This window comes from Eleginops maclovinus, chromosome 11, assembly GCF_036324505.1.
Source record: "Eleginops maclovinus isolate JMC-PN-2008 ecotype Puerto Natales chromosome 11, JC_Emac_rtc_rv5, whole genome shotgun sequence".
Lineage (NCBI taxonomy): Eukaryota > Metazoa > Chordata > Actinopteri > Perciformes > Eleginopidae > Eleginops > Eleginops maclovinus.
Genome location: NC_086359.1, coordinates 7,571,013 through 7,713,966, shown reverse-complemented (window position 1 = coordinate 7,713,966; position 142,954 = coordinate 7,571,013). Strand labels below are relative to the sequence as shown.

Here is a 142,954-nt window from a genome sequence, read left to right as displayed (position 1 = left end):
GCAGTCTAATGTAAACCTTATTAGAAAATCGAATGGAGTTTGTATCCAATGTTAAGGATAATGTCAGCAATCTACATTTTGAATAAAACATGTACAAATAAATGTGATTAAAATGTTGGTTTAAAAGACAATTCAAAACATACTGCAGATATAAATACTATGTTGAACACACAAGATGGTAAAAAAAGATCAAGTCACAAACCCACAAGTTATCAGATACTAGAACATGAAGACAAAACATTTGATTATTGTTAATGATGTTTTCTAACGAACAGGAAGAGGGGGAGATAAACCAAATAGGTCAAACCGAAAAAAAGGAAGGATCATACTTTGTTTATTCTCTACTTTGGCTTGATTTTTTTTCATGAATCTAAATATTTAAAGTTTTATATTAAATCAGAATTCTGAAAAAGTAATTATCAATCAGCTGAGGATGAACATGCATTTCCTGTCCAGCTTTATTAAGCTCAAACCTTCAAGAGAGGCAGGACAGTCATGTGATTTGTTGTTGTTGAGCAGATATTGTAGAGAAAACTGCTAAAACACTTTGACTTTAAATCTACCAGGCTAGAGTGACACATTACAAAGAGGCACACAACATAGTAACAATGACTTTATTATTTTTCAAACACAGTAAATCTACAGCTCAAAACAGGAAAGACTTTAACATTACAAACATCATTACTTGAAATCCATATTCATCTGAAGTTGGGAATCAATTGCAGCCTGTATTGGAGGAAACACAGTGGCATTAAAATAAATAGAAAGGCAGCACATCTCTTCCGTCTTTAAATAAACTATTAAGATACTCACCAGTTCTCTTTTTGCTTCTTCTATTTTCACTTGAGCAAGGGATGGGCTCTGTTGTGGATTAGAAGGTTAAAAACAGGAAGTTAATTACAGAGACTTAAGTTGTTTCTAAAGGCCATACATTCATAAAGTATTTTTTGAAATTACTCTGCTTGATAAACTTCAAGGATACAAACTGATTTCCTTTTTTTTTTACCGGGCTTAAGTCCATGTACGGCTCCAGTTTCTTTTTCAAGGGGATTATTCCTTGTTTCAGTGCTGTGGCTTCCTACAGAAAGAACCATAAGATGACGCATTACAAACCCTGAAACATTTTAGGTTTTCATCACCATGGTGCTGCACTGTGTTGACGGCTGAAATTACCTCAGCGAGCTGCACAATAGCCTGGTGGGTGATAGACTTGTCCATGTTCCTGGATACGAATTGAGCCTGCAGGATTGAGAGAAGAGAATAAAACAGCCAGCCAGGATCAAACACTGAGCTCTCTCACCGCCACTGCTGCGTGACTGTTATATTAAAAATATCCGGTCTTTCCTGACAATGATACCGAGGGCGTTAACTTTTGGACTCGTCCGCAGCATCATCTCTGCACTCTAAACCAGAGGCAGTAACGCGATGCCCTCATTATACCCAGGTCGCACTAGTCTGTATTTACTATCAAGTTAAAAGTGAAAAGAACGGTGTGGGCCGTTAAGCTTTAAATCTATAATTCTGCAAATAAAAATATACAACGGTTCTAAACAGGTTGCAGCTGAAGGCCCACTGGTGATTGTTACAAAGAGAATCTGCCATGTCGATGTTCAAATGTAACTGGTAATAGAAATAATTTTAATGTGTTTTTTATTTTATTTTTGTGAAATCCTGAGCACATTTCATTCTAAAAGTATTTTATCTTACCCTTTGCCCATCTATTGACCTCTATAGCCACTAGATGGCACTGTAAGACACACTGGGGGTTTCCATTAGTACAAATTGGCTTCGTTTTTTTCGCCCAGAGCAAACCTTCCACTCTATTAAGATCTGACATAAATCAGGTAGAAATGTAAAACTCTTAAATATTTGGAGAATTATTTGCATTATCATTTTAGTAGTAGTATATTGTACCATGATTTAGCACCACAATGCATTATGCAGTTAATGCAGATTAGATTTAACCCCGGAGCATACCTCTGCCCTCGCCCGTCTGCAGCTGAGCTCTTTAGCCTTTGCCATCACAAAATCCATGTTGAGCATTTTTTCCTCTGCTTTGGCGCTCTCCACTGACTGAGATTTGATCGTTTTGTTGATATCCCTGAAGACATTAAAAACACGGATTACGACGATATACATCATGTAGCAGCAATTGGTCATGTCTGTGTTTGTTTTTAGTATGAACAATCAAAAGTCATCATCCTCTGTATTTAGTTTTTACTCTTGTAAGTTGCCCCGCAGCACCAGAGTGGCCCCCAGTCTCTTCCTGAGGGCTCTGAGTTCCCTCTCAAGTCTCCTGTTTGACTTCTCTTCTTCCAGCAGTTCATTGGTGAGGTTGTTTACCGCTGGCATGAAGCTAGACAAGACATAAAATACAAACTTTTAAATCTCTCAATCGTAACTTTTTTATATCTTTCGTCAGAAAAAACTACTGAGAAAATGTAAGCGTAAAACAGGTTTCACCTGCCCAGTGATGTGTCTCGGACTCCAAGCACCATGGCATTGTCCACTAAAGCAGACAAGTAGTCAGAAGCGGGCTTTGACAAGCTTGCACAGGACAGACCTACGCCTTGTAGAAGAACATCACGGAGATGAGCACCTGCTAGGAGGAAACACAGTTGAGTTCTGTGAAAATAATATGGAGTCCTTGTGCTGTTAATTAAAGGACCGTCTTACCAGCATACAGTAAAAGGGAAGCATTTATCAGAATCAGAATTCCTCAATTTGTCCCTCAACGGGGAAATGTACGTTATTATAACAGCAGAAGTGAAGTGCAGATAAAGTAAAGAGTATCGACTTACAAATAAAAATATACCAAAGTAGGCACACGTTATTAATAATAAAAAACAAATAGATAAGATAAGTACATCATGGTAAACAAAACAACTACTAAGTAGATATTTATTTTATGTAAACACATCAATTAAAGGTTTGTTTCAAGTTTGGTCTTTTGGCTGTGGCCATTAATCTTGGTAATAACAAAACCCTGTTATCACCACAATAATTGCTGAGATCTAGGCTACAACATGTGCCAAACAATTGGTAAATGTCAGTTTTTAATTTCGCTGTGTCTGATCCTCACCTTCAGCCTGATACTCTGATGCTTTCTGTTTTAAGTCTTCTGTGAGAAAAGCTGTGTCACTGCACCGGGCTTCACTGGACTGTGCCAGCTGGTACAGGATGTCAACTGTCCTGGTGTTCACCTCAAAGTGTGGCACCGGCTGATCTCCAAACACTTCGCTGAGCCAGCTGTTCACCTGATGAGAGGCATGAAGCATTACACAGAGTGGTAAAGAAAACATTGAACATTCCTACACTTGCTCATAGTACAAATACACTGAACAATACACTGAAAACTACCTTGTTGATCTTTCCACACATGACGAATGAAAGGGTAACCGCATCAACTGGTTCGCTTCACGAAACGTTAATGTTCACGGCAGCACTAGTAAACAAATCAACCGTTTCAGCTTTCGCGCCTGGTAAATCCTTCGAATAACTTCCGGTTCACCAGTCAATGAGAAGATAGATCAAATGCCCAACTAATTTTGATGACAACAATAATTCACACGTTTTTTTGTGACAAGTTGAATAAATAAAAGCAAACAAGATGACAAAATGGGTTAATACAAACAATAACGTTTTCGATCATGGAAAAGTGTTTCCGGTTCACGTTTCCCAAAGATCTAGATCAGATCAAGATGTTAAACCTCGGTTCTCCTGAAATGGAAAGCTCCATGTAGGAATTATCACACTAACAAAATACAAATATATCTAAACAATTTGGGAAAATAGTTTTTATTTGCCATTATTGAGATCACCAGGGCACACTTTCTGATTGTTAGCTTTCCAAAAGCACAATTTGTCAATGTTGGTTCGTCCCTATCAGACGACAGCGGAAGTACACATAAGTTATCATCTCGCGTTTAACGGAAACTACGTTGCTCTCCCACACGTAAATTACCCTCCCGCGTAATTTCGAAACAGAGAAAGTAGTAGACATGACACGAGAAGTGAAGTCGCTAAACCACGATCAGACATACCTTCTAAATACAACGTTTGAAACCAGTTCTGCCTTTTCTGGCGTCGAGAAAATGTTGTTTGGCCATGCAGAGGAGGAAGAGAACCCAGAGGACAAACCTGTGGTCTTCATCTGCGGTAAGTGCAAGCTGCCTGTCGGGGATTCAATGTCCTGGGATGGGAGTGACGACGAACCAAACCAGATCAAATTGAAACGTGAGTATGGGGTTAGCCTGCTTATTTTATTCATTGTTGGGTTGTTCTAAAATGTATATCGTATCCATTGTATGTATGACTTTAAACTGTAAACGTGGCCGTTCGCAAGCTAGTTGGTGCAGTTTTATGAAGTCTGTCAGAATGTTGCGTTCAAATGCACTGTTAAGGTTGGGAAACTACATATCGATGTTACATTATGAATACAATCCTGCGTTACTTTACTGACATATTTGGAATGATTTGGTCCTAGGGGTCTCTGACAACGTCGTGATAGGAAAAGACACTCGCCTGCATGAAGTGAACAAACGATCCCTCTGGTAAGAAGGAAAACGGTACATTTTGGAAGACAACATTTAAAAATCTTCTGCATCGTTTTTTCAGAAAAAAATTAGGATGGCTTTTGGAGGATGATACAAATGGTTCATCACTGTTAGCTTCCCCCAACCGAAATACCTTGAGGCCATAACCAATTACACTGCTCCAAAAATGCAAAGGAACCATTTTTATCAGCTGACCTGGCTAGGGTCAGTGTTGGTAGCATGAGGCGATACCTCGACCCAACAGCGGTTGCACAGGCAGTCAGGATGGCACATCAATACATGCCATTGCCAGAAGGTCTGCTGTGCTTCCAAGCATAGTCTCAAGAGCATGGAGGAGATTGTAAGAGACAGGCACTTCAAGAACCAAACAATCAGAAACAGACTTCATGAGGGTTACCTGAGGGCCCGAAACCCTCTAATGGGCCCTGTGCTCACTGTCCGGCACCGTGGAGCTCGATTGGCATTTGCCAGAATAGGAGCATGCCCCGACGATGTCAGGCATAGATACAAGCATCTGATGTGATTACGGTTGCAAAGGGTTGGAAAATTTCCTGTAAATTTCCATGGGAAGTTAAGCTGGGGACTTTTGGAAATATTCCACATTGGAAAGTTTCCATGGGAATAATCGGAGTTATTGGAATGTATGGGAACTCAATGGGAATTGATGCAATGGCATGAACAGATATATAAATAGTTAGGCTAGCTAAACAACTGGAATGATCTTCAAAACATCTTGCAGGAGGCAGATACAAAAAGCACCACATTTGAGGTAGCTAGCATCTTATAAGAGTGCCTCATAGATGGTAAATTAAGTGATGAACTTATTTAGCATCTAAGTCATCAGCTAGCTATCTACTACATGAATGCATCTGTGTGTGATATTTGCAATTTAAACATAAAATAAATATATAACCCATAATATCATCAAACCTTACTTCACTTTGTGTAGCTCACAGGTTCAAATGTGAGGCTTCAATACTCTTGTGCTTTGGGCTCAAAAGTGTGGTCCAGTCTTCTAGAAATCATATGTCTATGTGATGGAGGAATGCACAGTGCCTGTAGGGGTGTGGTCTCATTAGCCATGCAGTAAGCAGTTTGCTATGTTTGCATGTGATTGAGGAATGGCATGGATATACTTGAATGGCATCTGTTTGTTTTAGTCAAGATTATGCTAAGATATACTTTCCCCAACTATATTTAAGTTCCCTATGAAGAGCCAACCTTCAATTTTGAAAATTCCCAGTTTAGTCCTGTTTATTCCCTTAAATTCCCATGGAAAGTTTCCATCTTGGAAAATTCCTGGAATTTTGCAACCCTAGATGTGATTGTTTTGAGCAGTGTAGTTTTACCAGTTTAAAACCTGGCTTTTATAATAGGGTTAGGGTGACATTTAAAGAACATTTAAAGGAAATGTGGTTTTGTTAAATGAAAACTGACTACTTGTTGGATTTTCTTTTTTTATCTCCTCTACAGTCTCATCCTAGATCTATTCTGTCGAGGCTGCCAATCTGTGCTCGGCTTGATTTACCAATCAACGCCTAAGAAGCTGGACCACAAGAGATTTACTTTTTTTTTTAATGTCGCAGACATTGACAGGTATGTTTAGGATTCTTTGGTATGTGGACTGTGAAACATGTTGTACAGCTGTGAAGTTATTTTACAAATATAGTAACTATTGTTGAAGTGTTTGTTTATTCGATGTCCTGGAGTAGGTTTAAATGAAAACAAAGTGAAGCTCCTCTAGTTCAGTTTTGAAAAGAGTATTTAATAAAAGGATGCGGCAGTAGGTTTTACAAAAGTTTCACAGCTATTGGCTGTGGCTCAATGGTTCGGGACTTGCTTCCACAGGCCCCTTAAGAGTCGAAACGAAAATAATTTATCTGTCTGGTGGTCAGCGGACAAAAGAGATCGATTTTACAATACAATCATCATTTGTGTAACTATCCCTTTCCGGTCATACAAATAAACAACTTCAAAATAAGACGAGTTCCGGTCTCGTCTTATCTCATTGGTTGGTAGCGGGGGGCTGGATCCTGTTGGCCCCTTGTCGTCACATGGGTGTTTCCCGTCTCTTCTATTGGCTGACGTCGTCGGTGGGGGTTCTCTAATGACGTCACCGTCGCCATCTGTTGGCGTAGTCATGAAGATTCCACCTACGATATTCTATTTTGCAATTCTTCTGAGGTGTATTAGTTATTAAACACGTAAGAGCATTATTGCAGCATCCATGAGTGAGAGGTAGAGGCGGTGTGTTTAGTATGTAACTCCACGCGTCCTTCTCCTCTACTCGTATATACAATACAATATTAGCTACATGCTATCTGAGGCTAAAAACATCCGGTTACAAAATAAACAGTTTCAAAATAAGACAGTGTTGTAGTTACACATGATATTGATTATTATTTCTTACACTATAATTTCCTTTACTGCTGGTTGTGTTTGCTGGAATACACCAACAACTGAAGGCACAAGGAAGTAAAACCACACTTAAAGCTCATAAAATGAGATCAGGGCTGCATCTATTAATATCTTTCTCAATAAATGATGTATAAAACCAGTAGTTCAATACCACACCTCAAAATATGGCTTCCACAAAACTGAATGTGACAATCTTTACACTTACAAACTGCACATTTAGCACCCTAACACATTTAGCTCCATAATTTGACACTGTCAATCTTTTTCAGCTACGTGCTCGGCTCTGCTAGCCAGATGTTGGCAGCAGATGGCCCCAAAGAGCAGCCAGTCACATTGGAGTACAGAGGCATTGTTGAACAACAGCTGAAAGAGGTAAATGATTCCTGCTGCTTTTCTTTGTCTGTTTTTCTTGATATTATAACGCTCTCAGATTACAATTTTAAATCCACTGATCTATACGTCTGCTCTTAATCCTTATACGTTGTTTAGCAATGTCTTTTTCCACCCACATAGGTACAGATTAATCCTTTAAAGTGGTGTAAAAATGATGGAAAACTTCTGATCTCTGCATCACACTGTCAGTTATGAGTCACTGTTCTCTGTGTTGACAGTGCTCTCACATTGCATTAGCGCTCCCCTCTCATTGATTATTAATGCTCAGGTTTTTCTGATCGTGACATCAGCTTAGTTCTTGAAAACCCTCTGTCCTCTGACGGGCAGACGTTTGAATCAGACATTACCTCATCTCACCATGTCACCCCCTGCAAAGTGATTCATATAACACCACGTTAGACTAGAATAAAACAAAAAAGAATATAAGTATATTTTCAGTAAGTTTCAGATCCAAATCCATTTCTTTTTATTTACTCTATATTTTTAGCTTTCAATTCCGTTTCTGTTTGCTGCTGTATTATTATTTTATTTTTTTAATATATAAAAATAAGAAGGCACATGTGTCACTGCACAGGTGTAGGTAGTGGTTCCCAAAGTTATTCTTAATCACCCTTTGTTTAAATATATCCACAGTTCTCAGAGTGGCCAGTAGGTGGCGGTACTGTGCAGCAGCACTGTTGCACAAAGGACAAAAGCTGTGATGGGGAGCATGCTGAGGAATCTTTGAGTGGAAAAACATGTTATGATCATGAAGTGTCTTTGTTGGTGGAGCTGGGTGTATGCATGGAATTTTGTTTTACTAGGCATTTGTTTTTTTAATTGCTTACAGTTGGCAGCAGGTTATTGACCTTATAACTTTTATTGTGTCACTCAAACAAGGGGTGTGTTATGTGATGAAGGTATCAGGCACACCTTTTTTTTTTCTCTTTGGTTAATATCTAGGTTACCTCTTAGATCTACCTCTTTATCCACTGTGTTTAATAGCGGAGTGATTATTCTGACTATGGTTATATGCTGATTGTATTCATTATATGTGGTATTGTAGCCATCAGGGCCGCATTGTAACAGGATTATGAAGGCCTTTGAGTAGGTCATGAAGTCAAATCAGGGCTTTCTGTCAACACATGTCTGTCAGCATAACTTATTATGGCTTTTTTACTGACGAGTTCCACTTTAATTTAGTTCCCTCAACATTCAGTATGACTTTCCGCCCAAAGCTGTTCTGCCAGAAGTCAATTTTCTCGCAAAAATTGGAAAATAAATTAAATCTATCATTTGATCAAATTCAATATTTTTTGCCAACTGAAATGTTTCGGTACAACAAGTTTCAAAAGTGGTGAATCAGAAAGCTGCTGAGGAGTGTTTTACCAATTTTAGACTTTCACAAAGTACCTACAATACTCCTTGTATTGTGACATTTATATTCAACACAAGAGAAGTTCAGCTTTATTCCCCCAAAACTCAAATGATCAATACTCATCCATTACCTTCTCAACAAAGAAATATACTTTACTTTTACTCTGCTAAGTAAACATGTCACCGCTTCTAGATAATATAAATAATTGGGAGTGCAAATAACGTTTTGAAGCAATTTTACTTCCAAAGCTGTTTGCAGACATTTGGTAAACTATGAGAAAATCATAATTGCCGCCCTATTTGTTTTGCTAATTGGGGGGGGGGGAAATATTTCTTTAAATTAAGGTTGTTTTTAATCAGTAGATGTGATCGAGGTTGTGTTACTATTATCAACATGTTAAACCCAGCCAGACTCTCCTTGCCCTCGGCTTTTACTAATGTGTCTGATAAAGGTGCCGCCATACTTAATGTATTCTGTCTGTCTCCCAGACACTTGTTTGGGTGCTTCATCTTGTACACTCACTGACCTGTCTCCCCTTCTCCTCCTCTCTCTCCCCCCTTCATACCCATCCATGCCTGACTGCTTCCCCTTTGGGTTTCGTCATTCTTCTTCGCTGTCCCCCTTTTCCAATTATCTGTACTCCACCCTTCTTTCTTCCTCGCTGCTTCCTGCTGCTCCCTCCATTTCCCACCTGTCCAACTTCTCCTTCATTTCTTCCCCATCCTTTCGCCTTCTTATCCACCTACTCCATCCTCACTCTTTTACTTTTGTTTCTGCCCCTCTTGCTCTTTCCATCCCTGCACCTTTAAACGCTTCGCCTTCTCTCCTGTCATTCCCAGATGAAAATGCTGATCATGTCCTTGGCCCAGAGGCTGGAGGAGATTGACACCAGCCTTCAGGACTGATGCGGGTGATAAATGTCAACTTGTCTAGGTGGGTGTTGTGTCCAGGTGTTGAACGGGACTCCTCGCCCCTGCCTTTAGAGTTATTGCCTCCTCCGCTAAATTTCATCTCGACCACATTCCTTCAGTAATACATTTGGTCCTGGCTTCACCTTGTGTGTAAATACACACACACACACACACACACCACACCACACAGAGCTTCCACTCCGGTTTTTCCTGATTAGCGACGGTGAAACAAAGACCGCCTGCACATGTAATCAATCTTGTTGTCAGCTCTGCTCCTGTGGCGCGTGGCACAATCTTCTCCGCCTGTTGTGGTGCAGAGTGAATGTACACTGTGAGCAGAATGTTTATTTGTGTTGGATTTCATCAGGCAGGCTGCACACTCAGCACAATGCTGTATTGATCTGGCCGCTCAAGGCCACACACACACACACACACACACACACACACACACACACACACACACACACACACACACACACACACACACACACTCTGTTCCTCTCTTCTTGAAAGCAAAGACCCCTTTAAGGATGGCTTTTCATCACCATGTTATGGCCACAAGTTACACACATTACATACAACATTTGATGAATTTGCATTGGGAAAATACACACATTTAAATTTGGGCTGCATCACAGATAGGTTCATCATTTGCGTTCTTTAGTTTAGATGTTATCCAGACTAAACATTTTTCCAACATGTTCCATAATTATTATACATTGACTCTTTATATGTTTGTTATTGCTTGTGTATTTTTGTAAAAGCTTATTTTTTTGAATAATAAAGTATTCAACTGTTTCCAAAACAAGGCATTAATTTAAAAATGCATCTTAATGTCAGTTTTACATAAAGGGGGAAACTTAGACTATCAGGATCTTTTTAATGTTTCTTTGAGCCGGAAGATCGTTTGGATCAATGGCACGTCCTGCTGTGTCTCTAATTAGAAGTATTTATTGGACTTAGACTGCGTGTACAAGGTGTTTGGGGTCAAGGGAGTGTGACTACATATTAAAGGCTGAGTGTTTGTTTACCAACTGACCTCTAATGTGCCTAGCAACACTTTCTACCAGGCGGGAAAGCAGATACATGCTGTACCGCTTGCCCTCCCTCACCCACGAGGTTTCATCAGCCTCGCAGAACAACAACAGTTAGAAACGGCCAACCAGCATGCTGTATCCAAGGGCAGGTTGCGATGGCAACTGAGAGCACGTGCTACGCTGAGTGCCTATTGCCATCTCGTCATCCTGTTCACTGCCGGAGGAACAGCCAGCCAGCTCGCTAGCCGGCACGCCTGTCAACAGACGTTATCCCCTGCTCATGCTCAGACTTACAGGGGGAGGAGTCCTTAGTGAACCCCCCACACACACACACACACACTAATCTCTGTGTGATGTTTTTCTCACTGCTAACCCCACCCTTGCCCATCTTTCTCCCTCCCCCTCACAGTTATTATCCCCTCCCTCAACTGCTGGGAAAAAAACAACAAACAGTCAAAACAACAACAAACAAGCCGGCATGGTTTTTGTTGTTGTTGTTGTTGCTAGTGGTGGTGTTGTCTTGATCCAGTCCTCCCTTTAGGATGCGGTGCACTGAGAGCGTATGCTGCAGGCTGGCCGGTCGTTTGCCCAGATGTGCGCTGTTGCACCCTGGCAGACGCTCCTGTTTATCTTCCTTTCAGAGCAGTTAAGGCTGTGTTTAGAGTCAGCACTCACTGAATGTTCTCTGAACTCATTTAGCTGTTTTATATATAGACATGGTGTTGCTGGATGCATTGCACTTATGAGTGCAATTATTGCACCGGTTTCTCCCCATTCACCCCTTAACTCTCAACCAATCATCACTCAAACCAGGACCAACGTAGAAGCGCACAAACACACACATGCATCAGTCAGCGCATCCACACACATTCTACAAGCACTCGGGGACAAAGGATGAATAATGCAGAGGTAGTGTCTGAGTGAGAGTCGCCTCCCCTCTTTCCCTCCTTTTCACCTTCCCCAAGCAATAAGGAAGCAATGTTGCCATGGAGGCAATGAAGCCTCGGCACGCTATCAGCCAATTACAGCTTTCCCTGTGTGAAACATGGAACCAATGGCAGCTCACCCTGATGCTGCTGTTGCCACAGACGGAGATCCTATTGGCTGAGCTCTGCTCTTTGATTGAATTTCTGATCTTGTTTTTGAGAGCAAAAATATCTCAAGGAGTGCCACCTGTTTGCCAACTTACAAAACATGTTGTTCTTTTCGAATATATGAAAAGGATTATTTTGTGTGAGAAAATGTTCTGTGTGTGGGTTTTAGAGACTTACATTCAGTTCCAATGTTGGTGCTGTAACAAAGTGAGCAAAGAGGAGAGGGAGTTTTCATCTTTAGGTACTGTTCAAAGATTGATAAACAACCATCATCTCAGTTATACACATTTTAATCATTACTCTTCTCTTGTATTTAATTGCAATTTTCTGCCCTCCAAACATTCAATTTGGTTTCCCCCTGACAAAAGAACCACACCCCACCAGTTGCTAATGTTTGCTCATGCTTGTTTATGACCAATTTCTGGGGTAACTCTATTATATTAGCTCTGTATTCTTTTGTGATTCGTCACAGTCTCTGATTGTTATTCAGCTGCGCCGTGCATTTAAGCTCCAGTTAATTAAGTAGAGGAAAGTCTGGGACAGAACTCCTGACTGGCTGCATCACCGCCTGGTATGGCAGTTGCACTGCCCTCAACCGTAAGACTCTACAGAGGGTGGTGAAAACTGCTCAGCACATCACCAGGACAGAGCTGCCATCCATGGAGGACCTCTACACCCAGCGGTGTAGGAAGAAGGCCGGTAGGATAATAAAGGACCCCCATCACCCCTGCAACAATCTGTTCTGTCTGCTGCCGTCTGGCAGACGGTACCGCAGCATCCGGACCAAGACCACCAGACTCAGGGACAGTTTTATACCACAGGCTATAAGACTGCTGAACTCCTGAGCTCTGTGAATGTCTACTCACATCTGTTTATGGTACACATATATATATCTGTTTATACGTAATATATGCATCTGTCCATACCTCCTCATTCAACGAGTAAAGTATTTAAATTACTGTACAGTGTTTTTAAATACTTTGTGTATTGTATATGTATTCCACATATGTATATATTTCACATCCTTAAATCTTTATTGTTATTGTAAATATTCTTCTCTCTTTTTGCACTATTTTATTTATCTTATTTGCACCATGTATGTTGAGTTGTTGGAGGAGCATGGGATATAAGATTTTCATTGCCAACATATACGTTGTATATGCTGTGCATATGACCAATAAAACCTTGAAACCTTGGAAGGGTACATTTCTCAAGTTAATCTCTGGAATCAGTAGGTGTAACATGATCTTGGGGTCAAAAGTGTTTGGGAAACTCAGCCCGGTCGGTCTTGCTTTACAAACGGTACCTCTTGAGTGAAGTGTGAAATCTCTGATAAGCCACAGCCTTCTATTTTCTTTAATCACCTTCATCTGTGTCTGAGATCGAAACAGGATCGACTGCTAGTCAGTAACCAAATAACCCAAATCCCCTATGAGTCGTCAAGCCTCGTCCTTCATTAAAAACATCTGCTTGTTTATTTACCACACATCTTAGTGTATATCGGTGTCGGCCAGGAAGTCTCTGACTCTCTACTCCTCTTCCTCTGCATGTATGGGAAGGTGGTAGTTCTGTGCGGTTGAACCAGGATGCTCAGGTTTTCAGTGTGTGGTTGAGATGCACACTCCCTGGTGTACGGCACTGGGATGCAGGTTAATAGTCTGTTTTTCACAGACACAAAGGCTCGGCTCGTTGCCAGTGATACCCTGGTGTGAGTGTGTGTGCATATATGTGATGAGATGGGGACTGAAAACAGGATTAGTGTCATCAGGATCTAAGCCTGAACAGACTGGCAGAAACAATTTCCTGATGTACAGTAAGTGGTCAGTATGGCCTGTCATTAAAGGTGATTTAAATATTAAAAACTGATTTGTGTGTTTAAAGACAATTTATGAATAGTGTTTGATGAGCATTAATGACTGCTGTTATTCAGGTAAGCAATTGGCTATTTCATTTTCTTCCAACCTTTAGAAAGGATCTGATTTAACAAATATAAAGCATACTTCGGCCCTCTTATTTACAGGTTTCAATCCAAACCCAAAGTGTATCTTGGTTATTATTGATAATTATTTTAATCACAAGACATTTTATATTGATAGAACAATATTAACATCCCAAATATTTCAGAAATATTTTGGGGGAAACCCGACAAACTTACTGCTTTCTAATATTTTATAACGGCTATGATACACAATATTAAAAGTCCCCTGATATGATTATAGTGAAAGATTTCGGCTTATTGGCTTCCCCTGCTGGGATGGCAAATGGGGGCGTTTGTTTATCACAGGACTTGTCATTGTAACTTGACCTGTTTACACAAAGATTAACGTCAAAATAATCTGCGGGTCAAGGAAAATAATTTTTCTTCTTTATCTCTTCAGTAGGGATTCCTCAAATAATGCTTCCTAAGATTAAATATTTATAGAGAAAAACTTGCCTCGGCAATCAGAATCCTCAAAAATGCAGAGTAACACTGCATGTTTTTCTTACATTTTCATTACTTATAAATCTGTCTGATACATTTCCCATTAAATATTTAGTATATAAAATGTGCAAAGGTAGTGAAAATGTCAATTACATTTATGGATAGACATGTTTTTTTATAAGCAACACATTCACATTGATAACAGGGAAGCAGCAAATCCCCAAATTAAACAAAATTCCGATAATATATTATTATATTATTTTCCACTCCTGCTTTATAAATGGCAAACAATTAATCAACACAATGATTACTCTTCTGCTATATAGCAGGATTTTGAAATAATTGCATGTCACCATCCCTCCCCACATGGATATGTTACTTAAAATATAACCACCTTACTATTAGGAGAGCCCCACTCTGTCAGTGGTTTGTGTGTGTGTGTTCACCTACTACAGGTGTCACAACAGAAGCACAGTACAGGTATGACCTGTACACACCCCATGGTGTACGCCATCCTTTCGCCCAGCGCTGTGGTTAAGCCACAGTACCCCAGACCGCCTGGGGATTTCAATAACTGTCTGTCTGTTTTTGGTAAACAAAAGGCTCCGGCTTTAATGCATTTTTGAGCCACTCTTGCCCCTTGGCTTTTATCGGCTTAGCCACGGCGATTAATCGGACAGCCGTGTTTGTGTCGGCCTGTGTGTTTGTCTCAGAGCTCTGGTGATCCCCCTTCTTTGTCTCGTAAGGCCAGTGTCACCCAAAGGGGTTTATGATGGGGGCCACAGCTGAGAAGATTAGTGTCTACAGTGTGTGTGTGTGTGTGTGTGTGTGTGTGTGTGTGGGGTGGGGGTGGGGGGGAGTGAGTGAAGAGGGAGGGGTCGTGATATGCCTGTATGTATTAGTCCCAAGGATCCTTCAGCTGTTCCAAGGGTGTGTGGTTTTTTTCTTTTTTTACCCACCACAGGTTTCCCGTGGGAAATTTATATGGTATGTGAGACAAGTGGCACATTCAGGTTGTAAAGTAACATAGACCCCTTCCACAGCAGAGGACACATTTTATTAAGTGGTCCTGGAGCTGAGAGCTTTAGCACTAAATTAGACGCTTCAGGCATTGTGTAAATTACACATAAATTATCAAGATTCTGCGAAATTACTTCCCTAATTATAGTTATTTAAGTGTATTAATTCTATGTTTATTCAGCCAATAAAATTTGGAATGTGTGCACTTAGCACATGTAGAGAAAGCCAGACATGTGAAAGAACAGACAGAAACATAATGGATTTAGTATAAATATTTAAAATACTTTATACAGCATAGAAATCTCTCGACACTCAAACAAAACCCTCCGTTACAAAATCTTACAAAAGACCACCCCCCCCCTCAAGTCTGTATCAATCTCAGTATCAACCACAAAAAAGGTAAAAAGACGTAAGTTCAAATGTTGACGCTACAGTTGGACTCGTGAAACTTTGCATGCAATTTTTTTTTCATTTCGACAGGAAGAGATTCATTAGTATCTTAACAGTGAGAAGCCTCATGTGCCAGTGGAAGCCTTTTCGTCAAATTGTTTTATGGCGCAAAGGTGCAAATAGATCAATTGTACAAACATTTTTCAATCGAACTGAATAAGTGACAGGAACACACGAGTCGTACTGTTATTTACAAGCACAATTTTCACGTTGCTCTCAGAGAGCTCTTGGCAAATACTCGTCATTGCAGTTAACACTTAAGACTATTGCACAAACTACAGCATTAAGACAAAAGGAAGTGAATTATTTTCATGGATGTGACACGATTCTTCTACGTTCATTACCTCAGCCTTTGGCGAGGTTCCTAAGTTTCATAAGGCTTTTGATTCTTTTTTTTTAAAATCTTTTTTTTTTGTTCCCAAAGCTTACTATGATCAGGTTGTGAAAGTCATAACCAAGACTTTGACAGTTTCCCTGTGGGTCGTGGAGATGATGTAACACTAGTATATAAAAAGTTATAGCTGTGAGTTATTATCACTGTTGAGTGATAGTTTATGAGACCGCTATAAAAATTGAGAGGACGACTCGTCTCTCGGTGTCTACTTCTATCTCGGTGTGTGGATACTAATGGCACTAACGCTCGTACACTGCAACACTGTGGCAAAATCCACACAAGCAAGTCACAACTTACTGCTGTTTTACATTAATGTATGAATAATGCAGTGAGGTAAGAGATGGTACAAACACACATTGTTACTACAGATTTGGTTTCAAGGAATAGTGCAGTGAGCTTCTTCGTCCAGCCAGCTTTGAGGATACAGTGGCAGCTGGCTGGAGGTCAACGGGTTTTTAGAGAGTGTTTTCACAGAGACAAAACATTTATACATGTAATCAAGGTAAGGGTAAGAGTTGGGGTCTGTTAGCTGGTGTGAATCAGTCTACGGCTCAATTAGTAACCAGTTACAGCAATACTACATAAGAGAGTACCTCTTAACTCAGTTTATAATACAGTGTTTTGCGTGTGTATGTATGTGCATGTGTGTGTATTACATCCGTCCCATGTCCACTCTGTATCTAGGCCACAGTGAAGTGTATTCATTGCTTAAGGATCAATTTCCAATCTCGTATTCTCAGCGCCATCACTTCTTATTACATTATGATAGTGGTGACTAGGGATACGTTATTTTTTACTGTCACTCAAACCTCCTTTTTGTTCTTTTTTTTCAAGTCTGTCTTGAAAAGTGGCTCAGTTGCAATAAAGGGACAGTTCACATTTCAAAAGGCCGCTCTGGAAGACCTCTCCAACTTAAACAAATGTTGAGAGTGGCCTTGAGTTCAGTCTGTCTTTTTTTCATTCTTGCCATGTATCCCTCAGCAGAGGGTCTTAAGTGCACCTGAAGCACAGAGGAGAGTCTGCATGGGGTAAGGAGGGGGTGACACCACTTCCTCAACCACTTGTTCTGGCCGGAAGGAGAACGGCTGCAGTTGGACTTTCTTCTTTAGGATCTGTCCGATTCCCATAGAGGGGAACTTGCTGCGGTGCGTTGGGCTGTCTGGATCGCTGCTGCTGCTGTTGTTGTTGGAAGGAGGACTGAATGCTGAGGTGGGGTTGAGGGCACTGAAGGCTGACTTCGGAGGGCTGAATGCTGAGTTCCCTGGGGGGCTCCCTATAGTGCTGGGAGGGCTGCCGCTGGTGTCAGAAGATGCGCCCCAATCTGACGAGATGCTCTTCTTGGGCTGCGGGTTGACAATTAGGACAGGAGGACTCGGGATTGTGGCCTTCTTCAAGTATGAGGAGTCGGGTTGGAAGGCAGAGACGTGGCGCGGCGGGGACAGGGTCCCGTTGGTCAGCTTGTACCAGGGTGAGCTGGGGGTGTCTTCAATTTGCTCAGCTTTGGAGAGCGAGCCGAAGGAATGCATGCCGATCGGTGATGGTGCTGGCGGGGCAGGTATGTTGTGTTCTGGGCTTGTATTGACTTGTGGGAGAGTGGCCAAGCGCCTCCGTTGCTGAGGGGTGTTGGAAAACAGAGGTTGGATCTCTAGGTATTCCATGGAGGAAGAGGCGACTGTTCCGGGTGGGGCCAGAGGTGAATTACGATGGCCACCAGTTATGGCACGCAATATACCTGAGGAGGAAATTAGAAGCATTTTAGTTTTGGAACACTGTCACTCTCATATTAGATTTGGTTTCACTGCATATACAACTGAGTAAAGCATTGAGAACAGCATATACTTTCAGCGGAGTCTATATGTCTGTATGAATCATGTCAGTGAAAATCCTCTGTATGTAACAAGCAGGTGTAAAAGGTACAAGAACATTCTGTACAGATTACATCTGTGTGAAGACTGACTTAGCCTGACATGCTGGATCTGGAATAGCCTATGGCTTTTTCTTTACAGTACCTCTTTTAGGAAAAGGAGTTTATCACTTGCAAGCTCTTCTACAGAGTGTTTATGACCACCTATCATTATCTGTTAGAAATCACTGGCCTAGTTATTTTATTTTTTTGATAAAACATTGACAATGCTGCTGTGTTGCTAGATCAAATTTAGATCAATTCCTAATAGTATCTTCACTGTTCTATACTGTTTAGTAATTTAATCTGGCTGACACCAGCTAAATTACATTTTAAAAAGGTTTGTGTTTGCCCTACGATTGAATGGCAACCAGGATGTTTCTTCTTATGGGTGGATGGGTGGGTGGTTGGATGGATGGATGGATGGATGAAGGGATGGATGAAGGAATGGATGGATGGATGGATGGATGGATGATTGGACAGATGAACTGGTAACTACGCAAATGTAAAGAACATGCATTTTCAGTCAACTTACACTGTATAAATAAAAATAAAGCAGTACTTTTGGAACACATATACTGTATCTTGTTATCTTTTGCACCATATGACCCCTCACCTGTTCGGTGTTTCTTCTCCTTGCTGTGCCCCTTGGCAATAGCCAGGTAGACGGGCGTCTGCTTGGGCGGGATGGTGAGCTTGTCGACGTGCTTCCTCCACTGGGTCTGGAAGTATTCGCTTTTCTGCTTTTCTCCTTTCTTTTTTTCTTGACACTGCATCTCCTAAACAGCAAGGGCAAAACCGCAAATTATGACAAACCTGTTTCTGTGTAACTAACTTGACACACGTTGCTCACTTTAGAATTCCACTTTTATTACGTTTTGTTTAATAGTTAACCATTTTTTCTTGCATGCGACAGATGTTAGCAAGGATTTCCTTACCCTGTATTCTTTAGAGAGTCTCTTCATTTTCTTGTTGAGGAGGAAGTAGACAGCCAGAGTGTGGCATGCGCGGTTGGTGAGGACGGCGCTCAGCACCTCACTGTGCTTGTAATTCATCTTCTCCGTCATATGCAGCAACACTGTGTGGTTTATTTCTTCAATGTGGATCCTGGATACAGTAGGGAACGCAGAACGAGAAAGTTAATCCCTGGTGATGCTATACAATTGAAGGCAAAAAGGTTGCTCTATGTATGCTTGAACAGAAGACATGAGCAAAATACAACTTCTAAGTGTGTGTGAGCCTACCTGTTGAGGTACGGTGCCCCTGTGTTCTTGTTGGCCAGCTGTAGCCAGGAATCTGCCATCACTTGATGAATATTGGGACGCTTGTTGGGATCTGGCTCAAGAAGCTTCTTCAGAAGGCAGATGGCAGCTAAAACAGAAAGAGGGAGGATAAATATTCATAAGTTTTCTCAACTCAAGGACATTTTTATTTTTGGATTACATAATTTCTTCAGCACTCATCCTCCTTATCCGCTTTCATTCACGTATAACATAAGACGGATAAGATGACACATCCTTGTCATTGGATTGATAATAAGTTACATAACCGGGTTGAGTCATCCCTCATTGTTGTTCGAGTGAGACAAGAGACGCAAGTACAAATTGTGGTGAGCGTCACTATTTCCAGCAAAGCATAAACACACTTTTGTTCCTTTGCCAAAAGTTTCCCTTTATTTCTTAATGTTTCTTTACACAATATTAGTTAAAGCTCAGTATGAATAAGTAGCTTCAATATGGCTAAAAAATATATACAAAATATATTGAAAAATAAATATATTCTAATTTTACAAATGAATAACGGCTACAATGAATGATTTCGAGGAATTGTGCGCTGCAATCTCTGGAATTCTGACAGGAAACCCTGAGGCAAATAACAATAATAATAATAAAAATAAATTACTACTTTTCATGCAGTGCCAGTGACTTGACAGGAACCTGTTTGGTGAAACTTGTTTTTAACTATGAGCAAACACTATTACTGTTTAGTAAAACTCTGCCAAATACTTCTGAGGCAAATAACATAAGCTATTTCTCCTTTTCATGCAGTGCCAGTTACTTGACAGGAACCGGGTAGGTAAAACATGTTTCTAATTATAGAGACACAAACATGGTTTACTTGCACCTGGTGTTTACTTGTTGATGATTCCTTTACCTCTGCTTTGACCACCAATGTCCTTGAATTTCAACTAAACATAAATATTACCATTCAGATTTACCGCTGCGTTAAATTTGTGTGTCAAGTTCATTCTTTAGAAATGCTTGTCATTGAGGAATCAGTTCCAGTTGGATTTTTATGCGCATGTGCATCCTTCCACTCACCAAGGGTTTTATTTCCATAGTAAACTCACTGACTGTTTGCTTAATCTAAGTAAGCAGGGAGTCTGACTGCTGCATTTCTCTCAAGAGTCTTAAGAAATGTAATAGAGCCCTAATCAATTAGTCTAACTGATCTGATTGCATAGTTCTCTCATTTGTTTGGAATGAATGAAATGTGTATGTCAGAGAGATTTAATTAGGGCATTTTAAAAATCCAAACCAAAGACTCACAAAGACAGATTACCTACATTTCATTCCAACAACATAGATCATCTTATTATCAATTTCATCTCAACCTGTTTGCCTTCTCTTGACACCTTGACACCGGACCGCCAACATTCTTTCCCTTCACGTAAAAACATCGCCTGATATGATCTTGTTTTCAAGTCTAATATGTTTGTCAGCACACTCTTGTCAGTTTTACCTTGGGCATTGACATGTAATGAAAATAGGGTAGATGAGTTTGTTGATTGATACATTTTCTTCTCGACTTTAGATTAACGCCTTTTAGTTGAGAATTTATAACACAATTGTGTCAAGTTTTTACCTGTGCAAAGGGAGGGAGGTAGAGGGTTCATCTCCTTATCCACCATCTTCTGGTGCAGGGCTCGGAGACTGAAGGGCTCCACGGTGAACGGCAGAGTCCCAGTTAACATCGCATACATGTTCACACCACTGGAAGATCAAAATACACACTTCAGCTCGGAATGCACGTGAAATAGATGTATTTCAATACACTGATATCTGGCGACATACATTATATAAGAAAGAAGTATGCACTCACATGGACCAGACATCCACCTTGGGCCCGTACTTCTTCCTGGAGAGCAGCTCGGGGGCAGCGTAGGCGGGACTTCCACACTGGGTGCTGAAGGGGTCCGAGTATCCCAGGATGCCTGCGCAGTTACTGAGGCCAAAATCTAAAGGACGGAAGAGGTGGGGTGAGTGTTTTTTCTGGGTTTATTACCGTCTTTTCAGCTCACTTCTTAAACATGTCGCCCCGTCAAAGCGTTACACACACAAATGGAAGCAAATTAGCACTATGGTGCGAGCTCGTGAGGCATTTAACAGGATAATTGCTCTTCAACACATGCGGGACGCTATGCATGTCAGGCTCTGACTAAGAAAAATGTAATTCTGTAAAGTCACTGACAACAAAGGCTTTCTTTTAGCATTAGCTGTTTGAATTGTTCCTGTTCTTTTATTGTGGGAAATGTATTTGAATTTCTCTATAATAGAAAGAGAGGTGAGTTTGTTTCTGTAAAAGTTAGTGTTTGATTTACCTATGAGCTTTATGTTGTCCTGCTCATCCAACAGGAGGTTCTCTATCTTCAGATCCCTGTAAAACAAAGATTCAGTGTTAACACTTATCTAAGCCACACATCATCACACAATGCATGAGCAGTAGGAGAGGTCAGCACCCCCTCTTTTCAATGTGGGTCACGCTGGGTGATTTTCAGGGTCTATTGTGTGCCTGCAGATCCCTCCTCAGTCTTATAAATCCTGTTATATAGTTATCTACATGGGCCAGTTCACCATGACAGAAATTTAGTTCCCAGAGTCCCAGATAAATAATTAAATTTTCCTAGGAAGAGCTTTGTGTATTGTATATCTGGAATTTGATTCTGATTCAGTTTATGTTCCCCCCCCCCCTAAATATATTCAAATATTTCATCACAAGATGTAACAATATTTCGTCGGAGAAATGCACAGGAATTATCCTTGCACAGTGCATGAAAATTCAGCTCTTTGTAAAATCGTATTTATTTTTTAAGAAATGCTTAGCCGCTTTCTTTAAAACCTCTTAAAGCATGGCAAATGTGGTTATTCGTGGAGTGCACAACACAGACTTAACATACACTTTGAGAAAGAGGATCATTAAATTAAGCTTTAACCCACAAATGGCACAAAGCTCTTTGAGCTATAGGAGGCACAGACAATATTTCTAAAGACATTTAACTTCTGCTCTATCTTTGGAGAGCAATGTCTGTGTGGCTCATTATTTTAAGTGTTTATTTACCTGTGCACAACACCCGCCCTGTGCAGGTGCTCAACGGCCAGTACCAACTGACGGATGTATTTCTGAGTCTCCCTCTCATCCAGGCGTTTCTTATCATAGATGCGGTTCATGAGATTCCCGCCGGGACACAGCTCCATCACCAGGTAGTAGCTGTTCTCCGTCTCCAGGATGTCTAGCAGTTGCGTGATGTTGGGGTGGCGGATCATCTGCTGGATGTGGCCCTCCCTCCGCAGGTTTTTGGTCACATACGAGTCCTTCTTGGCCTTCCGTTTGTCAATCACCTTCACCGCCACCTGGAGAAAATGACACGGGACACAGAAAGCTATTAGATGAGGAACTCATTTTAGCAAATGCATTGACTTTAGTTTGCGCCATATGATATTGTGAATAATACCCATGGAGAATGAAGCACTTGTGCACTGCTATGCTTTCGGAAGAGGTTTCAAAGAGAGTTGCAGCGTAACAGGTGACAAGCTTCTCCTTCTCCATTGCGGACTATATAACACAACACTGACCTCTCCCTCACAGCTGCTCCCAATGTGGGGCAACCCAGGCGCTATAGGGCCCTGAGGCGGCAGCAGAAGGGGGAGGTATGTGTGTGTTGGAGGGGTAACTGAACCATCATAAACCAAGGGAAAAACAAATGTTACCCTATCTGTTGAAAAGGTGCTAAGGCCAAATGGACAGATGATATTTCCCCATTTGCCACAGAGTTTAGTTGTAGTTAAAAACACGTAACATAGAAGGGCTCAATATCTGTCACAGATGGGCTGTGAAGGAAAGATTTTCTGGGCATACGTGTTAAGTTTTCTTCCTTCAATTACTCATCCCAGTGACTTCACTCTATGCTTCTCTGCCCTTGTTGTTTCATTGGAGGAAAAGCTTCACTCTCCTCATAAAACCTGGAGAACATGTCCTTTATGACAAACACGTCCCTTTGTGGCTAATTACATTCAATAACATGCCCATCTCCTTTATTTCATCCTCTGCCCGTGTGTCTCCTTGTACCCTGTCTAGACTGAGTTCAAGAGCATAGCTACCATACACTGCAAATCATCTCAAGGAGAGCCCACAGACATAGAAAGGCATGACCGGCCAAGCTAATCACCATATCCATTAATGAAATGGTGAGGGCCAAAGTGGCTGTGTGTATGTCCTCTCTTTCTTCTGTCCTTCAGCTTGTCTTTCTTTTATACCTTCGTCCTTTCATCTCTGATAATTGATTCACCTCTGAAAACCTTTTTACAACTGCTAATTAAACCTGGCCGTATATATGCGTGGGTGGAGCTGTCACAATACAGTAATATATGGCCCATGTTTACGCCAAGCAGCGTGGATAAGAGAAGGGGTGTAGGGTGTGTAGGGGGGGGGATGGGGCACTGTATTTACAGTAGGCTAGTCTATATGTGAAGAAGGGGGGGGGGGGGGATATAGAGGGGGAGGGGTGTGCCCAGCCGGGGGGCTTCTGGGGGATTCAGTTGTTTATCAGGCGCCCCTCAGACAGAAAACGGGGGAGGTGGGGTGGTATTGAGGGGAAAGTGGGTTACAGACATCAAAAACATGTGCATATGACCTCCCAAGCCCCCTGACCATGACATCCCCATCCCTCACCTCTCCTCACTTTCAAACCCCCCTGCTTGGAAACACACTGTCTCTCATCCCCGCATCCTCAATGGCTTTCTAGGGATGATAATTAAAAAAAAGGCCCTTTAATGTATTTTCTTCTCCCCTTACTACATTGTTGCTTGAATAAACTCCCTTGCCCCCTTCAAGAGCCTGTAAGACTCTGAATGAGAGAGAGAGTGTAAAGAGAGAGAGACCATGTGCTCTGCTTGGTTGTGTGATTGCCAGTGTTTGCATCATCCTCAACAAAGGGAGGGAACAGGAGAGGAGCGCTTTCTTTTCTCCTCACAGCAAACGGGAAGGGAGGAGGAGGGGGGCCACAGGATAAGGTAATGTCTAATATGCTAAATATATTCAGTGGCATATATTCTGTTGTACATGTATACATACAGACATGGGTCTACATGTAGGGACACATGAAGAAAAAGGGGGGTACTTGTTTTCGAATATGCAAATGCTCTGGCTGCCCCTCAAAAACAGCCTGAGGAGACAAAGACAACCAGTGGCCAATGGTGGTCCATATCAAAGCCCTGCGCTGGCAGAATCCTAATGAGGCTGAAGCCCATTTATCAACGACATGATTTCATATGCAAGCAGCAGCTCTGCTCCATAGGTCGGCCAATTTCCCTCTCTGTTCCTATCACAGGCTTGCGCGCTCACAGTGGTGAGCTCACCACCACCAGCAGACAAAGGAAGGTTCAGGAAAAAGCCACAGACCACACAAGGTATCCAACACATGTAAGGAAAACACAAGCAGCTCTTCCTGTTTCTCCAACACACACAAAAAGTAAATATTGTCACAGGAGCTTGGGTAGAAAACAAGCCCTGCTGTGCATATGGTGAGTTCAACAGCTGGTGATGCTGCATGAGCTCATTAACAAAGCCTTCCATTGCAAACAACACTTTCTCTACGGAGTATATTACTTATTTGGAATATGTGCAACAAAAATGTATAGCCAAACTGTCAATATAAACAGGTGAGGGTTTTTGCTTGGCTGACAGGCACGTAGGGGTCAACAGATAGCTGACACTGTCCACTGAAAGGAAATGTGAAATACCAAAAGGCTACCCATGCTGCGTGCGTGCCACTCATAATCTAATAAAAGATAGGCTAAACCACAAAGAACCAACATATTTTCCTACAGAAAAAAAGTGTATTATTTCACAAGAGTTGTGTTTCCCAAGCTCAAGAAGTCAGGAGGATTACATTAACTTTAATTCTGTGATATATGATAGGATCATAATACATTGGTAAATAAAGAAAGACAACATACAACTCATTTAACCAAACCATGTTGCATTTAGACTTAGTGACCCCACAGTCTTACCTTTTCCCCAGTCATCGCATGGAGCCCTTCTCTAACTTTGGCGAAGGACCCTTCTCCCAGCTTCCTCCCGATCAGATAGTTCCCGACCCGTTTGGTGTGATAGAAGGTCTTCAGGATTTCCGCCGCAGGACTGCATGAGGCCGGGAGGATGTTCTCATTCCCGGCACTATTTGGGGTTTTACCCTCGTATAACCCGTGGCTGTTGTCTACTACCATGTCGCCGTCTGCAACCGGCATCACACCTCTCTTGTCAAATGTGCCCTTTTAAACAAGGGATACGACTAAGCAGCGTGTCCCTCTCCCACCTTAAAGGCGGGTATTAAATGCTTAACGTCCGGCAACGTGCGTAAACTCCGGTCTGTAAGCGTCTTGCCCCTAATAACAAATTAAGGGAACCGGAGATGCGCCACCTGTTCGCCCAAAGCATCCAGTGAGCACACTCAGCAGATTCCAATACAAGTCTTGATAAATGTATAGGATTAGATTGCAATGACACAGAAAAACGTCAGTCTCAATCATGGAAAGATATTTAAATGACGCAACCTGTCTTTAACTCTAATAGGGTTTAAAAAAAATCTGTAGCTCAGTCAGAGTTAGCGTCCCTACTTCATACATCTCCTGGATAGTCTGAGTGCAGGCAGCGTGTTTTCAGTTTGAACTGACTTTACCGGTCATATGGGTGGGCGTTTCTTAGTGTGAGGGTGACAGAAAAAACACACAGCCCCTCTTACAGTGGTGGTAGCCGGGGTACATTGCAATCCAATCAGCGAAGGCGGGCGGAGCACATGTGAGAACAAGGGGGATAACTCCACCCGGTACCACCGCACCGCATGTTGCGCTCGGATTGTACACAGCTATGAACAAAGATATTTGTGGGCGGAAAAAAGACACAGCATCAATGTGACTAAAAATATTGAGTTTTTTGGGGGGTATTTCCTGCTGTCTATGTCGCAGTTGTCGATCTATTGTCAGGTTTTATTTTGATTAAACACTTTTGACTAAAGGCTCCAAATGTTCACACCATGTGCTGTGCATCACGCCACCCTTAGAACATAAATAACAATGGCATAAGAGGCAATCCTGTGGCAATACATATGAACAATGAACAATATTAAATAAATAAAGCATAATAATATTAACACATGGTTTCCAATTATAGCTATTGACATGTTGTGTTGTTTATCGTTTGGAGTGTTGCTGTTCTGCTAACATGTGTTGCTCCTCTACAACAGGGCAGACAAAGAAGCATTTTCCCTTCGTTCATTGAGATGTTCACTGGCCTAATTAACATGGTGGTTATCACTCAGAGGAGAACACCTGCAGGGAGGGGCAACAGATTTTTTTGTCTTGTATTAGGCTTTAGATAATTTTAATCTGACCTAATATAATTAGCCTGTTATGTGTTTTCCTGCAGGAACTGTGCAAAATAACTAAAGACCTGACAATTAATTCCAATAGAATAGCCTTGCAATACCTACAGTATTATACCAATTTAAAGCATGTTCTTTTATTTAAAAGGTGTTTTAAAAACTCTGAGGTGTTTTAATTAGGCTCTGGTGTGTTGGTGTTACTGCATCAGTTTATACAGATGTGCTGTATTGTGTTCACCCCTTGTGATCCTGGAGACAGTGGGAATACATGTGTACACAGTACAGTTTGACTTACCTACTGGACCATGCTTTCTAGACACCAAATCAGACAACCAGACACGAAACCAAAAGTATGAGTATACCACCATCTATTGGAGTCACCTTGTACTACAAAGTAATAAAGTAAATCCTACTAAGGCTCGAGTTAGCCTGAAGCCTGCTGGATGTTTTCAATCTGTATTTTCATTCATTCTATAGTGACTTGAAAACAAGTTGTGTTTTGAGTTAATTAATGATGTTGAAATAAAGATTCTTAATTTGAAGTACCTTTAGAAGTGTTCATTTGTAAATGTTGCACTCATCATTTTAATGGTTCACATTTGGATCGCACCACTACAAATGGATAAGTTATCTAATACTAACTTTGTCTTGGAAAACGTTGACTTAGCACGTAGGTATTGCCACAGTACTGTTGACTGATATCAGGAAGTTGGTAAAATATAAGATTGCATGAAGTCTGCTTTGTTTATACTTTATAAGCACCTGAAAACGACATGTGTCGGTACGTTGGTAATGCAAAGATACAGAATATACACAGGTCCCTGGGAATTAAAGTATAACAAGTCCTGGAGGATGTGGTGGTTTAAATCAAACATATCTAAAAAGTTATTATTTACAGTCCATGAAACACAACTGCACGTTTTCAATCTTGAAACTGCTTCGCCATCTAGAGGACAAATCCTTAAACAACACAACTGAATCCCATCATGCTTTGCCGTGCCCGCCGACCCGAAAGCTACCGATGCTAGGCTAGCTGTCGTTAGCTACCGGGAGCGGACATGTTGTACCGACCCTTCCTTTAATAAACACCACTGTAAGCTCGGAAACAGGAGTTAAGGGGAAGGTTGCGAGTGTCGGGCTATCATGGATGCCGTCAACGCCTTTAACCATGAGGTAAGCTTCCTCCAGGGACCCCTGAGACCCAGAAGTCACCGAGTCTGGCTGGTCATGGTGCTGTGTTGCTCTGGAGTTAGCCGAGCAGGACTGACCACTGGGCCTGCACAGCTAGCTAGCTGGACATGTCTATCGTAGCTGGCTTAGCATTTTGCTACTGTGCAAGCACGAGTGTTACGGAGCCAGTAATGTTGATATTTAAATATTTGATAGAGTTTTGCACTAACTAGCAAGCTAACGCAACGATAGCAAGCACCAATTGGTTCTAGTAACCTTGCACAAAGTTCGGTTGTACCAACGTTAGCTTGAGTGAGCATGGCTACTAACATTGTTGATGGTAACAATGCTACGGCTAAATGCACTAGACTAATGTTATTGTCATGCTGCAAGCTCACAAACAAAATATTCATTACCATGCTAGGTTTCTCTAAGGCCCGTGGACTGATTGGTAATGATGTTAAAAGTCCAGTCCAAAGACAGGTTAAGTCGTCTTTCAGTGGTTTTGGCTGCTGTCGTTTCTTCTGATGGCAATTTAACCTTACGGATGCAATTGTTTATGTGGCTGGGCTACACTATCTGCACTTCATATTTGTTTTTGTTTTGTTGCACAAAATCATTGCAACACTTTATGTGTCTGATTGTTGTTGAAAATTGTCTTGCACTTCCAATAGCAGTTTATGTCTGCCACAGAAACAGAGAAAGCAGGTGTTAAGCTACTTTCTCTATAGTGAATGTAAAGCCCTGTTAGATATACTATACACGTGTCAGTGCATGCTTAATTTACCCTTTTAAATTAACACATATTTAAATCAGTGATACCAAATTAATTTATCTCATGCACAGGAACATTTAGGTAAGCTCAGAACAAGCAAAGCAATCGCCCATTCCATCACACAGCTAAGAATGTGTTGACACAGATCCATAGTTGGTTCCTAATGTCCTTGCAATATACTGAAGCAGTGCTGAATCCCGTCATTCTGTTTACATGATGCTGCTAACTGGGAGCTCCATCATCACTTCAGAACACTCAACATGTATCATGGTCCCCTGAGTCCTGTGCAGTATTTGATACTTTACAAAACCACATCACAGAGTGGCGGGTCTTCATGTGACCAGGCTGTGTTGCCAATCGAAAATGAAAGTGGTGAACAATAAAAAAGGAGGGAAGATTAAATTAGTGCGAAATGTTATACTTAACGGTTGTAATGTCAGTTATAAATGTGCAAATATTTTCTCAAGCCCTGTACTCCCCGTGTTATACCTTTTTTATTCCCTCTGTCTTTTTATCACCCCGTCCATCTCACTGATCTTATCATCTACTCTCTGTCTGTAGTTATTCTCATTGATGGACTCCAAGCCCCCAATCTCTCGGGCAAAGATGATCTCCATCACAAAATCGGCCATCAAAGCTATGAAAGTAAGAATGGACTTGGCCTTTCTTGTTTTGAAAGCTACTCCTATATTTGAACACTAGCCTATATGTGGTTGATACCATGCTCATCTGCTTCTTTGTTTCTCAGCTCTACAAACATGTGGTCCAAATTGTGGAAAAGTTCATCAAAAAGGTACGGACAGGCCTATCTCAATCTCCATTTTCGCCTCTCCAAACATGAATCAACTTCATATGTGTTTCTTCTTCTCTCTCCAGTGTAAGCCTGAGTACAAGATAGCGGGCCTCTATGTGGTGGATTCCATTGTTAGGCAGTCCAGACACCAGTTTGGATCAGACAAGGACGTGTTTGGCCCAAGATTCACCAAAAACATTACAGGAACCTTTGAAAACCTCTGCCTATGCCCAGAAGGGGACAGGGTAAGAAAACAAAGAGTTGGTATAATAAGTTAATGCAAGCTGCCTGAAATGATGGAAGGATCTTGCTTCCTTCTAATGTCAAACCCTGAGCTTTCTGTTATTATTTTTCTGTTTTTTCTCATAGAGTAAGATCATAAGGGTGTTGAACCTGTGGCAGAAAAATGGAGTGTTCAAGATTGAGATTATTCAGCCCCTCCTGGACATGGCAGCTGGCTCGTGCAGTGCTGCTGCACTCTTTGCAGGCTCCGATGACACAGGTAATGTGTGTGCTTGCAAACATGTGGCAGTAGTGATAACTGTAAATCCATGATATTTATTTACTTCATTGAACCAGTAATCACAAGTTTGCTGATTCTTAGTTGTTGCATTCACTAATGAAATATAAATAACCAGCTGGCTTTGCAAAATGTATATTGCATTACAATTTTTAATATTAGTATAGTTAAGTATCAATATGCTGTTGTTGTTTCTTCCCCTCAGGTTTTTCCCCACCTCCAGCCAAAGAGCCAGTTACTGCGGTAACGGCAAACTCCACCATGACATCCACTTCTCAGCTGCAAAACTCTGACGCCTTTGCTGCTGTGGCACAGCTCTTCCAGTCCACGCAGGGTCAGCAGGTGAGTGTGCGTACCATTTCCCACTCTTATAAGCTTTGACCACGGTCACAGTGCTTTTACCTTATTTGCTTGCACATCTCTTTCCTTCACTAATAACTCTTCTTTCATTCTTACTTCAGCTTCAACAGATGCTCCAGAACTTCCAGAAGCAGCCAGTGAAGCCTGACACAAACACTCCTGTCCATACCACTCAAACGCAGGCCCAACACATCACGTCTGGCCTGGGCATGGTCCCCCTGCAACCCCCTCTGCCCACCCAAACCGCCCAGCAGAAGGCAGCCTTTGACAAGGTAGCGGTTTGTTTATTTATTTGCATATTCCATCAACAGCTTAATGTACTCTGAACATGCCAGAAGTCAGACACTGTTTAGACATTTAATAGGACAGGGTCAGAGTACGAGTGATTTAAGCCTCTAGAAGCTCTTCTATCGTCCGTAGTGCACCTCATTACCTTTCTCTCTCTTAGAAATTGCTGGACCGCTTTGACTACGATGATGAACCAGACTTTGGGGAAGAGGCGAAGAAGGATGAAATGTCAACACAGCCCTCCTTGTAAGAAGATGTATTACTTATAATATCGGCAGCTCTGCAATGCCAAGCAGCGGAAAGCTCCGACTGATTTAAAAACTTAAAGCTGTAAGGCTAATGGAGTATTTCTTGTATCATCACAGCATGCAGCACCCTCCAGGCTTCCCACAGCACATGGAGCACTTTAAACCACCAATGCTAAACATGTTGCAAGACCCCTCACAACAGGTAATGAAAACCAACATTTCTAATTTTAAAATAACTTATCCTTCCTGATAAGTCCATCCATTGAATTATTTCGATTTGTTTCTTTATTTCCCAGTTTTGTTTAAAACTTTAAAAATGCTACCAAAAAATAAGTTTCCTATCACTATATTAATTTAAGCTTTTGCCACAACATATTGTAACATACTGCATTTACCTTATACAGTTTAGTCTGTTTATTAAGTCAGAGCAACTTTAAGAAAAATAAAATTAGTAATTCATATTAAAAAAAAACCGAGTAGTGATGAGTATTTTTATTCAAAATCAATTCTATTTGTAAAAAAAACAGTTGTACGTACACAGCATTTATTCCAGTTGTGTCTCACAGGTTCCTCTCCCTCCAAATGGCCAGCACCAGGCCTACGGTTTGCCGCCAGGTCATAACTTCCCAGGTTTGATGCCTCATATGGGGCATGCTTTGCCAGGGCAGTCCCCCCCTGGTTCTGCTGGGCCTCCAGGCTTCCCCGGGGGATACCCTCCCCACAATGCTGCCCATCAACAGGTAGGCTTGAAAATAAACGGAGATATGTTGAATCTGGGGTTCATTTAGTTTAGAAAATGTACTTCCAGAACGTTTGCATTAAGATGCAGAGATTGATAAGATAAGATCAGTTTTTGGGGAAACAGCTTAACATGGATGTTGAAATGTTTGTATTACATCATAATCAGGCCTTTTTTTTAAATATAGGATTTGTCAATGGATATCGACCGTTCGTCTTCAAGGGATGGCAGACATGGTCGACGGTCACACTCAGGCTCCAGGTAAGCAACTGGAATTGGATGTGATGTGTCCAACTGAGTTTCCATTTCAGGGTTTGCTATTCATCCTCTGCTATTTCTGCAGATAAGTAGCTCCGTGCTTATTTATGGTGAACACATCATGAGTTGCATTACTCTTTTTTGCCCCAGGTCTCCAAAGCGGAGGAGGTCACGGTCTAATTCCCGTACAAGGCGAACCAGGCACAGGCGATCGCGCTCGCGCTCCAGAGACAGACGTCACCACTCCCCTCGTGCTCGCTCGCAGGACCGCAGGGAGAGAGAGAAGGAGAGAGAGCGACGGCAGAAAGGCCTCCCGCCACCCAAGAGCGAGACACTAAGCAGTGAGTCATAATCTATTTCTGGTCATATCTGTTCAAGTATATTGACATTTCACGTTTGTGCCGCATGTGTTTAGTAGTTTTATAAAGTCATGGTGATTTTCTCACAACGATAGACAGTGATTTTAGCTCTTGTTCACATTATCCTTTGTTTCCTTCTCAGTTTGTAGTACAACTCTGTGGGTGGGCCAGTTGGACAAGAGAACCCAACAGCAAGATGTTGCCTGTTTACTGGAGGAGTTTGGGCAGATAGAGTCCATCAATGTAAGTGGACTCGTATTGATCAGTTACATTGATCCACATGTGACAACATCCATGACATTTTTGCACTCAAAAGATGAGGAATAGAGATTTTCCTCTCACTTGTCATCTTCTCCTCCATTGTAAAGATGATCCCTCCACGTGGCTGTGCCTATATTGTCATGATACACAGACAAGATGCCTTCAAGGCTCTGCAGAAGCTGAGCAGAGGATCTCATAAAGTGAACCAGAAAACCATCAAGGTGGGTCTGACTACGGCTTAGTAAAGCAAATCAAAGAGGAAACTGAGAATGATCTCATTGAGTCATGTTTTTGTTTTGTTTATTTCTTGCCAGATTGCTTGGGCTTTAAACAAGGGCATAAAGGCTGAGTTTAAGCAGTACTGGGACGTGGAGCTGGGTGTCACCTACATACCTTGGGCTAAAATCGGAGAGGCTCAGTTGGAGGAGCTAAAAGAAGGAGGAGTTCTTGATTTGGACACCTTATCCCCAGGTAAAACTCTGACAGACAAAAATGATCTTTTATGCTAGGAATCTAAAAAAATACCTAGAATAACAAACACTTAAACTGCTGCTATCTCATGTGCACATCCTGTCTGTCTTTTCAGAGTGGAGTGAAGCGAGGAAAAATCTCGGCATCCACGATGAATTCACACACAATGGCCGTTCAGAGCCACAGCTGCCTCAGGAAACACAAGTTCTACCTATGGCTGCTGCTGTGCCTCATGCTCAGGTAAACAACAACAACAACAACAACTGCAAGCTGCCCCTAGAATAAACTCTAGCAATAGACATATAATGATGTGTCACTGTTAGGACTTTGAGATATGACAATATATGTCATTAAAACAAATACAAATATACATATATATATTTTTATATCTTCATTATCTCAACATTTACATTATGTTTGTAAGGCAAGGCAAGCTTATTTATAAAGCAGGCTTCAACAAGAGGCAATTATAAGTGCTTTCAGAAAACATTTAAGATATTGTGCAACATAAATGCATTTCAAAAAAGTTAAACAGTCTAAAATGTAAATGTATGTTCCAGCAGAGACAGCATTTCAAATAGTAAGTCAAGCTGGAATGACATTATACTTTCGGCCGCTTTGTACCTTCATAAAAAAAGAAGTGGCTACTTATTTAGATTATTTTGGTTGCAGTTGTTTGAGGCTCCTGTGTTTCTCCAGAGTGACACAGCTATGTTCTTTGTTGACATGTGCAGTAAGTCCTTTCAAATGTTCTCAGGTTCCTCCAATGCAACAGCCGGTGATCGGTGTGGGTTCCCTCCAGCCTCCTGGTTTTTCTGGGCCCATAGGCATGCCTCCCCATTCCTTTCCTCCAGGTGTCCCCCCTCCTCACTTCATCAGACCTGGCTTCAACCCCATGCAGATGCCTCCAGGTAGCACAATTGTCAAACCATTTCCCACTGGTTTTCATTCAGTTTATCTCTCTGTCACACAGTGCTATTCCCAAACGATGTTCGTCAGTACTGAAAGCACCACATTCAGTCCTTTCCTGCTTCTTATGGGTTTATTTATGGTCTCTGGGTTCCCACAGAGACCATAAAGAAACAGATTGAAACTAAAAAAAAACTGTAGTTGTCTTGTACCGTAATAATCAGGGGGAATATCTAGTGTGTGTTTTGCTGATTTTTAAACTGCAAAAAATTCCAAGACTAGAATACAAGAGCAAGATACTGCCCTTTAAAATATTTTTTGATCCCATCAACAAGACACACCATTCACCTTTTTCCTCCAGTTGGTTAACTACGATTGACTACACTACAGTTTGTTCACCAGCCTAAAGCAACCTGACCCTAACTCTTTTCACTGTTTTCCCCCAGGTTTCCCTCCCCCAGGTGCCATGCCTCTGGGTCTCCCACCGCCCTCCAAAGGTGGAGTTGAAGACTCCTCTTTGGACCCAGCTGGTCTGGGCAACAGGAAAAGTGACGAATTCCCGGATGGTCACAACATTTTCAACAACCAGATGGGACCTATGGGTCAGTCTGTCTTTCTGTCTGTCTCTCATTCTGCCCTGCCCATTTTAACACAAACATGAGCGCCCCCCCCCCCCTACCTTCTACAACTGAAATTTAAAGCTGTATTTTTTCAATTGTTTCCCCCTCAGGTGGACCTCCAGGGGCTCTTCCAGGAATTATCCAACCCCCTTCTGGTGGTCTCCTAGGCGCACGGCCCGGTATAATGCCACTCCAGCGTCCTCCGGTCCCCCCCCCACCACACATGCAGCGTTTCCCTCCACCCCACGGCCAACGACCCCCTCACCCCAACATGCCACCTATGCCCCCACAGATGATGCCCAGAGGGCCACACCCTCAAATGATGCACCCTGACACCCCACCTCCTAAAGGTGGCTTTGGGATGCTTCTTCCCCCCAATATGAGGCCCCCTTTCCCTCCACATGGGCACGGACCTCCTCCACACGGCCCTCCTCCTCATGGTCCTCCTCCTCCCTTCGTTAGACCAGGGGGACCTCGTGGCTTGGAGGGGCCGGAAGAAATGGATGGCAGACAATTCAGGGGGGACAGGCCTGGATTCAGGGACCGAGAGCCAGAGAGAGATAGGGACTGGGATCGAGGTTTTGGTGGAAGGCGTCCCTTTGGTGATGGAGGGAGAGGAGGAGGAGGAGGAGGTGGCGGCGATAGAATGGAAGGGAGGGAGCGGCTCGGAGGCTGGCAAGAAGATGGAGCCGATCACCGAGGAGGAGGATGGGAGAGGGACAGAGATCGGGATAAAGACCGCGACCGAGACAGAGACAGACGCGACTGGAGGGAGAAGCGGAACAGCCTGGATGGAGATAGGGAGCGAGGGAGGGGAGAAGATGGGGAAAGGGAACGAGGGAGGGCAGAGGGAGGACCAAGAGGGAGGGTAGAAAGAGCGAGAGGAGTTGAAGGGAAAGAAGGGGACAGGCCGAGGCGGTCGGAGCGGCGGGAGAGGACCTCGCGGTGGGACAAGGACGACCGATTGGCCGAACTGGAAAACATGGATAAACAAAGGAACTCTAATAGCACAGGGGAACCTCCTGTGACTCCTGTGGTTACCGCGGAGACCAGTAAAGAACCAACGGTTGACGCTTCTGAAGAAAAGGCAGAATCTGAACTTGTATCTCCGTCCTCAGAGGAAACTAAGGCTGCAGCAGAGCCGGTTCCCCCTGAGCCCTCACCTCCAGCTCAGAGTGAGCCCACAGAAACAGAAGAGGAAGCGGCGTCATAGACATGAAAGTCAGTCTTGAATCATTGCATAAGACTTGTAGTTTGTCACAGTTTATTATTGTCAGTCTCTGGTTAGCAACACTGAAAACAAACATCTTCCTCACGTGTAAAATGATTGTTTTCAGACTTTATGGTCAAGTTTAGCTTTGCATCCGTTTCTCGACACAAGACCACATGACATTTGGTTTGGTTGAATTGCTGTAGTAACACATTGGCTGTCAACTGTTTTCTTCCTGTAAGTTGTATGAGTGAACTGGGTGCTTGCATGTTAACTTGGCTCTGTCCATTTGAGGCACATGTGAGCTTTTATGTTTTTACTCGACTTGATCTGCAGACAGGAGAAACATCTAGTTTCACTTTTTTACTTCATTGCCTTTTCTGTGTGAATGCAAGCACTCCTCAAAAAAGGTGCATATGTTCACTTTTAAGATACTTTTTAATGTCAAGATGTTACGTCAAACACTGAATATCTTCTCAAACAGCTGTATGATAATATAGGCACCATTTTATTTTTCTAATGTTCATCTCGGCTCCTCATTGCAAGATCCAAGTCAGTAAGGCACAGTTTTGAAAGAACTATTGTTGCCTTGAAATCCAATCAGGTTGCTTGTAGGTGTTTGAATTAATAAAAGAAATAACTATTTGGGGAATACATGTCACAGTAAATTACAGAGAGAATTAGGCTTAGTAATTTGTCCAGACAAAGTGTTTCCTTTTGAATATTTTCCAGATCTCCGCCACTTGAACCACACTTTATGTCAGGCAGAATAAAGATGGGTATTGTTTTCTTTCTACCACACTTACATTTTGTCATAAACACTCATTGTTCACCCTCAAAACAAGATATGTTTTTATATGTCCCACTAGTTTCCGGACAGTGGAATCAAACTCGGCCGTCATATTTTACTGATATCAGGGAGTCTAGCCTAACGCGTATCTCATTCTAATATTATTTAGGAAAGCTAGATACACCAGGTTCATTATCCATGCTTTTCTTTTCCAGATGTCACTTTTAGTATTTTAATGCTTTTCGCATGCATATAATCATTTTTGTTTTAATAACAAAAGTATCAGACAAACAGTTTAGGGGCTCATAACCAAGGACTTAAATAGTGGCATTATCATTTTTCTTTGCTGAACAGAGATGTCAATCCATGTAGCCATCCATATATCTGAACGGAAGAAAAGGTATGTTATGATGTATCTCCCATTTAATATTTTCGGAAGTAACGGAATTAGACGATGTTATAGAAGTGGGCTTTGTATTTAAAGGTATGAGTGATTTTAACCTCTAGATTTTGATATGCAAATATAAGGATAAGCATTTGCAAATAAATTGACTTCCACCCAGATGAGCTTTTTCAAAACAAATATACGAAACATTTGTATCTGGTTAGGTGTAAAATGTTTCAAAACTAACATCTGCAGGAAGTAGGATTTGTGTATCGAATTATTTCTTTGAATTAAACAACTTTCAGTTAGGAAACACATGTTTCATGTACAACACAAGTTAAGTTTAAAAGTTGTGCTCTCCACAAAAACTGCAAAAATTCAGGTGCCCACTTGGATTTTTAAAAATGGTGTATACACTATTTAGCTGGCAGACTCAATAGGCTTTATGTTAATAGTTGTCTTTTCTTTTCCCCCTGTGTATGGAAGAAAGGGGGCAATATCTTTGATCAGACTGAAGAGTTTTCCATTTGTTCTATGTATGTCAGTCAAACTCGGCTATGCATTAGTTTGAGCCTAAAAAATACAAAATGGAACCCTGTGACTGAATTGTGATATTTCTTTGATGAACACAATTTTCAAAGTCAGGGTCTGTGTCACTGCAGACATACTTTTTCCAATATTAATTAAGTAACATGAAGCTCACATTCTCTAAGATCTATTTTGGTTGTTGAAAAATTATAACACAGAAGCGCTGAGTGCTAAACTTAAAGTCAAGAAATTAAAGTTGCTGCTTGGGACTCACTGCTGTAAATATGCTTGTATCACTGACAATTCAAAGGTTTGATGTTTGTTGTTTATGATTTGTATTTGAAGCAAATTGATTTGGAAGGAACAACAGAGGCCTCTTGCTTGAACGTTTTTTTTTTAAAAAACTCCTAATGGTGTGAAAATTGAGAGTTGCTTCTATGATTTGTTAAAAACACAAAAGACATGGACATAAAAGCTTCAATATTTCAGCCAGGAATTGTTTTTAATAAACTATTTTTGTACCAAATAATTGTGTTTGTTCCTATTATGTTCCATGCTTAACTGATGCGTGACTACCAACACTCGTCACAATAGTGATCTTTTTAAAAGCCTCAATTTTTTGAGTAATTTTTGAGTAATTTAACTAATGTTTACAGGTTGAAACTTACTTTCCACGATGAAGAGTAAAAGTGATTAACATGTATAATTGTTTAACTCTAGGTCCCAGATTCCAAAAGTTGTTGTGACAGCAGCCCATACATTTATTTACATCAAATGTTCATCCTTATATGAAAGACCAGTCATAAGGGCTTGACATTAGTTATGTAGTGTTGTACTAACCAGCATAAAGAGAAGTCATGCTCAGTGACAGAAACAATGCAACCTAACTTATTCCTTAAATGGGCAGGCTTTCCCCACAGCTTTATGAAACATTGATGAATACTAGATATATCATCTAATATTATGAAGGGATATATTTGTGTTCAATATTTGGGCTGTAGTTAAACAGTATGGAAAACAGTATGTGAAAATACGCCAGTGACTATAGTACTTATGAAATAAAATACTTTTGAAATATGTTCTAGCTACAATATTGAACCTTATTTGCAAATAGAGAAAATCAATTGCTAGAAAAAGTCTAGCATTCCCCATGGTGAGGCCGATGACTGTTATTCAATGTTTATTTTGTGTTCACTTGCTTAATTGGCAGTTCAAGTGCCGTTGCACTGGACTCTAGCGCTCTTGGTCAGTGACCAATCAAAATGTCTCCTTTAAATTGTATTTGACTCTGATTGGCTCTCTGTATCTTAGGCCCGCCCATCGCGCACTACATTCAGTTGGTTGTCTCAAGCTAGCAAGAGCAGTAAAAACTTGGACGTCATTTGAAAGTACTGCAAAGATGGTTCTGAAAGCTGTCTGTGTGTTGAAAGGAGCTGGAGAGGCCAGCGGGACTGTCTTCTTTGAGCAAGAGGTAAGCCGTGCCAGGTGGTTTTCAAAGGAATACATTGTATAGTTAGTCGATATGTTTTTATCGAATCGGTATTCGTAACCACGCGAATGCTAAGCTAGCTAAGTTCTTCCTTCAAAAGCTTTAAATCGGTCTTGAGAGACACTGCAAGCTAGCTACATTTGACCTCAACCTTGTGTAGATTTAGTAAACCATCGCTTATTTTGCATCGGTTACACATGCTCAACTACGCACACTTATTCAATGCAGATTATATTAGGCTGCACCATGCAGTGCATTAACGTTAAATGCGCACTCAATGTCTTACTCTAACGTAACGTTAATCATTTAGGCTGCACGTGTGAACCGTGCATGTATAAAGGGAAAATGCTAGATATTAAAACCATCAAACACAAGCGCTAGTTATAAAAGTCCACCTTTGAACGTTTTAAGGCCTGTGTTGTGTTAATGATCAACTGCGCATGTAACCTTATTAACAATGCCTGTTCCAGAAATCCAACGGTTTCCATGTCAGTTTCGCTAGATTAAGTCTGATGTGGTTAACTCGCGGAACTACACACTTCTGTTTGTAGTAGGAACCTGGTTGCACGCCAAAGCTGCACTATGAATCATGACTTTTATAACTACTTTTATAACTACTAAGCAAACGCTGGCCGACTAACGTCGATTACATGTTTGCTGAGTCACTGCCTGCCTTCGTTGCCAAGCCCTCTATAGAGCATGGATGGCAACCATGGTTAGAGCTTAAGAGTTGAGTTCGACTAAAGTTATTCTTAGGCAACGGGAGGTGATTGCACTGACCATTACATATCTCTTACCATCCTGTGCTTAACCTAAAATGGTTTTCCGGATGTTATGTGACATAATGATACCAATGACTGTATGCAAGAACCTCTTCTGCTCATTTAAGTAGACGCATTGCACATTATGTCTCTATCAAAGACTCATAGACAGGCCAGAATGGAGATTCACAATAAAACAGACATCAGCCTCATAGAAAAACAGTGAGGACACACTCCAAACAACAACAGAAAGCCTCATGGCCTTCTAGCCACCTGGCTTTGACAGCATTTGAGGGCTCTTTTGTTCATTTGTATTCTCCTGCTAAATATTGTTATCCTGATCTGTTAGAATGATTCAGCCCCTGTGAAGCTGACAGGAGAAATCAAAGGCCTTGCTCCTGGGGAGCATGGTTTCCATGTCCATGCTTTTGGAGACAATACCAACGGTAAGCATCTTGTGTTTTTTTATATAGGGTTTCTGATATTGCAGGTCTTGCCAACTTGATGCAGCAACACTGTCTGTAAATACTTTACCTAAACAAACAAAATCTGAAGTGTTTAATGAGAAAGGTGTTTTTTTCCCCCCTCTCTGTTTGACCAGGGTGCATCAGTGCTGGCCCTCACTTCAATCCCCACAACAAGACTCATGCTGGTCCTACTGATGAAAATAGGTAAATCCATTTTTACAGAAGAGGACTATTTCCTCGCTGCAAAGCATGGTTGAATAATTTGTATGTCTCCATGTCATATTTATACTGGTGAAAAACGTGGCTTAGTTTTGCATATCTTTATCTCACTTTACACTTTTTTTATTAGATAGGTATGTGTCTGAGGACGGGCTAAAACGTGCATAAAAGACCCATGGCAACAATATAAAATCATTATCAACACTATCAGTTATTTACAAAAAAAAGTTCAGTCTAAGAAAAAGAAAACAAATCCTGAGCAACAATTTTAATCTTGAAAATAAATGAATATGCTTGGTTTTTAAAAAATGTTGTACACAAAAATGATCAACCATAGGTGTAGTTTGTAGCATGCATGAAACGGTCTTCGGTTACAAAAGATATTTAACTCAAAGTTTTTGTCACTTGTTATTTTGACTCGGCAGGAAAGGTAGCGGTGAACTCGTGTTTTGTCTGCATGAGAAAAATGTTAGGATTTTAAACCTACTTCTACAAAGATGTCGATGTTTTTAAGTATTAACATTTTGTGTTTAGGCATGTTGGAGACCTGGGGAATGTGACGGCTGCAGCTGATAATGTTGCTAAGCTCGACATCACGGACAAGATGATCACGCTTGCTGGCCAGTACTCTATTATTGGCAGAACCATGGTGGTAAGGAAGAGAGCGTTTTGGCACCTTGATTTAATTTTCTAGGCTTTAAATTGTTCATAATGACAAAACCTGTGTCCTGTGACTAGATCCATGAGAAGGCTGACGATCTGGGAAAAGGAGGCAATGAAGAGAGTCTAAAGACAGGCAATGCTGGTGGACGTCTGGCCTGTGGAGTCATCGGGATCGCCCAGTAACCACTTTGCCAAAACATGCTGCACTGGAAACAATTTCTCCCCATAGCACTTAATAAGACCAACATAGCTACTTGATGTGACCGTTTGACCTTTTCCAATATGCTGTGGTATTTTATTGAGCACCTAAGAGAATAGATAAGCCATGCTTAACCCTGTCCCATCCTTATGTCAGTTGTATGTATGGGTTTATATGTCTTCTGATAAATTGTGGTCCCAAAGAACTGGTAACGCACAAGTAATAAACAAATGTATACAATTTACAAAGTCGGTCTGTTTATCTGGATCATGTGTAATAATTCTTCCAGTTTGAGATGTGTGTAGAAAGTTGATAGTCCATACAACAAAAACTCTAATGGTGGCAGTCTGGTTGATAACAGGTGTAATTATTAATAAAAACTGATGGTTTTACAAAATCAAGTGAAGTGGCCATATTAGGTGGACTGTGCACCTGTATCTGACGGAAAGCTTGAGGCAACAGGCCTTCAAATAGGTTTTCTCACCATAGTGGGAGCGACTCACCTCAATGCTCGGTGAAGGACCTGTTCTCGGAAGGATTAAATGGGTTTAATGCCGGTCGGGATATGTTAGACCGAGGGCGGGCTAGAATCATTCAAAACAGGAGGATTACTTCTTTCAGGTACGTCGGGAGTTGGCTTTTGTACATACATTTAGTTACACCTACAGTTCTAAGCTGCTAGCTCTTCACCTTTTTTTTGTTTAGCTATGTGTTGGTTAGCTGCTATTTAAAAACTACCTTCTCTCAGTTTTTTTTGTATTAAATATACCCGAACTAGGCATGCATATGGGAAATTTTGTAACATTACAGTGTACAGTATTTGCATCCCTTTCCCAGTGAGTTTAATGAGTGATAACGTGTGTGGCTAACACTTGCAAGTAATTGTTAGTGAAATACACAGATGTCGACCTTCGGTAGATACACGTAGTTTACAGAGGAATGAATAAACCGTGAAAAGCACAATAAATTTACAGTGATGTCGCACGTGCTTGACAATCAACCCTTGAAACTTCATTAGATGATGGCTGAGTTCGTGTGAGGCCGACGATGATAGATGCCATCATTCTGCGCAGTGGAAAACATGGCCGGCTACAGGTAAACATGTTAGAAATGTTAAGAGACGCATTTTTTTCAATACAGATCGAACACCAACACCTTGGTTATGTACCCTGGTCCATAGCACATTTTGGCCTGGTGAAACAAGACGTAAATGGCACATCAAATAAGTACGTTGAAGTGGATTTTATTTAGATGCATGTTACTGAATCTTTTCTGAGGTGAGGAGTTTATGGTAGGTCCTGTTAACGACAGCATAATGAACTTTTATCAGCACTGTATTTTGCTGCATCCTCCTCTAGAGGGCATCGCTAGTCTTCAAAACGTATATTTTAATAAGAAAAGGTCTGATGGACCATCACAGAATAATCAGACCACACTCGGTTCTCCATCAGGATTAAAACATATATATTTTTGCTAACCTTAACCTTGTAGTTGCTTGAGAAATGCATGCTTTTATTATTATTATTTTTGTATCATCACAGCACACCCAGGTGTTACCACAATGCACATGAAACTATTATTTATTTTTAATTATTGATCACTGTTGCACTTACATAAACACATTAGATTCCAGGAACATCTCAGCCTGGACAGGGCCTACTGAAATATAAATAACAGCTCGTGATCAGACCTTTTTGGTTGAAATTGGAATCTTGGTCTTCATCCATGATATTAAACTGAACAGCTGTGTCCTGCACTGGCCAGCACACACACAGTGACACCCCCTCCCTCCTCCCTCTCCATACAGCCTACACATCCCTTCCTACATATTGCCTGCACATGGCATGCAGAAATGACATTCTCTGAAAGCCTTTTCTTCTGAATGGCGGATGCTCCCATGTGAAGTGACGTGGCACTGTCTGCTCTTCTCCCTGGGGAAATGAGATATTGGAGGGCATTCAATGTGTTTAATACCTCAGCAATCCAGATGCAAGCTGCTGAGTTGTGTGTAGTTTAAATTCATACATTATATGTTAAGCGTTGAAGTGTTCAGTGGAATAATCACATACACGTGGAAATCTTTTAGCACATGGGATGTGTCTTTCTCTGCTTTCTAGTGAATCATCTGCTCTTAATTCAGATTCAAAGGCAGTCAGGCAGCAGTCGGTGCCATTGCTAAATAAAAACAGTGGGCCATAACTTACTTGATTAGTAAAATCAACAGCAGTCATTTTTTTCAGTGAAAGTCACAGGTGTTATTCATCGGGGTAATTAGAGGGTGTAACACAATACATTTCACTCAAATTGTACGGAGAAAAACACAGTATTTCTTAGTTTAATCAGAGCGCATTAGCCTTCATGCATGGACCCCAGTGTTTGCATACATCTTTCCACTCTGCTTGAGGCACCTGTGATTTTGTTCCAGGCCAAGAACTCATAGGCTGCCCAAAATTGCAGATACACGGTGAAATAGCTGTATTAGTGTGGACAGATGCACCCAGCAGAGCGGAAAGACAGACTGACTGTAAAAGCTGGTATAAATAGCCTGGGAGTGAAGGTGATGAATAATAGAGACTTACCAATGCTGCTGACAGTGAGGGAGAGAAGCCGTGACAGCAGGAGAGTCCAACACAGCTTGGTATAAAAGCATTGAAAAAAACCCAATACAACGAAAATGTATCCAGGAGCTAGAACATCGGGTAAAAAGTTCATATGTGAATTTTATATCTGACTATTGAGTAGCCAACATATCCCTATTTTATTGTCTAAGATATCAAGTAGATAGAAGATAGAATCGGTGGATGAAACCCTCTTTATTAGTCACAAACATGCACACAGCAGAGCACACACAGTGAAATTGGTCCTCTGCATTTAACCCATCCTAGTACTAGGAGCAGCGGGCAGCTATTGTGCAGCGCCCGGGGAGCAATGGGGAGGGGGGGATTGGAGGTGTCTGGTGCCTTGCTCAAGGGTACCAAAGCAGGGCCTAGGAGGTGAACCTCTCCAAGTAGCAGTCCACTTTCCATATTTCAAGTCTGGCGACCCTACGATTCCCAGTCCAAGCCCCTACTGACTGAGCCACTGATAGACACTGTTTGATAAGATTAGTCATTTTGCAGATTCCAAATGTTAAGGTTTAATTAACTTTGGTAACATCTCATAAGGTATTTAGATTTATTTGGAGAACACATTAAAAATATTGATAAAAGCATAGCCACAAAAACATCTGCACCAGCCTTTACATTCACAGCACGCCATCAAATTGAGTTAAACCCTAGAATGAACTAACACAGAAAAACAAGCCATTATGTAAGGTTTGGAGCACAACTGTCAGTGCATCTCAACAGCAAGCTTTCAGGTGAAAGGTAATGCTTAAGGTGTACTCCTTTTACGCCGTACTGTAATTGTGCGTGTTCCTCCAGAAAGCAGAACTGAACCAGTCTTGCAGGGTTCAGTCCTTTTGTTAACTTTGTGTGTGCATCATATTAAAAAGAAAGGGGAACATGCCCTGCTATTAACTGATATGCAACACCCAGATGTACACAGTCACACTTGGAGGTGGCAGGTCTGTCCCTCTGGTGTTCTCTGAAAGATGACTCAGAGGTGAAGGTTCTACTTTTCAACCAAGTTACGTAAATGGAGAGAAACACATTTGCTAGTTTGTGTTTGTGTGTGTTTTTCGGTGTCTATGCGCCTCTGTTAGTGATCAACGAGCATATACAGTGGGGCAAAAAAGTATTTAGTCAGCCACCAATTGTGCAAGTTCTCCCATTTAAAAAGATGAGAGAGGCCTGTCATTTTTATCATAGGTATACCTCAACTATGAGAGACAAAATGAGAAAAAAAAATCCAGGAAATCACATTGTAGGATTTTTAATGAATTAATTGGTAAATTCCTCGGTAAAATAAGTATTTGGTCACCTACAAACAAGCAAGATTTCTGGCTCTCACAGACCTGTAACTTCTTCTTTAAGAGGCTCCTCTGTCCTCCACTCGTTACCTGTATTAATGGCACCTTTTTTAACTCGTTATCAGTATAAAAGACACCTGTCCACAACCTCAAACAGTCATACTCCAAACTCCACTATGGCCAAGACCAAAGAGCTGTCAAAGGAGACCAGAGACAAAATTGTAGACCTGCACCAGGCTGGGAAAAGTGAATATGCAATAGGTAAGCAGCTTGGTGTGAAGAAATCAACTGTGGGAGCAATTATTAGAAAATGGAAGACATACAAGACCACTGCTAATCTCCCTCCATCTGGGGCTCCACGCAAGATCTCAGCCCGTGGGGTCAAAATGATCACAAGAACGGTGAGCAAAAATCCCAGACCCACACGGGGGGGACCTAGTGAATGACCTGCAGAGAGCTGGGACCAAAGTAACAGAGGCTACCATCAGTAACACACTACGCCGCCAGGGACTTAATCCTGCAGTTCCAGACGTGTCGCCCTGCTTAAGCCAGTACATGTCCAGGCCCGTCTGAAGTTTGCTAGAGGGCATTTGGATGACCCAGAAGAGGATTGGGAGAATATCATATGGTCAGATGAAACCAAAATAGAACTTTTTGGTAAAAACTCAACTCGTCGTGTTTGGAGGAGAAAGAATGCAGAGTTGCTTCCAAAGAACACCATACCTACTGTGAAGCATGGGGGTGGAAACATCATGCTTTGGGGCTGTTTTTCTGCAAAGGGACCAGGACGACTGATCCGTGTAAAGGAAAGAATGAATGGGGCCATGTATCGTGAGATTTTGAGTGAAAACCTCCTTCCATCAGCAAGGGCACTGAAGATGAAGCGTGGCTGGGTCTTTCAGCATGACAATGATCCCAAATACACCGCCAGGGCAACGAAGGAGTGGCTTCGTAAGAAGCATTTCAAGGTCCTGGAGTGGCCTAGCCAGTCTCCAGATCTCAACCCCATAGAAAATCTTTGGAGGGAGTTGAAAGTCCGTGTTGCCCAGCGACAGCCCCAGAACATCACTGCTTTAGAGGAGATCTGCATGGAGGAATGGGCCAAAATACCAGCAACAGTGTGAAAACCTTGTGAAGACTTACAGAAAACGTTTGACCTCTGTCATTGCCAACAAAGGGTATATAACAAAGTATTCAGATGAACTTTTGTTATTGACCAAATACTTATTTTCCACAATAATTTGAAAATAAATTATTTAAAAATCCTACAATTTGATTTCCTGGATTTTTTTTCTCATTCTGTCTCTCATAGTTGAGGTATACCTATGATAAAAAATTACAGGCCTCTCTCATCTTTTTAAATGGGAGAACTTGCACAATTGGTGGCTGACTAAATACTTTTTTGCCCCACTGTACATGGCTGTGTTCTCATTTCTTTCCATAGGCATCCAGATTTGCGCTCTGAAGCACTGCTGACAAGAACCAGTGTGGTCACATTTCTGAAGCAAGCTCCTGTCGCTGCCCCTCGGGGGTTTCAACAGTAGATGTATGGAGCACTCCAGTTGGACACTCTGCACAGGCTTTTACTTGTTAAACAGCTGCATGCTATACTACGTTCACACCCACTTTCAACCTCTAATGTTGATTTATCTGAGGCCGAATATTCTTCCACTTTCCTGGGTATCAATCATTTAGAAAATTAAAAGTTGATTTAGTTGTGTGGCGCCCTAACACCAAATGTGTTTGAGGGAAAATGGCTGTCAGATCAAGGTTGGAATGAAGCTACAGCCATTAAGCAGGCAGCAGGATTGTTTATAGTTGAATAGGTTTAGTTTTATTTATTGTTTTCTAATGAAAGATACTTTGAAAAGTCTAAGTGACCCATACTGGTCACTAAAATATGTTTGTATATTTTTCCAATGTCATGGAAGAACAACACTAAATCTCCCTTGAAACATTGAATTGATCATAACAATAGATGTTGATCAAATTAACAACTAATCAACCAATCATTTCAGGTGTAACAGGTTTGTGTGAACACAGGAAACTGTAGCCTGAATGATCCTATTGAGGTATTGGTGCATTCCCCCTGTGATCCACTTCTCCGTGTTCTGCTGACTTTGTGGGGATATTTTAGAGACTAGGAGCTATAGGTCAGGGGTGAGATGCCATAAATGGTGCCTTTCCTATGAGACATGGTTGGTTGGTAGACAGGCTAATTACAAGACCCCCGTGACCTAACCTCTGACCCCTCAGCGGTGTGTCATGTGATCATGAGAATCGACCCCCTGAACACCCTGTTGCTTTTTAAGTTGACAATCTGATAATCTCTCTATTCTGCTGATCATTTTAACTCTGTTGCATTTCTACTATACTACTCTCCATCTGTAAGGAGGCACGGTTTGAGTTAGAAAATACAAAGACAATATTCAGGTGTTGGTTTCTGTATTATGTATAGGAAAATGGTCCAATACCCTCAGCAGGCTGTAACAGCAAGATGTGTGCAGGATGCGTAGAGATGACACCAGAGGGATTCAAAGGCCCATTTAACACATTGAATCCCTCCCTCTAATACATGGTCAAACAGCAGTCTAGGGGTCTGACCTCTGAACTCACTGACCCCCAAACCATGCATGACCATAACTCTCACTTTCACTCAAAAAAAGTGCTTTTTTTCCTTGGGTGAATGACTGCAGCATTTAAGACACCGTTTAGAAGATTGCTCCGTGTCAGGATAGAGGGACACTGACGTGATTGGATATTTTGCAATTGAGTGGCCTCCAAAATACTGACTTTTTGTGATAATCGAACAATGCCTCTGTGTCTAACTGCCATGTCAGCAATATTCTCGATTTTATCTAATTATTAATGTTGTTGGACATTGGCATTGGAAAAAAATGATCTACCTTATAATCAATTATCTATTTTGCTGCATACTAAGACAATCATAATGACTACATGCTCATGTCAAATAGATTGTGCCCAGGGCCATGATGTTAAATAATGTAAAGATTGATGAACAGCAAAAAACATTCCTTAGTTTGAGCCCTCAAAAAAAAACCATTTCTATGTACAATATTAATATTATCCAATCATCGTGATTAAGACATTTGTATGATGAGCTGTGTTTTAAATTACCTGCCTCTCTCCTCTCCCCCCTCCTCTTTGTTCCCTAGAGTCTGTTCATGCAGATTTCCCCTGCACACAGGCTCTGGATGCCGTTATGTAAATCAATTCCCCTTCCGAATGCTATCAAAGCAAATATTTAGGGAGTGACAGAAAGACGAAGTACTGAACAAGATTTAAAGAAAGGAAACCAGTTTGCCGAATGTTGTCAGCTTTAATTATTGGGAGGAGTAGGGAAGGGTGTGTCCCAGTCTATACAGTTTGCTATGTCCAGGGAGCCACCTCTGAGGACAACCCAGTCTTTACTCACACTAACTGATAGCTAGTATATTTCCTCTGTAAGGGGACCTCTGTATATGCACACCATGAGGTTTTCATGCTTTTGTGATTATTTTCTCTCTCTCTCTCTCTCTCTCTCTCTCTCTCTCTCTCTCTCTCTCTCTCTCTCTCTCTCTCTCTCTCTCTCTCTCTCTCTAAAGAGCTGATACAGTGCAGTGTGTGTGTGTGTGTGTGTGTGTGTGTGTGTGTGTTTAGGACTTTTCAATTTAAGTCTCTCATATTTATGTGTGAGATGTGCTGCTCAGGTGTGAAGTGTTCTGCGGTTCCCAGCAGAAGGAAGACCACTGCCTCTTGTAAGGGAAGGAGGGGAGTCTGGGGGGAGGGGAGAAAAACAGTGAATCAGGAAGAGAGGCTCACTCATACTATTATTCAAACCACAGAGAATATCAATTCTTCATAGTCTACGGCCACACTAACAGGGATCTCCCCTCACAGAGTGTCCTCTCTTCTATGTTTTTCTTTTGCTCTTTTTTCTCTCCATTACAGATAATGGAGAAAGCCTGGTCTCTGACCCCCACACTCTCTGAGATGAAAGGGGGAAATTACCGGGCTAATATGCGCATATTTTGCATGCTTTTGAATTACCTTGCCAAAAATTATACAGCGCACTCCGTATTTTCCTAAATTATTCATCTACTTGTGAAAAGATTTAGGAAAGTTATGTAAACTATATGAAGAAGACACGGGTTGCATCTGCTGACAATTTAAAAATGTATTTTGCATTGTCCCTGAACTCAAACGGACACCATAATACTGTAATGTTTAATCATCTCTTTAATACGACTGGATACTGTATTTATGTGTCCTTCTAAACCAACTCTTTGTTCTCCGCCAGATGTTGGGGACCATTCCTCACAGCTTGTCAGGTGTGTGTGCCAGTGTGTGTGTGTGTGTGTGTGTGTGTGATAACGTGCTCTTATTACCGGTATTTAAAGTTATCATATTAATTACTTGTGATGCCCTCAGTCATGTTAACTCCTGGACAGAAATTAACCTGTTTTAATTAGAGTGGTGTTGCCAGAGGAGGTGATACATTAACACCTGCAATTACAGAGAGGGGATTAAAGTGAGAGGGATTATTCTGCCACCACAGTTTCAATTTGATGTTAACCCCTACTGGCACAGCTCAAAATGTCTACAGGTTGACTGTAAATATTGACTGTCACAGGTTAGAGCTGTGACTGAGCACATACAGACAGACAGACAGACAGACAGACAGACAGACATCTTTTATTCTCAGGAACTTTTGTGGACTGTGCAGATGAATTACTGTGCTGCCCCCTATGATGCTTTCTTTCTTCCTGGCATGAAAACATGTTTACAGCAATTCCACAGAAAGTTTATCATTTTGTAGATCCAGTTTCCTTGTTGCTGTTGTAGTTCATTACATTTCAGATCATTTGTCTGGCTTTTGTTTGTTAAGTTTCAATCAGTGGTTCCTAAGGGCACTGGTTCTTGCGTCTAGCACATATTGATGTCCTTTATAAGGATCAATAGCTGCTCATTAACTGTGACCATGAAGCCAGTTGCATGCTTCAGTTGTGGTTCACATCTCAATTAATTCGTTAAAAACAAGAATAAGGGAAGAGGATGTCAGGAGAGCCGTTTGTCAGTACTTCAGGAAACGAGAACCATTGCCTAAAGAGGAATAAACAGTTTGGGTTCAATGAGATGAGGAACCGCTTTCTTCTGCCTCACCAAAAGGTCAAGCCTTTTTCCCCTTTAGGGCCAGGTGCTATGGATATCTCTGTGTGTGTGCGGATATTTATGATGGTGCATAATTGAGACATATGACCAGTGTTCTCCCTTTAAATCCACTAACTAAAAATCAATTCACTCATCCTCTAGTTCAATACCGGATGGACCGTCAAAATCATTACAGAACAAGCTAATTTAGCTAATGCAAAAAATGATGATCATGTGTGTCACGTCAATAATAATGATGGTAATGACACCACACAGTATTACATTAAACATGCCATTAAAAACATAATCAGCAATTGAATCAATATTAGAGTATTAGCCTTCCATTCTAGTAAAATATTCACAATCATTGCATGATAATTGTTTTATGTCAAGATCATGATGAGCTAATAAATGATGACATCCTCCGGAAGAAGTAGGGTGTAAATATTGTCTGTTTATGTAAAATGGCCAGATGAAGTGTGTGTTGTCCTGAGGCTTTGTGGTGTTCACTGAACTAAAACCCTTCACCAGCTTGGCAGCCCCCAAATCCCATCCATCTCTGCCTCCTGTTGTTGGCCTCTCTCTGGCTGTTTGTGCTTCTAATTATTCGAGCCTACTCGCTAACATAGTATCAAGCCATCAAAGCACTGATGGGTTAGGAGTCTGCCACCGAGACAGGAGAACAGCAAAAACACTCTGTGTTGTTTTTGTTTGTTGTTTTTCAGCAGGGAACCTTTGTCCTTGGTTTTGCTGATGTATCCAGAACGCCTCTGACGGAGGGGGGTATCAGGTGAGGACACCACTGCATAACATCCTCCACTGCTGCCGCCTGAACCATTTAACAAGGCTGGGTTTTTGTTGTATTTCAGTGTAGTCAACACACATGTTCTTTTATGGTTGAAAACTTAACTGAATTGAAATATTGTTTACTTTTTTACTTTGACTTTTTGTTTTTTCACCTGTAATATATTGTTTAACAGTTCACCATCTGCATCGTTTGCAAAATACAATAACTGCAAACCAAATAGTGTGTAGAAGATCCAAGCATGGTCCTGGTCATGTAATTAATAAGTATTTATAATTGACATAGTGTACATGTGGATATTTGTGGAAATGTGCTTGTCTTTGCGAGACTGTGTGCGTCTGTGTTTCTCTCTCACTGGGTGGTAACTGTTAAACTCTTCCATTTGGTGGGATTATTCCTCCAGTCATCTTCCAGAGGAACGCTATACCTTCTGATGCGTTAATCCTTTCTTCCCTCTCCTCCCCTCCTTTTCCCACACTCAACCTCTTAACCTCATCTCCCATTTTCTCCTCCTTGCCTGTTTTATGCTGGCGCTGTCAACTTTTAGCTGAAGTGGCGGAAACTCTGTAGATTCAGCAGTGGTTGTGTTAAAAGCTGTGATGTTACAGAGCTGTCTGACTAAAATGCTGTTCATTATAAGGCTCCCTTTTTGTTGGGGAAGAAACTTTAAGCTTCTATTAAGCAGAAATTATAGAATGTTATCTGGACAAAAAGCCAATACATTTTTTTTCAGTGGTATTTTTTCCCCCATTCAATCTTTTGGTAGTCATCGATGTCACAAAGGGTTAAAAATGTGATTCATGTTATTACATATTTGTTTCCCACCCTACGTGTTTGGAAATATAAAATATAGAGAGTTTTTAAACTAGCTGAGCTTCATTATAACATAAATCATAAATCAGACTCTTTGTTTACTTCTAATCATTCTAATCATGTATGTCTTTTAAACGCGAGAGCTGGTGAATGGGGTAATATGACGTAAATTTAAAATGGCTGTGTTACATACAGTGAATGATGTAATGAGACAAGCACAACTGGCGGATAAGAAAAGGTCTAATTCGGTCTCTGCTGCTTGACCTGGAAACAGCCTAGATTTCTTAAATGAGCAGGAAGTCCATGAGAATATGTGCGTGTGTGTGGAGGAAATAAGGGGGGTGAGAAAAAGTATATTTTTGATCCATTGAAGAGCCCACAGCCCATAGCGGTACTATAGCAATACTCAATGAAGCCGCTCTTCATTGAGTCTTGCTATAGTACCGCTATATGGTTCTCATTTGTGATTTTGTGTCAAATGTCTCCAAAAAATCCCCAGAAATCTGTGTAGTCCTTCTAATGTAAATCATCACTGAGAGCACCTTCCTAAACTCATCTAGCCATACATGTAATATATGCAGTAATACATAAACATCAGGGATATCAGTAAGTTAAATCTGTATGTGTGTGTCTCTACGTATCCCAGAAAACGGCAATACCATTATTGCTGCATAGGCAGGACTTGGTATCTTCGTGTCCGACTTCTTACGCATGATATCAGAGCTCAAGGCCAGCGCTTTTTCCAGGATGCCATGTCGGAATCTATTTGCATCCTTGTCCACGAGTCTCTGATGAGCAGTGAAATCTTTTGATGTGTGTGGCTGCCGCCTTGTAAGGGTTTGAGCATGCTTTAATAACGAGAAAACAGTATGGTGTGTTTGTGTTACCAGAATGACCGGGTTACAGGGCTGTGTTAGTAATAAAATGGGCTGTCCCATTTTAGCTCATGAGTGTGCAGAGAGGTCAGGAGGTTGGTGTGTGTGTGTGTGTGTAGCCGGTTGTGCACCAAACAGCCTCCTATGTCTCTTAGTCATCCTCCCTCAGACAATTACCTCAAGTCCTACGCGTTCCTCCACTCATACAAAACACACATTTGCAAATAAGAGTATTGCAGCGATAAGCCAGCATGAAAACAGACACATATACACTGTTCTCACCCCTCCCATTTGCTCATATCCCAGATAATCATCTTTAAACGCAGCACCCTAATTAATGCCGTTCCCTGTTTACATTGATGGGGATTATGCTGACTTTGATACAGTACTTTTACTCCACTGATCTGGAGTCTGCAACTCGTATCAAGCAGAGATAAGTCTTCTTATCTCAGACTTTGTCTTGCTGATTATATCAGATTTTCTAAGATGCTTGTTATGTTTGCCAAACATACCAAGTGCCAACTGATGAGTCTTTTTCAGCCCATATGCTCCTTCCACTTGGCAGAATGATGTGACTCTGACATGTTTGACTTTGTTGTTGACAAAACTTTTGAAGAATTATCTTGTCTTCACCTTATATACCGCCGCTTATAATTATTTCCTTCCCAGAACGACAGACATTTTAAGAGATTACCATGGGGATACAATTGACTTCTGTGCAGTAATTATTTAGAATCCTTGGCTGGTTTGTTGTGAAGGCTTTAGCACAAATCCCCCTACAGATAGATCCACATCTCTGCGGACTCTTGCTTGATGCTTTAAGAGTTATTTCCTGCCTTTGGAAATACACATGCTTTGTTTATTGCCTATTTTGGTCTTAATCTCAACCCACATTGGACTTTGTCTTAAACCCAGATGATCCTAAATAAAGTAGTGCTGACTGCTGCGCTGCTTCTTGTTTTTTTCATCTTTTTGTCGATCTCAGCACAAGCTAGAAAAAAAATGATACATACCATATGTGAATTTGTATTAGAGTCTCAAGGGAGAAGAATATCTTGGGTTTCTGTTGAAAATGTACTAAAGTTGCAGTTAGTTTCTGATTATTAGCTGAATATTAGTGCTAATGTGTTTATCTATGTACAGTATGTGTTTTAGAGAGTGCCATCACATTGTTATATAGAGTTGATGTTATTGGTGGGGACCAGTAACGTTCTAGGTCCTTCGCTGGTGTGCACTTGCAACTATCCAGAGGCAAAAAGTTCCCATTGAAATGGTGATTGCTTTTTAATATGGATAAAACAAACCGGACACATTGTGTTAATGAGTAAGCTTTAAAGGTGCTTCAAATTGGATTTTTTTGTACCTTTTTACAGCGTTCTCGCTCCCTTTTCCTGTCCTTGTGCTAAGCTAAGTTAGCTGGCTACTGGTTGTAGCTTTGTGTGTAACTTACATAGAAATAAGTATGTTTAATCAAGGTTTTCATCTAACTCTTTGAGTTAAAGTAAATAAGCATGCTCTCTTCTTTTTCTTAAAAATAAAATGTGTATGTGGTTCTTGGTTTTTGAAAGGTAGTTCCAAGGTTTTCTTTATTTTTCTCCTATATATTTAAAAATGTTTAAGTCATATGGCCCCTGCACACCCATGTTAAACACACACAGGTGTTTCTCATGAGCTTGCCTCTCCTGGCTCCGTTGGAACAGTTAGAGCGACAAAAATTACCTTTATGATTGTTATCAGTAAAGTCAATTGTCTTCTTGTCATTCTCAGCATAGCTCTGCTCACCTTCAACCTGAGCAGAGGTCTAATCGCCCACAATAAGTGAAAACACCGGTGTGGGTGCGCACTGCCTGTAATAAAAATAAAATGGTCTGTCAGGCCCATTGTCTTGTGATAAACAACCACTGACCTGACGTTTAACGAGGTTCAAACTCTCTGCTTTGGGGCTCAGTCATGGTGTTTATCACTGGTGAGATAAAAAATAATAACATCAATATATTTCACATGGTTGTCTTGAGTAAAACAAAGTGTCTACAACAACAAATGCAAAAACCTTCAGGAACTTCTATTAGCAATTCACATTCAATTGAATGTAAATGTTGCAGCCTTTTTAAAATTTGTCACGCCATTATTCAAATATAACCATTGGTATCAGACAGGTTGGTGAATTACCTGTCCATGCTTTATCTATACTGGATCTACTTCCTCTCTAATCGCATGACCCGGACCAACTCTCAGACGTCTCCCCTGCACACATCTGATTTCACTTCTCTAGACAATGCCTAATCTGTGAAGATCAGATGGCACATTTGAAAAGATGTAAATAAATTACTATCTCCAACCAATTTCTCATTCAACAATAAACAAGGAGCTGAAGTTAAGTGTAAGAGCATGTTAAACCCCATCAGTGTATTGGTGGTTTAGCAGCAGCAATGTAAGACTGACCTAAGTAAACAACATACAATGTTCCTGCTTCATATTCAAAGATAACCTCCCCTACATGAATAATAATGGGAATCATCAGATGTGTGCTGCATGACCTTGCAGTCTCAGCACAAGAATAAACTGGCTCATTAACTGGACTGTGGACTTGCTTGTTTTTTTTTAATTTATCCTAGGGTCTATTAGCAGGCATTTACATCTCAGCAGTCAACATCAAACCGGAAGAAATCACTGACATCTTCAGAAATAAAACTGCAGTCTTATATACAGCGAGTTCAAGACTTTAAATACCTGTTTTATAAGCTGTGTGTCAAAGGAAGTGAAAACCAAGCATAGACTCGAGAACAACAACCTTGTTTGTTTGAATGTATGTGATGTTTTTTTCTGTGAGAATGTGTAGGTGAGGGGCCAAATACTGTAGGGGGTTGGCTTCATATATGATCCATTACATTTGAGGATTGAAATAATTGGAGTCTCGCTATCACTTCACTGCCAAGCTGTCCATCCCAGCTCTTCATCTGATGCATGTCATCGTTTCTTTGTGTCGATCATGAAGGCATGCAGTCTAACACCTGATGCCCGCTCATTCTACAGTTCGAGGGTCTGTCAGCTGCATCTGTCGTCACTATTAATGAGCGCAGTTGTGGCCTATATACCTGGCCAATTTATTTTCCTCCGTGGTGTGTGCTCATGTGCTTCTATGTGTACATATGACACATGAGTTTAAAGGACTATGCATGTAGTTTTAGGATGCTAATGGTAACTGGAATAGTCCTAGACAGGGATTAGCTGATATGACCCTAAGCAACCGGTAGCTTCTGTGACTCTCAGAGAAAGGTAGCAGGCCAGAAGGGATGTACTATTGTGGCTCAGCATTACATACATTATTCATCAGCTCTTCTCGCATGGCTGGTGATGATGATTTTATCAAATCTGGCAAGGTGGGTGGTTGGGTTGGGGAAGCGGGCATCCTGACAGTGTATGTGCAGATCTTTTTTGTCCCTTTTCAATACAGAATGTTCATGCATTTCAATATGATATGTTTAGCAACAGATAAGGCAGAAGGCATGAAATGGGAAACCAATCTGCGTCTCTTCCCTTCAGCTCCTTACTGATATTGCCACCCCTACACACACACACACACACACACACACACACACACACACACACACACACACACACACACACACACACACACACACACACACACACACACACACACACACAGACGATAACATCTGATAAGGATTGAAAGGTGGAGTTTATTGTGCTGAAAGGCCAGCTCAGGTGTGCAGGAAGACAGGAGAACAAAACCGGCTATACTCTTGCAGCGCTGCTACAGAGTAGTCTGTTCAACAGAAAACACGGCTGATGAACGGGCTTTGATATTTATTTACTCATCGCTGCGCAGCTGAGAACCAACAATGAGCCTGTTCTCATTACAAAAGCAGCATGCCAAATGATGAGTGCAGACAGAGCAAAACGAGAAATCCCCGCCATCCTGATGTTTCTCCAGCCCTCCCCTCTGCTTACATAACATCCTCCACCTGCTGTTGTTACGGTTGCCTCCTCTCTACTCTGCTTGTGACAGCATGCCATCATGGCCTTTGCTCTCTGTAGTCCTTAAACTACTACCCATTTCCTCCCTGCTTCTTGGGTAATTGCATTACAGCCCAATAATACAATGTCTGGGCAGGAGTGTGGGAACTGGTTGTTGCTGTCCATCCTCCTGGATTGGTTATTTCCTGTTTCAACCGGCTCCTAGCAGGACGCGACCTTTTCCAGCTAATTTGTTAGATAACACAGAAAGAAACAAACAGGGAGACATAGAGGAAGGCAGGGAGTGGGTCTGATGAGTAGACAGGAACTAAGAGACAGCATATGTGCACGTACAAGCACACATTCTGGCCAGAATTACAATGCACTGGTGTTGTCTGAGTTAGGTGCTGAAATGTCATCATGTGCCTGGGGCTAAAAAGCCGCCCGTGCTCCAGTGTGCACTTCTGTTAGCGACTTCTGACTGTCTCCCCTCTCTACCCTGTGGAGGCTGCGTCAGGTCCTTCTGTTTGTTAGATCTGTTACCTTCCCTGCCCTTTGTCCTGACATTTCTACCTCCATAAATGTTAAATACTTCCAAACAGCAGATATTTTAAGAGCTTCAGAGTGCAGCAGACAGAGACAATGGGGATCATCAGCATGTTATGTAATAAGCTTTGTTTTTCTCTTAAAATGCTCCGTCCTAAAGCCATTTTTTGTCAGAGGAAATAGAAAAAGTTGTCATTAGGGGAAAAGGAAGTGTCTTGTTATTGGACTCTATTTTACCTAATTATAAGTTAATATGTTGAGTTTTAAAGAAGTACATTTATTAAGCATTTGTAATAGTGGTTATTATTATGATGACGGAGTTTCTCAACTTGCAAATTAACTATTTTCCTTAAAAAAAAGTGTGAGGTTATTTCTTCATTTATTCGCAATGTTTTTTTCTAGAGTTGCCATTGATCAAAATGTATCCTCACTTCCTGTGTTTTGAATTCTGTGTGACTTTGACACTGTTTGTATTTACCTTTGTCACATGCACTCGTGTTTGCTTGTGTTGACGACAAAGGCAAATGGCTAACCAAACATGCGACAGTATGAACCCTTGGAATTATTTTGTCTCATATTGGCAGATACATGAAAGTCTGAAACCAGTAGTGATTTGCAGAAGAGGCTTGAGTCGTTTTCATGGGTTTCTTGATACTTCTTTGCCATAAAACTGGGTCACTGTGGGAAACCAAGCTGGCAGCTCTCAGTGAAGGAAACAGGATACAAACTTTTCAGAGACATCGTTCCTCCTAGTGTAAGAAAAACTACCACTTGAGGGTTCATTCTTTTTATTTGAAGCTTCTGTTACAAAAAGCCCAGTGGGTTGTAAAGGAAAGAGTGGAGATAAAAAGGCAATAGTGAAGCAGCAGTATAACACGAGCTACAGCTGCTCACATGGAAGCTTTCCAAAAAGGGAGATGGTTTTGTCTTGAACATCGCCCCTCTCTGTTCACCTTTCTCACCTTTCTACTCAAACCACATCTCAATTTTGGCACACTGAATTGTACAAGTTACTTATTTTAGGATCTCATTTCCTACCTACTTTTCAGATTGTAGCTTTGTATTATCTGTTATCTTTAGCCTGCATTAATCCATACATTCTACTTGAATGTGTTTGTGTCTGAAACTTATCTGCGTGCCTGTGCTTGCCCACTGTATCTGTGTGTCTTTGTTTTTTGTGTTGAACTTGAGGCAAGAGAGCCAGCAATTAAAAAGAGGACTGGGACATCTAAAGGCTTAGAGGCACAGACCCAGCACACATGCTGGCAGTCAATTTGCAAGCCGGGGGAGGTGAAATTGGAGAGAGAGAGAGAGAGAGAGAGAAAGAGAGAGAGAGAGAGAAAAGGAGGAGGGTGAGTGCATGTTGGAGGGAAGGGGAGAAGCAGAGAGAAGAGGGCGGGCTCACACTCAGCCACCGCAAACACACCCTCTCCTCTGCCTTCAGTCTGGGCTAGGCGTGCATGAGGCAGCATGTGTGAGTATGTGCTGTAATGTGTGTGTGTGTGTGTAGAGGTGAACGCTTCTCAGGAGTCCAGGAGACGTCTCACTGATGCAGGGATTCCCCTGTCTGCTCTCGAGGAGGACACGTGCTGACTTTGTTTTAACCACCACAGGGAATTACCTGTTACTCACACAGGAAACACTGGGAGCTTAAGCAAAGGTAAAGAGATGCTTCTCATGTTTCTATGGTGTTTTGGGAGCTTTACGGAGCTAGAAGAACCTGGGAGTTTAAGATAACTGGCTTCAAGGTGTGGATGTTTGGATTATTGGTTAACCATTTTTTATAAATGTTAATGTTTGTGTGAGAATGAAAACATGAGGTGAAGTTATAGTTAGGAGTTCAAATGTGTGCATCTGACTTCTTGTAAGAGCACAAGCCTTTCATTGTGCATGTTCCATATACAGTATGTGTGTGTGTGTGTGCGTGTGTGTGTGTATGTGAGTGTGTGTGTATGTGAGTGTGTGAGTGTGTGTATTAACTTATTATGTATGCTTTCACACTGAGGCTGTGTGTGTATGTGACTTTCTCCTTTACTAGTACACTATACTACTGTTTGGTGGTAGCCTTTTTTTCCAGCCCTCTCTCTCTCTCTCTCTCTCTCTCTCTCTCTGTCACACACACACACACACACACACACACACACACACACACACACACACACACACACACACACACACACACACACACGCACACACCCACACACCATCTTCATATGGGATAAATACGATAGAACGAAGAAAAAAACCACACATTTTGTTCAAATAGCCATGCTTCTTGGGCCCCTATGTTCATTGATGGAGGGACTTTATCAATCATTACTGCACTGGGACATTGCCTGGCTTCCTACCCGAGGTAATTTAGTGATAACAAAATTCCTTAGCAACCCTCCGGACTGGCACCACCTGACATTTCCCCGCCGTTGAACAAACGGCACAGCTCAAAGTGCAAACAAAGTAATGCATGCTTTATTGGGTGCATATTTGACTGTTCTTAAGTAAGAACATCAGGAAAGATTATAAAACTACTTGAGATAAAGTGATTTAAACTCAGACAGTTCTTACAGTAACTATGACTTGTTATGGAGCCATAGCAGGACAGTTCACACATTCGTGGTTATTCCATCGCAGTTTTACAATGCAAATGTGGAGAGAGGGATCATACACTAACGGATTTGGATCTGATAAAGACATTAGCCTACTTTGTGTGGGGCTTCAGGCTTGTGTGTGTGTGTGTGTGTGTGTGTGTGTGTGTGTGTGTGTGTGTGTGTGTGTGTGTGTGTGTGTGTGTGTGTGTGTGTGTGTGTGTGTGTGTGTGTGTGTGTGTGAGAGCTGTTTGTTGTGTGGAAATATTATTATCGAATAGAAGAGGAGATGCAGCTAAAGAGCAGAATAGAGACAAACTAGTCAGACAAAGAGAGAGACCTGAGGGCTACTGGAAGTATTGGGAACAGCAGTGAAAGGCAGTGTGCTGCTGAAGACTTGGCAGAGAGCAACAGTAGCTTACAAGAAAGGATAAGAAAGAGTGTGTAGCCAAAGAGAAGGGATAAAGGACAAGCTGCAAGTAAAAGGAGATACAAAAAGATTTTTAAAAAAGTAAAGTCTGCAAATGTGCTTTTATACCTGAATACTACAGAAGTGTTTACCATCTGTGTGTAGCTGGTTCCTGGAGCTGTGAGGTCTCAGCTGAGCAGAGGGTCAAACACGAGAGGTCAGAGAGCAGAGGGTCTACCTTTCTACTCCCTTATTTTCATGCTTCTCTGAAGAAGGAAAACATATATTTGGTTCCCTGAGATAATTCAGTGCAGGTATGATAATGTGAATTGTTTATTGTGGCACATTTAGTTTTGTTGGTCATTTTGTTATATATTCCTGGATTTGATCAAAATGACCTTTTGATTAACATGATATTTAAAACCCATGCAAGTGTTTACATCGTGTGGTTTAATTTTTCTTTGGCATGACAAGTTATGGTCTTTAACAAAGTGAAGAAAAACATTGCAAACCTGTAATTTGGTAAATGTCTGGCTATTGCTAAACATTTGGCTTCTCATTTACCCTGTTACCATCTAAGGGACTGGACTAATCACTCTGAGCAATTTAGGGTGTCATAGTCAGTAAGTTGTAGTAAGTTGTTTTAATAGATTTAAAAATCTCTCACTGTCGAATGCTTTTTTATTACTGGAAAACTGTGTTTACATATTTTTGGTAAGTCATAAACAGTACCCAGCCCTGTCATTGAGATTTAAAATGCTGTGCTATTAGCCTTTGTGATTTTAAGCAGAATTACAACCATTCCCCCCCCCCCCCCTCCCTCTTCCTTGTTATCTTTCTTCACGTTATGTCTTGCTACAATTCACTGCTTCAGTTTCCATCATGAGGTAGTTGAATATTGGCAGGGTGTTTAGAGCGAGTGATCCGTGAAGGATTTACAGTGGCAGATAAAAACTGGTGCGTGTGGGGACGTGCACACACTTTTTACCCAACATTGACAAAGACTACGCAAAAAAACCCAGGGGCTCTGAAAAGAGGAAGGGGGGGTGGGTTGCATTATCTCACAGTAACAAAGCGCTCATCCAGGTTAATGTGTATGTGTGTGTCCATTTACTAAGTGTGCAAGTGTGTTCAGGACAACCATGTGCTCCGTCTGTGTGTACAGTAAGCTAATATTGTTTGTGAGCGTGAAAGGGGGGATGGGGCTCCGCTAAGTGAGCCCTGTGGCTGAGCGGGTGTGTGTGTGTGTGTGTGTGTGTGTGTGTGTGTGTGGGTGTGTGTACATACTGACCCAGTTTGATGTATTTCTCTCAGACTAAGTCAGCTCACCTATAGGGCAGATGTAAGTAGGTGTGTCCTTTTTTACACACATCCTGCCTTTAGGTTAAAAGCCTAACTGAGGAGATAACTACACAGGTACTGCAATCTGTACATTAACTTTATCACATACCAAGTCTTAACCCATAAAGTTGGATGATTATTTTGTAGACAGCAGATTCGTTTTGACAAGTGGACACACTAGTAGCTATTCTGCAGCCTTAATACAATCTATACCATAAATACAAATAATCAAGACACACTCATCCTTTGATCTGCTCATGTAAAGCTCATACACTCTCCAAGAAAATAACACATTTTACAACTGAAAATGATAATATTCATCATCGGGAACAACAAGCTGGCTGCAAACACTCTCACTCATCTCTCCTCTCCAGTGAATCTGACTCTTCTGACCTTGTGGCGGGGCAGGCGGCCTCTCTGTATGATAACACGTACAGTACATAAGATGCAGTGTGATGGGCGTGTGGCGGGCATGATAAAGGGATGATGCAATTAGTATGAAATGGGTGATGTCTCTCTCCCTCTCATCTTTGTGCGTCTTCCTCCCCTCTTTCAATCGTTGTTTGGAAACGCTCCATCCCACATCCTCAGTGGTCGTCTTATTTCTGCTGTTAAGCAAATACAGGGCTTATGCAGCCCCCAGTGCCCATCTCCCCACTTGCAATCAAGCTGTTTAAATGTTTGTTTTTTGAATGTGTTCCTGTGGGTTCTCTGTCTTTCACTCTGCTGCTGTCACTTGCAGTCCCGTAGCAGACAGATACAAATGACGTCTGTTTTGTGTGACAAAGACGAAGACAAAACCGACAGCTGAGAGAGAGAGACACTGTGTTTCTGTTTCTCTGGAGTGTGTGCAATTAAGGTGTTGGTTCCGTCATAGTTGCATTCAATAGTTGGGGAATCCCTCAGTGTAGCTGACGGCAGTAACTCTCAAGGGTGTGACAAGATAAATAAAAGGGAGGTTGTGAGATGATTAACAGAACAGGAAACCCAGTCAAAAGGTCTTTGGTTGACCTGGTTATAAAGCATGCTGCTGGTGATGATGGGTACACACAGAGACATGGTTTCATTCAAGGGCACACGAGACAAGTATGTTGAACCACTTGGATTTTCAACATCCATGTGCATGTATTTCCATACTCCTGGCCTTTTTAAATGGCCTTTTGAAAACATGAGAAATTGTGCAAGGGAGGCCGAATGAGTCAGTAGAAACATAATGTCACACTGACGCGTTTGTGCGTCCATTAGTAATGTCACCTGACTGGTTGAACAAGACCCGAAGAGTTGTTAGCAGGAGAGTGAGAAACATCAGGTGAAAAACATCCTATCATCAACCCCCTGACGAGAAGAAGAAGAAGAAGAAGAAGAAGAAGAAGAAGAAGAAGATGATGGGAAAAGGAGTGGGAGAAGCAGAAGGGGATGCCTCTAATTTGTGAGGGGGCCCAGAAGGGGGAGGGGTGTCTCAGAGCTGACATGAGCTGGCATGTTCACTCATTTCCTATCTTTTGTCTGCGCTGTGTCTGCTGATCAATTGGGAGTTTCTTCCTTTTTCTCTCACGTTCTTTCTTCCTCTCTTTTTTCCTTTGTCTCTCTTTTTCTGACTCGTGCCCCATCATCCCTCCTTTCCTCCCTTCTCGGTGTGACAGCATTGCCATCCCTGTCTTGTCTGCCCATTATCTCTGATCACTGTTGCGTTCCAGCCCACACTGTCTGCCAACTGATGATTTGTAAGTGCGTGTTTGTGCCTGCGTGTGCAAGCATGCATGCATCTACATCTTCTTTGATATACAGAAGGTTGGATCTACATATTTTTTTTCTAGGGTGCCCTTTATTTCAGAAAAAAAGGCAGGTTAAGGTGAATATGTATAATTTGGTGTACTGAGCCAACAAAGGATGTGTTCATGCTGGTATGTAACCTGAACAGGAAGCTGATTTAAAAGACTTCAGAGTGAAATGCTAGTTTGTGTGATGTGCTGAGTAGGGATTTCAGAGAGGAATTACTGCAGGAGAGTTAGAGTGTTTTCAAAGAGATTTGGCCATCCTGGGATTTCCTTTTTTTTTTATCAGCTTGGAAATCTTTACACCCCCTGATTTTTTGGAGTGTGTGTGTGTGTTTCTGTCCAAGTTGATAAAAGCAGAGGCCTTTGTCTCTTGTCCTTCTTTCCTTCATCCCCCACATTACATTAGTTACATAAAGAGAATGCTGACCAGCGACTCGGTGCTCATCCCATAGTCACATTTTACAATCCTGCCTGTTGACCTGGAAGTGATGCAGTGGGATCAGGCGTCTCAAAAGCCTGTGCATGCATTTGTAAGTGTGTGCATGTTCAAATGTGTCTGAAAGTGTGTGATGAAGGCTTACGGTCAGAGTTGCGGAGGTTTTTGTTTTGTTCTCCGGATTGAGTTTCTTTGGGATAAGAAGTGGTGAGAGCTGTGTAAGGTTTCTGTGTGTTTTTGTCATTGCCTTTTGGTGCGTTAGCTTTTAGACACATGAGTGTGTGTGCATGTTTGGTCATATTGCCTTTGTCCTCTCCCCTCAGGCCTGCACTCAGATGTCAGTGACTTGTGTGGAGCTTATACAGGTCACTAATGCACCGAGAGGCAGGCTCTATTCACCGGAGCCACTCAGAGCCCAAACAATAACCTCCAGCTCGATCCGCACAAGAGCTCAACTCACGGGAAATGGACCCATTGACCTAGATCAAAACCCCATCTACTGAAGAGATGGCACACATTTCTGACATGTTGTTTACATCCTCGTCTCAGTCATAGTTTTTTTTTGTAAGACATCATTTAACCACTTGCTTAAATCCAACGAGACTCCTACTCATATAGTCGCCAGGGATTTCATGGTGGTTGAGCAACCTTTAAAACCTATTTGTTGACTGTAGTGCAAATTTAATAAATACTACCCTGATCAGTTCAGAAAAAATGCAGGTTTCAGGAAAATACTGCAGAGCTTTACTGTCCTGTTTGTTATCATGTAAATGTCAAAAAAACCTTCTATTTATTAAAAAAGTAAACACAAAGGGGCTTGCTATCATAAAAAGCCTTACATGTAGACACCAGAAACATTTGAAGATATAACTTTAGACTCTAAACTATCATGTTTCTTCCCTTTTTCTGACTTTTTCTTGTCCTAAATGATCAATCAGTTTAGAAATAAATAAATAAATAATGAAAACAGTCATTAGTTTCAGCCCTAATCTTCACTGGGTTTTGTTTGAGTCTAAACTTAAGCTTAATGTCTGTGGGAAAATTGACCTGTTGTGTGCTAAAATAAGTGCTCATTGAAATTTTGCAGAACTGAGATGCAACATACTGGGTGTGGTTCCATCCTTTTAATCGGTCACACCTTGCTGTGTGCAAGGATGTTTGTGTGTGTGGTAGTGTGTAATGCACAAATGAAGAAGTAGCAATAGAAAAGGGTGTTTTCCTTAGTAAACGGCAGATGAAAACAATCTGATCATGTGAAAAGAGTACAGTAAGCGATTTGAAACAGTATGCATGCTCACTTGACCAGACAGCATGCAAGCAATTTAACATGGACTGTATAGATGTGTGTGCAGACATGGACAACAACTATCAATAGTTTTGTTTATTTTGTTCTTTTTTGCCTGTAGAAAACTTTATTTAAGCATTTCTCAAGTAAAAGAAAATACATTTTGCCAAACTTTAGCCCCCCCCGGCTCTGTCTCATAAGGTTTGTGTACCAGACTAAATAGTTTTGGTGGTTTGCGTCCTCTCTTGGCCTGAGAGGCAGAGACACAATGCAGTGAGCTGCTGTTTGTCTGTCACATTCTTGCCGAACATGTCTTACCCCCATCCCTCACTGCTCTGTATTGTCTCCTGTCTCTCCTTCAAGGGGCCGCTTTGTTTGCAAGCACCGCTGTTGACTCAGGTGCAGGGATGTACTAAAATAACTTCCCCTTCCACCTCCTGCTGTCCCCCTCCCCCTTTCTTCGCAGTGTTGCCCATTCCACTGCCGCTTACTTTTTTCTTCACACTACCTGGATACTTACCTGTGTAAGCTCAACTCTCAACCAACTTTTGGATCCCGTAGTACCCTCTCCACTCCTTGTGCAGGCATGCCAAAGCCTCTCTCTTGCTTTCTGGTAATAATTGGTTGGTACTAAAAAGCTAACTCTTAACAATTTGATTAAAACCAGAGCAAACTAATGCTTGAAGCATATTGCAGATTGTTGTAATATTTGAACCTCATATATCAGGACCTCTCACACACACACTACCTCGGACAATAACCCTCTCCAGATAGTCTTACCCCGGCCATATCGTTACTGACAACAAATGGGGTCTGTTCACATCTGTTCTACTTTGAACTGACACAACATCTATCTCTATCAGCCCCTCAGGACCTATCAGCACCACTCCACCTCTTTACCTCTCATGTCCCCTTCCACCTCAGCACACATCATTCATCTTCCTACCTGTAGCCCTCGAATCCACCAGCTCTAACAGCCTCTCATCCCCCTTTCATCACAATCCTTTTTTTTTCAGACCCTCTTTCCTCTCTCATCCCATCCCCCATTCTCAACCTCCCACCTCAATCAGTCTACCTTTGGCTAAAACCCTCTTATCCCCCTCTCTCTCTCTCTCGCTCTCTCTCTCTCTCTGACTCACACAGACCCTGTTATTTTGCTGTCTCTTCAACATGAACTGAGCGGAATCGGAAGTATTACCTACCAATTTGGCTCCATTCACACCTGTCTGTGTTTGTCTGCAGGTGTCTGCACATGCCAGTGTCGGACAGTATTGCTGCCAAAATGAAGTGACATTTAAACGTGGTTGTTTTTTGCCCCACATACATATTTATTGGGGTTTTCCTTCATTGGATTTAATGAAAACACATGATCCATTTCGGTACCACTTTACAATAAGACTACCCTTATAAAGGGTTCACGAATAGTTTGTAATTCATTTATTTTTTGTGAACACTTTATAAATCATTAATAAGCTTTTATAAGACAAGAGATAAAAAAAAACATCAAGCTGAATGGGGGAGAATCAACTCAGTGAACAACAGATACCGAGGATGTTGGCTGAGGAAGAAGACAAAGTGAGCTAGGTAGCCAATATAAGGCTTGGTCATCTTGCCAAATAGTGAGCCTCTGTCGATGTATGAAAACTATGTTTGAACTGGTTTATAAATGGTTCTTAATGAGTAATAAAGTGTTAACAACGTCATTAATAACCTAATTATAAACCCTTTATGAACCCTTTATAAGGGTAGTCTTATTGTAAAATGGTACCCACTTTTTGAACTAACATGAACATCTGAAACTACATTTTATCAACAACGCTTGAATAACATAGACCCTTCATTTAGAAAAGAAAACTCCTCACAGTAGTGCAGTTAAGGGAGAAAGTGGGGGAAATTACACAACACTACTAAATGTTTCAGGCCTAAAACTCTCTACAGAAGTGTGTCTTATCCCTCTTCATTACTTTTTTGCCTTGTGAACCAAGTTGAGAAGAATTTGTCACCAGGTAACTGAGATTACACAGAATAACCTGCATCACAATACAATCACAGCAAGAGAAAAATCCAGTAGCACAAACAACACAGTAAACCGTGAGCCAAAGGGCAAACGTGATAAGACAGATTATTTAACAGACTGATAAAAGTGATGAATTGATTTCTCAGTTAGTGACACGATTTTAGCCTTCCTGGATTGAAGTGCTGATAAAATGTAAAGGCAATCTCTAAAATATATTGATTATTTTTAGATAAAGGAGTGTTCCACTGGATGGATGACACCAGTGGCTGCGGTTTAATAAAACCTAGTCCAACAAATTCAATGTTTTTAAATGTGGAGTTTCTTTTCCATCCTGTATGTAGAAGCCTGTCATTTCCCACGTGTGACTTCAAGAAATTCAAAAAGGCTGCCACGTCCGTCCAGTACTCTTCTTTTGTTACATCTTTTTCTATCTTATATCCACACACTCAGCCGCTCCTCCCCCAGGCTGCGTCTTGCCCCGCAGGGTTTCTACGGTTACCGTCTGAATCTGGAGCACAGTCAATGTCTCGTCCCACTCCTCCTGGATAATTAAACAACACTTCTTGCACTGCCTCTCGCATATTTAGAGCAGCAAATCCCATGAATATTCAGCTGATTGGTTTCGATGACTGGCGATTGTCTGCGCAATCACTATTTCATCAAGCGTTGATTGAGGAATGGCAAAAAAAAAAGCTGAGGATGATTTATTATTCAACAAAAGGCCCTTTGGTGTGCCACCTCCTGCTTGCTGGTGGTTGTACCTCTAGGAGGATTTCAAGTGGCACTACAACAAAAGTCCAAAAAGATTAAATTTAGGTTTACACATCTTGATCTCCTCCTTCATCTCAGAACATGTGATAGATTAGGGTTCTCTGATCACTCAGTGTAAAAGCCTCACATTTGAATATACATGTTAAATGGTCATAATGGGATGTTTAAATCTTTGGGGTTCCCTGCCTTGAATTCATCCGGGGACTCGCTGATCGCTGAGTTTGCAGCAGCAGTGGAGCATCCAAAGCTACACACACTCATAGACTCTCTCGGGCCTCTCACTCAATGGAGGACTTGTGGAAGAAGGATTTTTTTAAAATATGGTAATCCTTTACTGCACCACGCTGCAGAGACAGTCAGCTGAAATCCGAGTTAAGGAGCGCACAGTGTAAGCTTCCAGGAAGACGGAGCAGTGTATTTAATGAAGTAAGTGACACTTGAGGAGTAAAGTGGAGTGAATTGGCTCTACTGCCCTTTATCTTTTCCACTTGATCTTCAGCTGCCACACAGACATTGACCCAAATCTAAAAATCATTGGATACGTCATTTTGTAGATGATATGCTGTGCTGCATAATTATCTCTTTCCCCCTGCTTTGCAAATGTTATTTCTATTTTTCATCTTGGTTTCTCTCATTGCTCTTAACAGTTTTCAGTCAATTTGCTTTATTACCACTATCATCACAGTCCTGATCTTATCACTTGTGTTCCCTACTTCCTTATTAGGAGACGACTAATAGAAGGGGCCTTAATAAATGAATAGCAATCGTCTTATTTCCTCCCACTCTACTATATTCTGTCATTCGTATGCTTTGCCCTTGTCTGTGGTCCTCAAAATGAAAGGGCTCTTGAGGAAGGAATTATAATTTGTCTCTCACCAGTTAAAAGAAAATGAATGTTTGATTTAAGCAGCAGTCGGGGCTCGATGCTTGCAGGCAAATTGTTTGTGTATGTGCATGTGTGTGTTTGAGCTGAGAGCGGGGGGGATGTGGCGCGTGTCTTGTCAGATCCCGAAAGGATGAATAATGAGCTAATCTCCCTCTTCCAGGGAATTCTACCAGTGATGTCTGAGACAGTGCCGTCTCAGCGGGACTGTGGTAGAGCAGTGGAGTGTGTGCTCCCGTCTCTACAATGGGATGTTTCCAGAGAATATCTGTTATCTCAGCATTAGATGAATATAGTCCTTTTCAAATGTACACAATGCACACAAGCCTAGGTGTGCACATACATACGGGCACTAATTATTGAGTCCCCGACCCTTTTTTGTTTGGACCATGGAGTGTGCACCTCGTCCGGATCCACATGTTATTAACAGTGTGTTTGTTATCTTTCAAAGCAGGTTTGCAGCGTAAACAACAGGGAAGCCCAGGTGTACATGCTCCCAGGTTTCCAGGTGTGTCTGTGTGTGTTTCTGCGGGGGCATGCAGGTGTTTATGCAAAACCCAGGAGCATGGAGCGCTCTGATAAAACCGTGTCCCACATTCCCATGGTATTCTATTTTGACTTGCTTGGAATTAAGTATTCCCCCATCCAGAGATTCCTTTGTTTACCCCCCAGAGAGCAACTTAGCACTTCTTTCCCCACTCTGAGGTAGGGGGTACGGTAAACATTTAAAGAATGTGAAAGGTGCGAGAAAAGGCCTCAGGGAAGGGTGAGTCCAGCGACTGCTTCATGTGTTTTAATGCTTGATGGAGTGGGGGTGGGGGTCATGGTTCGAGGGTGCAGAGGGAGGTCAGGGAGATCAAGCTGAGAGCTTCTCTGGTTTCAGCCGTGTCTAGACTGGTCACTTCTGTTATTACCTTTAATGTGTCTTTTAGGGTTCCACTTTTGTCTCTGGGTTATTTATTGGGTTGTCCATGTCACTATGCAGGGGGAATGTTGAGGACATAAGAAGCTGTTTATTCTCATCAGCGGTTATTCAAAATCTGAAAACATATTCACCCAGTCTTAAACAAATGACTCTTGAGAGTGTGTTTTATTGTGTAATGCACACTGACTAACGGTAATAACTAAGAAAAACTTCAAATCCTTTAAAATAGATTAACCTTAAGACTTCACTCCTAAATAAAACTAAATTGTACACCAAATAAAAATGTAACCCAACATATAAAAGCTTGAGATATCTTCCTCTCTTTGAGGATCAGATCCTGTTTGCACATGTTAGATAAAGAAAGTGAAACATATATTTATTTTTAATTTAACAACAACAACAACAACAACAACAACAATAATAATAATAATAATAATACATTTATTTTATAAACTCTTTTACAGGTGCTCAAAGTTGCTTTACAGAGGTAATAAAAAAGACAAGAGATAAATAAAGTAAAAGTTTGCCAGGTTCGAAGAGGTGAGTTTTTATGACTCTCCCCCCCAGGTTCGTTGGACATTTAAGACAACAGTTGTAGAATAAAGTTACACCTATTGCAGCATTGTTCTTTATATGCTCTTGTGCAACATTCAAGACAACACAGTATTATAGGTAAAGGTGTGTACATTGTTTTGAAGGTTTGTTGTATTTCAGGGATACAGGTGCTTATCGATTTCATAAATTGAAGTCTGATTTCAGCAGCCACTCCGTCAGCAGTCTAGACTGTGACAGGTCTCCTAAAAGCAATGAGACAGGTTTCGTTTGGCTTCGATCACAGAGCACTGCAGTACAGTAGCTCACATCCACGTCATGTGTGGTTTGAATTTGGAGAGCTGAGCCGTGTGTCATGTAGGGTGGAGCTGTGGGACAGGTGCAGAGATGAAAAGATTGGTGGGGGGAAGCAGGGTGTGCCTGCTCCGTGGCTGTTCTGACAGGCCTTTGGTATTTATCCAAAGAGTGTGAGAGCATGTGTGTCGGAAAACCTGCTCACATTTCTCCTGGGAAAATTGGGCAGTTGTGTGTGTGACTGGAAGCAACGTCTGCCTTTGTACTATTGTATGCCACAGGAAGCTACCTGCTTTCGTGTGAGGTTATGGTGATAGACGTGAGAGCCTATAGGTGATGAGCGTCTTTCTAACGCAACTGTGACAACATGAGTCTGACAGCTCCAGTGCAGAGTTGCATCTGACAGCGTAGTTAAATGCCACATTCGGTCCCAGTATGATACTCAGCCCTGTCTATAAATCAGTGTGTCCATTATACTCTTTATTATGTACTTCGAAAACAGCTGATCTGCTATTTATACAAAACAAAAATGTGAAATATGGGGTCTAGGATGAAGCGAAGGACTTTTTTGTTTTATTTTGTGCTCTTAGAAAATAAAAACATTCAGTCAGAATGGAATTTTTTTTCAGCAACATTGTTCTTTGTATGCCGTCAGTGTGTGTGTTTGTGTGTGTGCATGTGCTCCTGAGTGGGCATGTCTGCATGGTAATGATGCTCTGGCTGCTGTTGCGCAGGCCATTGTATTAATACACTCTCTCAATGTGTTAATACACCGCGAGAATGAGAGCTACGAGCGAGAGACTGAGAGAAAGAGAACGAATAATTATGTTTCCCCTTTTGTCTCGGCTCCCTCAATTAAGCCCGAAGAGAGGCAGCCAGAGCACATGTCTACTTATACCACTTAGAGCTCGGCAACAATAGGACCCCCCAATCTGTCTCTGTCTATCTCTCCCTCGCTCTGGTTTTTATTTGTGTCTGCCCCTGTTTTCACACTTTTCCATATCAAACTTCTATTCATAGCACAGGACAACCAATATGTTTTCTTTCTGCGTCTGCAACCCTCCCTCCTCGTGCATTTAGCTTCCAGCCTTGCCTCACCTCTCAGCTCTACGTGGGTTTAGCATAGGGCTCCCCATCCTCCCTCTCTCTCCCTGCTACCCCTCTCCCCTCTGCCATGCTTTGCTGCAGGGCACAGGGAGAGGAAAGACCAAGAGACTAAACATTTTAGACTGTAGACCGCCAGAGGAAAAGCAGTGGTTTGATTTCCCCTGAGTTGTGTCGGACAGGATTGTTTTGTTTGTTTGGCCTGTGCGTGTTTTTTTCACTTCCACTCAGACAGATAGAAGAATAGATTAGCTACATAGGCCAATGCAACCAAGAGCTCTAAGTCATAAAAAAATCTATTTTCTAAAATGTTTTGTATCCAAATGGTGGTTTGTTTTGTGTATAAGTGGGTTATATTGATTTCCATTCACGGAACCCGCATGCACTATCCATCTATACAGCGTTTTAGGTATCAAGTCCTGTGTTTGCAATGACATTATGGCCAACCATTGAAACAAGATTCCAAAAGGAAAGCAGGACTATCTCCAAAATAGATATTCAGCACGTGTCAAGCATTGTGCATGCATCCTACTATGTGTGTTTCTGTTTGTTTTAAGGGGTAGGTGGCAAGTGTGTGGGTTGGAATATGTCTGATTAAGCCGGATGGGATGGAGGAGTTATGAGAAATAAAAGGTGGAGGGAGAAGCAGGGGAACGGAAGAGGAGGAGAAGTATCAGGGTCAAGTTGATCTTATGTAACTGCTTCTCACAGCTGGGGGGAAATGCACTGCAGTGGCTAACACCCATGCTGGCCTGGTGCAAAGTCAGAGTTGACTAGTGGAACAAAACACTGTATTTGGTTTCCACTCACTCGCACTTGCATTACCACAACCACTACTTCTCTAATTGTCCTTTCCACTTCCCTTTTCTGAACTCTCATTTCTGTATCTTTTCCCAGAACTGTAACAAGTGTTGATTCCTTGTTTTACTTCCCCAGAGCATAATCAAACAGACGGTTAATCAATAATAAAAGCAGCAGGTGTAGACAAAGTTGTAGAGAAAGTGTTTTGTTAGCATTGTGGGAAAAAGTCAGACTTACTTACTCGCCACATTTGAAAGGCAGACTGTGCTGATTGACATCTGCTTTGCAAATGATAGAGACAGCAATTTTCTTTTTCTCGTTTGCTTGTTTCCCGCTCTTTCTTATTTACAAATGATCTCTTTTCCATTATTCTCCTGCTTATCAGAACACAAACAAATCTGACGGTAGTGTTTGCTGTATCCTGCTCGGGGGCCTCAGCCGACTGAGAAGGAGCTTCAGTGATATCTTCGTACAAACTAGATTTATTTTATCTTTCTGTGAGCTGAAATCATGTGCAAAACTACACACAGGGCTTAAACTTGCATACCTTCACACTATACATAGCATATTATGGAAATCACGGTCTACTCTAAGCAGCTCAGGGCTGGTATTAGGGGAAAATTAGGTCGTGTTGGCAAGGATCGTTTAATTGAGTCTTAAGCAGAAAATCATTCACCATGGTGGCTTTCATGTTCTGTCATTTTACAAATAGTGTGTGTGTGTGTGTGTGTGTGTGTGCACACATCTCTTCGTCTGCAGGGTGTTATCCCAATATGATTTTTGCACATGCCTCTACATGCTTGTATGGTTTCAGCTTGGCAATGAGTTCCAGGGTGCATTTCAAAGAAATTGCGGTTGTTTGTGAGTTTTATCTCCCCTCAGGCGCAGATAATGCCTCTGCGCTTTGTTTCGGATGATCTGTGACTTTGTATATGTGTGTATTTAAATATGTGTGTTTTACTTGCCTCACTGCATTATCTTAACTCCAAGCTTACGGACCACAGTGTCCTTTATTCTCTTTCATCCTGCCCCCTGTCTCCTCCTATAGACTCCCTCTCTAGTGTGTTCCACAGCTTTCCTTTCAACTGTACCTGGCAGATCCTCTGCAGTGGTTTCAGAACTACCTTCCCCTTCCCGTCTCCTCTCTCTTCCCTTGTGTGCGTTTGACACATCTGGTCACTTTGAAGTTGTGACAGCTCCACTGAAACACTTCTGTCTCTTTTGTTCCTCTCAGGGCAAACTGAGACCGGCGTTGGAGGATCATGCGGTCGGGGAGAGATGACACTGCGCTGATGTGGAGAAGCTAGTGATGTGGCTGCATAACCACAGGTAACCACAGTTGGTACACTTTGCTCTCTTATTACTGCTGAATGCACAGTAACAATAATGAATTGTACCAGTTGTTTTGGAATACTTTTAATTTACTTTTGATTCTCAATACAAGACAAAATGATGTGTTGATGATAGAAAATATGTTTCTCAGTGTCTCTCTGCAGTTCGAGCCTACACTGAGAACCTGATAGTGTGGGTTTGATGATGTGTGACTCACAGAGGACCGACTGATCTGACAGCAGTTGACTCAGCAGCTCCAAGTTCTTATATAACAGAGGGCATGAGGCGGTGCAGGATGCTCGGATAACTCTATAATCAGCACTGCGCACTTTAAAACAGATTTCTTTGATCATTTTAACTGTTTTGGGAGTACATGAATAATTGTAACACCACTGAAGGAGAAAAGTACTTGCAAAAGGAATTATGCAATCAAAGCAATAGATGCTACTGCACTGCACTGCCAAGATTGGAAGATCTGATTTGAATTAAATTGCAATATACCTAAACAAAAAAAGGCATTTAACAGTTGAGATGTCTTTGATTTTGATGCATTGTGAATACTTCAATGGGACAACACTAGAAAAAACCCTTAGGAAATATTAGCCGTGTTTATGCTCCAAATCAATTTTTAATTAACTTTATTGCCTCCATGTAACCTCGTGTGAGGGTGTTGAACTAACATATCAAACATTAAGGTCAGTTGGCACGGGAACGTCGCCCCTGCGTATCTGTGGATTCCTGATCGTTTATCTCATGTGCCTGTCAGCTCAACTCAATAAGGCATTCAACGAGATCCCGGGTACCTCTGCCGTACCATTAATGGACCGGCAAATGTTAGCCTCTCACCCAGCACAGAGATTGACCATGCTTTTCAACAAGAAATGTCAGAGAGTTTTAAAGCCAATGCCATTAGACGGCAAGGCCTTCAGTTTGATAATGGATTAAACGCAGAGGGTCTAAAACACAAGCCTGTCTTTATATACAAACTGTTACTGTAAATCACATGAATACACACACAGCTGTCAGAAATGAACGTGTGCTGTTGCTAGTAAATGTAATACTCTTTCTCCATCTGGTACACACACTTTTACACCAGTGGTATCGATTTCCTGGAGGAGATTGATTAACTTAACGTAGATATATACAGTATAGCCCTCTTATTTAGTTTGGTATTAGCTTCAGTGATTATTGTGCCATTAAATGAAAACAGATGTCAATAGATTTTGTCGTAAGTAGTTATAAAACGGTTACTCATTTAAAATATGACCCCAATATCGATAATGTTAACATTTCTAAGATATTTATGCTTTATTCTAAGCAGTTGAATCATGGGTAACGTGGAAAGTCAGAACGGGGACAGCGGTTTCTACGACAACGCGTCGGGACATATCTCCCGCAAGCAGACTTCCAGGTCACTCCGGCTCTCCAGCAAGCAGCCAATCACGCGTCGCCCCCGGCACTCTTCTTCAGTCAAACAGGAACACAGAAACTCTGATGCCTCAACCCGCTCCTCCAGCACCCCCAGCATCCCACAATCCTTAGCAGAGAACGGACTGGAGCCTTTTAACGCAACAGATGCCCTCGAAGAGTTCGGCATCAACCCTCACTGGACACAGCGCGTCGCTATGACAATGAGGCCGGAGTCCTTTCAACACGATGATGACAACTTGGCCACACCGACTCCTGAAACCTCGGAGGCAGACACTGTCGCTCTGGACGGAGGAGAGGACTCCACGGGGGAGGGGGATGTAATTGGTGAGGAAACGTACCTCCAGAGAATGACTGAGGGTCCACGGGAGGGAGGGAGTTTTAAAAAGAAGAGGTCCAAGTCGGCAGACATGTGGAGAGAAGACAGCCTGGAGTTCTCTATGTCGGACCTGAGCCAGGAGCATCTGACCAGCACTGAGGAGATCATAGATGGAGGAGAACAGGAGGAGGAGGAGGAGCAGTTTGCATGTCCCCGAGGCAATGCAGGTGAGGATGTCTCTGTGACACAGAGACATTTTGAACATCCTTTATAAGCTTTTCTTACGGTCTTACACTTACACTCCCGTGAACACACTCTTTTGACCTTACAGAATACAGATCAAATGTTCTCATGTAGTATTTCAATGTGACAGTGACTAAAAAGAGCAGTGCTTTCTCCATTAAGTCTTAGCCAACATGTTACATTTACCAACTTTAATTAATACAGTAAATAGTAAAGTTTCAAAAATGTATAGATTTTTGGACAAAAAGTGTTTACTGATGGTCGATAAAAATGTTCTCATAGTGTATATACTGTATGTGCACGTGCGCAGGGGTGTTAGCTTGATTTGACTCACTTTACAAGTGATGAGGGGGAAGCTGCACAAAGACACTCACTAGGTAGGGAACGAGGATTTCAGAAAACCTGCTGATTGAAGGTTGACTGCCATCCATCACATTCAGGAGTTCAGCTGATCACGGGATTGTTAGCTTAACTGGCGCTGTGCAGGAGATCAACGCAACAGCAGGCAGGAGCTGCTAACTTCACTGCTGATGGTCTAAGTGCTGCACCAGGGGGCAAGCCATCTCAGAATAATTGAAGGGCTTGCTACACACACACACACACACACACACACACACACACACACACACACACACACACACACACACACACACACACAAAATCCAACACTGAGAAAGGTAATTTAAACATCAAATGTGAGAAAGAAATCTGAACGTAACTGACAGTAATCAGAAAACACTTGCTCTCAAACATGCGCACACGCACACACTGCCCTGCAATAACCACCTGTGTATATTCCAGGCTCAGCTGAAAGGGCATCGTCTCTGGACCATCTGTGCAGCCAGCAGAGTCCCGGCCTCAGGGGGCAGAGGAGCCGCTACTCTAAAAACCGCAGAGAGGCCCAGTGCGATGGAGATGAAGAGGGGGAGGAGGGGTTGATGTCTCCCACCGACGAGGATGGTGGTGGGTATGGAGCATTCACTCTCCCCTGCCGACGCTCCCACTGTCTGTCGGAGGGCTTGGCAGGACTAGGTATCCCGGCCGCACCGCGCCCGGCTTTCCAGGGACGTCGCGCACAGACGACTCAGGTTAGATCACATTTTGTACAAAATGTAACAAACTTTAATCAGTTTAAAAGTGTTCTTTCTGTCCTTTCTGTCGTATACTGTCTCTTCTGTCTCTCCTTTATACATAAACACAGAATGATAGAGCACTTTGTTTACCAGTAGTATCCAGGAAGTTCATGGGGTTCACAGACATTACAGAGGACGAAAATTTACATTTTGTTGACAACCAAAGCCGTTTCCTGTGTGTGTGTGTGTGTGTGTGTGTGTGTGTGTGTGTGTGTGTGTGTGTGTGTGTGTGTGTGTGTGTGTGTGTGTGTGTGTGTGTGTGGGTGTGTGTGTGTGTGTGTGGGTGTGTGTGTGTGTGTGTGTGTGTGTGTGTGTGCATGTTGTATGCACATCCAAGTGAGTGTGTATATTTGTGTAGCGGGGAAAGGGATTACAAAGATTCAGATAGAAAGTTGCTGTGGGGCTACTAGTCCATGTTGGCCTGGTTTCTCCGTTCCCCCTCCGGAAATTAAAGCATTAAAGCATAATACCTTTCATGCCCCTTTCCATAACCATACACAGGGTCCTAACACGCATAAATATGCACACAGAGACATTTTGAACATAATGTATAAGCTTTTCTTACGGTCTTCCAAAAGCAGGTTCAACCAGAGGATGAGAGAAGGAGAAGCAAAGTCAATGTATCACTAAGAAGCCATGGACAAAAAAACAAAACTACCATCTGTAGAATAAAGATTGTTAATTTTCTATCTGTAATTATCATGCGTCATTGATGAACGTTGCCTAATCAGAATTAAGTGGTAAAATAGCAACCCAGGCTTTTCTTTTAACTCCTTCCCAGAACCCCCAAGCATCTTTGGATAGCGAAGCACCCTAAGTCTTTATTATAAATTCATCTAGCCAGGCTTACGGGTTTTATAGACCAGATAAAAATAGACTGACAACACAGCAAAAACAAAGAGAAAAAGAACAGAGGGAGTCTCACTTTGGTTATTGAAAAGTGTGAAAGCACAGAGAGCCAGAAAGCTTTTTCTTAGCAGAAATGCCAAACATGTGCACCAACCCACATACACACAGGCCCAAATGTAAACTCAGAGACCCCTTATGTAACTTAAGCTGTGTTTGTGTACATTGTTTTAGCCATCCAATCAATAATCTGTAAATCAATCTGTTTTGTTTCTTTTCTGGCTCACAGGACATCTCGGGTGTTTTGGGTGAGGGCAGTGAGTATGGGGACAGTGGCATTGACGGCGTCACCACGGAGATCGATGGGTATGGAGAACTGGTGTCACGGCGCTGTAAGGCCATGTCAGCCTCTTTCTCAGTATACTCAGCCACCGAGAGCAGCGTCTTCAACGGCAGCGACAGCGGGAGCAGCAGCGCAGGAGGAGGAGAAGGACGAGGTGGCGAGGGAGGGAGGGGAGGAGTTTATGAGAATTTCCGAAAGGAGCTGGACAATCAAGCCTGGGTTAGTTATCTAGTGCTTGTCTGTAATCCTTAATGACACATCCAACATGTTTGTAATCACTCATTTTGTCAATCATTCTCTCCTCAGACACATCAGGGTAGGGACTGCTTGGAGGAGGGCGGCTCCGCTGTGAGCGATGAGCGCAGCAGCGGCACACTCAGCAGTGCATATCCATCGGACGCTCTGATTGGCTGTGCGCAAGGCACAGTCAGAAAAGCAGGGGCTCTGGCCGTGAAGAACTTCTTGGTTCATAAGAAAAACAAGAAGGTGGAACCTGCAACGAGGCGCAAGTGGAAACACTACTGGGTTTCTCTGAAAGGTGAGCATAGCTCTCCTATTGTCAGGTTTAAAACGTCTTTGGATTTGTACACGGTCATGCAGCAGTATGTCACTTTCAGATAAACATCGTCTTAACCTGACTCAAAACTGTTTAATGTTCCACTCTCTCTGCCCTTAAGACTGTAATCACATCAGACTTCACACAGCCCATGCCCTTGGTTGTCACCTCTAACGTCCTCTCTCACCCTCTTCTGTGTGGCCTTCCATTTGCTCTCCCAGGCTTCATCACAATTTAATTTTACGGCCGCACCCGTGTCGAATCCAATCTCATCCTTGTTAAATGCATGAGATACAGCATCTGAAGCTGCTTTTCTGCAAGCTTCCTGTCCTCATCCCCCCCCTTAATGATAAATAAATCAGACTGCCTAATGAAATAAGAGAGCCCGTGCTTCTGATTATTCTGCTTAAATACCACTGACGGATTAAATGCATGATTAGCATAAAGGGACAACATTTGGTGTTGTTATTTGCTAGTCTGTATTTTTCACACACTTTATATTTGTAAATGACTAGAAAATGAAGTGCTGAACAGCCTTGTCTTTTGTAAGTGGTTACAATGTAATTGAACAAAATGGTAAATACAGTACTTAATGGGTAAAAAGTGTCCTTTAGCTCTCCATTTTTGTTTCTTTGCTCTTCAAGGATGCACACTCTTCCTGTACGATTCAGACTGTCGTTCTGGGATCGACCACAACAGCGTTCCCAAACATGCACTGTGGGTGGAGAACAGCATCGTTCAGGCCGTGCCTGAACATCCCAAAAAAGACTTTGTTTTCTGCCTCAGCAACTCAGTGGGAGACGCTTTCCTCTTCCAGGTGAGAGAGACACACTGGTATTTAACACGAGGCATAATCATTCGCTTCCTTTAAAAACAAAGGGGGAGGGGACGTTTTCTACTCACACATACATAACTGTGTGTGTGTGTGTGTGTGTGTGTGTGTGTGTGTGTGTGTGTGTGTGTGTGTGTGTGTGTGTGTGTGTGTGTGTGTGTGTGTGTGTGTGTGTGTGTGTGTGTGTGTGTGTGTGGCGCACAAGTACATGACATTTAGACATGTGTGGGATAAGCGAGGCCATTGTCCATGTGTTTGTTTAATGTGTGACATGTTTAAAGGCCACACTGTCATACTCTGACAGTGATCCCCCGCAGTGACCATTGTGTAATACTAAAATGTGTCTATTTATATTCATGGCAGCTGTCAACAGTGACATTCAATCAATGAATGGAGAGATAAGTATTAAGATGATGAGATAGTAATGACCAACCTCTCCAAGGCTAATAATGGGAATAATACTTCAAATCTTTTAGCTGTCACTTTTTTTTTTGTTTTTATTTATTCAATGTCCATGTTTCCATTTCCTGTCAGACGTCAGGCCAGACAGAGCTGGAGAACTGGATCACGGCGATCCACTCAGCTTGCGCCGCGGCTCTGGCCCGGCAGCACCACAGGGAGGATACAGTACGCCTGCTGCGGACTGAGATCCGCAAGTTAGAGCAGAAGATCGACATGGACGAGAAGATGAAGAAGATGGGAGACATGCAGCTGTCGACCGTTACCGACGCCAAGAAGAGGAAGACCATATTGGAGCAGGTACGGAGCAAAGATGGAAAAAGACAATATGGAGTGATGACGAATGGACTCTGAAAGTACTCAAATACATTAAAGCTGCTGTGTAGGAATTAGTCTGAGTGAAAAAAAGGCTTTTTATATTTTATTACTGCAAATTATTCACACTTTATGTCCATGTGATGCTGATTTGAACCAGGTTTGTGATCTCATGTGCTGAACTCCCTACTGAGTGCATACACTTGAGTTGAATGAAAACACCTATGGAGCTTTACAGATGCACATCGCTGTACTTTAAAACTGCGGTGGTGCTCGCATTCACTGAAATCTCTGCCTTAAATTATCTTTTCTGCATGCCGTCATCCGGACGAAATGTTCTTAAGGAGTACTTGCAACGACAGATGTGTTCAAACATTTCTTGCTGGTGCTCATTTATAAACACCTCCTAGTTTAGTGCAGAATGCAGTCATTAGACATGTTGCAACACATTCAATGCATACATCAGCAGGCAGGTGAGTCTGAAATCCCTTGCTAATCCATCCAAATTTAATAGCTGTTTTTGAATGAGCCACATCTGGATTTTCTTTCTTAGGATTAAATCTCTTCATTATTAGTTGAATGTCACTCGTAGCTTTATTATTACTCCATGCATGTCTGGAGTTGCGTGTAAACATTGCAAGATAGCTTAAGAATGTGCCCTCAAACAAAAGGCCTCCTTGTGGCAACCCCTCTGTGTCTTTGAATGCGTGTGGCATTCAGTTGATAGTCCATAAAAGAAAACACTATTACATAAAAAAAGCACCTGGAAGTAGTTATACTCAATCATGCAGAGCGTGTCACACTTCTGAGAAAATGCTAGATTTTTTATTTCCTACTATAAAGACACATTAACTAAAATTGTGGAATCAAAGTCAAAAGCCTAAACCTGAGGCTGTCTGACTTTTTCCGTGATCTTTATCTGGAACCACATTAATTTTTACAAACCGAGTTTGCATGAATAGTGCCGGCATGTACGTTGCATAAAAGACTCAAAGAAAGAACAGTTGTGTGAAGTCCTGGAACAAATAGGGGGAGGCAGGAACCAGTGCTAATTAAGAAGTCTAGATTATGTTCATTTTGAGTGTGTGAGTGTGTGTGTGTCCTTGTGTTCCACCTCCCACGGACAACACTGAGATACATAGCACAGCAGGTCGGCGACTGGTGGGGGTTGTGCTGGTGAGTAATACCTCTCCACAGGGGCTTCAGCACTCCCACATCTCACTCCTCCTGAAATGACCAAATAACCATCTAACAAGGATGATATCTGAGGCATATAAATATGTATTTATTTGTCACTGTTTACCTTTGATGTCTCTGTATTAATAGCTTCTAAGAGTCATTTCTTGTATTCTTATTTATTCTATATATGTTGCACCTACTGGACCAGAACAAAATCCTTTTTTTTTGCCTTAACAATGACAATAAAGTTCTTGAAAGTTGAATTGTTTGCCAAGTTAGTTTTTCTTGCATAAACAAAAATGTCTCCCTTCTTTTACTCTTTCCCTTTTGTTAGATCTTCCTGTGGGAGCAGAACCTGGAGCGGTTCCACATGGATCTGTTTCGCTGTCGGTGCTACCTGGCCAGTCTGCAGGGCGGCGAACCCCCCAACCCCAAACGCCTGCTGGGCTTCGCGTCGCGCCCCACCAAGCTGTCCATGGGACGACTGGGCATCTTCTCCGTCTCTTCCTTCCATGCACTGGTATGAGAACTCCCCATGCACACAAACGTGTTTTAGTAATTGTGTGCTTCTTATTCTAACTGTCTCACCCACTTGCTGTAATTTCACTCTTAAATCTAATCAGATCTTCTAAATCAAAACCTTATTCGATCCCAGGTGTATCTTCGTGTTACAGTAGGAATTGCGTGAGAGGTTCCCAACTGGTGACCCTCGACGCCAGCCCAGCTTGTAGAGTGGGTTTATTTGGCAGTTGGAGTGTGCATCTTGTCACATACTGTACGCCCACTAAAAGGATTTCTGCTTGCCTGACAAATCTACAAACTAATAGAGATTGCACTGCGTGAAGCCTGAGGTTAAAACACACTAAAAGCTTAATGGTGGTTAATTAGGAGCAAGCAGGAACTAGAGGGCTAAATAATGAATGTCCCAAAGTAGCGTTGCACTCCAGCTGCTATATTAGACTTTTTTAGGAAGTTTTAGAGGCTGAAAATGTTGCAACCGAAAATGGTCGGTTATATTTCTACAGACATATTTCAAAATGATAAAATATGCTTATATTTTAGGTAATTAGTTGCCCCTTCTTTTAAACATAACAAGTTGAAAATCAACACCATGATCATGTAACATTTATTTGTAATTGACCACGTCTAAAAAACCCACAAAATTGCCCCTCCTCAAAATATCACAATATCCTGTCTGAAGGATGTGTTTCTCCCCGTTAGGGAAGCTAAATGTTCACTTGCCTCACATACCTGCACACACAGTGTCACCTGGCACATTCAGATCATTCTCTTCACAAGCTGCTCTGACGTTTACTGCTTTAAAGCAAAGTCACTGACTCAAGGCCATGAACGTACTCTCGTTGTTACCTCAAGCGCTCCAAGCATGTACAGAATGAAACACCGCCATGAATGGAATGATCTATATGCTGCTGTGCATCATGTGACTCTGCTAAATATCATCCAGGGTAAACAAGTAAAGAGAAAGAGTCAAATCTCTATAGACAAGTTTCATACAAGCAGGCCATCAGATAGACCAAACATACACACACACATACACACCGACAACATCAGAGGTTGATAGTGTTTTTTTGTGACGGGTGGATCAATACGAACTCTGTTAGTAAGCTGCCATCCCTGAGGCACTTTCCCACAAACAGGCTTAACACTCTCTGCTCTGTTGACCCCCCTCCTTCCTTTTTCTGCCTGCACCCTCACTTCCTTTGTCTCTGATAGTCGGCACAACATTAGACATCCAGAGCCCGACCGTCTTCGAGGCGGTAAAAACACGCTCATGTCTTCGGCTTTCCAAATCTTATCTACGTTTATTTTCGTCGCCCTTTTTTCTTCTCGGTCTAACACCATCTCTGTCTTTCTTCCATCTTCTTTCCCTCTCAGTTCCCGATCAGATCTCTTTTCCTCGCAAATTCAACAGTTTAATATTGTATTAGTCAAATAGCACTACAAAAAGACACAATATGCTTTGCTATATCAATGAACTAAATGAAATTGAAATACATTAACATAATAAAGAATAGCACCCGCTTATTTATTAATGAAATACAAAAACTAACTAATTCATATTGCCTCCAGCAAAAGATAACTGTCCTCCCTCTCAACTCTCAGTTTTTTTTCCTCCACTTTATTCATTATTTTTCTGTTACATAGCCCAGAGAGACATCCTAACAAAGTATGAAGGAAAAGGCCTCTTGCACGCAGCAGACATAAGAATAATCTTGAAGACAGTTTGACCTATTCTGTTCGAAGTGTCTCTGTCTCATGAGCGGTGACTGGCGAGGAAACCGATAAGCACACACACCCACACGGTACAGTATGTGCTTGTACACATACAGTACATATATGTGCATTAACTGTATGCATTGTACCACACAGTGAGACAGGGCCTCTTATAGCCATTTAGTTCAGTGTGAATTAACCCAGAAATGCCAAGAGTGGTTTCTCTTTGAATGTGTAGTGGGTCACTGAAGGAAAGTGAGAGAGTGAGTGTGTGCCAGTTCTATATACTGTGCAGCAGAAAATGTGCTTTTATGTGTTGAAGTGTTTACTTGCCTGCGTGTACATTTGTATTTCTGAAGTGACTCACAGGACAAACACGGCCACTTCTGTCAGTGTACAATAAAGCGACATAGTCTTGCATTCCACTTATTTCTTATGCGCTATTCATTCCAAAAGCAGCTCAACTATTTAATCAAATCTAAGTATAATTATCATATTGAATTTAATATACTCTTTTCTGCGTGCCCATACAAAAAGGGGGTTTGAGAATTCTGCATTCTGGTTGGCATGGAATAAAAGAAGGACATAAGAGACTTTAAACTCGCTGATTTAATCTTGTTAAATGCTTTAAGATACAAAACAACGAGAGGCTAGAGAATTAATTATATTAGTCTATGGAAATGCTTTTAAATTTCTCTGGTTATGAAACTGACTCTTTTAAAATTCTCTTGGAAAGGGAGTTCCTTGTGCTTGATTTTTAGTGAGAAATGATATTTACTACATATAGCTCCGGACAAAAAATTAAGAGACCACTGCAGCATTATCAGTTTCTCTGGTTTTACTATTTATAGGTTTGTCTTTGAGTTGAATTCATTTTTATTGTACTCTATAAACTACTGACAATATTTCCCTGTGTTGGAATTCAAATGACACTGGAATGGCTGCCATACATTAAGAGATAAAGATTTAAGAAAAACTTGGAGTGGTCTCTTAATTTTTTCCGGTGCTGTATAACGTTTGATAATGGATACCTAAAATGTTATCGTTATGTTTCCTAAATGCTGAATGGATACTGGATTTGACAGGCTGTGTAGGCGAGTACATTCTTGACTCTGAACTTTTCTGTAGATAGCAGGCCATTTAGATGTAAGATAGGTACGGCTCAGTAACAGATAAGGATAAGTGGACTGTAAGTGGATTATTGTAGCTGTAAGAAGTATTAAATCCTTATCTATAATATAAAATCATAACATTAAAGTGGTCATTGTTACATAAAAATCTAACAATGACCCAAGGTAAATAAACTTCAAACGCCCTTTCCATTTGATTCATGTTTTCTGTGTGAACAGGTGTCAGCGCGAACAGAGTGCAGCATCAGGAGGAAGAACCAGGCCATGCCTCGTACCTTCAGTAAACGGCGCAGCCGCTTCTCCTCCCTCTGGGGTCTGGACACCACCTCCAAGAGGAAGACCAAGGGACATCCTTCGATCAACCAGGTAACCATAGTGACACAACCATACTACAAACATTTGATAGATTAGCGTTTATGACAAACTGTTTAATAAAAGTGTTAGACAGTAATATTTTGGACACATAACATAACATTTTGCCAAATAATTAGTTTATGAAGCACTGGTGAGGTACCCAATCCGCTACTAATCAACACGGTATGTTCATGCTGGTTTTAACACTCAATTAAAATGCTGAAAAAAAGATTTGCAGGTTGGATACATTTGTTGAGATTTCCCAAGAAGTGTGTTCTAGTTGTGGATGAAATCTCTATGGATGCCGCTGAAATGTCCTGTTCTCTGTGTGGTTTCAGGTCTTCGTTGATGGGATGGAGCCGGTGAGGAAACCTTTGGAGCGAATGTTTGAAGACTCCGCCAGTGAGAAATCTGTAAGAGCTCAGCCATCTTTACTTTACAAAGCACCAACACAACACACATACTCCTTATTACACAGGATGATAATAGTATCACAATTTTCCATTGTGGTTACTGTTTATGTTTAACAGTATTCATCTTCCTCAGGCTAAACTAAGTTCCCCCTCTCCTTCCTAGTCTGAGAACTATATCTCATGTAGCTGTGGGCTAATTCTCTGTCATTGCTTGCCTTTTGCATAAACCAACATAAAAATCACCAGGGCATCTAATATACCTTTGTACTTGCATAATGGGTTATGAGCCTCTTAAGACCCAGAGGCTAGCAACATTGCTGGATTTTCCACCTCCATTCACTTAACTGAAATCCTTTTGGAGCTTCATCTCGTCATTTAGTTATCTGGGGGAAGCACAACATCTCTTCACCGTTCTGCAACAATGAGCATTTCTTTGAGGTCATCTTCTAGCTTCTGCTTTAATGTTTTTAGAGATTATCTCTCCTCTGAGTGAAAAGATGAATAAAGACTATTGACCTTTGAAACTATTAGATCCATTTTTAAGTTTATTTGATGTATATTTACAACTTATATCATCTTCTGTAGTTGTTCCTCCTCCTGCATCACTTACCAAATTATTGGCTTCACTGGACTTGCAGGAATCACTAACCTCCCTCTCCCTTCTCTTACTCCGCTTCATAGCCAGAAATAATGCAGTTTTTATTCTTCTCTTCATCCTATTGTGTGTCAAACACCTTTTTCAGATCATTACTGACAGATTTGTTCTTTTCATTTGCCCCAGGCAATTCCAGCTCTATCAGCATGGTTGACTATCGACTGGAGGGATATTTCAGTCTGCTAATCCCTCTGAGACAAATTTAATCTGATCTGCTCAGATCATTAGCTTTCTGATGTTTCAACAAATTATGCAGACATTTGCTACCAAAAGGCCTTGCCGTTTCACACCATCTGTGCCCCTGTGTATCTGTCACAATGACCGCAATTTACAGAAAATTGCAAATGAATTATATCTTCAGAGAGAAAAATAGACTATCCAGAGCTACAACAGGTTGTAGGTTTCCAGTAGTAGCAGGCTGATAAATAATACATTTATATTAACTGTAAGGAAACATGTCCAAGTACTCATGGGTTGTGCAAGGACAAGCATGCCAGCTCCATATTTTATGAGAACTGATCAAATGCAGGAAGAAAACTCTGCAGCACTCTGACCGTGGAGTCCCCCAGTGGCACTATGAGAGATTGATTTCCATCCACCCACACCCGGCTTCAGCTGCCAGGGTATGGGATGACAGTGGAGAAATGCATAGGAAGTAGAGTGCTTCAGTTTGTTGTAAGACAAAGCTGGAAATGATGCGTCAGTAGAAGTACAAGCCTCCCCAGTCAGAGTTCTGTAGTTCCAAATACTCACATCTGACGGGCTTCTCCTAGATTAAATTCATTGTTTGTTATGGGGAATCCCAGTGATGGGAATAAAAGAGAGGGAGTTCAGTTTGCCACCTTGGACACCCACTCCCCCACTAGCGGCATCCTAGATGGGCCAGGAGGGGAGACAGATGGTACCAAAGGCTCGGGAGTTCAGGGAGTTGGGGGGAGGTATGAGTTTTAGGCCCCCCAGTCTGTTGTCTGACTGAAAAAATGTTTGTGATTTGTTGTCTTTAGAGCTGCTTGTGACAGTATTATATTCATGCGTCGGAAAATGAATTGTTCTATTGTATAATTGTATAGTTTTCTCCGTCTCTCCGTCTCAATTTCACTCAAACACACAGATTAACACACACACACACACACACACACACACACACACACACACACACACACACACACACACACACACACACACACACACACAGTCAGCAGATTGTAAGGCATGAAAAAAAGATGGGGTGGAGGGAGATGATGGAGTGATGTGTAGATGCAGGGGAAGGGGCATTAGAAGGAGAGGCAATTATTAGTGTAAGGGGGGGTTGCTATAGAGGAATGAAAGAATAAATGAGTTTGTGGATGCTGTTACTTGATAGGAGCAGATAAGGTATCAGTGACAGACAGTGAGAGGTCGAACACAAAAGGCGAGCGGGACAGAATCACAGGAGAGAGGCTGACACGGCTGCCAGAGGTCAGACTGATGGGCTTTAAGGTCAGAGTCTCTGCTTTGAACAGAATGCACACACATATGTAACAAATACCCACGCAGGGACACAATTGTATCAAGAGGCTCTCATCAACACAGGTGAATTAGATTTTGTAATCAGATCACCCGCTGCTTTCAAGCCACCGCCAGTTCCCATCTAATCAATCTGGGCAAATGTAGGGGTTTCAGGAAGGGAAAACATGATGAATTAGAAGGATTACTGCAATAATTTAGCCATTTGAATTGTTTATAATAGATTGTATTTCTATTCGTCCCTTAGTATATTATCAAATGGAACTAAAAGGTTTTCATGATGCTATTGAATTAATTATGGAGTGCCAGGGTTATGGACTGTTTTCACCGAGGCTTCTCAACGTTGCATAAATCCTCTGTGTGTGTTTTATGTTTTCAGAAGGAGAAGGACGGCTCGGTGAAAAGTGTTCCCCAGCAAAACGTAGACAGCGACATTTGGGTTCCTGATTACCTGAAGCCCTCCTGGGTGTGTCTTCCTAACAATAAGCCTGTCCTGGCCGTCGTACAGCCCGGGGAGACAGCGCTGGACGTCCTCAGCACCGTCTGCAAGGTGGGCCATTGCTGATAGCGTTGCACACCGTACTATACACTGGATATTAGGCTGATGAATTCAGACCAAACTTTATGCAATAGTTCAAACATTTGGATTGATATTCAGTTTGCCCAACCTTTTTGCTCTAGTAATTCATTGTTCTGTTGCACAATAGCGTGCACACATATGAATACACGCATACATGCTCCTGTGAAACCGGTCGTAGTCAACGGCTGTGTAGATTGCAAGTATTTCATTTTAACAGGCCTGTCAAACATTCTTGAGGAATGAGTCTCGTAAAATTCTGTCAATGGGAGTTTAGAATACCATACATACAATACCAAGTGGTTACATATGAATAACAACATTTTTCCACCTCTGTTTGAATTCTTCTTGAAGGGAAATCTGAGGATAGCTGAGATGGGAGATTGTCTCTAGCACCTCTGTAGATTACAGACCCATTCTTGGCAATTTACTGTCCTGCGCACTCTTGTCAATTTTCCTCGCAATCCATCTCCTTTTCTTCCTCATCTCAGCCAGAGAAGCACTAAGATAATGACGGCTAATGATACATATATGTTCCGCTCATGGGTTTGTTGGAACACACTCGCACAGCTGCTTGACGTGTGTGTGGGCGTTTGTGTGCGTGCACGCTATAAACATGTCACAAGGAACTGGAGCATCTAATTCATGACCCCTGTGTGTTACATGCATGTGGATATATGTGGATTACATACATGACTGGATGCATATATGTCATTTTGTCAGAGGATGTCATGAGCTACAGAGTGTGGAAATCTTGCTTTGATAAGTGGGTTTAGAATATTACCCATGTGTTATACTAGAAGTATAAATAAATAAGACAGATAAACCGAAAGCAATAACAGTGATTATGTCTTCCTTATTTTGTAATGCAGATTTCTACACTCTTATTCATCTCTCTCTCCTGTCTTTGTTGCAGACCCATAAGATCGACCCTTCCGGACACTACCTGCGTTTAAAGATGTGTATCAACAACCAAATGCTCTTTTATGTTCCCACACTTGAAGAGGACATCTCTGATCTGGTGAGAACAAACACTGAAGCACTGTGTTAATAACTTGTGTTGTCAAGGAGTGAAGAACTGATGAAAAAAGAACCAGGAAACTACAGTATTCCTGACAAATTGAAATTGGCAATGAAAAATATGGAGGACATGAACTATGTCTTTTTTTACTACAAGGAACAGTTCTTTCCTCATAAATATCATATCCTATTTGGATTTTTGGTGTTCTTCAAACTAATAAGTCTTTGTCTCATTCCAGTCATTTCTGGATGCAAGCTTGTGCATGTTTTATGACTTGGTTGACAGATTTGATTCGCAATGCATATACAACTCCCATGATGCCAAAGATAAGATGTACCATCCCATATTCTATAAATTATGCAAAATAATATTCTGAGTGTATTATGTGCAGTATTATTCGGCTAAACAATCCTTTTCATTGAAAACGACCTCACCTCTCTATTCAATCCCCAAAATGAATTCTCTTAGCGACGGTGCTTTGTAGGGGAAACACTGAACTCTGTCTCAAAGCAAAGTCATTGTTTAACTCTTTTATCTCTCTGCTTTGATCAGTGACTCATTTCACCCTCTTTCATCCTTCCTCTATGATATAACTCCATCAGTTATTATTATTTCTCCTCTGTGAAACCCATTACACACTGCAGACTTCTGTCCCTGTCTGTTGCTTCATACACACAGCTGTGTCTATGCTTACGCCCGCTGTGGGGTCAAACCCTTCTCTGTGCACCCACTCACTGCTCACACCTGACCTGGATTTTGACCCCACAACCTTCACTTGCAATTGCTCTGTTAAGGAGCCTGAATAATACATGAATCTGTACCGAGAGCCATAACATGACCTTGAACTCCAACAGCACCGCTATCCTTCCATTTCTTGCCAATTAAATAGCCTTTTATTGTGTTTGCAGCTCTACAAAGAGATTGAGGTTTGCCCAAAAGCCACCAAGGTGATCCGGTTCAACAAAGCCGAGTCCTGCACAATTGGATATGGTATGCTAACTTCTGTCAATACCCCTTTTTGAACCCTTTTTTTGTTCTGACTCTGAATTCTGTATGAAAATGATTCCATGATAGACTTCATGAGCCATGCTTTGTTAGAGGCTAAAGGGGACTGACCCACTGCATTTCATAGTTGGATCTAATTGCTCAGTAGTTATGAGCCATCACTGCACGTTGTCAAATAGAGATTTTTCAAAGAGGACTAAATGAATCTCTTATTGTGACTTTGTATCTTTTTCTGCAGGTTTCGCTGTGGCAGTCATAGATGAGGAAGGGACGCAGCAGCTCCATATTACTGAAGTGAAAGCAGAGGGACTAGCCTCAGCCAAAGGTAAAAATGGCTAAAAACTAACAAACAAGAAGTGTACCGTACTTTCAGTCAAAACAAAAGTTCATCACAGTTTCCATAGATGATTACAGTAACCTCAGGGGTTATGTAAAGGATATCTGAAAGCTCGGTGCATATTTCTCTCTTGAGTTGACATTGCAAACTCAACACTCAAACACCTGACCTGTGAAACACCAGATCCCACATGACATCTTATCAGTGCAGCTTTGTGTGACTGCATCGCATCAGTTACTGAGCCAACATGAGAGACAGAGGCCTGCTTACATGGTAGGCTACAGAGAAGAAAATACATTAAGAAAAATAACTCCTTTTGAACTGTGCATGTACTAAAGATGCATTCTTTTTATTTTAAATTATATGGATCAACGTCTTGCCCTTTCTTAGGACTTTCTAGACAATTAACATCAACTTAAAGTTGAAATCCATAGAGAGGTCATTCACAGCCAGAAATGCCTCCAACATCAGAACGTTCACATGATATGGAACAGCAACTTCAAAGCAGAAAAGCATCTGGGTGCTTGCCTAAAATACATCTTAAAAGACTTGAATCACCTGTCCTAAGCACTGTGTTCGTCCGTCAGTTATATAACTTGTCCGTGTCCTGAAATAGGTATGATCAACTGTGTCAAAAACCTAAAAGAAAGATGCATAAATCTGTGGATTCCCGAGTGCAAATAAAAAATGCATTCCTTTGTCTGCATCATACTGCTGTTTGAATAGCTGGGTCCCGAGATCAACCCCCATTCGTTAGTTTCTATCTTTAAACAGAGCCCAGAGACCTAATGGGTTTGAGAAACACACGGCTGCTCTGTAGATACAACACTAATGTATAGAAAATAACATGCCCTCCTATTGTGCCCCAGGGTGAGACCAAGGTTACTCAAGTGTGAGATTGTGTCCTCCAGTGCATTAGCAATCTAAAAAGCTGCTAGCTAAGCAGGCGGAGGATAGAGCCGTGCTCCACCTTCATAAGCGAAGGAGAGATAGAAAAGATCACCGGCATACACACAACACAATGTATCTTTTTTGTAAGATTAGGCTATATTCTGCTGAATCACTGAATAACCTACATGTTCAACATTAGCAGGTCCATGTGTACACTGGCATGGGCCTTTGTTTGCATGCACGCGTTTTACTAACAGTGAGTAGGATGAATGAGGAGTGAAAGAAATCACGCTTCAATTTCTGCAGGGTATACACAAAAACCAGGCCATCACTGGACAAGGAGCCCCAAAGGGTCTTTTTCTCTCTCTCTCTCTCTCTCTCTCACTGTAATTTGTGCTCCCCCTCCCCCTTGCAGAAGCATACACACTGACACACACATACAACACACACAGCTAAGCACACATCAGCAGTATACGGCCAGAGGGGTTATCTCTCTCTGTCCAATAAAGACTCTGCTACAGCTGACATTTCACATCCCAGACAACTAGGTCATATCTTAGGGCTAAATGTGTGGCTATATATGTAGCTGTGTGGGTGTCTTTGGCATTCAGTGTACTATGAAAGCCATACCAAAGAGTTTTTACACTTTTTATTCAAGTAGACAATATAAAAAAAGGAGAACAAGCAAACATGTGCTCATGTGTGACTGTGCAAACAGGACCAAAACCCTTTGTCTTTTTTAATAAGCAGGTGAGACAGCTGTCCCAACCAATCAGGTTCATTGGGGGAGGTTGACTGCTAATTGGTCGGCTGATTGAGTTCTAATTCTCAATTAGCTGAGCCGGGCACAGGTGGTCGAGGGGAGGTGCATGAGAGCAAGCCTCACACTGAAGCTGTGTTCCAGTGTGTCCCATGGTTTGGTTTTCATACATAGCACCACATAGATGATATATATGATGACAGGACAGAAATAGACAGGCATCGCAAACTCCTACTTAGAGCCATCCAGTCTCTTAAGATCAGCATGTGCCTGAAGCGAACATGCAAAGGAGGATGCATTTTTAATGTACTGGAACACATTAGAGACCCAACATGTTTGATTAGCCACAGAGCTGCTGCTGAGCAGTACAGCACTAAAGTTTTGTTTGTGTAGATCATTTGTACGCATTAGCCATCTTGAGTTGACGGCCTGAAGAAGAGCCACTGTGTAGAATGTTTTGTTGTTTACAATCCTTTAACTTGCTTTCAGCGTTTGTGTTGCAATGCATTTCTGTCCATAATTAAGCCTCTCAGTTGTTCAGCATTAAAGCAGAAACGGACACTTCTCACTGTGTGTTGTCCTTTCATTCTCCACCAGGTCTGAAAGCAGGGGATGAGATTCTCTTGCTGAACGGCAAACCAGCATCCGCCCTCCAAATGGACGACATGAGGGCCGCGTTTGCAAACCAAGCGCTGACCTTGAGTGTCAGCACCCTGCCCCAGATGGACCCTCGGGTACTGTGCTCCCTTCCACCCCGGCGCTCTGATGCGGAGCAGAACCCGACTACAGACATCTTCTCCCAGAGCCAAGGTAAAGCTTACTGTTCTACTTAAACAAAGTTGTGGATGCTTGGAATAAGTTGTCGTTAATTGTGTTTAAAACAATGGCTAAATGTATGAGATGATGTATAGAAACAGTGTCCTCTAGTGACAAATAAAGTGAGCTTCTTCTTTTTCCCTTTCAAATGATATCTACATTTTGTTAATGGAATCAAATCAGATTAAATGAGAAGAGTGGAAAGTTCAGAATCAGAATACCTTTATTTGTCCCACAGAGGGGAAATTTGCATTTGACCTGTTAACCAGTGTCAGTTATCCATACCAATGCCTCCTATATCGACTCTTTTGAAATCTAAAACCATCTGATCATTTTAGAACATAAAATCTAAGATTGCTCCTCATTGAATTTAATATTTATTTTGAAACCCCAGTTTCTATGTAGCTGAAAGGGAAGAATACAGATGGTGTTTTTTTATTTTTTTAGTTAAGCAGAGGGTAAAAAGGGCGTTCTTCTAATTATGCATGGATGCAGTCTGATAACCAACCTGCAGGCAGCCGCCAGCTTTCCTCTGACCTGCTCGTTTTATCCGTGCAAGGGCAACATTTGTATTCCTTTCATAAATTGGGTCTCGCAGTGAACAGGCTGACAAGCTGGCATTGTTTATACAGGGACTCGGAGCACTATGAATATTAATATGAATCCTTGAGGACTGTAGAGCTGTCATTGTGCAGAATATGCCATACGCACAGGGTCAGACGGGGAGTAAAAACACTTCGGCAGCCAAATTGAGGTTATATTTGATATCATGCTAAGGAGCAGGCGGGTGCTTCAACTCAGAGGAAATAAATTGGAAATGTCTCCTTGATACTGATGGAATAAAAGAGATGATATATTCATCTCATAATAGGTCAAACTAAGGGTTACAGGGATCTCTTAATTACCATCATTATCTCCAAAACTTCACACACAGAGGATGCCATTAAATGCTATTTTTATAGTGAAAGCAATAATCAAGGGAGTAAGGATGTCTACTTTGAACAGCATTGTGAATGCATCAACGGATAGCCCAACACTGAAAGTTCTGTTTAACACCAATTTCTGTTTCAATCATAGGCTACAGACAGCTTTGATGTACACCTTTCCTTTGTCTCTGCTTGTAGAGGACATCCTGGATGAAGTGTCGGGGTTGACAGTGGAGAGCCCGGATCAAAGTATGGAGGAAGGATCTCGACTGATCCCGCAGAGTCCTGGAGATTATCAGGAAGACAAGACCTGCATGGGGACAGGACAGAAGGTAGGACATGGCCTGCAAAGACACATCTTTCATATGAGTGCAAACTAAAGGCAAGGCAGACACAACGCAGTTTCAGTGTCTGTGTGCTAAAAAAGTGGCTAATTAGCTTCATTGTTGTGCTGCCATAATCAAGCCGGATGCCTTTATCTAGCTTCAGCAGTAGTGTGCTTAATTTCACATTGTCTCTGATCTGAGATCTGTCAGATACATGTCATTGACCAACAAGCCAACACATTCTGGAACGTTTAAAGAAATACTGAGTATCCATGTGTTTATGATAATCTAAGAACCGTCTGGCAGGTCTTATCCCACATACTTCTTCACCAGTGTCAGGTGGTTGTTCTTATTTTTTCGTTTGAGTAGCATGTAGCCAGAAACTTGGAAGATGTTCAGAGGCTTTTTTCCCTGGTGTGTTACTTGTGACCTTTACACAAAGGCTGTTTTTTGGGGATGAATTATGTGAGACAAGAAGTGTATAAGTGTTCTGACAAGCACACACACACACACACACACACACACACACACACACACACACACACACACACACACACACACACACACACACACACACACACACGCACACACAGCCATTACACCATATCTCAAAGACTCATGATCGCTTTGAAGTTGCCTTTTTATATAATGATTCATTCTTCCAGTATTTTTGTATTTCTGTTGACAGCTATAGTTTAACGTACTGTATGGCAAATCTTATTCCCCCATAGATAACAAATTCAGTTTTATTCATTGCTGACAACATTTGGTGTGTGTGGGTGTGTGGAGATGGAGACAGACAGGTGAGTTAAGGAGTGAGTGAACGGCATCGCTGTCTCATTAAGAACATGTCTGGTTCGATCAGGGTCGGCACAGTGATTGCCTGGATACGCCTTGTGCCAGCCGGTCTCCCTTGGAAACGGTTGTCGCTTCCATTACCATGGCAATGTCTGATAACCAGTACCCACTGGAACCATTTGTTTTTGGTATCACTCTGTCGATAGCCTAGAAATGAAGACAAGCCGAGGAAAGGGAAGGGACAGCGCTGTGTGCTATCTTGGATTTGTGTCAGTGAGCTTCAGTCTCGAGGGCCAACTAATGGGTCGTAGTTCTGTGACTCCAATGTGCCATTATGCGTTGGAAGCAAAGTTTGAAAAGGAGAGATATCAAAACAGAAAGTGTTGCCAAGAGTGCTAGACAGAAACGCGAGGTTGGCTTTAGTTTGAGTTTGTGCACTTGCTGAGGGGAAAATATCCAGCTATCCCAAAACTTGTGTAACTCAACAAAACAGTTTGTACCTCCGCACTGCTCCTGATTAACATTTAAAGGATTCAGCTATTCTAGTCTCGGAGAGGAAATCCATTTAAATCCATCCAAACACAAAACAAAGGTAGAAAACCCAAAATGCATCATGCAGTCTTTACATAACACATTTTGCATCTTGTGCAGTTTAATCATTGTAATGTTTAACAATGTTATGCAATGTTGCCAGTGCCATAGCTGTGTGTTGTTTTATACAGTGAAGGAGGCTCATTAAAGCTTCTTATTACCATATAGATGAGGGTGCAATTGTGTATGGAAATTAAAGCAGGCTTCAAATCTTCAGGCAGCACAAAATCCAAAGTTTTAAATTTTTTTAACTGGTTAACTGAGGACGTAGTATACCACTAAATCCAAGCTGTGATGCACTGTTATTCAAGAAGGCTTGAGAAAGAGCTTACCCGTGTCTGTAATGTTGTCCCTTGGTGTTTAATGCTTAGCCATGTGCTTTGTGGTTTATTATCAGATGTTGATGCACATAAATATAGGAGGAAAAGCGAAGGAAAAACAGGGCTGCCTTCATCTCACCTTTGTCACCTCCTGCTCCTGTGCTGTCTGGTTTTTCCTCCTAATTTCCATCTGTTGTCTGGTTTAGACTATTTTCTATTTTTATTGTCATATATCTTGTCCCACTAACTGAGAGCTACAACGTTTCCTCATCCTGTGTCAGATTTGACAGCTCAGTGATTTTTCTTTGTTTGTCCTTTCTGATCATCCTGTCTCATTATCTTTGTTTTGAATGCTATTTCTTTTCTCTTATCCTTCAAGTTTCCTTGTCCTTGTTTTCCCTCCTCCTCCTCTTCCTCCTCACTAACCCCCTGCTGCTCCTTTCCATAAACAACATGAGGCTGCTGTCTGCTTTTAAACAGCTACGCTCCATAAACTTCATGCGGGCCCTGACCTGAGCCTGAAGCACTTGGACCAAACTTGCCACAGAATCCCTTGGAACTGACGAAACCATGTTATTTATTTTCCTAAAAATATATTGCCCCCTTTTTCTTAGCTCATGTTTATCACAATTTTGTTTCCCGAGTATCATCTTTGGAAAGCCTCTCAAGGGCTGAAGATGCGTTTTACCTCATTTCACCCGCTGCCTGCGGTCACATGGTGGCAAGACTGAGGGAGAAAGAGGCAAAGTGGGACAATTTTAATTATCCCCACATTCTAATTACTTCATTCTCGGCAGTGTTTCACATCATTTAGTGGAGACAAATGAGTGTCTGGCTAGCCGGAGGAAACAGGGAGGTTCATTATTTTAGACAAAGCACAGAGCAACCTCCTCAATATGATAAACCAACGGCAGGATAAAACAGTGATTGCTTGCGATAATAGATATGGCGGTGATTGCTCGTGTTCTCCAAGGTGTAGTCAGCCTCACTGACGAGTGCTGGTTATAATTTACAAACCTCTCTCAGTTTTGCTCGGGGGGGATCTGAAATGGGAAAAGCACTTTTGAATGTTTGAAGGGTGGGGGGTAGTTTTCATCATCTTTGTTTTGATTGACTCCTGATGGTGTAATTCAGCTTAAATTGTTCCTTGCATGCACTTTTTAAGTAATAACTGACTTTTCCTTTGTAAATTAAATACATCTATAATTTTAGGCTTGACGGTTGTTGTTTGTTTTCATATTTAAAAAATGGTTTCTTCCACATTCCTAACATCTTTTTACCAGTTGTTGCTGTCGTTTCATTGTTTTCCACTAGAGGGCGCTCTGTGCTGATTCATGAGCCTGCAATACAAGAATAATGTTTCTTATTCTGGGCACATAACCAAACACACATCTAAATGAACATTAATCAAGTGTGATTGCTAGTATTGGATGGATTTTCTCATTTCTTCAGACATTTTCCAGATTTGAATGGCTGTGAGCATCATATATGATAATAATACCTACAGTTTAGATGGATACAAATGTGAAAAACTCCCTTTTCTTATGTGCTGTTTTAAGGAAAGACAGAATTACCTTGCATTCCATATTCACTTTTGCTTCACTCGCATAACTTCCCAGTGCACGAGGCGTGCAGTCTGAAAGTGACCTGCTTTGAAATCTTTTATGCATAGATTTGTGAAGACTTGTGTCATAACATAATCATCCTTTCACGTCAGATTAAATGATTAAAGTCTCTCTGTCATGGCTTGGATCCCATCATTCCTCGCAGGGATTTATGGATTTGCATGTTTCAGTATTTCAGATGAAACTGAACTTCAAGACTCCCCCCTTCCTCGCCCTCTCTGTGTTCACTGACATTGACAAGTACATGCCTGCTCTTGAGTTTGAGTACATGCCATCCAAATTGCTATATTCCCAATGTGTAATACTGCATGTCGAAGTACAATATGCAAAGTGTGTATAGATGTGTGCGTGGTGTGTTTCTGTATGCCAGGTTGTGTGGACATGTGTAATCTGTGTTCATCCCGGCTCTCACTTTACGTGGTTTCAGCTGACGATTGCAAGAGCAGGTTGGTGCTTGCCTCCACGCTCCTCCCTTTCGCTGTACTCCTGTCTCTCTGTTCTTCAGGGTGGGTCTATGTTCTAGTATATTTTGTAAAAGAGTAAAGATTTGCCTCTGGATTAGGAATTGTATCTGTTGGACTGACTAGAGAAAAGGTATCGCTGCTGGGGATCTCTTTATTTGCACGCCTGCCTGTTTTTGTTTGTTTGTTTGTTTATTCTCAGTTTGTCTTTTTGACGTGTCTAAGGTCAAAGTGCTGTGTCTCGAATGTTTGGAAGTCTGTGTGTTGAAACAGACCTGATTCATCTGACTTGATATGTCTTATTTGAAACCACACTTTCATTTGACAAAAATTATGTATTTTTCTCTTTTTTGTTTTTTACTGCAAAACAGATTTTTTTAAGGATCTATTTCAACTAAGATTTAGGTCAAAAACTTGCGGAAATATCAATCAGTGTTCCTGTAAAAAGCTAAACCTCCCCTTATATTCAAAAGCCTTTACCTTCTTTTCTTATCTCTGCTCGCTTGACTGCAAGAAAAGTCGTATTTCCGCAAGTATTGCATGACTCTTGTCTCAGAAAATGTGCAACTCTTGTGGTATGCTAACCCATAATTCAATTGACAAGGGCGGTGTATTTGAAGCTTTCGCTGCAATCAATTAAGGTGTGAGAACTTGAAAATCCCGTCTCACCTGGATCAAATATCATTTGTAGAAAAATATCTCAAGCTGCTTTAACGACAAGGAGGAAATGTGTGTCGCATTATGGCGTTTCTTATTTTGCTGGGTATGTCTTTATTTTAACTTGATATAATCTTGCTTGGTTGAGTTGATGCTTGGGGAATTTCAGAGGCTCATTTTGAAAGATGAGGCGGAGCTCATAAATAATCTTTGGCATTTGTTTAATAACACTGCTGTCCTTTCTCAAGTGGTCACGTATGTCTTTCTGAGTTGTGATGAAAGAGAGTTGTCTTTCAGTGCTGATCCTGTGTCCCTGTGTTTGGCTCTCACCACCCACTGCTTTCTCACTTCCCTTTCTCTCCTCCCTCCCTTCTCCTCCCCTCTTTTCTTCTATCCCTCGCGACGACGTGATGTTTGATCTTGTTGTATCGTGTAGTATTCTCCATTTGCCGTTGCGGATACACCACACTTTCAAACACCTGGACAGAAGTGCAACAGGCAGCAGGGACTGAGACGGAGAGAGTGGAAGCGGCTAGATGACAGGGGAGCATGCAAAATTAAGAAATAGACTGATAAGATAAGGTGACATGAGAGCACTGCGGTTTGTTGCAATCTGATTTGACCTATTTGTTTAGCTGCGACACTATTGATTTTTCCAACAGTAATGGGAATGTTGATTAGCTATAGAATTTACTCTTACTGTTTGTTTGGACACGTTGAAGATCAACACATCCTAGACAGTGTGTCAGCTGTACATTTCAGAGGAAGATGCTGTGAAAACTAATCCTCCTGGTGCTGAGGAATCCAAACTTCCTGGAAAGGAAAATCAGGATAGGAACGGACACCTGACTTTTTGTTGAACTCTGCTTGACCCGTCAGCATGTCGGCTTTTAAGAAGCGCAGGAACTCTGGACGCTCGACAGAATCCGTCTATGATATGATACAGCTGGTGAGCCTCGCTGTGTGTGTGTGTGTGTGTGTGTGTGTGTGTGTGTGTGTGTGTGTGTGTGTGTGTGTGTGTGTGTGTGTGTGTGTGTGTGTGTGTGTGTGTGTGTGTGTGTGTGTGTGTGTGTGTGTGTGTGTGTGTGTGTGTGTGTGTGTGTGTGTGTGTGTGTGTGTGTGTGTGTGTGTGTGTGTGTGTGTGTGTGTGTGTGTGTGTGTGTGTGTGTGTGTGGATGCTTGTGTTGTGTTGATCCTGCAGAGGTCAGTGATTATGATGGTGCCAACAGTGCAGAGGTTAGAGGAATAATGGATGTTGGAGTTATGGCGCATCACACATTGTCATGACATGGGCCGCAGTGTTCAGACTTTATAATATCATCCTGATTATATTTCAGTGGAATGAATACAAAATTATTCATTGTGTCATTGAACAGGCATCGATGTGCCGAAAATCTAACAACTGGCATTTGTTATCTTTTGGGTTAAGCTGATTTGAAATGCTGAATACAATGAATGATGCTTATCTTGAGTTTAATCCTTAAAATCCAAAATTCTAATCACTGACTGTTTTGTATTTCTGCCGCCCTCCTTATTGGGTTATGAAATTGTCATCACTTCTTAATTAGCAGTGATGGTAAAGCATTATGCACCCTCTGTGTGCATCTCCCGCTGTCATCTGTCTCCGTCGCTGCTCCATCTGTCACTTGGCTGTCAGTAATTCCTCTGGCTGTCAAGGGCAAGACCTAGTTTACAAGTGACAAGACTGCGATGGCATTGCTCTGTTTTTGTGTTAAAAAGGATCCTTTCTGTAGGCAGTGTTTCTGGTTAGTGTATCAATTTTAGTTTTTCAATATATAAAACAATTTTAAGTATGAAGGAAATAATTGAACATCAAACACAACTCAATTAAAATCAGTGTGTGTTTTTAAGGAGTATTGCAATGCAGATACCTCTTTGGATGATGACTAACCTGTGAGTGATACTGCGGCTAGATGACGCTGATTATCAACAAGGACTAAACTTGAGGATTATTACTGTCGTTGCTTTAGATCGTTTTGGTTTTCTGAGTGTTGTGTTTTCCTTTCTCATGACTGAAAGAGCTCATCTTGACTTGATGGGAAGAATGTCAGTATCAGCATGTCTGTCAAACCATGTGGGTGTGTGTGTGTGTGTGTGTGTGTGTGTGTGTGTACATGTGGACGCAGCAGTGTCGCGAAACTGGTTTGAATACCACAATGGAAAATTGTGTTTGTCGTTGCAACCAAACCGGAGACAAGCCATGGAATCAAAAAAGACAAGCCATGTCCCCCTGCTCACCAGCTGTCTGTATGTCAGCCAGCACACACACACACACAAGCAAGCGCAGTGTGTTGTCACGGATAACAAAAAAATAAACACTCTCTCTGACTTCACACACATTAGGGATGTTGGTGTGAAATGCATACGCAAAAGTAATTACACTGATGACTGGCAGGTTGAAGTAGAATCCTATCAAACTCAACTGCTCTGTTTCTGGAGCGACACATTGCATTATCTGTACAAAATAATGTTCCTCTGCAGTCTTACTGTATCTAATCATACCAGTCTGCAATGCTTTTATAATACTTGTTTGAGTCAAACAAATGTGAAATGTCATATGACTAATAATTGCCCTGCATTACCACATCACAGCTTTTCAATTCTTCAAAGGATTATTTTTTGAAAGGAGTTTTGTTAAGGCGAAAATTAGGCGTTTCAGTGTTGGTCTTAGACAGAAGCGACAATAAAAGACATGGCGTATGAGTCATATGTAATTCATTCCCAAACCTCTAAGGAGAATCTTTTTTCTTATTTATTAAATCTACTAGGATTGGCTGAGTAGCGATGATGAATTTTATACACTCTGTTTCAACAGTCCTAGCAACAGCCTGTCTGGACTTGGCCCCTATAGAGACACTGGAAATTGTGATCATATGAAGGAAATTATTGGATTGTAGTTGCAGGAATAAGTTTAATTGTATTGCTCACAGTACATTTGAGATTTTACACAACACATCCAGCCCCCTCACTTTTTCCTGATGCTCCTATGTCACTTTCTCTCCAGTTTTCGTTCTCTGGTGCCTACGCTCTGTTGCATTGAACTCTGCAGCCTTGGGACTATGAAAGAAGCCGCTACATGAATACAGAACATCCCGATCCAAACTATTTATGTTTGTGCGTGGGTTTCAGTTCGTCAGAGAGAGATGATGCATCTGAATTTTTGTTTCAGAAGATGTTGACCTTCACTTTGCAGAGTCTAGTACTCAATAAGAAACGTTTTAGCTTTAAGGGGAGCAGCAACATCTACTGATAGTGGTCCACAGAGCCAGAGAGAAAAGTCCCCCTATTTAATTTGTTTCATTGAACTTACTGCTGTACCAGTCTGGCCTTGCAGGTCTGATCGTGCATGGTATTTTTAATACAGGGATGTAAAAGGGCGTAGTTATAGCAGTGTCTGTGAGTTTGGACTGTATGTTTTGTTGTTGGCATATCTATACGTAGGGATATAAGTGCACAGTATGTTTTATTCTTTTTGTATTAAACTTTACATGTGTCTAAATCCTCTACAGGACTCAACACGTTTTAACATGTCAAATATGCACTAATTGCAGGATTCTCCAACATAAAATGACCCTTAAAGAAATCCTAAGAATGTAAAATATGACACAAACTTTGTCTCTTTCTATACAGAGCACCGAGCAGGTCACTGGTTTCTGCCGCAGTCTCCATGACATGAATCCACTGGAGTGCCCCATGTCATCCTCCTCATCGTCGTCCTCGTCATCCTTGGCCCCGAGCCCCGTGACAGCTCTACCGCCCGCTGTAGGCACTGCCACCCAGCGACAGCTCTCCCACGCAGACAAACTCCGCAAGGTCATCAATGAACTGGTGGAGACGGAGAAGACCTACGTCAAAGTGAGTTAAAGCTCTCTTTGATTTGTTAAAGTCAATCTTACCAGCACAAACTGATAGCTGTTGAGTCTAATCTGTATTAGTTTGAGGATAATGGACACTTTGGTACTGACGTGTTCAGAACTTTGACATACCTTTTGTGTCATGGTTGGTTTTGTTCCTACCTGTGAGAACTGATCTGTTCTGTTCTTTAAAATCTTCATTACTTAGTCGACATTAATCAGCCTTCACATGAAGAGACACCCACGCATGCCCTTCCCCATTCCTCCCTGAACATCTCATCGGAGGCTCATGTTCTTATCTTTTGTCTTTTCAGGACCTGAACTGTCTAATAGAGTGCTACTTGACACCTTTGCAGAAAGAGAGCTTCCTCACCCAGGATGAGGTAATTTCTACTTCATCTATGTAATCCAAAAATCAACTGTTTATGAAATGTTGTCATAAATTCCCCTAATTATTAAACGTCTTGAAGTAGTGGCCGTTTCTGAATGATGCCTTGAGAACTTCCGGCGTTGAGAGGAAGCTGGCGTAGGTCGCCGCTTCTCATCTCCGACCAAACCGATGTTTTTCGTTTTTTTTAGATTACCCCCACTCCCCTTGTCCACTCCCTGTTTGTAAAGCGACATTGGGTACCATGAAAGGCGCTATGTAAGTTTAAGCTATTATTATTATTGTTGTTGTGTTTTTGCAGCTGGACGTTTTGTTCGGTAACCTCGGGGAGATGGTGGAGTTCCAGGTGGAGTTTCTCCGGACGCTGGAAGACGGGATCAGACTGGTGCCAGATCTGGACAGACTGGAAAGGGTGGAGCATTTTAAGGTGGGGAAGGGTTTATCATTTCTCTAATGTAATCACACTGAAGGGTTACTTCGAAAAGGTGCCGCTTCACGATATTTGGCTCACGGTGTTATTGCAGTTGTACAGACATGTTTGCCCTGCCTCCATTTGTTCTGGATCAGCAGTAAACATTACAAATGTTACTGCTGTTGGCCTCCTAACCTTACTCTTTGAAGGGATCAAACAGAGTTGAGACGTGTGCTAATTTGCAATCGTATTTCAATTTTGATTGCATAACATGCCTTTTTGTTTTCACAGAAAGTGCTCTTCTCCTTGGGGGGTTCATTCCTGTATTACGCCGATCGCTTCAAGATCTACAGCGCCTTCTGTGCCAGCCACACAAAGGTCCCAAAGGTGCTGGCTAAAGGTAAAACATGCACACATTCTTGACTGGTGACACGCAGGGAGTCACCCAATGCTCCTTTCAGCTCAAAAGTACAGAAAAGTGCAGTGCAGAGGGCGTGCTGCAACTAGTTTCATCACACATTGAGGCATAACCTTGACAGACTTACTCATTTCACTATTGAGTGGCATTTGAAATTAAAGCTTACTTCAGCATTTCCTGCTAGGTCACTTCCATGACAGTAAAAAGTGTTTCATCTTAAGACACAAATTATTTGAAGGTATAAAGGATATCTTTTAGATCCAGCTGCTTGTATATGTTTGCTTTTCTTTACCTCCTTTACAAAATCCCTTAATACTCATATTTCTGCTCCTTCAGCAAAGACAGATCCAGATTTCAAGGCTTTTCTGGCGGAGAGAAACCCCAGACAGCAACATTCATCCACTCTGGAGTCTTACCTGATCAAACCCATCCAGAGGGTCCTGAAGTACCCGCTGCTGCTGAGAGAGCTCTACTCTCTCACTGACCCCGACAGTGAGGAGCACTACCACCTGGATGGTAAGCCAGTGCCTTTTTTCTGTTATTCACATGCACTTTTTGACACATGGAACTAGAAATAGATTAATTAGGATTTGATGTTTGTCCCTTTCAGTTGCCATGAAGGCCATGAATAAAGTTGCCAGTCACATCAATGAGATGCAAAAGCTTCACGAGGAGTACGGAGCTGTTTTCGATCAGCTGATCAACGAACAGACTGCGGATAGAAAAGAGGTAAATATGATAATGCCAATTTTTTGTCATGTTAATCCATATTCAACCAAAAATATGATCAAATGACTTCAATTCATATTTTACAATGTGTTTTGCTTCTTTTACTTCTCTCAGGTGGCGGACCTCTCCATGGGGGATCTTTTGCTTCATTCTACTGTGGTGTGGATCAACCCTCCAGCCTCCTTGACCAAGAGCAAAAAGGACCCCGATTTGGCTGCTTTTGGTAAGGCTTAATGTGGATTTGGGTTAATATTGCTAAAATAATTATGCTTCATCTATATTAGAATTTCTGCAGTTAAAATCTTCTTTACATGTTCAGCTGTTTACACAGGACAAGACCTTTTTACACAACTACCACAACTTATGAATGTATAAGGGTTGTTAGATTTGCTTAATTTTATCAATGCAATCAAATCCTTGGAGTAAATCCTAATGTCAAATGGAATAACATAATGATATACATAATATAAGCATTATAATCAGCTCTTCAGCATAAATATTTACAAAATAACTGATAACGTGCATTTTAGCATCCTACAGCTTTGTATTGGTCAGCACATTATATAATCACTTTAAAATCCCCTCGCATGCACAGGATCATACGGACAGATGATCTGTAAGGCGCTCATCCTCGTGTATTAAATATTAAAACAGTGTGGGATTTATTCTTTAGATGAATAAACACCTTTTCCATATACAGCAGATATGCATTTACGCTTTTCTCAGCAAAACAGCAATGCTACATTTCTCTGCTCTGGAGAAACACTACTGTATTTTAACACTTGCAGGCACGCATCACTTAACTGTACCCTACAGAACACTGTCATGCATAGTGTGACACTCAGTGCTATTTCTGATGGTTTACACTTGGTGAAAGGAAAACCCAGTCGGGCATATAGCACAAGGGATCCATTTTCTTACTTTTCACGTGAAGAGCAGCGTGTAATCCTTACATTAAATGGGTGACGTGGTATTCTCATACACCCAGAAGTGCCTTCTGTCTAAAATTGCACTCTAAATATTACATCTACATGCTATAACAGCTTTTCCTGGTAAGGTGTTAGTGAGATGCATGCAATCTCGTGACTTTGGTCCATCTTCATAGTTTGTGCTGCTGCCACCACTTTGAGGCTATTCTTCCTCAAAATATGCAACTACATGTAATAGTGTCCATTAACATGCTCGTCAAGTTGTCACTGTAGTTAATTTGTGGATAAAATAAATGTTTATATGTGTGAATGCTGACCCTCCTAATGGTTCCATCTCTTCCTTGTCTTCTTTTAGTGTTCAAAACAGCGGTTGTATTTGTGTACAAAGACAGCTCCAAGCACAGGAAAAAAATTGTAAGTACTGTTTTCCCATTTTCTGGTGATCAAATCCAGTCAAGGAAACACCATGTACTGTGCAGATTGGGGCTCTGGGCTTTCCTTGAAGTGCTTTTGGAATTGCTTCTTTTTTTTTCTCAATGGTAAAACAAATTACGGACGTTTATGTATTTCATAATGGGACAATAGATTGAATGTTGTTCTCGGAATTGAATAGACTGAAAATACAAATACATAATATCTGTTTCGCCACCATTCTGCCATTGCTCTCTTCTGCTCTCTGCTGTCGTGTTGAAGTATGGCAGTGGTTATGGATTAGAGATTTACCCAGTCTGTATTTCTCAGGGTGGATCTCACCGTGCGTCTGTGATCGATGACAAAGACCCGTTCCGGTTCCGTCACATGATCGCGACGGACTCGCTTCAACTCCGCGCTCTTTCAAGTAGGTCTATTTAAATACAGCAACATGCAGTACATGTTATTTTTGATCTTTCGTCCCCATTCTCTGGGTGTTTTCAGAACTTTGAGGAAACACAGAAAATTAGGACTGCTGTTGGGGTCAGTTGTAGTTTAGTGAATGGTCAATCTCATAGTTTGTTTACAGTCATTTTGTTTATACAACAAATAAGTAGATAAATGAGTTCAGTGAGTATGTCAGTTCACTAGTTAGTTTGTAAGTGATTCAAATATGTTCATTTAGGAAATACATTAGCTGTTAAATCAAATACCATTGTAATTATCCTGTCTCTAGAAAGGGGATTGCACATAAATTGAAGACGAAACATTTCGATTTTTAGATTTGGGATACATATTGCACATCATTTTTTGAGAATTAGTTTAATTAATAAAGTTAAACTACAGTATGTCCTCAAGGGGGAGATGTTGGATTATTAGTATTATTTTACTTTTGTCCCCAGTACATTTGCTCAACACTTGAAAGCAAAAAAAAAAGACATTTTGCATGTGAAGGATTCAATCATCGTAGAACAAAGAGGTTGTTTCTAGTGACTTAATCTCAACTCAGTGTTGCATTTTTTATTTCCTATAAATGAACGATAACCTTTTGTTCACAAAACAGATGGATACCTATTAGTATGTGCATGCAACCTTCCTTACAGTTCTGTCCTAAATGAAACTTAAATCATCCTCAGGCAATCCTGCTGAAGTGTGATCGTTTATCTGCCTAATGGCCTGTTGTTAAGGGGGACTAAATTGATGGTAGAAATTTACTGAATGCTTTTAACAAATCTGTCTTTTCCTCTTCCTCTCTTCAGACTCTGAGGGAACAGCGGTTTGTGAGATAGTTCACACAAGATCTGAATCTGAGGGAAGACCAGAGAGAACCTTCCAGTTGTGCTGCAGGTATGATTTAATGCTTTCAAAAAAACTCCACACATGAATTTGAAACATGTGCACTGGAGGTAGAAAATGTTCCCTAGTATGTTATCTTAAGTTCTTGTGCTTTTCTCCAATCTGCAGTTCTCCAGATAGTAAGAAGGACTTCCTGAAAGCAATCCACTCCATCCTCAGGGAAAAGCAGCGCCGGCAGCTTCTGAAGACAGAGTCCCTGCCTCTCAACCAGCAGTACGTCCCATTTGGAGGAAAGCGCCTGTGTGCCCTTAAAGGCGCACGTCCCGCCATGAACAGAGCAGGTAACAAAGCTTAGGTAAAGCTTTTAATTCACAGCACAAGAAGGGACACATATGTTTTGTACATGACATTCACAAAGTAAAACATGTTTCCTTTCTGTTCAGCATCAGCTCCATCACGGACGCTGGCCCGCAGGAAGCTTGTGAGGAACCGCATCACCATCGACACAGACCTGATTTTCCATGGCAACAACAACAACAGCACTGATCCAGACACCACACACCACTCTTCCTACCCGTCGATGTCCCAGCATGCTCTTCCTCAAACCCAAAAACCTCAAGGGGAGGACACTGACCGTTGGGTGGAGGAACAGTTCGATCTGGGTTGCTATGAAGACCAGGGTGAGGGCATTGGGCCGGTGAAGGAGACGGACATTTTGAGCGACGACGACGAATATTGCAAATCTGTCCGAGCAGCGTCAGCAGAACCTGCCGACCTGGAGGGAAGGATGGAGGGACTCAGTCTACAGGGTGGACAAATGACGAGCCACAACCTGAACGGACGAGGAGAGTCAGGGAGTGAGATCATGCTGAGCGTGATGCAGGAGGAGGAAGTAGAACGAATAAACCTATGTGACAATTCAGGCTCGGTAGACTCTTTCACGTCCTGCGGGGTCTCTATCTCCCGCTGTTCAACTCCAGGTCTAACGCTCGCCCCCTTGAAGCAGTGTTGTGTGGAGGGGGCCACAAACAAAGACCATGATGCCATCTGGGTGCGACGGGACGACTTCGCTAACGGGTGCAACGGTGATGTCTTCTGATTGGTAATATTAGAGAGTAGATGAAGAAATGGATAATGTGTGGTTTCTTTAACTTTTTTAAATAAAGTAAGAGCGCAAGAAAGTAGGGAGAGATTGGACACAAGCTTTAAATATGTAGAATTTTGAGGTATTCGTGTACAGGAGGAATTTAACCTCAGTCAGTCCTCCCTGTGTTACTACACGACCCCTTTCTTCCCACCTCACCTGCATCTCCCTTGTTCTGACAATCCCAAAGTGCTAAACCACCGAGCAAGTAAGGAGAGATTCTCATCCCGAACTGCTTAAAAGTGAACCCAAAAGAAAACACAGTCCTCACTGTTTATGGACATACACCCAAACTTCACATAAACATCTGGAATTGTATGTGAACGTTGAAAAAGACAGCACTTCATGTGCACACAAGTAAACAAGCAAGTGTGTGTATGTACACTGTAAGTACACAGGAGCACAGACGCATGCGGCAGCCGCTGTACCGTGCACACATCGTACTGAAGAGACGTCATCACTGAACAGGGAACTTCTGGCCAAAAATGTCTATTTTTCAACACAGGAATGTGGGTGTTATATTTTTCTGACTCAGAAACTGTTTGTATTTTAACACTCAAAGGGCTGTGTGTTACTGAACTTCTCTTCAGGGGCTTTTGGCTTAATGACTGCTGTGTAAAAAGATGGTGAGATCAAACTAGCTTTATCGTGCTTTTTATCATTTTAAGTTAATATCAGCTGCACATCGATGTATATTCAGGAGTACAATAGAGTGCCGTTAACCCCTGATATGAAAATGTTTTGAAGCTCACTTTTGTCTCCTAGCATATCCTTTTTGAAAGAAAGTGTACCTAATCTTTATTTAATTATTGCCTTTTGACTGTAACTATTACTGTTTACACCACACTCAGCTGCCCAGTGTTACAAACCACCTTTTGTGTGTTTGGTGCCAGAAACAAGCTTGACAGAGCCATCGCTCGTGACCTTCACATGAATGTCCCGCCTATAATTTTGTTGCTTTAATAAAATGCTGTTGTTATTTTGGACTCCATCAAGGTCATCATTATAATGGATTCTTTCGGACCCCTGAGGCCATGCCTTCTCATGCTCCACATCTTGGTTAATAGCATTATGATTCCTCCAACCATCCTGTTTTACTTGAATTTTCTTTGTTATTTTGAAAGGAGGTATTCAACAGAACCATGTTGGTGACTATATCCCCAAGGATATTCAAACGGTTTTCCTCCCTTCAGATATCATCATCTCCTTCTCTCTCTCTCCAGCTCTTTGACCTTTGTCATGTCAGGAAGCGGCACAACCACAGAAAAGCTGGTAGAGACAGACTTCACATACATGACATTTAGCATCAACCCCTTCTAAAGTTCCTCTCTTGCATCTCTTCCATTATCCACCAGGCTGTGCTGCTTCACTTTATGTCTTCACAACACGCTGATTGTTGAGCTCAACACAGTCACCGCACCTTAATGGATGTATTGAACATGCACTTAATACCCAACTGTGAGGGGGAGGGTGGGAATCTGAGAGTTACTCTGATTAGAGTGTGAGCAGAGTGGAGAGAAATTATACACGTTGGATGTTTCTTATTGTGTTTTTATTATGTTGCTGGTTTCTTAGCTTTTAGTTGTCTGGGTGATGGAGCCCAGCAGAGACGTTCAGACTGTGAGGTACAATCACCTGGCCTTGGCGGCAAATCCTGTGAGAACCCCCTTTGACTCCTCCCTTTGTACTTTGTACTAAAACTGTGTTCGTACATAAAACTGTGGAGTATTATCAATTTTATGTTAAAATAAATTTTCTAAATTTAGATTTGTGTGAAAGTGCTTATTTGTTGTTTTACACATGACTGAAGTAAAAGAATGGCTTATATTACCTTCAATCTGAGGTTTGTCAAATAATTAAATAACTAAAGCGATAGTTTCTTAGTTTAGGTTAAAATTCAAAAGAAAACTAAGGATGGTTTGGTAAAACTGTAGCATGGTATAAGGTAGAAAACATCACATACAAATTTAAAGTAAATAAGCTAAATATGTACAGTAATGTAATAAAATCATCTATTTACATATCCTAAATTGCAAGATGTAGTTCAAATTAATCTGGCAATCCAGTGTCTTCAGTTTCTATACAATTCTGTCTGTTTTAAAAGGTATTCATTGAATACATTGAAAGGGTTAGGGTTAACCTTTAAGGGTTTTCTGTAACTCTAACAGACATTGACATGCAAGGACTTGACCAGACGCTATGACAATTCTGCTCAGTATTCAGACCAGTTTAGCGCTGGGGCTATTGCCCAAGATCTCCTTCTGGAGAGGCTGATGGTCATCTCCTGAGTTAATTAAGTTTGTCTATAGGCTGTTTTGTCAGAGGTCCAGGTTGAAGTTGGCAGCCATTTTCTAGAGCTCTCTGGCCTGGCTCTAAGCTTTGAGACAGTTGACAAACATTGTGATAAACCAAATGTCAGTTCTGACGTAATGTCTTGAGGAGATCAAGAATGTGAGTTAGCTGGCCCCTTGAATCTTTGCCTTTTTCAAATGTCACAGTATCACACAAGAGTCCAGAGTTAACAAACTACAAAAACCCAAAAGTAAATAGATGTCGCGAGCCACAAAAATAGCTCTTTCATGCAAATCCAATCTAAAAGAAAACATGAAACACATTTTTTTTATCAGTTTGTTCTCTTTAGAGATGTTACTATCTTTTTAATTCTGAGTGTAGGTGTTAGAGCACATCATGGTACTCCTTTTTTCTTAGCTTTTCAAAATCAGTATAAAAAAACAAACATCGCCATGTCCTGTAGTTGTTATATGACAATGGGAAGGCATCCAGTGACCTAGTCAGATAAGACCATGCTTGTCTGCAGGGAGAGATAATCTGGCATCTGCCCTGTAACCTGAAGATTATTCTCCTCTCATCAGGACCGGTGGAGAGCCGCTGCCAATCCATCTGCTCCTTAATCCAAACCGACTGGAGCCAAACTATCCAGAGATAACAGATTTATATTCAGTGCAAAACTGGTCTTTCAATATAAAAAATCAGATAGCCGTTATTTTTGGAAAAAAATAGTATTCAACCACTTTTGGGACAAACGGCGCAATTCATTTTGTAGTACAATGAAGTAGAAATAGTGTGTTTCAACTTGAATACTGGAAAGCTTTAAGCCTAGACCAAGTTTCAGGACCTTTATATATTCTATTATTATGACATAAGCATATACGGACAACTTCGCATCAAGATATAGAAAAGAATTAAGAATTCTCAACGCTCAGGTGTAGGCTAACATTTAAACGTTCTTTTATTTTGAAAGGTCGTACCGGAAATGAATGGCATTTCGGCGTGTTAACACTGATCCGCGGGCTCTCACTGCCTTCAGCTCAACCTCCTTGTTGGACCTGTGAGTGAGTAAGTGGACGTGCTTACTACTGTTTACCGCCAGTTTTCCCATAGAAGATGTGTTTTGGATAGATTTTTTGACAGGAAAGTTTGATCCACTTGGTCGCTGTTTATGCTTCTTCGCTTCTTTTGTGCGACAGCCTGATGCAGAGTGGAGAGCATTTCATTGGGAATAAAACTTGGGTTGTGCGCTGGAATGGCAAGTCAGGTGTTCCTGAGCTCGGATAGAGGCCGTTTCTTCCTGTCATGGTGTCAATGCCCGCGGTGAGTTCGCCTGGAGCACAATGGAGGAAAGAAAGAGACTTTTCCTCTGTCTTCTCTTGGTGGTGCAGCTCTGTCTGAGCTCACCACAAGTCCTCAGAATAGGTAAGAGCAACAGCTGTTTACGCACGGTGTGGTTGGCGTTTCACTGCATGTCTAAGTTGAAATGTACAGTAGGTGTTAGTGTCATAGATAGTATCACATCATATTTAAACTCTGTATTTAATTCAGTTGTTGTAAACTTAAAGTTGTTATAGATTTCTTTGTTTATCCCCTCATCCTATTGTGTCTTGTACGCATGGAATTAATTATAAACTGACTTGCTGTTCTTATTATCTGCGTTGTTCTGTCCGTGATGATTTGTCAGAACAGAGAAAAAAAGGTCACCTGAATCAGAGGACAAAACAGACTTTGTCAACTTCCCTCCCTGGTGGTTAATTGGAGATACAATATATATCAGGCCTTAATGAGTCCACACATTCAATTACTATGCACATTGCAAAGGTCGTTGCAAGAGTCTGACATTAATTTTAACTCACTGAAACGTGTGGGGGATGCACCTGAGCTGCTTACATTTAAATCTCCCATTTAAATATTCATCATCTTGCGAGTTTTGAGTCTTGCTGGAAATCAGAATTTTATCAAAATGTCTTGAAAATGTCTTTGATATAAAACAATGTATTGATAGAATGCTGCCCACCTTGCCACCAGAGGGTTTATTTTAGGATTGTGCAATACATTAAAATGATCTCATTTAATGTTAATCTGATTTTAAGCTTCATTATAGAGTACTACTTGTGCTTATTGCAACAGTTACACACCCATTCACACACAGAATCTGTCGAAAGTAATAGATTATTGATTCCTCTCTGTAAGTCCTCCTGCTACTTGACACTCTTATTGGGGCATTTTCATTCATATTATGTCCCCCAGCAGCTGATTCACAAACAGCTGAGATCTATATCCATCAGTGAGATTGGTGTAATGTAGCCAGTCAGGGCGATGCAATCATCCTCAGTCCTGGTGTGTAGTGGAGTTAAGAGGAGTGGGAGAACTTCACCCAAGCTTGATTAGACACGAGTAGGCTGGTGAACGCTGGGGGCTGTGTTCATTATCAAATCCTCTCCTTTTTAGGCTTTGAATCAAACCTGAGTGAAACGGTAATGTGTGAACATAAGTGACTATAGTTTTCAGAATTGGTGTCACTGCCCCTTGTTCCTAACTTGGAGAGGTACAGGCTAAAAGAGGTTCACATGCAGTATTAGTCCTGGATTGGATTACAAGAACACTTGACTGTACAAAGGATATATTGAGGTATATTTCCAAATGCAAATCCTTATCCATCTTATTTTTTACACAAGTTTTGCCTTTCGATGATAACACAACACCGCATCTGTTACCAACAAAATTAATACATTAAGACATCATATTCCTTAATAATAATAATTTGAGCTTTTTAGGTAAAGGTTTTCTTTGTTGGTTGTGCCCTGTGACAACATAGCTTTTCTTCTTTGCTTGGATCATTAGGGGGGCAAACTGTGAATGGGTGGGAGTTCTGATAATTGCAAAGCATTTCATACATGGTTTAAGAAATAAAAAATACTCTGTTCTGATGAATGTAAACCTTGAGAGCTACTCTTTGTTCCTCATTGAAAATCCATCTTTGAATATGCAGATGTTTCAAAAGTGTCATTATTGGACACAAGATGGGGTCATTTTTGTAGTGTTTTTGCACTGATTTATTTATACACATCATTCTTGTGTGAGTTGTGTATTGGACCCTCGAATGACTTCAGAATCATGGCTGTAATGTCCTGCTCGGCTGTTCAAATGGTCATTTAAGAACAGCTCAGAGAAACGTTTCCCCTTCAGCAGATTCATGTTATAAAACACCCTTTTAGTGTCAAACTCTGCACATACATCATTTTGAACAGTGAAGGTCAAAGAGTTGTGTGTAATAGCAATACCCAAAACTAACGTCTGAGTTGAGGGTGACTTTAAAGTGCTTTCCAAAAGGGAAAAAGATTACATTGAATTTCAGAGGAAAGACATCAGTGAAATGGCTCTCACTCTGTCAACCCAAAATCTTTCCATAGATGTTAAAAAGAACTTAGATGTATATTATCTACTTATAACTGACTCAATTGTCGGTAAATATCACCCGGAATTTGATAAAAATGAAAAATAAACATGTCTGTACTTTTTTTGGGGGCACACTAGTCAACTGTGACTTTTTTAAACAAAAGATATATGTTTTGCCCTTTCTTTCCAACTTTTTGGTGATAAGCCTATATCATATGATATTCATCATGTATGTTTTTTTACCAGCCATAATACAAGTTCTACTATAAGCTGTTTGTCTTGATAACACCTTGATTCCATCTTGATGTGTGCCCGCCTACAGTGTTGGATCTCTTTTCAAGCCTGGGCAGCATTTATCCATTTTATCTGGTTCACAGCTGCACACGCAGAGGGTTTCTCATCTGGAGTTTAGCTCTGGGTCACACATTAATATTCAGGACCATTCAAGACCAATAAGTTCAGCTTTGATGGTTCAGCTCTCAGCTCAGATTCACTTGAACAACACAGTCCGCGAAACTCTCCCCCTAAAGATTTAAACACACAGACACTATCAGTAAATGTGCATGTGTGTGTAAGAGAGTAAGAGAAATCGCAGAAATTTGGCTCCAGGTGTTGCTTTCTGTTAAAGTTAAGTCGGAGCTGTATCCTACATTTATAAATTTGTTTCCTGCTTAATTTTATTCATTAGGTCCTTTCTCTCCTACAACTGGCCATTAAGAAAACAAATGAATTCCTCCACTGCCAAATGGCCAGAGCTTTGGAAAGTTGGCCTTACTTCTTAGAAGATATACACACAGATATTCTTTGGAGTTGGCTGCCCCTGTATTTGGATCGTCCATCATGGTGGCAGAAGCTCAGGACTTTTGTGAGAAAGAAAAGGGAATTGTAGTTTCTCATGGGATTACATTGATAACATTGGTATCTATTTGTAAGTATTGATCCTGAGCTTTTTCCACGGATGTACTGATTAGGTTCAGAGTGGTGAGAGAAACAGAGTTAGGCCTATGCCTCCTTTTTTTTGCCTCTGATTCAATGCCACAAAACAAATGTAATTGGAACCTGAGAGAGGCTCTCCCTGAAAGAAGGCTGTGTTTCTTTTGCCAACAACTGCAACAGGACTGCTTTTAGGGTTGATATCCAGTGCCCGAACTGACAAACTACTGCTAAACGTACTACTTTTCAGTCTTTCTAGTGCAATGCAAAAAGGGTACATTTATTGTAGTAAGCTAATGTATTTTCTGACAAAATGCTAAAACTGAGGCTACTTACCTTCACCAAGGACAATGTTTTCGGTTGGTCAGTACTAACCCAATTTTAGAGCAGATCCATATCACAGGGCAGATGTATGCATTATTTTCCTCTTATGGAATTGGCCTCAGTGGAGTTTTCTTGGTTTTTCGTTGCATGTTTATTGATTTCTGGATCAAAAGCATCATATGTACATGTTGTATAAAATGATGCTTCTTGTACATCACTTTCACTTATTCAAGGGCATACTTCTAGTGATGTAGGACATGTTGACCTCTAGATACTACATAGTTGTTTTGGTTCCCTCATTTCATTTTCAATTTGTGTGTGTCTCTCTTTATTCTCTTGTTCCATTCTTTCATCCCTGATTGCATTTTTTCCTTGTTTGCCCATTTGTGCGGGAACAAAGTGTTTCCCCTGTGTTTTGTCGGCAAGGGTGCAGAGAAATGTTTGTCATTCAGTTTGACATCTCAGACATCTTTTCTCTCAACGTACCTAGATGTAGTTCCTCCTGGCTTTAGCTGAAGAGCAGGACAGTCAGAGAGACACAGAGGGTAGTTTCTGTCACTGTCAGTAAAAAAGAACAACTCTCTTGTACTCCTCAGTGTTGCTGTTAAAAAAGATTTACATTTCTTCTGTCTCAGGTACTGAGAGGCTGTTGGAGGTTTAACTGCACTCCACTAAAAAGAAAGTGCTAAAATAAGATGAATTGCCTATTGTATTTCTGGTGTTCAACATCTGGAAGTCAAACAGATAAAGAATTATATCAGATTTATTGTCTTTTTCCCCCCTGACACGTAGTCTCTTCGGTAAAATCAGTGGAACAGCTGTACAATAATAAGGGATGGCACTTAATCATCTACGAGGCCCTTCATTTCCATTCAGTGTACATTTTGAATCAAGCATTTCCTTGTACTGTGGCAGTGTGATCGTTGTAATGATGGAAAAGAAACAATATGAGAAAACCACATTTTGTATCTTGATTGTGCCGGGTTTTGAAATTCCCAGTAATCTCTATGCAAATAGCATGTGAACACACATTATTATCTGCAAGTCAAAAATGTGTTTTACAAAAAGGACTTTCGTTCACCTTACCAAATCACAAGGTTGGTCTCCTCGGTGTAAACAGGTTTTTTTCCATATAAAACTTTAATTACCACAGAGTTTCTTGACCGTAATGAGATATTTTGTGTTTTAAGCAGCCTCCGTACTTGCATCTACAAAGTGCATATATTATGCAGATAACATCCACCTCCACAACCCGAAACACATGTTAAAAAGTATTTACAGCCTCCTGTGGGTCCTCTGAAACTTTTAATGCCCATTTATGCTGTCTTGTATGCCAGATGGATGCGTGTTCCAGAGGCAAATTATTTTGTCATTATGTCGAGAACTGAATGTATCCTTTTAGTGCTCTGAGGTACAGTAATATATTTTAAAAAAACACCACCTTGTTTAAAACGAAAAAAGCTATTTTTTATGACTGCGCCAGTCACAAGCCACAGTGGATTTCAAGCAACATTGCAAAAAGGATGGCACATGACTAATGTAAAACATAATTGTTTGTAATTAAATGGTGAAGTGCCGGATGAAAGGGTGAGATTCCCACACACACACACACAGCCCTACAAGTAAATATCTTTGTCTCCTCTGTGGATTGTAGAAGAGATTGATCAGGTTTGCATGACAGGTGGGCTCATAGCTCAAAATCATTCTTCAGCTTTTTGTTTTTGTGTTTTCCTCCCACCGCAGCAGGCAGATAAATCTCCCATCCATTGTTTGTAACACACATGCACAAATGTATTCATCCATTGTCATGCAGTTACAACTGTGCTTGTAAATCACAGTAATTGCAGGAGGATTCACATTTTTATGTCAACAACCTAATGGCTTTTGATTATTTTAGCAATTGATAATTGGCGGCCTGTGTCTTCACAAGGACTTATTGGTGACATATTTTGAGCGCCTGTCTGAATGAGGGTGTGTACGTTATGCTATGAATGACAATCATTATAAACCAAAACATGAGAATCTGTGGCACTGGAAACAAATGAATAATCCTTAAACACGCTTTGAAAACCAATCAAAGATTTACCGATAAGTCATTTTGATGACCCCTTAACTTACACACAAGGTTGGTCATTCATACTGTGTTTAGCTCTACTAATCTCGACACGGCACATGGACGTCCTCCGGCTATTCTGCATGTACAGTAAGCTTTTTGACATTACATCATTAACAAGCGTACACAAAGCACCCCCCCCCCCCTGCTTCCTATATTAAAGTTGAATTGTTCACATGATCTGCCCATTGATTTAGGAAACCTCAAACAACTCCCCTGGATCTTAATAACAGCCTGTTTGTGGGAATGAGAAGCTGGATTGTGCTTCAAAGGATCAGTTACAGTGGCACAGACACTGAGGAGCCTCACAGTGTCCCTGCAGGGGCCAGCTACATAGCGCCAATGAATACATTCCCAGTCTTTACACTTGATTTTTAAACCCTTTGTTCTGGGTTAGTTGGCTCAATTAACAAACCTCAATACTTGTTAGATCTCATAAACCTAAAACTGTCTTTGTAAAACAAGATCTTTATTTATTAAATGTATCTGATGAAATGTAACAGATTTGTTCTAAACTGACCTCATTCTATGCATAGCTTCATCCTCGAGGAATATGTAATCGGCTCATTCACGCACAATGATGACACAGCAACATACATTATATTGTGAGCATTTAAATATAGACTAAAACCAGACCTAATGAAAAATATTGTAATGCTGTAATTCTTCTGAGCAAACCAAATGAGCTATGAACTAACCTTACCCTGGACTTCAGGAAAGGTAGAACAGACCCCTCTCCAATCTGCATAAATGGTGACTGCGTGGAGTCCACAGTTTTAAATTCCCCACATATCAGACAACCTCTCCTGGTAAATTTGCATTAAAGCCACTCTGAAAAATCAAAGCAGCTGCTGCACTTTTAGCTGATCCTCAGGAAGAACCATCTTTGTCAAAAGCTGCTGGTGGTCTTTTACCGCTCTGCCATAGAGAGCATATTGACACACTGCCTCACAGTGTGGTATGCTGGCTGTACAGCGGCCCTAGATGTTCACCAACATGGCCCAAATAATCATCGGCTGCTCTCTCCCTTCAATACACGACATGGCAGACACCCGCTACCTCTCATGAGCACAGAACATTACCAAGGACTCCTCATACGATACATTATTTCAGTGTAAAACCGTTGATACAATATAGCCATACTCATACAGCAGGAGAGAAAAGACAGGAAGTATTTTGTTAGAAGTGAACAAATAGACTAAGCTGTCTGTGATTAGATTCAGTCTGAGAGAACATCTGCAGGGTCAGCTAAGGAGCAAAAACTTGCTGTTTCCTTCTGAGGAATCTACCCTGACTGACGATAACTTGTCCAAGGATTTATTTTATTTTGGTCTGTGTCTTGACTGATGCGACTTGTCTTTCTAAAGCCTGTTTTGAACCTCCACAAGAAGCTCTTAAACCCTCTTTACTTCCTGCCATTTCGCATTGCGGGAGCAATTACAGTGCTTCCATTTCATCTTGTCTTTGAGTCCACACTTCACATCTTCTGCACCCGGCTGACGGGATGTTGATGAGGAGTTTCAGGGCAATTTCAGAAGTCTGTCTAAACATCATTGTTTCTCCAGAGCGTGCTGACAGCTGGTCCAACAGAAAGTTGTATGTATGTGGCCTTGGGTCCCTGTGTAGAAAAAATCAGGGTTGGGGTAGAGCATCTTTGAGCACTTAATATTCATCTCATTTGCATGCTTGTAAGGGAATTCAAAATGAATTATCTTCTCATAGAATGTCGAAGCTGGAGGCATTGAAGTTACCAATATTATCTTTTATTATGGACATAAAGTATTTATGGGTTTGTTTATGGCTGGTAGATTTGGTTTGGATATTTTTCATGCAATTTTGCATACCTCTTCTGGCTTAATCTAGGATAATCTTTTACTTTTTTAAGACACCCTTTATAAAGGACTTATTTGGGTTGTCTCTTGTGAAAAACCCCTTTGACTGGTTAGCGTTTTGAGAAAATGATTTGTAAATGAGAAAGTGTTTCATATTATCATCTTTACTTTTTTATTGACTGAACATGTCTGATAAAACACGTTTAATAAATTATTTATTGGTAATTTCAAATTATTTGATCAAATAAAAGTAAAATAATCTGTACAATATATTCCTTGTGCTGATCACATGTGCACTTAATGATTATACACTTCTAACCATGGCATATTGATTTATATGAAAAAATCCTGTGGACATTTTCACAACAATTCCACAAATTAAGACATTTTTCATTGACAAACTTCCTGCAACTAGCAAATGAAGTTGTCAGTAATGCCATAATAAGTATTTAACACTTCAAATGGTGTGCAGCGGCGCGCAGGAGGATGAGCATGCTCTCAAGCGGCAGCCAATGATTACAGTCTAATCATAACATCAATCAGGAAAACGCCACTAGTTAGAAACAAATTAACATTAAGAAGAACATTTGAGTCATACAAATAAATATTCTGTTTTGCAACAATCCAGATATGTTTGTTAGGTTTGTTAAGTCATCATGCGAAAGACCTGATAATAAAAACAAAACGCAAAAATCATTAAAACTGCATTTATTAAAAAAACAAGACAGCAGCTATTCATCATTTTCTCCCAGAGGAAACTCAGTCTGTAAGAGTGCATCGAAGAGGAGTTTCATCTCCATATCTCGTCTCCTCACATTTGCTTAACAGCCTCAATAACTATGAAGTGTAGCCTTCTATCTTCAAGGCCAGCAGAAATAAAGTGTCTAGCACAGTAAACCTCACAATCCTATTCCTGATGTTATTCTAATACTCCTCTAACCCGCAATGACATTTCAAGACTACATGCCTGGTCTTACATGTGATTTAAACAGGGATTTTCTTTTAATGGCCTTGTTGGAAATGTACAAAAACCATCCATTGTTTACATTTCGACATGCACAATATTGTTCATTCATATTTCTAGTATCCATCTGTCTTTTAACACAGTTGACTATATTTAAATAAATATATATATTGTATATTATAATTTTCCTGTTTAACTTGATACTTTAACTCCACTCATCGGTCCCACTGATGTACAGTATCTAATTGAATGAATTTTCAATGTGAAGTTTAGTTTACCGTTATTAAAAGTACAGCTGCCTCTATACTAAATAATTGCATTGATTATCATTCGCGAGCTAACGTGCTAAGTCTTTGGCTAGTGTATGTTAGCCGAATTAGCACATGCTAACATAAGCATAAGTAATGTCCTGTCATTTCAGTATGCATACTTTAAATATTTACATTCTTAAATGAGTAACCACACATATGTAACTTCATTTGACTAAATATTTGTTTCCCATACGTGTTCCCTGCTGGTCCAAACTGCCAACCTGTAAGAGCTTCAAATGGGCTTAATAGTAAATGGACTGTACCTTTTTAGTGGCAGTACAGTATTTCTTATAATACCTTATTGCTAGTATTAATAGGGACAAATAATGAAGACTTTCTTTTGTTGTATTTACATAGACGTGTACTTTTATAGTCTTGATTGATTCACAGCTAACTTTTGTCTGAAGGAGGAGCTTCCTGTTTTGTGTAGAGACTCCTTCAGGGTACTTCCTTGTTTGAGCTAAATTTGCTTTGGTGCAACCCTGTTTGAAGCTTGATGCCAATCGCTGTGGGCTTAGCTCAAACTTTCCCCTTTTCTACTTATGGGATTTCATGTTCTCTGGAAAAGTTGTATTTGTTTACTTTAATTTCAGCTTTGAGTATAGCTTTGTTTTGATGTTGGTCTGGAGTGCTTTTTGCTGTAAAATGTAATGCCAGATAATGGTTTCTCTGGTCACTGAGTTCAACCACTTAGCTTACCTGTGCGATGATACTATAAATTCCCTTTGTGATGGGTTTTGAAAGGTTTTCATTCAAACAACATCAGGAAGAATGTCTCAACCCTCAGAGGAGAACATAATCCACCAATTTAATCTCCGTGCAGTGACAATGTTCTTGTCTTTGTCCCCCTTCTCCATCTGCAGGCGGTATATTTGAGACCAGGGAGAGTGAGTTGGTCAGCATGGACGAGCTGGCATTCAAATTTGCAGTAAATAACATAAACCGCAACAAGACCCTGATGCCCAACACCACTCTCACCTACGACATTCAGAGGATCAACCTCTTTGATGGCTTTGAGGCTTCAAGGAGAGGTAAGACATGATCAGAAGATGTAGCTATGCTCAGCGTGTGTGAAGCATAACGTACTCTAAAACCTTTAATAGAAGACTTTAAGATGGATTTTTTGTGTCTGCAACTGTCCATTTTATGTCAATCTAATGGACAATAAAGTATTTAGAATCTGAATCTAAAGAGGCTTAAGTTGAAAATTGTATTTATTTGTTCAAAGTCTATTAAGCTATTTAAATTTCTTAACAAGAGTGGTACACATTGATCAATTCCTTACAAATGTCTCTGCATGCACCTTATCACCATACACTGAATCAATAAGATGAGCATAACCCAGCTTGATAACTGGGTAAAGGGGATTGATAGCATCTCTTAAAGAGAGGAAAAAGCACATGAACATATTATAAAACCTACAATTATTATTCAAGGCAACCATTGACTAATGTCGTCATTAAGCTAATACTAACGTGGGCTAATAGTGTCTCTCTTTGGCCAAAAAGCTCATATTTAATATTATTTATTATTTGAATCAGACCTTAAGTAGTGAATATTAAAGTGAACCTGATCTGCAATGGACTTTGTTTGAGAAAAGGTGTCCAAACCATCTGACTTTGTTCTTCACCCTCAGTGTGTGACCAGCTGGCTCTCGGGGTGGTCGCCGTGTTCGGCCCGTCTCACAGCTCCTCGGTCAGCGCCGTTCAGTCCATCTGCAACGCTCTGGAAGTCCCTCACATTCAGACCCGCTGGAAACACCCGTCGGTGGACAACAAAGACACCTTCTTCATTAACCTGTTTCCCGAGTACACCGCCATCGCCAGGGCCATCCTGGACGTGGTCACGTTCTTCAAATGGCGGAAGCTGACCGTGGTCTATGAGGACAGCACAGGTAGGGTCATTTGGTTTTTAACCGTCAGATTGCAATTGTGATTAAGTCAGCATTTTATATGTAAATGATTTGCTCAAATGGTTTGGGACAAATATATTGGAAGGAAATTGATTTGATTCATGATAATACGGAATATCCAACAGAGATTTGGGGAAGACACATTTCCTTCATGGAGGATGCTGGATATGATGAACAATTGGGAAGGGGTAAATTCAGAGCTCATATCACTCAAAACAGAGCAATTCAACTCACAAATCTGTCCCTTACCTGTAGTCTGTAATCAAATCAACAATCAATATATTGTCTTGTATTATGATATACATATTATAAGGATATATCACCACAAAATCTGTCTTTTTATGATAATTGGCTAAAGACTGCATTGTGTCCAGGTGTTTCCTACTGCATGAGTAAATATCAAATGACGTTGTGTGGCATTTAAAGTGAGAACAGGTCTGGCTCTTGTTTTCTGGACCTTACAATGCATTCATATGTCAAGGTCTTAGTTACCGGTATTCACAAACATGCAATTCAGCTGTCCAGCAATGCCACCTTGGCTAGTGAACCCAATATGTGACAAGGGCAGAGTTGTTGGTATCAAACAGCTGCCAGTACTGCTGCCCTCAGCCTTGATGCTGCTGAAAAGAGCCAAAACACAACACTGACGGCCTCAAATCCAGCGAGGTCCAATATGGAGTCCCAGCCTATGACCTAGAGAATATGAAATGCTGCTGTTGAAATGTCAAAGTTTATAGATTTTCCATTTTTTCTTTCTTCCTTTTCGATCAAAAAATGTATTTTTCCTGAAATGTCACACAGACACACACACACACACACCTGCCTATTGACACACACACATACACGATTCAGGGAAGGTATGTGTTATCCTTTGATGGATTTTAAAAACAAAGTAAAGAATTTGAGAAAAAGATGCAAGGTATTTGGCAACAGGGTGATGCAGTGAATAGTGATTACATTCCTCAGATGAATATGAGGCAACAAGTATTACGGCAAGCACGAGCTTTGCTGAAATGTCCTTTAACCTGACATATGACCTTCCTGCAGTGGAGCTAGGAATGAGTAATTGGCAAGAGGGGATAAATAAAAAATCCAATTTGCCTCACTTGTTTTTGTAGGTCTAATGCGGATGCAGGAGTTGATCAAAGCTCCGGCAAAGTTCAACCTGAAGATCAAGATCCGCCAGCTGACCCCGGGCAACCAAGATGCCCGACCGCTGCTTAAGGAACTGAAGAAAGACAAGGAGTTTTTTATTCTCTTTGACTGCTCCTATCGCATGGCTTCAGAGCTCCTTAAGCAGGTTCGTAAAGTGATTGGTCGAAGTCGCCTGCATTATTTTGTCGTTTTCCAAAACATTTAGGTGTGATTTCGGGGGCTTCATGTTATTACTTTGTTCCCTAAGGTTTAAATTTAATAATAGACATTCTAATACAAAAAAGATTACATAGCACTTAGCTGTCATAGTTAACATTTTGAACTTTCCAAAAGTAATTTCCCATCAAGACAGATTGTGAAGTGCGATAGCTAATGAATTATGAAATGGACAGACATGCTGTCACACGTTTTCAGACTATTATTAGTGAGTTTTTGTTTCATCCTTCTTTAGTGGCTGTACTGAATGCCATTAATAATCCTAAATAGTTGATACACCACACAAAAGAAAAATCACCTGCAGAATAACTTAGATTTGCCTATAGCTGGAGCACCTGAGAACTCATCATATTTGAAATAATGTCCTGGCCTTTCCTTTATTTCGTTATTTCTTCTCATTTTGCAGCTCTCATCAATGGGAATGATGACCGAGTACTACCATTTCTTTTTCACGACTTTGGTGAGTGAGAAAACTGTACGGATAAAGTTATTTTATTGAAGCTACGGGACAAAGGGAAACCAAGCTCCTCATCTGTGTGCGCATTTGGCCTTGAATTTGCTTTGTAAATTCTATCTGGATGTTAAAAATGCTGCTTTGGTTCATCAATTCAAAGTGAAAGAAAGTTGCACCCTGAGCTAGAGCTTAAATCTCTCTCCTGCTCTTTCTTTTTTAACTATTACACAAACACCAAATCATACATTTCCTATTGCCTCTCTCTTCCCCTGCAGGATCTGTTTGCCTTGGACTTGGAGCCGTACCGCTACAGCGGGGTCAACATGACCGGCTTCAGACTGCTTAATGTTGATGACCCCTTGGTAGCATCCACCATGGATAAGTGGGCTATGGAAAGACTGCAAGGTCCAAAACAAGAGAGTGGCCTGATGGACGGAATCATGACTGTAAGCCTGCACAACAACACAAACGCTCAGATGAAAGCCCAGGATGCACATTTGTATTCTGCCTGCTTTTTTGCAGACAATTGTAAGCTGCACACACCTGCTAACCTTTAAATCTTTGCACAGGCTGTATTTCAGCATGATAAAAATGTTATCGCTGTAATCCTCCCTTGTATTTGTTCCATCATAATATCTATACGATCAGCTGTTTATTTTACATTTTCATCTTCAAACCGTGCTCTCTCAGTTCCTTACTGTAATTCATCTTGTTTACAACCTGCCTTGATATGTGAACTACACATGCGCAGTGTGAGAGAAAAACATCTTCCTCTTCACTGCCTCCTCCGCAGACAGACGCAGCCTTGATGTATGATGCAGTGTTCATGGTCGCCGTTGCGTCGCAGCGAGCCACTCAGATGACCGTCAGCTCCCTGCAGTGTCACCGCCACAAACCCTGGCGCTTCGGACCGCGCTTCATGAACCTCTTCAAAGAGGTTGGTGTCAGCTAAGGTCTTTGGATCAAATGCAGCTAAGAACCCTGTTACATTAGCAGTGTGACTTCAGAAACCCCTGTCGCTTTTCCTTTGACCACTATGCCTTTTTAATGAACTGTTTTCAGTGCGTTTTGAAAGGGCCTCATGATCACAGGCTACTTCAAATTGATATCGTAATGCCCCTGCTACAAGCATGAAACGTACCCAGCTGCATGTCAGATCATTTCATGTGATACGTTACATGATAGGTCACTTCTGACAGGCCACGCTTTGCCTCTAAATGTACACTACATGAAAATATAGGGTTTTTATGTACTTACAAGTTGAAAGCGTGTGGTTTGATCTGACTGCCAGACTGGATGCCTACAGACAGAAATGAGGCCTTTGATGCATGAGTGTTTTGATCTGTTAAGACTTAAATCCAACAGAGGACTGTTGCCCACCATGGAGAGGGAACATTTTCATTCAATCCCCTCTCTCATATTTTGCTCTTCATGCCCCCTATCCCCTCTCTCTCTCATATACTTTTTTCCATCTCAGTGTCTCTCTCCTCATATCCTTTTCGTTTAGTTTGCCACCACCCATTCTTTGAAGCATCTGTCCTCCTGTGCCATTCATCACTCGATAAGAGCGTTTTTTGATTGCAAGAACCAGTAATGCCTCACACAGCACTCAATTAAAAACCATTTCTACCAAGAGAGTGCAGAATATGAGCACACAGTTTTTATTGCAATGGCTGAAATTAAATCCTGGGCACTTTAACCTGTGTGTTTACTCTCTCCTGGCCAGTCCACAATACTCCGAATGCTTCTATAGACAAAATTAATGGAATTCTATTTAAAATGTTTGGACCATTCTTGTTATTCAATGCTCCTCATTTAATTACTGAAAAGATGAAAATATACTGGACAATATTCAACCCACAGAAAAGGCTTTTCTTAAATTCAGTTCTTTTTGCCGTTTTTTTGAGAATTATTATTTTGAGGTACTTTATTTTGTCCCTTCCTTTCTATCTCTTTTATTATCACAGATAAAAAGAATACATTTGTTTCACATGCTGTATGTCTAAGGTATAAGAAGTTATCCAAACATAGCCAAAATCGGCGACATGCAATGAATAAAAATAACGTTTATGTGCTCCGTAAAACAATATGGGGAAATTGGAAAATGTTAAATAATGTCACTTTGTGGAAATGGGTTAGGGTTAGTGTTAGGTTATATAAATGTTGTGATTTATATTCACTGTTAAGGGTTTGTAGCATGTGAAAAAAGGGGTAAAAAAAACTCTGCAGCTTGTAAAATAAACACATATTTAGATGAATTACAAACAAACTGTCCACTGGGAAAATAATTTGCATGCGTATAAGAATTCAATATTTTAAAACCCCTTACTGTATTAAGGATGTAAATGAAATGAATATGTATTTCATGAAACACAATGAACATTTAATGCCTTTTGAGATTTTACTCCAAAACAACCAGTGGACATCTTCCAGTCTTCACCTGATGCTTCACTGATCCCTTTCTCTGTCCCTCCTGGGAGTCTGCTGCAGAGCTTCAATACCACTCGGCACTCAGACGGCATTTGAGACTATCTTCCACTTCTCTTTTCCTCTGCATCTCGTCTCTGTAGGCACAATGGGATGGACTGACAGGGCACATTGTTCTTAATAAGACCGACGGCCTGAGGAAAGACTTTGATTTGGACATCATCAGCCTCAAAGAGGACGGCACTGCCAGGGTGAGCACAGGGGCCCTGAAACATCCAATTACACCACTCTCACACTGCTTCCACCTTGGCTGATTCATTCCATTAAAGCATGTGTGTGTGTGTATGTATGAAAAAGAGAGAGAGGTGCTGTAGAGATTTTGTTTTCCATAATCCATCTACACATTTATTATTTGGTTTTGATTTGACTGGTCATGAATATTAATAATACTGCAACAACTGATTATTTCTCTCCACACTGTCTGTGCTTCATGTGGCCCTAATCACATTTTCAAAAGGGTTTTGTGGAGGGAGGAAGTCGCCTCACGAAAAGGTGGATCAAGGTTTGTGCCAGGGCCCTGTTTGGTCGAAGCCTTTGTTGTTTGGCTCCCTCCTTCCCTCTTCCCCTCTTTTCTCACTCTGTATGCCACTCACCTCCCTGCACCTTGCCTTGTCAACCCTGTTTCTCTTCGCTGATTTTGTGTACGCCAATGCCAAGTATTTGACATTTCAGTTTTCTCCGTGTCGGGGTCAAGGCATTGTTCTGACACATGTCAAAACTTTATTAGCCAAGGTAAAAATAGTGATACCCTTTGGTTTAAACAGACATTACAAAACCTCCGTAGAAAAAGTGGAAAGTCATGCAGTTTGACTTGATGTGTATTTGTCATTTGACAGCAGGTAGCTTTTAGTAACAAGAAAAACATATATAATTTATCCTACCATTGCTTAATTTGTACAGACTTGTCAGTCCACTCTTATAAGGTTCTTAACTGCCTTCATACACACCAGCAGTAGTTCATTGCAGCAAAGAAAGATGCAGTTAGCAGAGGCGACCACAGCATTGAGACTTGTTGAAGAGCAGCAAATTGAGGCCAGTGCACAAGTAAAATGCTCGCTGTGATGTGATTGCTTTAGCTGTGTGTCACATCATTCTTTCTCTGTACAATTAAGTCACATTGTTGTTATTGTAAATATTCTTCTCTCTTTTTGCACTATTTTATTTATCTTATTTGCACCATGTATGTTGAGTTGTTGGAGGAGCATGTAGCGTGTAGTATATGCTGTGCATATGACCAATAAAACCTTGAAACCTTGAAACATTTAAGAGCTACCATTAGCTTCGTTCTGTCTCACAAAATATACTGTCAGTTCTAAAGAGCAAATTAAGTAATCTTTGCTTCACCACCTCTGCTTAGCACCTTGAAACCAACTATTTGTGAGTGAAAGAAGGGATGTTTAATTAATTCATCGCTTTAAACACATATATTACTGTCAGATTTTCTTCCTCTCAGTCCACCTCAGTTGGCAGACCGACAGGTGTGGAGGGAGGCAGCAGCTGTCAAGGTGCAGCAGCAGAGATTTTTTCTGTCATTTTAATTCCATTCAGTACTTTTAGCTTTTAAAAGCCTCCCTTTTGGATGAAATAGCAAAACATTGTAAGCACATCACATAAACTGCGTGATTACCGTCATGAAAAATGAATTATCAGAGCGTCGCAGTCGTGTGAGAGCTTGGGCACTGGAGTGTTAAATAAACCCTGAAGAAGATGATGAGGCTAAACAAAGTCTCTTAGGAAATAAAATATTTTCTCTTAAAGTTGTTAACTTTCTGGTAATATGTTTTTTCCCCCCTCTCAGCTTTCTTGGCCGGGCTTAATGTCTCCCGCTTGTTGGTTACAGTTTTCCAGTCTGATTTGGTTCATGGATGGAGATGAGCTCAAGGACTCATGGATAACATTTTCCTTGCAGCATATGAGAGAGAGTTCCCGTCAGTTTGCATGGCACACTGTGTTGTTGGGAACTGCTCTGGTACATATGATAAATTTGCAAGGCTGCACAGTTAATCCTTGATTTAGGGATTTAAAAGATGATGAATAAATGCTGCACAGGCTATATTTTGGTGTTGATTTCATTAGCTTGGTCAGATTTCTTTATTACTTAAACTTCAAACTGACAATTCGTATGGTTGATATTCCCTGGAGTACGATGTTTCCCAAAAATAACGCGGTTCTAAAACACCGCAAAACCTGAGACCAAAATACTTTCCTCACTTGCCAAAAGATATTGTTCTAACTGTGTCCATTTATCTTGGAGATTGAAGACAATACAATTAATTAAATCCAACCCCATTCACTGCGTTTCTCATCTGGAGTGTCCAGAGATAAGACAGATTTATGGACTCCCGCTCAGGGTGGACCCCTGCGAAGTGCCAAAGTGGAGATACAGAGTACTTTTAGCAAGGTTATAAGTGAGCACATCATCTGTCAGTCTGACTGGGTGAACAGAATAAGACAGAACGTAATGGGGAGGGAAAAACATGTTATCTTTTGCAATAGGTAATCCCACATAGCCCTTTATCTGCAAAATAAATTATGAAAAATAAAACTGTACCTTCTGTTATGCTTTATTAGGAGGTGCTGATGCGTTCACTGCGAGTCATCATCTTTTGCAGGGATTGAAAAAAAGCCATTGTTTCTGGCTTCAAATACACAATTTCATTAGTTTTTCTTCACAGACTGAAAAGCAAAAGGCAGAAAGCTTTAGTTCAGTGTGGTATATTTAATGCACTTAACTGTATTGCATCAATGTCACGAGTCCCCTTGACCTTTGCTCTGCTCTTTAACAGTGAGGGGATTTAAAAAAAGGTCAACATCCATCTGCCAGACGCCTGTCCTAATCTGATAACTGTCCGGATTATACCGCCTGGTCCGATGAACCGGACACTCTCGTTCACAGCTTCTGTGACCGTATGAAGGACAGACACCATGTTGTCCTCTACCCCCCCGACGCTCTCTGATCCTGCCCTTCACCATTTACACTGTCCCTGCTGGTCTTATTTTTAATCCCAAAATATCAATAAATAATTTTTCGTCAATGTCCTCGATCCAAAATATGGTCTGACCAATGTTAAAAAACTTAAATATTTTCAGTTATTATTCCAACAACTTGGCAGATAGTAGTGATTGAACATGAAAGTATCCAACCGTTATTGTAAGAAACACCTGTTGTCTATTTGTGAAATATATTCGTGTTTTTCAGGTTCAAACAGAATGAAATATAAATGCTTACAGATGCCTGTGCCAATCCAAAGCAATAATTTATCATAAAGGAATTGTTTTTATGAAAAACAGCTTTGTAGTCCAGGCCCCACAATATGTTCAGTACCTGAAAGTCAGATTAACGGCTGCAGACAACAGGAGTGATATTGGTTTGCATCTGTACACTTTTACCCGATTCCGAGTATCAACAGCTCAGTTTGGAGCCCACTACTTCTTCATTTTCATATCGTATGAACTGCAGATTCACTCGATGGAGTTTTCAGCACTATGCCAAGAGTTATCATAGCAAAGCTGGGCAAAGGGAAATGGTGAAGGGTTGTGAATGGAGCAGAAAGTTGAAAATGAGCCAGGATTGTCAGGTCTTTTAACCAGTACACTTCTTTTTCATTATCCTGTTCGACGAATCCGAAAATTTGATCAAATATGAAGTGTATTGAAACCGTTTCTTATTTCCTGTCAATGCTTAGAGACTGAATTAGGCTCTCTCTATTTAGTGTAACATATATTAATCAGCTTCCTTCCTTTGTAATCATAAATAATCCACATTCTCCTAATTCAAATCTTTAGGCAAATATATGAGCACCTATAATTTTTCTTAATTCAAAGCAGTGAACGTGGCTCAACTATCTAAAGCCCTGTTTGCCTTTCCAGATTGCTGTGTGGAACTCGTACAGGGGGATGAACCTGACGGAGACCAGCCGAGACAAGAATAACAATGTGACGGACTCCCTGGCTAACAGGACTCTTATTGTCACCACGATATTGGTGAGGAGAAAGGTTAAACAGAGGACAGCATACGAACAGAAGAAAATCCATGAGAGGGAAGTGGGGAAGATTCAGACGGAGTGGTGTTAAGGAGAGGAAAATAGTCACTGAACTGGAGAGTCTGAATGTGTATTTCACAATTTCTCCTATTAAGACATTTTGCCAATCTTCCTAAGGTCAACAGCTTTGCAATCAATCGCCTTCAGATAATAATTTAATCATAATAATGAACATGCCTTGAAAAGTGAAATACAGTTTTTCTTTTGCAACACAGGAAAATCCATATGTGATGCAGAGGAAGTCCGACAAGGAGATGATTGGTAATGACCGTTACGAGGGTTACTGTCTGGACCTTTTGAAAGAGCTCTCCAACATCTTGGGTTTCACCTACGAAGTCAGACTGGTGGCTGATGGCAAATATGGTGCCCAGAATGACAAGGGAGAGTGGAACGGGATGGTCCGGGAGCTGATTGACCATGTGAGTTAAAGGTGCCATAGAATGGAAAACTGTATTTACCTTGGCATAGTTGAATAAGGAGAGTTCGGTAAATTGAACTGACATACCGTGAACCTCCATACTTGCAAATCATGAATATGCATATCACAGCAGTAAAACGGGTGAATTACAACAATCCCTCTGTGTTACGTAACACACGGTAGTCCAGCCCCAACATTTGCATACACCAGCTGCTGGAAACACTAACGCTAACACTTACCCCTCCGTAACGTTGCCTGTCCAATCTCCGACCAACTGGCTGTTCTTCAAATTCCTCGGTTTCCTCCTCCGATAAAGGCTCAAACATGTAAGGTTGGATGCCAATAGCCTCCATGGTTCATCTCTCACAGTTTCGCGAACTTCACTTAATTCTGTGGGCTCTGAGGCAGCCATGAATTGCTCCTTGTAAACCAGCCAATCAGAGCAGAGCTCGTCATAATTATTTAAATGAGCCCCCAAATTCAGCTTGTTTCATTGTAGAACCAAATCTTAGAGTTATAAATTTGCCTGTAAAACCGCATCTGGAAATTTTTTGGATCAACCAAAGTTATATACCTTCTTTGTGGACATCTGAGAGCAATTTAAAATACCAGATTCTTTCTATGGCACCTTTAACACAAAACTAAACTGATTTTTAAAATATTTTTCTGGAAAATGACCTACATGTGTTGACTCTCATGAACAACTTAAAGACTTTCAATAGTGAATCAAGTTGTGGAATTAAAGAATTAAACCCAAAGTGGACGTTATCTGTTGTTACAATAGAAGCTCATATCATTAAGATGGATGTAATATTTCTAAACAGCAGAATTAGACAAATGTTTTTCGAGGAAAATCAACTATATTTTAGCCAAACATCTGTTTTTGAGTCAATTTATTCTAAAGGATGTGATCAGATAATTGATAAAACATAATAATTGAACCTGCGTAAAAGTACCTGGTTACTATAATTCTTGAGTAATCTGCTCATGGCAGGGTGAAAATTGCGATAGTGTATCAAATATGAATTAAATCTCCACTTCTTCATTAATCAACTCTTAAAAACTAGTCACCTACAGGGTTGTGATGTGGATACAAATCCTGCATTAACATGGATTCAACCAATTAGTCTATAATTAGGATCACAGATGGAAACAAAGCCTGTTAGACAAGAAGCTTCATGTTGCTGTGTTGGATAACATCCAAAGGAGGTACAATCAGTAGTAATCAATTTTCTTAATTGTACTGACATTCTTTCAAAGCAATTGAGACTTTAATTGTTTTATGCAGCCTCTTTACTCATTTGTTTTTTTCTTTTTTGCCCTATATTGTTCTGTTTTATTCCTATATTTAGCAGACAAGTTTTATATGTCGCTGTGATATCAAGTCACCGAAATGTGTTAAATTGATTATAAATATTTTCCTAAAGGACTATCTGTTTTATCTGGAGTATCATAGTTTGTCTTCTGTCTCCTCTAGATTGCAGACTTAGCTGTGGCCCCGTTGACCATCACATACGTAAGAGAGAAATCCATTGACTTCTCCAAGCCCTTCATGACCTTGGGTATCAGCATCTTGTACCGCAAACCAAACGGCACCAACCCGGGCGTGTTCTCCTTCCTGAATCCCCTTTCTCCCGATATCTGGATGTACGTGCTGCTAGCCTGCACAGGAGTTAGCTGTGTGCTTTTTGTGATTGCCAGGTACGAAGATTGATTGATATTGTATTGTGGGATGGAAGAAAATAATGATTTCTGAGGGTACCCTGTAGGATGAATAGAGGGTGACTGCTTAATGGGCTGTCCACAGCCAGGATCAGCTTTTCCAAAAGCTCTTTTGTTACAGTTTTGAAAGTGCAACAGATAAAAAAAACTGTGAGATGGTGTCAGCACTTAGCTTTTTGTCACACCTCTTGTATCTAATTCACAAGGTTAGAATCACAAATAGTAAAATAATGGCATGACTGTAATTCAGAAGATGTCCAATCTTCTATAGTTATTCTAAAATAACCAAATATATGTTTTAGCTGTCAACTGAAACGTTGGTTTTCATTGTGCTGGCAGGGAGTAATTGCTCTCTCTCTTCAGATTCCTCTTAGGTTGTGTGAAAAAAAAAAAGAAAAGCTCCAGCAGGTTGCTCTTTGCAACCGGTAATGGATATATGTTTTTATAAAATGTCAAATGCCAATCAGGGCAAAGTGTTCATTGCACTACAGAAAAACTGAAAGCCTGCGTTAAAGTTAAGTTTGTGTGTGGAGATTTGTAGAGGGGGTTTTGCATGTTCATGTTTAGTATCTTGCAATAAATATTGGAATTGGCTTTCATTTCTTTTTTCCTTTATTGTCTTGCAGGTTTACACCGTACGAGTGGTACAACCCACATCCGTGCAACCCGTCCTCGACTCTCATACAGAACAACTTCACTTTACTCAACAGCTTCTGGTTTGGCGTTGGGGCTCTCATGCGGCAAGGTATTTACTGTAGCTTACAGTTGAAGCAGTCATCACCAATTTGTGCAAAAAGAATGGATCAAAGGGCTACTTGTGTGTGAAATGGCTTGTTACAAGATATTCTTCGAATAAGGACACTAGTTTTCAGATTGTCAAAGGAAATTAAACATGTTCATTCATAGCCGTCACAACTGGTGCTGCTTTTTCGTATTAAATCCCTGTCCCGGGTGCTCCTACTAATCATGGACCAGGAAGTAGCTTTTATTTTTTAATCTAATTTGGTTTTCTACTGACTACTTCCCTGTTGGTATGTTTCCGATTAACTCTCACCAGTGTTTTTCAGTTGCGGCAGGCAGCTGTATCGGGCTAAAAAGCTTAGATAAAAGCCTCTGTGTGCTAGCTAACTCAGTATCAAACTGCAGAGAGACAGAGTAAGTCACAAGCGGCTGAATATAATGAAGTATTTCACGGAGTTCATTAGGCAGTCAACAGTATAGAAAATGTATTTGTAAATGTTCTATGTGTTTGGTTTGTGAAGCACTTTGAGTTACCTGTGTGTATGAAAAGTGCTATATAAATGAAGTTTGATTTATTCAGCAGCTAAAATAATAGTTAATAATAAGATATTTAGAGAGTAGACCATATGAAGTCTAAAAGGAGGGGGTTCAAGTGGTCAGGAACACAACAACTACAAATAGTAAAGGCTGCAAATGTTCTACTGTAGAGCTGTCTGAACTCCCTGCACAGCCCTAACTATTCTGACACTTTAAACTCTACTCTAAGCTGTTTAATTCAAAACATCAATATTTGCCTCCTTTTTTCTGCGAATGCTCTTTCCATATTGCCCGGATCCATTGCCCCATTATTTGCAACCATGCCCTGTAATACCAATCATGTTGCACTTCATGGGGACTTGACCTCCCTCGAGGCAGGAGATTTGAGCAGGATAAATCCGACGTGCAAGATTGGACAGCCAACAAACTAACTTTACAGCAGCAGTCCACAACAACATGGGGACGCAGAGGAAATGTTGGGATTCTGCTTCAGAAATGCAGCAGTAGTGATAAAAGAAGAGAAACACAAGAAAAGTGTTTGTTAAAGGCATGGATGCTTTTACGTTACGGTTTATTTCTGTTGCATTTGTGTGTGTAACCTTGCTGTTTGGTGGTTAAATGTGGCCTTGGGCTTTTTTTTGGATGCTGTGCTTGAAAGTTACTGCTTCCTTAGATACATCACAGTCAAACAAACCCTCCAGAAAATGTTTTACTCTAAAAGTGTTGTTGAGAAAAAGGTCTCCAAGTAAAAACATTCACATTGCATTATTCAATCACATTTATGTGTTTTCATTTCCTCTTTTCTCTGCACAAGATAAAGAACAGTGCTCGATCTGCTTCTACAGTTTGATGTTTCATTAAGTTTTGGACATGGTGTATTCACTCATTTTTGGTATATTTTGTCTGTGACATTTACTTATCCAAACCATTTTGTTCCATTATGTTTGGTTTTTCATAATGATTGTTTTTTTAGACCAAACAAATAGTGGTGGGAGAATATAATATACTGTCTCAAGAGCTGCACAATTTGTCACTGAGGATGGAGTTGAAGATCCAATTTAAGCATCTTTTTATTTTTCCCTTTCCAGGCTCGGAGCTAATGCCTAAGGCTCTGTCCACTCGTATAGTTGGGGGCATCTGGTGGTTCTTTACCTTAATCATCATTTCCTCCTACACGGCCAACTTGGCTGCCTTCCTCACTGTGGAGCGAATGGATGCTCCGATCGACTCAGCAGACGACCTGGCGAAGCAGACCAGGATTGAATACGGGGCAGTGAGAGATGGATCAACCATGACTTTTTTCAAGGTGCAAAGGGCTCCAAATGTTCTTCTTAACTTTAGCAAAGTCACAGCCTGTTTTAAAAAATAAAGTCACGCATTGCTGAAGAATCACATGCATGGCATACTCCCTTCCTTCTTGCTGTCTTCCTGTCTACCCTCTCACTGTCAAACTGTCCACAAGGTAAACATGCCAAAAAGATTATCTTAAAAGAAAGCAAAACATACTTCAGCAGATGTCATAAAAAGCCCTTGCGTATTACATTCCCTGATTTAAATTCTTATAATCCGTATCCTATAAAAATACAAAAGACAATTTATCCAACAACTGTCTTGTATCAGATCATAATCAGAAATACCTTTTTTAATTGCACACATCTATGATTAAAGAAATGTTCTCATTTAAGTTACTTCAAGGCTTGTAATTATCAGCAAATGGCTTGGGTTAGTTAGTACCAAATAACAACAACTGGAAACCATAATCTTAACCGTGTTTGCTTGTGTCTTTGCAGTTTACTAGCATCTCTGCATTCGGATGAATTCCCAAAACAGTTTATCTTTGTCCTACTTTTAGAGTATGAAGCAGCGGTACAGTACCTTCCCTAACACATAATCAGACTCATGAGGGTTTCCTCAGTTGCTCAACTACATTATCCTGTATTCTTGCCAATTATCCCAGGAAAAACAACACATCTGAAAAGGCAGAAAGAAAAAACATTTGCATTTAGTATAATTAAAATCAAAGTTTATACATCGAGGTGTTTGATGGAAAGTGGAAATTACGCCTACTCAGACTACTTATGTTTGCATTTTGGGGTGTTAGTGTTTTAGTTGAACATATGTTCACTTGTTAGTTTGTATTATATAATGTTTCACTCTATCGGAGTCCTCAGACAGGACTGTCACTTCCTTCCCCCGACTGCCACCCACCCTCCTAGCTTCCTGGTGGCTCAGCAGGGGTGATCCATGCAGCGCTTTATCCTCCCAGATTGCAGCCAGTGATTACGGCTGACTGGATAGGAAGAAGCAGGCTGTGTTGATGGCTCGAACAAATTGAATCAGCTGGAGGAGATTTAGAACGCAGCTGTCCCATTTTCTCTGACTGAGCAAGGAGAAACACACACACACACACACACACACACACACACACACACACACACACACACACACACACACACACACACACACTCAGATAGACTGCTGCACATTCTGCTTATAACTTATATCATATTACAATATTTTGATATATAGTTTAGTGTATTTGGGCTGCCACAAACGCACATAAAGATAAAAATTTCACTTCTTAACAACTTTTGACTGTTTGGTTCCTTTGGCAGAAATCTAAGATCTCCACCTATGAGAAGATGTGGGCGTTTATGAGCAGCAGGAAGAACACTGCATTGGTTAAGAACAACAAAGAAGGCATCACCCGGGTGCTGACCACCGACTACGCCATGCTGATGGAGTCCACCAGCATCGAGTACATCAGCCAGAGAAACTGCAACCTCACTCAGATCGGAGGTCTCATTGACTCCAAGGGCTACGGAGTGGGAACACCTATAGGTAAGAAGTGTAGAGAAGGAAGATTGTAACATGGGAAAAGGATGTTTTTGAATGTGTTGTAACAGGGTATTCATTTTTAGAAAACTCCACATTTATTAATATGAGCCCAACACGAGTTAAAGGTTTTCAACAGCAACATATGAAAATGTAAAAAAATGCAAGGCTTTTTAAATGTTTTGGTTGAGGTATTTTCCTGGAATCTCTGCAATAAATGCTTTTTACTGTTACTTAAATTTTGTCTCCAATTTGCATTTTCTTTTTTTAAGTGCAAAGCTTCTATGGTGTATCTTCCACTTAGAAATGTCCTTTCATCCCTAAGCTCTGCCAACTGATCACTGCAAATGTCCATGCAAGGGTTGTGGCCAATTTTTTGGCGTGAGAACTTAAACTGGTCATTAAAAGTCATCCTTCTGGACCGTGTCTACAGTCGGATATTTACTTTAGCAGTGCTCAACATCTTGTGTCTCTCTTGTGTTTTTCTCTTTTCCTCTTGAGATGTTGAAAAAAATGTAGGCCGAGTTAAAATATTCCTTTTAAACTGTGGTAGTTGCTGAGCACAACCTGTCAGCCAAGAAAATAAGCTGGGAAGTACAGGACATACATTTATATGTAGGGGCAAAACGAAGAAATCAATGAGGGTGGGTTTTGGCTAGGGTTAGGCTTAGGGTACACTACATTTCTGTAATTACCAGAGATGGCTCGCTGTCAGTATTTATGAAAATGATTTACTGTAAATTATTACATAGCAATTATTGCCTCTTCAGCTCTATTCTTAGATAAGAGATGGAATCATAAAGGGATCACTTTATAGTATTACTCTTACAACATACACTAGATGAAGGTGCAGTGTAAAACAGAAAGAAGTACAATCATTATGAAAGGCTATGTTAACAAGAGCCAAAGGTCTTGGGCTCTCAGGTAAAGTTTGTAGCCCACAGAAACAACCTCCAACACTACCTGTAGGCTTCAAGCAGACTTGAAGAAGGCATGCCAATTATTCACCGTAGTGTGATACACTTCCAAAGGAGACCCAAGTTTCACCCACACCAGCCAAGCCAACCTTCCTGATGTGCGTGTAGGTAGGAGGGTTGTCGGCTGCTCACCTGTTGGGGAAATATTTTCCTAGGCCCTCAACTTTGACCCAGTTTATCTGTTTCTACTGCCCTCTACTATGTTTTGTATCCCTATTCCTACGTGTTGGTGCAGCTGATAGAGGGGTTATAGTGCTTTGCCTGTTTTGTCTTGTTATTCAGCGTGTTGATTATTCTCTCAGAACCAGCTAAACACATGGGACTAGGTGAGAAATCTTCAGAATTGGTCGGGCAACCGCTCTGTCATCTCCTGACTGCTGCACATGTCTTGTCAATTCTCCGGCCGTAACTTCATAATGAACCTTCAGTGTTTGCCATCAAGTTCCATTAGAGGTCATTAGAGGATAGTGTCGGGCAGAATCCTCCTTCTTAAACCTAATAAAGGTGGTTTAATACCTTCAACTCCATGTCTTTATTCATGTCTCCTGCAGTCGTCTGATCGCTACTCTGCTTTTACTCTCAAACAGTATGTTCGGATCTTGTAAAGGTCACAGTAGAAAATATGTTTTTCTCTTTTAAACAACGTAAACAGAGGAGTGCCTCAGCAGGGCTGCCTTGTCTTGTTTTAATTAAATCATTGTTTATGCTCTGTCATACATTCTGTTTTTCTATGTGCCTTCTCCAGGGTCCCCATACAGGGATAAAGTGACCATTGCCATCCTTCAGCTGCAGGAGGAAGGGAAGCTGCACATGATGAAAGAGAAGTGGTGGAGGGGCAATGGATGTCCAGAGGAGGACAACAAAGAAGCCAATGCTCTCGGCGTGGAAAACATTGGCGGCATCTTCATCGTCCTGGCTGCTGGTCTGGTTCTCTCCGTGTTCGTGGCTATCGGAGAGTTCATCTACAAGGCTCGCAGGAACGCCGACATAGAGGAGGTGAGTGAGGGTTAGAAAAACCTGTTTCTCCAGTTTAGGAGTGATCAGATTTAAATATGCAATCTGCTATGTGGAAAGTATAAAGTCATTAATGTTGTAAGGCAAATAAAATGTATGCAAATGTATCCTCACAGACATTGTCAGAGAATGGAGAAAGAAATGTTCTTTTTAGTTTGTCTTTTGTCTTCCTAATTAAAATGTTCAAAATATTGAAGTGCTTGTTAGATGATATTTGCTCCATCAAAATGTATTTACTCGAAACATATATTTGCACTTGCTAGTGTTAACAAAAGGAACGTGACAAGATGGACTTATGACTAATCAGTGGCTGACACTCCACCAACAATCTATGCAATATCCAATATGTATGCCTTACATATATGATCAGATGTCATTCATCTCATTGGTGTCGATTAATGCCTGAAACTCAAATGCTTTTTTGAGTTGCATCTTCTATCTTTTCATTGTTTAGAAACCTACGTGAGTTCTATAATTTGTGGACAATTATAACTCTTTCCACACTTTTGAAAGAATTAATATTCATATGATTAGTTTCTTGTATTTTGCTTTGCTTTTGTGTGTTTATTATTTAGCTTTTTTATTTCCTTTCTCACCTTGTCCTTGTCTTAACACATCTTTTGATCTCTTTTGTGTTCTTTCCTCCATTCCTTTTTTTTTCTGTGCATGCTTGGGTCAGGCCTTCTGTTTCTTTTACGGGGTGCAGTCCCGTCAGTTCCAGCGCCGTGGCTCCACCTCCTCCTCTGGCACCTCCTTATCTACTGATCTGGAGAGCGGCAGGCTACTGGGGGATGACACAGAGTAGCCATGGCAGCACATTTACCACACATAGACACTCTAGACGATAGGTTTGTAACAAGGTGTCCTTTTCTCTGCCCCCTACTTAAAATACCCCAGTTTATCTGCACCTGTGTCAGCCAATCCCAATTACCATTTTACCTCCAATACCTGTTCCTTCTGCCTTCACATTTCCTTCTTTTTCTAATTGTTTGAGCTGAAATGTTGTCCTCAAATGTATTCCTTTTACCCCAAGCCCAAGGTTCATTTATGAGAAGGTGTTATGTGACTACAGTGTGGTTTTTAACACCAGACAACTTCACTTTCTTTGCATTGAGCAAGCTTATTTTCTAAATCTCATCTTGATGCAGGCATGTCTGCTAAGTGTCCACCCCCTCTTATTTGCATGCTTTTATATGACATACTTTTAAAGAGCACTAAAGAAAGCCTGAAAGTAAACACTTACTCTAATTAAGAAAAACACTGTGGACATTTTAATGGGTTATTTTCAGGTGGCAAGTGTTTAAGTATTACATGATGAGTCACCTCTTTGTAGCCTTTTTAGCACACATTTGTTAAAATCCATGATGGTTTGAAAATGTGGCGGAGCTCTGCACTGCTGCTTTCTAGTTAGCACTTATAAAGTAGCCTGCCTAAACATATTGCTTTATTCAGCTCACTGGACATTTTTGTACTTGACAATCAAAATGTCTTTTGGGAAATCAAAAGATAGGAAAAGTTACTTGGATACTTTCTTCATCATTAGGCTCATTTGTAGGCTGGTTTGATTGGTTACAATTTGGATAACAAATTGATGGAACAACATGTGAAGTTATGACGTCCCAGACACCGATCCAAAGCCAAAAGTACGGTAATATTTTCTGCTGACTGCGGGACATTTTAACTGAGGTAAAAATTAATCAGAGGAAAACTGACTTTCAAGGTCTTCCCTGCACTCCTGGACTGACCTCGTCACCTAGTCGGAAGATTAATGTGTCTCCGAAATATACAGTGGTGAGAACTTATATTATTAAAGGGTATAAATATGTGTACTTACATTCAACAAGTTTAGTTTGTACTGAGTGTTTCTGTGTGGTACTTCCAGGTGGCAACAAATATTAATAGTGCAAGTAAATGAATTATGATTTAGGATTTAACATTGTTCTACCTTGTTCAGAAATAGTTCAATTTTAGTCTGCAGTTTCTGCTCCTCTTTCACAGTCTTTAAGGTATTTTGTTAATACCAGGTAAGTTTTCTCCTCTGATACAGAGTGTTCCTTGCAATCGTGGGAAACCCTGCAGGACGCCACATTGGTTTGAGAAGCCTTAGGCAAAGCCTGAGGATGAAAGAGGAAGCCCTTCTATGGTCCTTGGATACAAAGACCAACAGATAAAAATGGGACGACTTTGTGCTGCGAATGGTAATTTGCAAAATAAATTTAGAAAGGATCGCCTCTGGAGGAGAACAAAATAAAAGGCAAATAAACGTAATTGAAGATTAATGAGTTCAACGCAATGTATTATTCTGCAGAATCAAATAAGCCCGAGGCCTCTCATTTCAGATGGCCTTGTCTTTGATTCTTTCCAATGATTACCATATTATGAATCTAACTTCCTGCATTGTTGCACAACACACACTGTCCTTCATCTCTTTTCTGTCATGGGATTTAATGGTGTGACCACAGAGTTTACAAGTCATTCCAACTGATTTTTTATGTGTATTTTGTCATTTCTGCAGTTTGCCTGGTCAGACTTTACATTACATTTGCAGAAGTTGGTGGCCTGCTCACATTCAGCTGCAGACAAGCTTCTGCAAATCTTAGTCAAATGTTCTTACCTTGGGTTTACATTTCAATGAGCCTTGTTGAACCCGTTATGCAGCAGCAGCAGCAGCTTTTTTGTATGTAATCACACAGTCTTCCAGACCAAAGCCAAAGTTCAAAAAGGTCACATTTACTGTATTGGAAATCAGCTTTGATGTTGTGTCAACCCAAGCCTTTAATTAATGTTCTCTTTGGCAGTGTGTATCTTTTAGCGCCCTGATGGAGGAGTTGGGAATATCCATGCAGTGTTACAAAGGCATCCGGAGGAGATCAAGAGCACAGAGCGGAGCAAGGACAGTTTGTGTCCTCTGTCAACCCAAACGCACTAAGAGAGAAGGAGCGAGACGGGACTCCAGCACGTGAGCCTTGGATATACAAACGGATGGAAATGGATCAGAGACTGATGACTGATCACTCTCCACTCCTTTATTTGTGGGCCAGAGAATGATATAAAGTTGTTTCCTCATCACCCTTGTGTCTGGATAATTTATTGAGCATTATACTATTTATTTAGTTAACAAAGTCTTGGCCTTGTATCAACATTAATCATGTTAAAACAGGCGAGTACTATGAGCAAAAGAGGCCTCGTAGTTAAAAAAAACCCATTGCTGTTCCTAAATGGCTGTAATTCACTCTTCTGAGAAGTTTGCAGAGTTGAATCTGCAAACTTTATAGATACTCCTGTTGTGTAAATGTATGACAACTTCACTGACTTTCAGAGTAAAACGATTTTTGCATTTGGTAAACCAATGACTGATGCTTGTTGTTTATGCTTGGCAGCAGTTTGTGCGTGTGTTTCCTATGTGCCTACTGGCAGGCAGCAGAGTATCTTCAGGGCCTATTGCTGAGCCAACCCTGGCCAGTGAAAAAAGATAAGGACCTCTAAGGAAAGTAAGGAACATACCTGCTGTTTTATGCCCTTCAAGCACTGTAAGTGCAGACAGCAAATCCCCATTCCAAACACATACACGCACAAACACACACAGCCCATCAAATGCTGGTGATCATAAAATATTGCCCTCTTTGCATCAGAGAAAGATTGTAATAGGGGCAGAAGGAAAGGTGAAAATAAGAAGCAGTTTTTTTTATGTGTGAAATTCTTAGAATGTCAAAGACATTTTTTTTGGTTCCCCTGGGTGTAATAGTTTATTTTTCAATATTTTTTCCATCTGCAGTTGCAGACATTTGAAAGCCTAAGGGGAGGTTTTGTCTCCCAGTATTGAATCTCAGTAGATGTGTGCATCAATAAAGTGAAAAGATGTTCTTTGAGTGCTCTACATGCTTACTGTAAATGCTATATTAGCTACTGGACGATTTTAGGCTCATTATAAA

The 142,954-nt window shown here is 41.1% G+C and overlaps 7 protein-coding genes across 15 annotated transcripts; 5 read left to right on the top strand and 2 right to left on the bottom strand.

Moving 5' to 3' along the window:
- Window positions 1-600: 600 nt before the first annotated feature.
- Window positions 601-3,627, bottom strand: haus1 (HAUS augmin-like complex, subunit 1). 2 transcript variants are annotated; one of them, XM_063896135.1, is made up of 9 exons: window positions 3,361-3,627; window positions 3,083-3,257; window positions 2,464-2,602; window positions 2,222-2,356; window positions 1,978-2,101; window positions 1,174-1,239; window positions 1,007-1,078; window positions 814-861; window positions 601-726 (listed from the first exon to the last, which is right to left on the bottom strand). In XM_063896135.1, exons 1-9 carry the CDS (start codon window positions 3,379-3,381, stop codon window positions 682-684), a joined length of 825 nt encoding a protein of 274 aa, XP_063752205.1. In that variant the 5' UTR covers window positions 3,382-3,627; the 3' UTR covers window positions 601-681. The 2 variants fall into 2 exon arrangements, with proteins under 2 accessions (XP_063752205.1, XP_063752206.1); XM_063896136.1 differs by having other exon boundaries at window positions 2,464-2,599; window positions 3,361-3,615.
- A 188-nt stretch (window positions 3,628-3,815) lies between these two features.
- Window positions 3,816-10,443, top strand: mis18a (MIS18 kinetochore protein A). Its single transcript, XM_063896138.1, has 5 exons — window positions 3,816-4,236; window positions 4,487-4,553; window positions 6,030-6,152; window positions 7,244-7,346; window positions 9,564-10,443. Exons 1-5 carry the CDS (start codon window positions 4,002-4,004, stop codon window positions 9,627-9,629), a joined length of 594 nt encoding a protein of 197 aa, XP_063752208.1. The 5' UTR covers window positions 3,816-4,001; the 3' UTR covers window positions 9,630-10,443.
- Window positions 10,444-15,503: 5,060 nt separating this feature from the next.
- On the bottom strand, window positions 15,504-25,917 carry hunk (hormonally up-regulated Neu-associated kinase). Its single transcript, XM_063894256.1, has 9 exons — window positions 25,245-25,917; window positions 22,294-22,586; window positions 21,557-21,612; window positions 21,058-21,193; window positions 20,821-20,948; window positions 19,200-19,326; window positions 18,894-19,062; window positions 18,572-18,734; window positions 15,504-17,784 (listed from the first exon to the last, which is right to left on the bottom strand). Exons 1-9 carry the CDS (start codon window positions 25,479-25,481, stop codon window positions 17,030-17,032), a joined length of 2,064 nt encoding a protein of 687 aa, XP_063750326.1. The 5' UTR covers window positions 25,482-25,917; the 3' UTR covers window positions 15,504-17,029.
- A 1,677-nt stretch (window positions 25,918-27,594) lies between these two features.
- scaf4a (SR-related CTD-associated factor 4a) lies at window positions 27,595-37,827 on the top strand. Of its 2 annotated transcripts, none has more exons than XM_063895859.1 (19): window positions 27,595-27,787; window positions 29,121-29,204; window positions 29,308-29,352; window positions 29,436-29,597; window positions 29,722-29,854; window positions 30,078-30,214; window positions 30,334-30,504; window positions 30,681-30,766; window positions 30,886-30,970; window positions 31,335-31,508; window positions 31,695-31,768; window positions 31,916-32,106; window positions 32,267-32,367; window positions 32,493-32,606; window positions 32,700-32,856; window positions 32,972-33,096; window positions 33,614-33,767; window positions 34,212-34,367; window positions 34,496-37,827. In XM_063895859.1, the coding sequence occupies exons 1-19, from the start codon at window positions 27,758-27,760 to the stop codon at window positions 35,596-35,598; spliced, it is 3,282 nt and encodes a 1,093-aa protein (XP_063751929.1). In that variant the 5' UTR covers window positions 27,595-27,757; the 3' UTR covers window positions 35,599-37,827. The 2 variants fall into 2 exon arrangements, with proteins under 2 accessions (XP_063751929.1, XP_063751928.1); XM_063895858.1 differs by having other exon boundaries at window positions 30,078-30,220.
- Window positions 37,828-38,596: 769 nt separating this feature from the next.
- sod1 (superoxide dismutase 1, soluble) lies at window positions 38,597-41,344 on the top strand. The gene is made up of 5 exons (XM_063895906.1): window positions 38,597-38,769; window positions 39,898-39,994; window positions 40,150-40,219; window positions 40,769-40,886; window positions 40,973-41,344. Exons 1-5 carry the CDS (start codon window positions 38,698-38,700, stop codon window positions 41,078-41,080), a joined length of 465 nt encoding a protein of 154 aa, XP_063751976.1. The 5' UTR covers window positions 38,597-38,697; the 3' UTR covers window positions 41,081-41,344.
- A 17,283-nt stretch (window positions 41,345-58,627) lies between these two features.
- On the top strand, window positions 58,628-110,108 carry LOC134872206 (rho guanine nucleotide exchange factor TIAM1-like). Of its 3 annotated transcripts, none has more exons than XM_063895386.1 (29): window positions 58,628-58,834; window positions 73,587-73,681; window positions 75,006-75,658; window positions 76,476-76,762; window positions 77,943-78,215; window positions 78,303-78,534; window positions 79,197-79,369; window positions 79,919-80,143; window positions 81,672-81,857; window positions 84,922-85,068; window positions 85,395-85,469; window positions 88,010-88,180; window positions 89,124-89,228; window positions 90,137-90,218; window positions 90,472-90,558; window positions 92,819-93,031; window positions 94,162-94,295; window positions 102,393-102,617; window positions 102,931-102,999; window positions 103,306-103,431; window positions 103,708-103,816; window positions 104,171-104,350; window positions 104,445-104,563; window positions 104,678-104,786; window positions 105,848-105,906; window positions 106,234-106,330; window positions 107,163-107,250; window positions 107,368-107,540; window positions 107,643-110,108. In XM_063895386.1, the coding sequence occupies exons 3-29, from the start codon at window positions 75,013-75,015 to the stop codon at window positions 108,296-108,298; spliced, it is 5,046 nt and encodes a 1,681-aa protein (XP_063751456.1). In that variant the 5' UTR covers window positions 58,628-58,834; window positions 73,587-73,681; window positions 75,006-75,012; the 3' UTR covers window positions 108,299-110,108. The 3 variants fall into 3 exon arrangements, with proteins under 3 accessions (XP_063751456.1, XP_063751458.1, XP_063751459.1); XM_063895388.1 differs by having other exon boundaries at window positions 75,003-75,658; XM_063895389.1 differs by having other exon boundaries at window positions 107,368-107,554; window positions 107,643-107,856.
- A 1,412-nt stretch (window positions 110,109-111,520) lies between these two features.
- grik1a (glutamate receptor, ionotropic, kainate 1a) lies at window positions 111,521-142,696 on the top strand. 5 transcript variants are annotated; one of them, XM_063896109.1, is made up of 18 exons: window positions 111,521-112,057; window positions 121,375-121,542; window positions 122,148-122,405; window positions 123,542-123,723; window positions 124,201-124,254; window positions 124,524-124,694; window positions 125,042-125,185; window positions 126,819-126,926; window positions 127,193-127,237; window positions 130,606-130,719; window positions 130,994-131,197; window positions 132,674-132,897; window positions 133,545-133,663; window positions 135,285-135,502; window positions 136,812-137,037; window positions 138,754-139,004; window positions 139,702-139,870; window positions 141,821-142,696. In XM_063896109.1, exons 1-17 carry the CDS (start codon window positions 111,976-111,978, stop codon window positions 139,825-139,827), a joined length of 2,694 nt encoding a protein of 897 aa, XP_063752179.1. In that variant the 5' UTR covers window positions 111,521-111,975; the 3' UTR covers window positions 139,828-139,870; window positions 141,821-142,696. The 5 variants fall into 5 exon arrangements, with proteins under 5 accessions (XP_063752179.1, XP_063752181.1, XP_063752178.1 ...); XM_063896111.1 differs by lacking the exon at window positions 127,193-127,237; XM_063896108.1 differs by lacking the exon at window positions 139,702-139,870 and having other exon boundaries at window positions 141,821-142,692.
- Window positions 142,697-142,954: the final 258 nt, after the last annotated feature.

Excerpts from the sequence above, each read along its gene's own strand:
- haus1 (XM_063896135.1), bottom strand. The coding sequence starts at position 3,381 with ATGTGTGGAAAGATCAACAAG. Across the intron at positions 1,079-1,173 it reads CTATTGTGCAGCTCGCTGAG|GAAGCCACAGCACTGAAACA; the intron begins GTAATTTCAGCC and ends TTCTTTCTGTAG. Across the intron at positions 727-813 it reads AAGAAGCAAAAAGAGAACTG|GCTGCAATTGATTCCCAACT; the intron begins GTGAGTATCTTA and ends CCTCCAATACAG.
- mis18a (XM_063896138.1), top strand. The coding sequence starts at position 4,002 with ATGACACGAGAAGTGAAGTCGCTAAACCACGATCAGACATACCTTCTA. Across the intron at positions 4,554-6,029 it reads GTGAACAAACGATCCCTCTG|TCTCATCCTAGATCTATTCT; the intron begins GTAAGAAGGAAA and ends TCTCCTCTACAG. Across the intron at positions 6,153-7,243 it reads AATGTCGCAGACATTGACAG|CTACGTGCTCGGCTCTGCTA; the intron begins GTATGTTTAGGA and ends AATCTTTTTCAG.
- hunk (XM_063894256.1), bottom strand. The coding sequence starts at position 25,481 with ATGCCGGTTGCAGACGGCGACATGGTAGTAGACAACAGCCACGGGTTA. Across the intron at positions 22,587-25,244 it reads ATGCGATGACTGGGGAAAAG|GTGGCGGTGAAGGTGATTGA; the intron begins GTAAGACTGTGG and ends CATTTTCTCCAG. Across the intron at positions 17,785-18,571 it reads GGAGAAGAAACACCGAACAG|GTATATTGCGTGCCATAACT; the intron begins GTGAGGGGTCAT and ends TTTCCTCCTCAG.
- scaf4a (XM_063895858.1), top strand. The coding sequence starts at position 27,758 with ATGGATGCCGTCAACGCCTTTAACCATGAG. Across the intron at positions 29,598-29,721 it reads TATGCCCAGAAGGGGACAGG|AGTAAGATCATAAGGGTGTT; the intron begins GTAAGAAAACAA and ends TTTTTCTCATAG. Across the intron at positions 33,768-34,211 it reads CCCCATGCAGATGCCTCCAG|GTTTCCCTCCCCCAGGTGCC; the intron begins GTAGCACAATTG and ends GTTTTCCCCCAG.
- sod1 (XM_063895906.1), top strand. The coding sequence starts at position 38,698 with ATGGTTCTGAAAGCTGTCTGTGTGTTGAAAGGAGCTGGAGAGGCCAGC. Across the intron at positions 38,770-39,897 it reads CTGTCTTCTTTGAGCAAGAG|AATGATTCAGCCCCTGTGAA; the intron begins GTAAGCCGTGCC and ends CTGATCTGTTAG. Across the intron at positions 40,887-40,972 it reads TTATTGGCAGAACCATGGTG|ATCCATGAGAAGGCTGACGA; the intron begins GTAAGGAAGAGA and ends TCCTGTGACTAG.
- LOC134872206 (XM_063895386.1), top strand. The coding sequence starts at position 75,013 with ATGGGTAACGTGGAAAGTCAGAACGGGGACAGCGGTTTCTACGACAAC. Across the intron at positions 93,032-94,161 it reads CATCTTCTCCCAGAGCCAAG|AGGACATCCTGGATGAAGTG; the intron begins GTAAAGCTTACT and ends CTCTGCTTGTAG. Across the intron at positions 104,564-104,677 it reads AGACTGCGGATAGAAAAGAG|GTGGCGGACCTCTCCATGGG; the intron begins GTAAATATGATA and ends TACTTCTCTCAG.
- grik1a (XM_063896108.1), top strand. The coding sequence starts at position 111,976 with ATGGAGGAAAGAAAGAGACTTTTCCTCTGTCTTCTCTTGGTGGTGCAG. Across the intron at positions 123,724-124,200 it reads CTTCAGAGCTCCTTAAGCAG|CTCTCATCAATGGGAATGAT; the intron begins GTTCGTAAAGTG and ends CTCATTTTGCAG. Across the intron at positions 132,898-133,544 it reads GTGCTTTTTGTGATTGCCAG|GTTTACACCGTACGAGTGGT; the intron begins GTACGAAGATTG and ends ATTGTCTTGCAG.